Raw genomic sequence first — 144,179 nt, 5'->3', positions numbered from 1 at the left:
CTCTTTCCACTTATCTCCTTCTCTCACACACAACCACAGCTTGCTACTGATAGTCCAACTGGACAGGGTGTCATTTGGTTACAATTATGTGGTGTGCTGTCTGTAAATACACATACACACAATACTGACTAGTTTTTGGAAATGACCCCATAATTATCTCAACCAAGGCGGTAGTTTGTGAGCAGGATAACTCAAAAAGTAAAAGAATGGATTTTGACTAAATTATCTGAGGATGGAGGTCATGGAGCAAGACAGAAATTAATGACCAAGACACAAATCTGGAATTAGGAAAACAATATTAAAAAGTAATATGATATAAGTAATATAAGGAATATCAGCCTATGTACCAATACTTGATTATTTTTCACTAACATCGATGTAGATTAACTCTAATACTAAAGCTGTCTTTGCTTAGATAAAGAAAAGATTTTCCTTTTTTAAAGATTACTTACCCTACAGAAGAAACTATCTTTTTCTTTAATTTGGGGTGGCCTATTGCCATAAAACACACTTTTTACAACTGACACTACATTCCCATCCTAAGCACAAGCTTTTAAAATGCACACAACTTTCTCATTCACATGCACACGGGCTATGATGATACAGCTCAAAGTTCAAAATGTGCTCTGACCTACAAAACAGAACAGGTCTGAGCATGTAGGGAGAGAGAGAAAGGAGGTAAAGTCTGAGAGAGAGCTTGGAAAGTGAAAGGCTGACGGGCAGAGGAAGAGGAAAGACTGGTTGAAAAGAAAACTGCAAACAAGACCATGCATTCCTTACATGGGGTGGAGGAAAGACAAGAGAGAGAAAGAGGGAAGAGAGGAAAAAGAGGGAGGAATGGGGGAAGGGAGAGAGGGGTGAGGGGGAGGAGGGTGACAAGAGAAGAAGTTTAACTTGGCGCCAGACAGCATTTCAATACCCGACAGCCAACTACACAGCCACGCACGCACGCGCACACACAGAGACACAGACACAGAATATCGACACAATGCAAGTGGCACAGAAGTCCTTTTGGTGACTTCCCATCATCTGAAATTAGATTAGATATTTGCCCTCCACCCCGGCTCCCTGAGTCCAGCACAGAGGCAGATTCCCAGATAAAAATAGCCAGAGGAACTATTCAAACACTGCTGCGTTTCTGCAGGGAGTGTCTGCTGACTACACTGGACTTAAGGGGTTAGAGAGGGGTTAGGAGTTCCACTCGCCACCTCCTGAATCAAAGGGCCTGGGACTGCGGGACAGCCCAGGCTCTATCACACTTTGACCCTAATACAAACATGCACAACCTTGTTGAGTTAAAGTAAGTGTGTAGACGCAGTTATTTGAGACTTCTTCTGTACAGTAAATATAGTGAAAGGAACATATTTGCAAGTTTGAAATTTAAGTTTGCTGCTGCTGACATTTCTGCAAAAAACAGTGAATACTTTTTTTGTCTTACAACCACATGTGCTAGTGGAGAAAAAAAAACATGTGTTTTTAATGAAATATTACCAAATTGTGATATGCACACAAGTGCAGGCAACAGGTGTGCACACTGTCTGCCTAGTTTAGAGTTGAAAAAAGCTCACTTAACAGGAGGTTTGATAACTTCTGTTCTATATAATTAGCAGGCACACTGTGTGCTGATTCTGTACAATGCAGTGTACTGTAGAAAACCACAGCATGACCAATATTAATGAGGTCAATCTAAGAAGATTAGAAGTATACATTACAACACCACTAAGGCCGCGCCTTACCAATTGCAAAAAGAGTCACCACTGATGCAGCGGCATCAGTAGAGGATTACGAGAAACTGCCTGGTATGTACGTGCACGTGTGTTTCTGTGTATGAGTGTGCACAAGAGGCCAGGCCAGGCCAGGCCAGGTGTGGAGTGGTTGTGGCCCACTTATACGGAACGCGGCGTAGAAAAAAAGGTTAGCTTCATGTCCGACTGCCTGGGTGAGAAGAGCTGTCATGCTCCTGACAGCTTACACCATGATTATACACCACCCCGCAGAGAGGTGACACTTCAGGCTCTAAACTAAAAGGACAGGACATTGTGTTGTGAGGATCCAAAATAAAACCTCTCATCTGGAGGGATCAGAGGTATAGAGTTACCTGATCTTCACGTGTGAGTGTGAGTTTGTGCTCGCGCGTGCGTGTCATCAGACTCAGATCGGTTTCAGTGGCGCCGTCGTCACCAAGAAGCTTTTATACACACACCCACGAGCACTGACGTACACACTTTGTTCACAAGTAATACCTTCACACAGCTGCTCGGCCAGAAAACCTTATCTCGCACATATCCACATTTGATATTATTTTACAGTAACTTGCCATTCTGTGTCTCCCTATCGGAGTCACCTCTGCAACAATGTAGCTCTGTAAACTCCCTATATTACATTACAATACACATGCATGCGCACACAAACAGCTGCTGAACAGTGCAGGTCAGTTCAAGCACACCAACACACCCCACTGCATTCTCAACATGAATTTTGATACCCATATGAAAAGAGACCCTTGGTGCATGTGTGTGTGTGTGTATGGTTGAGTTTGTGTGCCGGCTTAAATTAAAAATGATGAAACAATTAGTAAACTAATGCATTAATACATCTAATCCAAAATGTCCTAAAATGTATTCAATGTCTGCATAAATGTATGCATTCCTTTCCAAGTGAGTGAGTGTGTGAGTTCAGGAAAGGCTCACAGAGATAGTGACTGTTGTGTTTTCCCCTCATGTGTAATGCAACACAGCCGGCAACTATTAACCTTCTAAGCAGGAATGTGGGAGGTCCAAGAATTCCAATAAAAAGCAGCAGTGTGTGTGTGTGTGTGTGTGCATGTGTGTGTTTGAGAAAGTGTATGCTGTGTATGAGTACTCGCAAAAAAACACATTCCTTTAAAAGTGTTACAGTTATCCATCAACAGTCCATCCCATCCAGATGCACAGAAGCACTTCATTACCATCACTGACCAATAACCAATAAAGTCAATATGGGGTCATGTGGGGACGACAACCAATGGCGTTGCAGTGAAACTAGGTCCAGCTCACATCAGACACTCACACACGGCCTGAGGGCACGTTTAGTTGTGCTGCTGTTTTATCAGCAGAAAAAAAAAGGACTTTTTAAATGGAGCTCTTTAGTGTCAAACCCCACAGCCACGCTGCTGATCACACAGGTCAGAGAGGCCGATAATCTATATGACACAATGGTCAGATGGGAGGTTAATGTGTGTGTCTCTGGGGGAGGAGGTGAACGGCCACAAGCAGCGTGGGACAGTGGTGAGAGACATCCAGACCGCCAAGGGTAACGCTGCCTTGTTGGCTGCCATCTCCCTGGTCAAGGGCGGCACAGGACTAATGGAGGGGAGGTCTATTAGTGTCAACTGGCTGAGCACATTGTCCCCTTTGGTCACATTCCTGGCTAAATACAGACATTTCCACAAGTGAGGGCCCCCTTTACCAGAAGTCATTTGTCACCTTAGCTTTAAAGACGGCCATTTCAAAAACTTTATGAAGAGCAATATATGTTATATATGGTTCCTGTAGCTTAAGGCAAGTTTAATTCAAGGCTTTTTAAATGCCACTTGGAACGAAATTTAAGACCAATTTCAAAATACAGACACAAACCTGAAGGTTGCCTTTTTATTACACTGTGCCTAGTACACACTGGCAGGCATTAGTTTCAGCCATGCAGTGAAATCTTGGATGAATAGACCATTTTGGTTGAATTTAAACTTCCTCATTTCTTCAAGGATAAAATGCCTCTCACATGCACTTTTATGTGCAGCGAGCATCTGCTCTGTGCGTCCGGACAGAAACATGCGACTGTTCTGTTGGTTCCCCCTATCCTGATCTGTGTAAAGTTACTGCAAATGGCATTTGGTTTATTTAAAAACTATATCAATTATTTTAAGATTTTCAATTACACCAGGATTTTTTTGAGAGACTTTTGAAAGATTGATTTAGGACATATTAATATAAGATATAAGATCTGCAGTAACCCTGGTTATAAGACCAGTCTCATAAGTGTTGCCACTGTGTAAATATCAAGTGTATTTAGGAAGAGTATTCCTAAATATAATTCACATCAGCAATCTATTCTTGGCACCTGAGAATAATCCAGTATTTTTCAAAAGGAAGATGACCTGTTCTGTCATGGAACATCACCTGTTTCGAGCATGTTGGCTGAGCCTGATCACAGCAGGGTAGCATTCCATAAAGTGGGCTATAAAACTGCATTGGGATAATGGGAGGTAGTGGTTTTGCTGTGGTCAGCACTGCGAGGGAGTTTTCACAGATAAGTGTAATCGCTGCGCTTATCATCACAGCGGTTGTGTGTGGAGATTGAAAAGCATATGCCTGCAATTGCACATAAACTCTCACAGGGAAAAGGTGAAATGTTCCTTTTCAATTACTTGCCCACAGGCCACCCCTTTGTCTCTTGCCCTGCCACATCATAGGGCAGGACTACGTGTGTGTGTGTGTGTGTGTGTGTGTATGTAGAATAAATGGTAAAACAGGTCAATATAGCATGTCAATCACTCTGGGGAAGAAGCAAACAGCACAAAGAAAAAAAACAACTATCATTTAACTATGTAGTTGAGTGACTGATGAAAAAAGGCTGTGCAAGCACACACATACACACACTCACACATACACACACTCACACAAGTGCAGTCTCTTCACTTGTCAAAAGCACCATCAAACTATGAGCTACTCCGCACCATTATGAGTACAATGAGAGGTCCCTGGCCCCACAAGTCCACACACAATCAGCCCCAGGGCCTGCCCCACTCCCACCATTGTCCCACACTCCACACACACACACACACACACACACAATGGCCACTCCTGAGCCGGGGGTCCCACTATGCAATTCCATCACACAAAGACACACACCAGTCCTTATCCCGTCACAGATAGAAACAAGAATGACAGAGGTGGTGGAAGAAAAATTGTATCCCTTGGGGAGGGATGGAGGAAAGTGGGTGAAATACAAAAGCCAGAGAGGAGCATTTGTGTGTGAATGTGTGTGTGTGTGTGTGTGTGTGTGTGCTTAATCAATCATTAGCAGTCTTTGAGGTACATGTAGGGAAGGATATACAACTGTGTAAGAGCCACTAGTTCTCTGTCCACAGTGCTGACTAACACAACCTGCAGAATGCTTTGCCTCCGACTAAAGACTGTATATAAAAAAGTGCACATTTGCTGAAATAGGACAACTCAAATTTAATGAATAGCCACTACAGGGTGACTCCGCTGGTTGAAAAAGGAGTTAGTTTGAATTGAATGACTATGGGTAAAGAGCTTCTACTATAACATCCGTAAACAATTTCCTGAGGAGTTAACGGTCTCAATCACTCGTTTCAGGTCTTCAGGTAAATTGTGTTGCCATTTGGAGGAAAATAAGACGATAAAGCGCGGCACACACCTCCACACAATCTGACAGACCCATCAAACACTAAACAAGACCAGGTAAGTAAGGAGCAGTTATTAGACATAAACACATGATAAATTGGATTCTTTCCAACACCGCAAAACCAACACTGACCGGCCGCCAACAACAACAACATGAACAGATGCAGCTATAAAGCCCCACCATTTCCTGCTTCATCACATCAGTTCTCCATCTCAGCAGAAATCCTATCATCTATTCAGGCTAATGAAGTGGCTGTGGAAAACAGGAGTCCAAAGGAAGTGTCCAGTGATGAGAAAGAAGAGGTAAGAACACACAGGCGGCAGCTTAACGTATGGGACATAATCCTACATCGCCAAATATCCTGGTGAGGGATGATTACATTTTTTTTATCCTATACATACCCAGCACAAAGATGTTCACTCTTCATGATGGGATCTACATAGGTTAAGGGTTAAAACTTGTGTTCAGATTGGAAACACAGCAACGGCAGGCTATGAGACAGATGAGAAGAGCACCATGGATTATCCAGGTCAATAAATCGACCTTTTTTCCTCCTCCTAACAACTATTTAGTGTAGTGTTACATGATCATGCCTCTGAGAAAGACATGTAATGGCACTGGTGAAAAGATTAATAAACTATGAATAGGGCTGTCAAATGTATTTAGTCAAATTTATTCTAATGGATACAGGTCATTAAAAATGTTTTCAAACATAATTTTTGGAAAGCGTGACAAGAGAGAATTAATTCAGAGCTGAAAATATTTGTTTTTGATACCTACAAAAACAATATGAATTTTTAGAGACTTTTTCATAATCCACACTCTTTAACTGATTTATCACAATATAAACTAATGTGGTTCTTGTTTGTTGAGACTGTTACATTAGGTTTGCACCATCAACAGTTTTACATAACATCTTAATCACAAGATCAATCCGTACTCGTGGTGGAGAGAAAGGGCTGAATAACACTTGTCAAGTCCACAGAACCACACACGAGAGAACCACAGGCAAGTCAGACAAGTTAATGTCCTTTTTACATCTGTATTGGAAACATTACAAACACAGCTGGCCTGCGACACAAACACACACCAATGCATACATCAAACCCATAAGCTGAGCGCAATCAATTTTTAGTAACCTTCCCAGAAGGACTTAAGCTATCTGCAACCACACAAACACAGAGTTCAGTGTAATAAAAGGGCTACTTGTGGTGGGATGCAGTGTGATGTCATGACAGTCTGCTCGGGGCTGCTGCTGCTGCTGCTGCTGCTGCAGAGAAGTGGGTGTGTGTGCACAGGAATGTGGAGGGCTGAGGGGCTGAGGCTGGGTGCAGCAAGAGTCGGGAGGGGACAGGGTGGGGGAGGGGAGGGGTCCATCCCAAATGGAAAAGGTTGTCCCACAAAGATTGTCCATCACATTCACACACACTCAAAACACACACACACACACACACACACAAATGGCCCTATGCCAAATGCTTACCAGTAGCTACTTGGAAAGTCATCACATTGCTCCCGCAGGAAATACAACTTATTAAATATGTGTTACACAGAGGGCCAAAGACAATAAATGACTGTTGTAAACTTTCAGATGGTTTCCAATAGGTCTCTTGTGCTTAAAGTCTGCTACAGGGCAGTTACTTTCATTATTAATCTTCCACTTTGAATAACAATTTAGTCGCTTAATCACAAACTTTGGTTGGGTTTAAGATAACATCTTTAATGGCCTTGTCTTGTTTATTTAATTTTGCAAATGAGACGTGACAAAATAAATCTGCAACTTTCTCTTTACAGAGAATGAATTGCGTGAATAAAGGCATAAAGATGACATGAAATTAATAACCAACATTCAAAATTCACCTTTCATTTCAGCTCTTGTCTATTTTAGATTATTAACATCCCGATTAGCTACGGCACCGTGGCAGTTATTCTTCCTGGGCTCCATAAAACCCTTGACATTTTATACTCCATTAAACACCAGTAACACATGACTTTAGCTATGAACAGCTATGTCTTAAATAAAATAATGATGTTCTTTTGTCATGTTACTGACAATCAGAAATATTAAAGTGCATAGTTGGCACAAACGGAGGTACTTCCACTTCCTCCTTTCGAAAGAAAATGTAAACTGTCTGTAACAGAGAAGAGCAAGATTCAACTTATGCAAGCATTTCAGGAATTAGATAAACACACACACACACACACACAGACTTCAGCTGATGACTGGAAAGCCCCACCACCCCCTCTCCTCCTCCTCCCTCACTTCAATATGCTGACAGGCCAAGTACCTGACAAACTTACACTCAATTACTGAGTTAATTTTAGGTTGATGATCTATGTATACCTGGCCAGAGCCAATCAGCTCAGCTCCACCAACACCAGCAACAGAACACAAACAGACTGCCAAATTCATTCAAACTCATTGTGTGTATATTTATGTATGTATATATATATATATACATATGTATGTATATATATATATATATATATATATATATATATATATATATATATACACATACATACATACATACATATACATATATATATATATATATATATATATATATATATATACACATACACACATATATTTACCTGTTGCGAATGTGCATTTCAGTTTCAAGTTGTTTGTGGTAGGAAGTTATTTATCTGCTTTTTGTCCCCCCAGTTTTTTATGTGCATTGATTGATGTGTTTTGGTGCCTCCTTATCGACCAACTTTCCTTCAGGATAACTATACAGCTGTAGGGTGATCTCTGATATTTGGAACAAGAAAAAGAATAAGTCGAGTGCCATGAGACACCGAGAACAGACAGCAGTTGATGTCTCTGTCAGCAGTGCTTCTAGGATTTTCAGTCACTTCTCTGAAAGGTGCTGGATGGTGAAATGAGGTTGTCAGGGTGACACACTGAGGATGTCGCTGTAACAACTGTACAGTAGTTCAACCACTTCCTCTTCAACCGGAGTACAGTACACCACCTGCACCAGATTTAAACAATGACGGATCACACTGATCCCGAGAACAATTCATAACAGTCCTGATACTTATCTGGCTTTGTTATTTCATCACCAGAGTAATTATACTGTCGGGTCTGCAGACGACAACAACAACCACAGCAAGTAAACAACACAATGGTGGGTACAAATGCACACAGTAACTCACCGGTATCTCCAGGTGTTTTCATTCTCTCCGCTTTAGCTCACTTAGCAAAGACAGCGAGCGGCTAAAGTTCACTCAAGTGGGTGAATTCCCCGAAGTTGCCGGTGGGAAGAAAAAGTCAGTCTTTTCGGCCTCTGCTCCTTCTTCTTCTTCTTCGCCTCTAGTTCCCGGTGTGGAAAACTGGCTGAAGGCACACGGCTAACTTTTTTAACTGCTGCTACAACGTCTGTCTTTCTTTCTTTCTTCCAAAGCCGCGGCGCACTCTCGTTCCGCTTCTCCCTCCGCAAACCGAATCGAGCCGGACCGAGCGAATGGCACACTTTCCACTGGACTGAGGCGGTCAGGACCTCGCGGTGTGCTCCTCGCCTCTCGTCCCGCAGTTGGCAGCGGCGAAAGCTGCTCAAGTTGCGGCGGAAAAAAAAGCCCGACACACACGCGCACACACACACACACACACACAGACAGAGAGCCGTCCCGACTCAAGAAAGCCGACGAGCCTTTCTCTCTTCGCTCCTCCAACAAGTTCTTCTGCTAACTGTCCGCTGGCTCTTTTTCTTTACTCCGTCTCCACTGCATCCTGGTCGCTGTATGACAACATCTCTCCGCCGCGACGTTTCCTTACTACTTTGACAGAAGTTAGCGTAGCAGAGAGGAACCTCTCTCTTTCTTTACAGAGTTTTTTTAGTCATTCTCACACCACTCAGTGCCACTCTCTCACCCTGTGTCTCTCTCTCTCTCTCTTACTCTCCTCCCCCCCTCGCCTCTCTCTCTCTCCGTCCTCGGGGTGTCGTGTTTCGCTCGCTCTCCCCTCTGCGTGGCCCGCCCACACTGACGGGAGAGAGAGAGCGGGAGGGAGGGCTAACGTGGTGAGTCACGCCCACTCACCACGAGCCCGGGCCCCGGGTTGGCGTCAATGCAGCAAGCACGCGGCGTTGCCCCGGAGACCGCCACCGCGCGCTGCCGTGGTGACATCACATCCGAGGCGCGAGAGAGAGCAGACGTCAGTCAGCGGTTATGGCTCTGAAGAGACCCCTCCATGTTCTGATAATTACTCTTATTAAAGTGGCAAATTGAACATGAGAGCGTCACTTAGCGATTTACAGGGGAAACAGGAAACTCAAAGTCGGTACTGTCAGGTAACACACTGTGCGTCATTCCTCTGGAGTGATGGCGGGAAAGAAAGTTGATTAAAAATAATAAAAGTACAACTTCAAGAAACTTTTCATTGAATAGGTCTCTTGTCTAGAATGTCAAAGATGTGCACATATGAGCAGATTCGTTCATAAATAGCACCTGTTGATTGTGTATATTCACTGTATACATGAATGTATACACAAATAGAGAAAAGGAGAGTACATTTTCTTGAATGGATAATATAACATAGTTGCTTAAATAGTTGGATGAAACACAGTATAACCTAATATATTGAAATAGTATGTAACTGTATGTTAGTTTCTCGAGTGTTTAATGTAACTGTTAGTTGCTATAGGTTTAAACAATAAATTAACTTGTGAGTTTAAACAAAGCAATTCTTTTTAAGGGAACAAGAAATAGTAAAATATATATTTTTTCCTTTTGTCTGTATGTAAAGTGTGGTGCTATATTTTTATTTTCAAGGTACAAGGATGAGATTTGATGATTGTTTCCGAACATGTGAGCGATTTCACATTCCATTTGGTCTTGGATAATAATCACCACTCACAACTGTTGCCATGCAGTTTTTAACGTTTGTGACATTGTACGTCTTTGTCTTCAGATCAGAACATGAGCCTGTGTGATGGATCACAGACTCAAAGCCATTCCTATTTAAGATGGCAGAAAGTAGTTCAGAACGTCCAGCTGAAGGTGACTCGCTGCATGTCCTTCCAAAGAGAGTTTGTCCTTTGCTTGAGACAAGGAGAGACATAGGACCAGGGTTACATCACTAACTTAATGCATATATTGAATGACTGCTTTCATTGGTGACTGGCTAGAATAAGAACAGGAGCTTACGGGCATTGGCTGTTACAGTCACTTTTGGTTTGTGATGCTTTTCCACTGCATAGTACCGCCTCAGCTGGCTCCGCCTCCTCAACGTATGCGGGATCAAACTAGTGACTAGCGACTTGTAAAGCAGTTATTTTCGATGTAGTGAGTTAGTTCATTAAAAAGATTTGTTCAGTACTTCCTCTATGACACAGTCACTGAACTGAAATACAGCGGCAGGGCTTGTGATGCGGCTCGCCGCTAAGATCGCCAGCTTTCAGCAGGGCTGTCGCTAAATACACCAGACTCCTCTGTTAAATGTTGAGATTTTAGACATCTCCTTGCTAAAGGTTTGAGATTAACCCCAGTTTTGATGATTTTTAAGTAGTTTTAACTGATTTACAGTTCAGTATTGTTCGGTTTGATTCTCGTGTCGGACGTCGTGCTCATGCCTCTTCCTGTGATGACACTCTGACAAATCAGTGCACGGAAGTCTTACGATGTCGTGCATAGTATCAGCTTAGCTCGCCTGGAACCTCGCCAGAGCAGGTACTAAAAAACTACCAGGTACCAGGTACTATTGCTAATGGAAATGCAAGAAAGCCGTACCGAGGCGAGCTGGGACCATGTATTGGAAAAGCGACATTGGTCATTGGTCTGACATGCCAGCAAGAATTACATATTGGACCTTTAAACTCTGAACCCCCAGGTAAACCCAAAGGATGTGACCTCTGTTATTGTATTCAGGTAAAATTTACACCTTGCCTCAAATCTGAAAATATTAAAAGTGCCAGGACAGTAAAAGTTTATTCACCTACACTTTATCACTGTTTTTTGTTTTTTTTGGTGCAGCCACAGAAGCCACAACTTATTTAAGCCTTATTTGAATTTCTACTGAAATCCGTGGGTTGTCAAAGAAACAAGCGCTTCAAGACAGAAAACAATACATTAAAGAAACTCTTGTGGTAAATTTGAATATGAACCTGCATCCTGTCATTTAACAATAACTCCCTTTTCCTCCTGTTTTAATGTGAAGCCAGTCAACTTCATCTGGCCCCACACACACACACACACACACATCAGCTGCCTCACTGTTCATCCGGTCATGTCACATGACATGTTCAGACTTGTTTCCTGTCACTTCAAAGACACTGGCCTGCTTCCTCATGTGCCACTGATATGAATCTGTCATCTGTGATCAATGTGTGAGGTGTGAGGGAGTGGGTGGGTGAGGCGTCACTGGTGGGAGGTGAAGTGCATCTCCTTCTTTTGCCTTCTTTGCAGACTAGCACCTGTTGCAGAGAGGATGAAGGCCTTGTTTGTGTGTGTTGTTGTGCCTTTTTTGAGCCGATACACACCACTGTGCCGCCTTGTCAACAGGATAAGAGAGTGGCTGTAAAGCTAAGTAAACAAAGTCTCCTGACAGCAGCAATGTCCATGTGGCCTGATTTACTAACAGGATTCTCCCTCCCATCACTGGCCATTCTTTGACACCCTCAGGAAACCCACTCTGCTCCAGCTGATAAGAACCTGGACCAAAAGAAGGCCCAGTAAACTGCTATCCTGTCCTGTCTTCTCCACCACAGCAGGAAAACATCTGGAAAGAGCAGCAGGTTTATAGTTTGACCCACAGGTTGACAACAGGGCAATCAGCTGAGCGCAAGAGCGCTGCACTCTGACTTCACCTTCTCTGTGTTTGTCGCCGCCTCTGGTGCGTTTCCCGGGGTTTTGACATACATCCACCTCATACGTAGCTATCATTTCTCAATTTTCACATGTGTATATTCCTGGTTGCGGTGAAGAGCTCTCCATCATCCCCCAGGCTCTTCACAGAGAGAGAAGGAGATGACACAAAGAGAAGAAATCAAAGGGAGGACAAGCTCTAGAAGGGCAGGAACCTGACGGAAAAATAAGAGTGATTTAGCAATTAAGTGCAGGGTAGACAAAATGGCTTCTCCTCTTTCATTTTTCTGTGTGTGTGTGTGTGCGTCTATTGTAAGTCAAGCACAGGAGATGACATTTACAGACAAATCTACAGCACAGTACATTCTGAGCACTGATAAACACTGTGCTCCACTCAACTCCCTCCCTCTTGCCCACCCATGTCCTCCACCTTCTCTTCCTCCTCCTCCTCCTCCTCCTCCTCCTGCCTCGCTCTTGCTGTTCATCTACCTCTCCAGTTTTCTCTCCCCCATTCAATCTTTACTTTGCTCCCACACTGTCCTTCACTATTCAGTCGTCTTTTTTCTCTCTCCGCCCAGTTGTCCTCACGACCGTCCGTCCACTGCCCTCCCTCACTCTCACACCTCCTCTGTTCCACCTCCAGCGCCATCCTCTGCCACCTCTCCATGCCTGTGTCTCTTTCCCTCCTTCACACTCATCACTCACTCACTTTCTCTTTTCTGAGCTTTTTTCTTTCAGACACAATATCAAGGTTGATGTTGTGATGAAAAGAATTTAAACAGCCCATTTACAAAAAAAAAACCAAAAACAACAACACACGACTAAAACGGCAAAAAAGGTAAGCGTACGTCTTTAAAGAACGGGAGTATTATGGATAGATGATTTCCACGGGTGCATCATAACGTGACCACAGTGTCTTACACTTTCACAAGGTCCTTGTTACTGTTATTTTTGGATCATTTGAAACTTGTCCTCTGCAATATTCATGATTAAAGATTTTAAACAAACAGTAAAAAGTAGGATATATATATATATATGCTCTGATGTAACACGAATGCCTGCACCTGCACCAAGACTTTTACATTAGTATTTATTCAAAAATAGTCACATGCATGTGGCTATTATATGGGAAGAGAACTTGACGATGTGCTTGACAATGGGTAAAGCATCACAGAGCAGCCTTGTCCTATTGGTTCCACATCATCCGCAACTCCCTCTATCGCCCATCCCGCCCTTTTTCATCCATTCTGTGCTTTATGTGATTCTGTCCGTTCCTAATCAGAGTGACAGACAGACGCTTCACAGAGAAAGACGGAGAGAATGAAAGGGAGAGTGGAGATTTTGTCACTGGAGTGTTTGTGCGTGCGTGAATGCTCACAGTAGGGTGTGTGTGTGCGTGTGGGTGTGAACATCCCCAGATATTTTTTGCCTATAGATTTCAACCATTAACCCACCCCCATCCTCATCCTCATCTCCCTGCTGCATCTTACATCCACAAAGTGATGTGTCATCACAAGTCAGGGTGGACGATGCCACTGAGGCTTGTGTCAGACGCTTACAAGTGTAAAAACAAGTTAGTGCACTTGAGCTCAAGAGGGTTAAAAAAGAAAAGAAAAAAAAGAAGAGTTGTTTTTATAGTGTAACTGCAAAGCCTGCCATGTAGTCAGCACTAATACACACACACACACACGTTTCTTCTACTCTGTTTCTCCATGACACAGATGGCTCGACTCAGTGTAATTACCGTGGACAATGGGTGTGGTAGCCCACTAACCAGTGCCACCAGAGGGAGACGAACACAGACACACACACGCACACACACACGCGCACGCACACCCACGCGTACACACATATGCCATGCATGTACATGCAGAACCTCAGTGGAAGCCAGGCCAAGACTTCTTCCTGGACAGGGCGTTAAACAAACCAGCAGAGATGTAATATTTACATCTCGGGTAAGTAATGATTCATTCTTCTATCGCTCCCCTCTGTCGTCGCTCCTTCTTAGGCTTTCCTCTTCTTTCCTACACCCATTTTATCTAACCACTACAATTATTTGAGTTTCTCGAGAAAGAAGTGTATTAATCGCCTCCAATGTCAAAGTCTTGTTCAGCTTCATGGTGAACCTTGGGGGGGGGGGGGGGGGGGGGGCAACATCTAGTGCAACAATAAAAGTTGAAGGGGAGACAGGACTCGAGATCGAGAGACACTGAGCGGGAGAGAAGACCGGATGAAAGAAAAAGCCAGCAGCTGAGGAGGACAACAAGTGCAGCAGGGTGGCGGTTAATGCCTCCCCCACCACACACACACACACACACACACACACACACACACACACAACATTCACCCTCCAACGTCACCCCTTAGAAATGGCAAGAGCGAAAAAGCACAGGCAGAGAGGGAAAGAGTGCAAAGCTGTGGAGAATAAGGAGTGGGAGAGAGAGGGAATAAGGGAGTCAATGGGTTCTTTGTCATCAAAGAGCTTGTTTATTTTCAAGCTTGCCAGTCCAACCGTCAAGAGACACAGCCAGATATCCCTCCCTCTGTCTCCCCCTGTCCCTCTCTCTGTCCCCCTGTCTGTCTGTCTTCCTCCTCACCCTTCAGAATGTCACGAGAGGCCCGTCTTTAAACGCTATTCACACTTGCAGCGTCCGTCACTATTTTCCTCTCGTTTCCTCAACAACAGTTTGAATAAATGTCTAGGATGTCCAACCGTCAAGTTGTGACCCGAGGCCTCCACACAGTTATCCTCTGTCCACATTCTCCCTCCCTTCATACCCGTCTCTCTTCCCCAGCTGGTATTCGCACATGAGTAATGGGATTACCACAGCGAGTGGTGAGGTGGTGGAGGAGGGTGACATTGGAGGAGGAAGAGGAGGAGGAGGAGGAGGAGGAGGGAGATCAATGGAAAGACAGTGATAAGTCCACCTGGAAGAACTTGAAGAAGGCACATGTGATAAACGTGTTACTGGCGTCGAGCTGTATGACACTGATTCACAGAATAATTGCACAAATATAAGCGTGTAACTTTTTTATGCCAACTCCAAGTTTCCACTGACTGATTTCTTACATTCAGGGCCACTTAAAGAAACCATCGTGACTTACTATTTTCATCCACAAGGCCCTTGACAGAAAAACCACACTCTCTTTCTGTTGGATTACCATGGCAATGAGGGAGCTATTCAAGAACAAAAAGCTCTTTTTGCGGTGGGTAAAGTATGGAAAAAGCAAGCGGCCAGTGCCCGTATGAAAGCTGGGTGGTGGGAAAGAGAGGGTAATGTGAGAGCGGGTGGAAGACACGGAGAATGTGTGTTATATTAAACCAACGTCTGGCAGGGTGTCAAGTCTGTAATACAGTATACAAAGAGTGAGGGGAGAGGGAAGACGAGAAAGAGCAAAGGAAAAGGAGATCAGTTCATTTATCTCCGGGGACATGACATTGATGGACAGGGCCCTGGAGGGCGACTCGTCGGGAGAGGAAAAATGTAACCTGTTAAGACGGAGGGAGGAGGGGACGGGGGTGTGGAAGAACGTGAGCAAGGCAGGAGCGGTGTTAAGTAAAGCAAGTGTCAGGCTGGAAAGGAGAGCGAGGTATGCCTGACAGTGTGACAGCCGCTATATCGAGCACAGTGTATGCTGACACAGTCTCCTCTATCTCACTGAGGAACAAACTTCCTATTGGCACGGTGCAGAGCTTCCTCTTTCCTTCCTTACTCGCTCTCACCCTTCAGTGACCAAAGTGCATGCTGCCCCATTGCTAATATACATCACGTGTGTTATCTTTGATTTAAATACATACTCAGTCTCACTACTACATCCATCTTACTTCCTCCAGTGTTTTACTTCCTCCCCCAGAAATTAACCCTTTAACATCCGTCTGGAAAAAAAAAAGTGCTTTTGCCAATTTTTTTCAAAATAACAGTCAATATCTGGCAGTTATTTACAATTTACTGCATGTTAAACTAGTGTTACAATTTAAAAATGAAGGAAATCCACAAAATGTTAATTTGAAATTGAAAGAGCATAAAACAAATTTAAAATAACATTTATTTGAACTATGTACAGGTGTTTCTCCAACTCTAGCACGAGTTACCGTAATAACATGTTGGCTTTGACTTTGAGAAATCGATTCGAAATCTTTTCCGATAGCACAAACCGTCACGTAATGACGGTAATGCAAAGTGCACTTGTGCAAACATGACGTCTGCGATACGAAATATGGATTTTTATGGATTTAAAGAGTGTTAGAAACATTTGGCTCATGTTAGTACACTTCTCAACAAAATGTACTATTTTTTAGACATTAATGCAGAAATGTCATATATTATACCTTAAAGCACTCAGTGGAGGCCAAAACTTTTGCCAGGGCTTATTATCCCTGTCAGCTGTTGCTTTCACAGTCACTATCATATAGTGACAGGAGGAGGGAAAGTGTGTATATATATATATATCCATCCACCTTCTACAGCTTTATCCTCCACATGAGGGTCACAGGGGGAGCTGTGCCAATCTCAGCTGACAGGCGGGTACAGGCGATAGGCGGGTACACCCTGGACAGTTCGCCAGTCCATCACAGAGACACATATAGAGACAAACAACCACCCACTCTCACACTGAACGTATACAGTATATACTTTACATTAAAACAGACAGACATGCCCTCTTTTACTCTGCTCGGCAAACACAGTGAGTTTCAGCAGCTTTCAGCTCTTTGATTTGTGGGTTTCGTTGTTTTGGTTCATGCTTTTCACCCTCATATGCTTTGTTTTCAGGCATGGGGTCAAACACATTACCTGCAGGCAAACGTCAGCAAGAAACATGAGGAAAAATGAACGTTTTTAATGCAGGGATTTAGGATTTAACAGCTAAAAACTAAAAGGACGGAAACTGTCTGAATGATGTACTTTTAGCTGGACGTGCCAAACGGGCCACAGTTAAAGCAGATGTTTGAAGATCCTTTTACCTGACCCTCTATTATCCTTTATCACAAATGCCAGTTAGATACTGTTACATACAGTCCACGAGCCAATGTGTGGTCTATCTAAGTTTCCTCACCGTTCATTCCTGTACAGTAAAAATATCCACGTCTCTCTCTCCTCCATATGTGTCACAGCAAGTCCAAAATTAGATTTGGTTTCTGGATCAGTCCCGCACTTTGTTTGTGTGTGTGTGTGTGTGTGTGTGTGAGGCATGTACAGTATGTGTAGAAGAGGTCTAGGTCAGATCCAGTAACAGCCTCAGCGTCTCCCTTCTCGCTCATCCCCAATTAGTCATTCTCACGCGGAGCTAAGTCAGGGTCATTCATCCCCACTTCAGACTAGATCACCCGGAGATGTTTGGCCACCAGCCACAGAAAAACCCCACGCCCACCTGATACCATACATTCACCGCATACGGAGAATAACGCTGAGCCCGGTTCAGATAACCCTGCAACCACACGTCTCCCCGGGACCTCGCTTCAAACACAAGTTCACGCTTGGCAGGTCACCGGACGCAGTCGCAGAGGACATCTGGCAGGCGCCCGCCTCCGAAGAAGTGTCATAAACATGCAATTTACGCAAAACAAGTGGCAAATCCCACCAGGATCCATCTCCTTGGACCCAGTCCCCTCACTAACCCCCTCCTCCTGCGTCCTCCCCTTCCTCAGCTGGGCATGGAGACAGCAGGCCTGTAGGTGGTTCAGTTATGTGTCATACATTACATGCCAGTGCAGGGGAGGAGGACTGACACAGAGCATGTGTTACACTTGCTCAGTTTGATGTGTTCTGCCCTCGCACAGGCACTGCTGTGGGTGGCATAGCTATGTGTCATAATCACCATCATCGGTTGCTTTGTCGGATTTCTCCTCATATCGGCATGGCTGTGTGTGTGTGTGTGTGTGTGTGTGTGTGTGTGTGATTGTTTCTCGCGCTGCTGTTCTGTAGGTTTCTTTGTGGAGGTTGCCGCGCAGTGGGCTCATTCACAGTGTGGGAGCTGCCCGCTGTTGTACAGTAGCACTGATTTCTCTTGTCTGACCTGCATGTGCCATTGTGTTTCGTGGTCGTTTGATGGCTCGTGTTTCACATGATGCTACAAGTCCTACGTCTAATTACCGGTGCTTTGCAAGCTACTGTGTTGTCTGTTTTAGTTTGTACTTTTAATTCTGACCCTTAATCACACTTTGATGTACTCTGTTAATCAATGATACTGTACTTTTACTTGATGTTATTTCATTGGCATGTTCTCCCTGTGTGTGTGTGGGGGTATTTTCCGGGTTGTCCGGTTTCCTCCTACAGTCCAAAAACATGCAGATTTGGGGATTAGGCAAATTAGACACTCTAAATTGACTGTAGGTGTGAGTGTGAGAGTGGATGGTTGTTTGTCTCTATGTGGCCCTGTGATGGACTGGCACCAGCGCCCCCTGTGACCCTCATGTGGAGGATAAAGCAGTAGAGGATGGATGGATGGATGGATGGATATAAATAAAGTCTGATTGATTGACTGATACTCTGTAAGTGCCCTACTGCTCATGTTGACATGGAGCAATTTAAATAGAATAAGCCGCATTTTACTAGATTTTCAAACAAAAAAAAAAAATAAAACAATGTAATTCAACGTCACCTCACATATGATGAAGAGTTAAGAATGGAGGCACTCACCAGGCGGAGCAGACGCCCCTCAGGCTGAGGTCTTCTGCAGCAGTTTCCCCCAGTTAGAGTCCAGCTTGTGTCACTATTATCTGTGCTGACAAATAAAGGCAAAAAAATGCCCAAAAATATCTTCAAAGGAAAAAAAAAAGAAGAAAAATCAAGAATGATCAAACAGCAGCTCGGTTTGCTCCGAGTTGTTTCACTTTCCTCTCATAACCATCATTAAAATTGTTTGTAACTTGTGCCTCTCACGATCTCCTGTTTCATTTCAGTCCAGACCGGCTCCACTGCCTTTGTGATCACAGGTCTGTGGTTTGTTCCCACTGACCACTGCTGCTCTTGAACACACCACAAGTGGTCTGGCCGTAATGATGTGGTGCAGAGTTACAGTGTGTTGCTTTTAATAATGGCAAAAGTGAGACATTTAGGAAACACATGGTGAGATATGAGAGGAACTGGCGCACAGATCACATCAGGTAACAGTTTTTAACTCAATATGTGGATTCATATTCTGATCGTGAAAGGAGTTTTTAGGAGGTTACGTTTTGTCCTTGTCTGTTTCTCTGTGACATTTGCTGGAGATGTACGTTGGCCCAAAGGAAAAGTGATTTGATTTTGGTCGTGATCCAAATATGATTGTAGAATGTGGATTTAATTAATTTTTCAATAAACAACTTTGCGAGACAGGGAAGTGGTAAATGGAGAGGCCTTGGCAGAGGTTTGTGTTAGTTTTTCTAATAAATCACAAATCTGATGTCGTGACTGAACTCAGTTTTGTCTTTGTTCCAGTAAATTACTGCTACTTGAAAGCTGACAGATTATGGATTTAAACAGGGAAATACACCGAGGTTCTTTGGAGGTGTGGCTCTGGGAGAGAGGGCAGGAGGTCGATGGATGAGGCAACGGTCGCTTACACAACAAAACATACACGCACACACCATTGCTCAGGGAAGGAAACCAGATCTGTCTCATGGCACTTTACCACTCACACTGTCTCTGACTGGCACCAAACACACACACACACTGGCAGAGCTCCTGTTTAAACTGACAGCTGGTGTTCTGTCTTCTCGTACCACTGACACAGTGAGGCCTTATTCGTACCCAGTTCCACCTTTGCTGGGATTCTTCCAGACGCTGTTAACCGACTCCTCACCTAACTAGATACACTGCTCTCCGGTTACCCACGTCATGCCAAAAGCCTGGTTTTACAGTCATGGTGAGCAACTTTGTAATATCAAACGTTTAGCACTGATGATTATGAAGAGAATTTTACTCAAATGTAAGAAAAACCTTGAGTTAACCTTTTGAATAACACTTCACTGCGAGTCCTCTTACATAACATTTAATACATGCTCATAGCTCTCTATAATGTGGCTGTGAGCAGATGTGTCGTTATTACAAATAGTCAGAGACAGTACAGAATACATCGTCACAGTGTGCCTCTTTATATTGTATGTATTCATTTTCATTCACTTTTTAATGCTGTGGAATAAAGAAATACAATATTTGCAGATGAAACGCAGTTAAAAAGGACATAAAAATGACATTTTCATCTAGAAATACTTAACAAATACTCGCCTAGGTGTGGTACTTTGTGCGGTGATTTTTAATCAGAGTCACTGTTTGGATTTGATATTATTTGTCAGCATAGAACTCACAGATACTGTCTCGCCATAACAGCTTCGTTTTGAAGAACAAATATTATCCATCAGTGTGACAACACAGCAACACGGATCTACCCAAGTCACCCCAGTGAGAGGATCACATGCTCACCACCGCCGTCCGTGACTCAGCTCGGAGGTGGGTGTCTGAAAGCTGTCACACTTACACACTCCAGCATCCTACCTAATCATCCACCTACTGTGCCACACAGCGCGGGGGGGTGGGGGGGGGGGGGGCAGGAGCGAAGGAGACGCACTGAAGGAGAGGCAGTTAAAAAGAGAGGGATGTGCGTGTGTGTGGGAGAAAAGGAGGAGGAGGAGGAGGAGGAGGAATGTGGAAGAAGACAAGACAGCAGTCAGATGAGGGGATACAGTATCACACTTGTGGATGAGGAGGAACAATGGGTAAAGGCCATATTTATGCAGTTCTGCTTGTTAATTAGCATGTTCTTCTGACTCCACTGAGAGGAGAGAATGGAGGGAGGAGTGAAGATGATCTGACCCCCACCCTCAGTCTCCCCCCCGCCCTACATCCACAGCCCACCAATAAATCTGCTGGGTGGTAAATTATATCCAGAGGTTGAGGAGAAAAGATGCTTTGTAGTGCTACTGAATGCACTTGTTAGTGTTAGTGTACTTTTCATATTGTTGCATTAATCATAGTGTAAAGTATTTTCTTTTACTAATTCATCTGCAAATAATTAGTAAAAGAAAAAAGATCTGATTGATAATTAAAGTAATACTAATTTTATGTCTATTCTTTCATCTTCTACCACTTTATCCTCCACATGAGCGTCGCGGGGGTCACTTTTTGTAAAAAGTAAATAAATGCATACATAAACTGACTAAAGTGTGGTAGTCTGTGTGTAGAACGTTCAATACCGATAACTTTCAAAAATAATCAATAACAATTCAATACTTCATTCACTTATAAAAACAATAGAAATGCAAATTAGGCAGACTTGTCTTGTCTTGTTTAAAAATGACTGAACATATTTGTAAATTAAGTTTGTTTTGACTCTTTAATGTATTTTAACTCAACTTTTTCATTTAACTAACTGATGTGTAAATTCTTACGTTTTTTTTTACGACATTTATCACCTCTGACTTTGTGATCCTCAGTGAAAACTGCATTAAGTGATTGATGCATTCATTTGTCAAGTACTGTGTGAATGAGCTCTGAAATGCACGCGCCGTCTTACCTGTGGACACTGGAGCTGGAGGAAATGGTGGCTTCACGTGGCCTCTGCTGGAGGAAAGATTTTACATGTAACAGCGCCCTCCTCTGGTTCAAAACCAGCAAGACCGATGGTGGTTCCACCAAACCACGTGAAACCTGTGGTTAGAGAAGTGGAGGAAACAAGCGTCCACACAGGAAAAGAAGAGCTTGACAGATAAAGAAACAAGACAAGAGGCAAAGAGGAGCAGAGGGGAGGGCAGCGGGTCGTCTGTACAGTTTTTGTCTCCTGTTTTTATTTGGATGAATGAAACACTTTCAGTTACAAAAATGACTTAAAATGAACAACACTGTACAATGAACAAGCAGAGATATTTTTCTTTTCTTTTTTTTGGTTTTCAAGATAAATACACTAAAAGGCTAAGTTGCTACCACGAGGGAGGGAGGAGAAGTTGGGTGACAGAAGGGGAAGGGAGGGGTGTTTTTAGGTGATGGGTGGAGAGGTAACACACACACACACACACACACACACACATTGAGGAAACAAGCTGACCGTTGACAGGAGGAATTAAAGCTACATGTACTAGGAAGTAGGGCAAACAGTACGTTACAGTTGACAGTACAGGTCACGTGTCGGGTCATGTGTCAGGTCATGTGTCGGGGCTTGTTGCCGTCCAAAAAACAAAGGAGTATGTTTGTCTTTCTGCGGCTAAATGCTGCAGCAAATAACTCACACACACACACACTGACTGTCAAGCAAACACACTCACTCAGTCATCCATTCATGTGCTTGACTGAAGACACCCCTAACACCCCCCCCCCCCCTCTATTTAGTCACCACTTCCAGAGAAACATCTCAAACTTCCCCATGTCAGTGTTTGCCAGCACACACACACACACACACACGCACACACACACACACAGAGACAGACAGACACACACATCCAGGGGTGATGGTCAGACAGTTTGACGTTAAAGGACCAGAACGGTGTGGTAAACCAAATGAAACAAAGGGCAGAGGGGCTGATGGGAGTTCAGCAGGACTCTGGCAGCACGAGCAGAAAGGACAAGAACTTAAGAGGGATCAGAACAGCTACAAAGATACCAAGAGAAACTTCATTATCATCATCATCATCATCATCACCATCATCATCATCGTAGTCGTCGTCATCATTATGATCATCATAATTATGAGAAGCTTAAGATTATTTTTCCAATGACAAATACTTAAAAATATACATTTCATCATCATCATCATCATCATCATTTTAATTATCATCATCATCATTATTATTATTATTATTTCCCTTTGGATTGCTGAGGTTAATGCTTCACAGACTGGCTTGCTAGGTGACAGCAGATAAAGGAGAGCAGGCAGAAAGAAGGGATGATAGAGAGAGAGAGAGAGAGAGAGAGGTGAAGGATGCAGTGGAGGTTATATGTGTTGAAGCGAAGGTCAAGTTAGAGCTCTTTGGTTTTCTTCTTCAATATCTGATTTGCTTTGCTGTGTTGCTGGAGAACCTTTGGACTAAAGCTGTATTGTAGAGAAAAGATAGAAAGAGGAAGAGAGAGAGAGAAGGATGAAAGGGAGGAAGTGTGTGTGCAGATGAGAGTGGGTGAAGGAAGAAGAAGAAGAAGAAGAAGTTTGTTTTTTTTGCACCGCTGGCTGCTTCTCTTCTTCTCCAGCTGCAGTTACATCTCTCATGGCTTCATGTAAAGAGACATTTGCTGTCTCTGGAAGTGTCTTTTTCTTCTAAAAGCAGATTCACTGTCTTGTCTGGGCTAATATACTGTATCTGCATGGTAAACACAATAGCAAGCAGCAGCCGGGAGTTGGTTTTACTCCCTTTTTCTTTGGCTAAAATGTGACAAAAATCACGCGCTGCAGTTCAAATATACTTATGTCATCACTGACGACGCGGTTCGTTCACGACACTGTTCAAATTGACTTTGGTATAAACAGCAGGAAGGAAACAGCGCTCTCACGCACTCTATCAACAGCTGATCTGTTTTGTGTTTCCACTGATAACAGCTACTTCCACTCCCACACTCCTCAGAATAAAGTTAGAAGCTGAGTGTCTTCTCCGGGAGAGGAGACGTCGCCGAATTGTCCGTTGTAATGTTTGCTGTCCTATAAATCACACACATCTCATTTGCATAACAGCTAAAGGAAAACACACGGTTCACAGCTCACTGTTCCATGTGTGTGTGAGAGAAAGAGAGGTGGATTAACAGCATAGCCTATTTATTTATGACTACCTAGTTTCCTGGGATCCAGCTCTAGACATGGACTAGACTTGGATCTTGGTCTTGACCCAGTCTCAGTCCATAAAACCCTGACTTGGTCTCTGTTAGTGTGGTCTTTGGCGACAACACCACCGATAATTACACTAATGTTCAGTGCTGATTCTGACTGTGGTCAGTGCTGCTCACAGCTTCTACTGAGAGCTGCTACAAAGAGTGATCGGATCCAAGTGATCTTTGTAGACAGCTGAGCTGATGTTGAGTAAGAAGTTAAATCCAGGGGAAAGAAAGGAGTTTTTTTTTTGGCGTTATTGAACAATAATTCCATAACATCTTTCACTCTAATGTAAATCCAGTGACGTGAGACAGAACCAGGCCTTTGCACCTGCTCTGCTCTGTTTGATGGCCTGAGGGATGAACTTCAACAGTCAACTACTTTTCATGTAAATGGCTGCTATAGGCTTGGTGTTTACCACACAGACGTGAGAGAAAACTACTTTTACAGAGATTATGCAACTGTGTGGAGAAAGCAGCAGAAAAAAGCACGTGGAGGACAGCGGAGTTTTCTTAACACCCTCGTGGATATCAGGGATTTTGGGGGAGTGTGTACATTTTGCTGGATCCTGTAGCAGGGCATTGACTTTGGTATCATTCACTAAGGAGGTATCCCTGCCACAGAGACCTACACTTCACACCCGGGCCCTTAAAACCCTGAGGCCGTCCAGAAAAGTGCAACTCCGCGTCCATTCATTCCTTCATTTGCTGACCTGTACACCTCTCCTTCCAACTTCCACTTTCTCAACAAACACCGGTTCATGGAAAGTGTCACCTAGCAACCTCGGTCTCAGCCGCTCCCCGGTCACCTGCCCTGCTGCGCTCCGTGATACACATGGACATCAAGTGGTCAGTATAACCCCTCATCAGGCAACAAAGGCCTCAAGGCGAGAGAGGGCTAGGTGACCTTGATGATACCATTTTCTCTTTTGAGGCAGAAAACCAAAAGCTTTTCTTTCTTTCTTTCTTTCTTTCTTTCCTTCTTTCTTTAAAGCCTAAAGTGGATCCAGGTTTGATCCCAGATCTGTACCAAAGAGCAGCTTTAAGCCCACAGTCCATGTTTGACAGGGAGGAAGCAGCACAGGTCAGGTTTGAGGAGAGGGCTGTGTTCAAAGCTCAATACAGACAGCAAGGTACAAGGTAGGTGGATATGTGTGTGTGTGTGTGTGTGTGTGTGTGTGTGTGTGTGTGTGTGTGTGTGCAGACTGGAGCAGGAATCAGTGAGGCCTTTTTGACTTGAGAAAAACAAGCCATCTATTCTATGATCCAGAATCAATCGCAAATGTTCTTATGTATTTAACTCCTATTTATCTCCATAAGGACAATGACCTTTGATCAAGCCTCCCTGTATCTGCTCCTGGTCACACACACACACACACACACACACACACACACACCGTCCACACGTACCATCCTGGTGCCCTCATCCCCACTTGAACCCCGCATTTTAAAGCATTCATCTATTTGGTTTATCATCAAAGAATATGAGGTATATGATGAACTATCTCTCTTTTACACCCCACAGTGGACAAAATTGTTTGAACAAAACATACAGAAAAGTGGAAATAAAAACAGATACGGAGAATAACAAATAAAAAACCCGACAAAGAGAGAAGTTAGAGGGCGATTTGCAGCCAGGAAACTAAATACACCCTCTTTGTCATCTGCTCCCTTCTTCCCTCTTCAGCCTTTGCCCCAGCTGATCTTCGTCTTGTGTGTTTTTTGGTTGTGTAGCTGTAAAGCTTTCAGTGTGTTCTCCATGTGGAGAAAATATAGAGAACAGAAGCAACACTGTGTCTGAGTGAAGCACCTCATGCAGAACAAGAATCACATTTACCATTTTTTAAAACAGGATTTCAACCTTTCCCTTCCATGATCACATTATTAGGAGACACAAAGGCAAGTGTGTGTCCAGAAAACTCCCCCCCCCCTTAAATGAAACGATGAGGTGTTTGTCCACACAGTGCAGCCTCTGAGCAGCTCGTCCTTTGCAGAGGAGAGTCCACTCAGTCCCTGCAGGACTCGCGGTTGCATTTCTGATGTTATTTGGTTTAAAGAGGTAAGAAAGAACGTCAGCAAGGGCAAAACATAGTAAGAAAAAAAAAGAGAACATCCCAGAATATGAAAAGAAGCACAGCTAGAAATAAATTATCAAATAAATAACAAGACAAAAAGGATAAGCAAATAAATCAACCCTACCCGAATAAATAGTACAATCAAAAGTCTAAATCATCATTAATATGGAGAAATAAAAAAGTCCAAAGAGAGATAGTTAAATTTTTGGTCTAAAATCAAGTTATTATCATCAATGTTTTTAGGATCTTTTTTTTTTTCTCAAAGTCTTTTTTGTACGTTTTTTCTTCATAATACATTAGCGATAAGTAAGCAGTAGAACATAGATCTTTTTTTTCTACAAAATCTATAGAAGCACTAACAGATACATTCCATCTAAGAGTCAATGTGGAGAAACGGCTTCACCTCTGAGGCGCCAACCACCCACACGCGTGTGAACTTTGGTTTGTGAAAGGATTCTCGCGTGTCGACCAAACCAAATATTCTTTGGATACGTTTACGTCCAACGCTCGAAACCTTTCCACTTGACTGAGGCTGATTCCGTGAGTATTAGTCTGTATCGTTCAGGCGTCACAACTGCAGCACCTATTGGTTTTTTTTACACTTACATACAGAAAAACACGCTGTTTCACCTCAGGCAAACTGGCACTAACCCATGTCTTTGCCTGCATGCAGAGAAGGCAGTTCCTGTTCCTCTCTACTGTGTTTGGTTTACTTCACTTATTTGGTTTGGTATTTTTAAGGTTTTTGCAACTCAATTCTTTGTTTTTTTGGCTTTTTGGTGTGTGTTGTCTTTTCTCTGCCAAGACAGTCTGTTTCTTTATCTAATAAAAATCTGGAAGCTAAATTTTCACAGTATTTTTTTTCCAACCACCTGATAAAAATCTCTAGCACGACTACGAAAAAAATAAGGAGCTCTTGTAGTAAGTAAGCGAGTACGTTATTCCAAATGAGTAATAAGCACTAAAGTACAGTACATAAAACAGCATCAAGAGACACAGCAGAGATATAACAATCAGAACCAACCAACAGAAAAATAAAAACAGATTTCTTTTAGAAGATTTCAGTTCAGTGAGGTCATTTGCGTTTAGCTCCATCCAGGACCAGAGAGCTGAGCCAGAGAGAGGCAGAGGAGGGGAGGAATTGTCTGTCCTTCTTCCTTCTCTGCCGTCTGTCTGTCTGCCTGTCTTATTTATCTTTCTATCCATGCTACACAGTTTCAGAGTGGGGGGGGGGCGGGGCAAATGCTGCAGCCCTAAAGCTAACACACAGACAGACACACAGACAGAGAGCAAGAGAGATGCGACGGCTTTCACGCCTGCACTTAGTCCTCCTCGCCTCCTCCCTCCAGCCACATTTGGTTTGGGTTCTTTTTGGTTTGCTTCTGTCATTCCTTGGGTTGTGTTTTTTTTTATTAGTTTGTTTTTGGTTTGGGTTTATTTTTGGTATCCTCTTACAAAATGTGTTTCCCTCAAACTGCTCCCAGCACAAACAGTGTGTGTCCCTCCTTTGCCTGTTCCAGCGTACCCTTCTTTCTAGGGCTGGGGGTTTCAGAGTAAAGGATCAGTTCCCTAAATAAAGCTTCCCCCATGGGCCAGGTGCAGGGGGGATTACAGCAGGGGTTCCACGTCCTGTTCTCAGCCACCATCGCGCCCCCTTGGTGTCTTTATTGTCTTCGTATGTCTGGGCCGAGGCTCCTCGAGACGAGCCCGGCCTTGAGAATGCTTTGGTTTTCCATTCGAGAATTAATGGCAGTGTGAGGTGGAAAATGACAGTGAAATGTGACTGATGGAGTGGTGATGGAAACAGACAAATATCAGGTGTCGGGGTGTCTACGCCGACAGACGAGGCAGGAATGAGAGGCGGCTGTGACTAAAGTTGGCTTTATTGACTTGTTCAGCCTTCAGTCTTAGCGGCTGTTACTTCAAATCATCAATCAAGGCCTTATTTCATACTTTTAAAACGATCACCACTGGTAATAGGTTATCTGTAAAGATACATTGCATAACGTTGGCTGATTTTTGTTTGGTGTTATTATTCTGTTGTTTGTCTGCTGCGTCCGTCATCTAAAAACAGGCTCTGTCAAGCAAAACTATCAGACCCGACTGAGGCGAGTGTTTGTGTGTATACAGCAGCAGAGCAGGGATGAGTCGGAGTTCAGTCATACTGCGACCTCTTCTAGCGCTACTGTAAAACAAATCACTTCCTGTGTGCAGCGCAGGACTGTTGCTGGGGGCGAAACAATGGTTTGAATTGAACAGACATTTGTTTGTATTTAAAACTTATGCGCGACGACAGTTTTACGAGTCTGAGTTCACGCACACATGTGACGTCACCTGTCTTCATCATGATAAATTCATTCACACTCTGAAATCAACTTGCCATGTGCCGACTCTATTTTTGATCTACTGGCACTTGGTGAGGACTGAGACGAGCGCGCGTTCACCTTCGTCGTCTTTGTTCCTGCAGAAAAGTCACAGTTACAACAGAGATGCATGTAGGATGAAGACAAAGATGATGACAGTGATGATGATGGTGATGGTGATGATGGCGATTCCAAAAATCAACACTTCAAACAATAAATAGGAGCTGGACTATATATATAAAAAATGGCGCTAATAAATAATAACAATAGAAAAATCCAAACTTTACTTCTCAAAGTGTAAAAAATAGATAAAAAAAGGAGAGAAAATTTTCTTTGTTATGCTCTTATACAACCAGAGGAAGGTAAAGAGACTAAACGCATGAAGGTACAGCTCTATTGGCAATGATTTTACAAAATGAACCAAAACAGAAGTCTAGCATGAAACCCTACGAGGTGACAGACAGAGGCGATGAATGGATGTGGGATGACGTGGCTCTGCATGTGTGTGTGTGTGTGTACATAGTAGTAGCAGTAAAGTCCTGGTCCTGGATAGCTTCAGTATTTACATGTCCTTTGAATAAAGCTTTTCTCTCCGTATTTTTGGTATTTGGGATTTTGGTATGGTTGACTTTTTTTCGTCATTGTGTTTTCCTCCTCCGCCTCCTCCTCAGGTTAATTTTTGGTTTAAATTTATCCTCCCTACTCCTCCTTCCTTCAGACCCGCAGCTTTTCAAAAAATAAAAAAAAAGATAAGAAAAAAAGAAAGGAAAAAGGTAAGTACAGTCCTCCTCTCCATTTTCTTTTTGTCCTTGCCGCCATTCCTTTGTCACATAGTAGAGTTCTTTTAATCGTCATTTTTGGTTTATGCACTTCAACATGCATCCCTGCCATCTCTTCCGTCTCTTTGTTCAAGAGTCATTGGTTTGTTTTCCTTCAGAGAGGAAGTGTGGAGAGATGCCACGTCGACATCGTGTGTTATTGACAAGAGTTCCCATGTTGCTTCGTCTCCATCTGCTTTGACAGATTAAGATTTTTGGTTTCAATCTTTCCCTTTCCTCCCCTTCTCCCTCCTTTTTCCACTTCTTTCCCTCTCTCCCTCTCTCCTCTTTCATTCTGTGTATTTTTGGCATCGAAAGACTTGGAGAGAAAGAGAGAGAGGGAGAGACAGCCATTGCGAAAAAAAGAACGGAAGAAGAGCGCAAGAGAGAGAGAAAGAGATAGCTTTGGTGTGAAAGGCGTGGTTCCCATTTTACTCCTTCCTCCTCCTCCCTGATTGGCCCTTGGTGTGGTTACTCAATCTTGGACCCGCCCAGGGAGGGCGGGCTGTGTGCCATTTCGCTGGAGGAGCAGGAAGAGGCGGGGCTGGAGCAGGGGGAGGGGGAGCAGGGGGTGGGACTGATGCTGCTGGCTGAGGGGAAGGGCGAGGCCTGGGAGGCTTTGGCTACGGCGGCGCTGACCAGTCCAGCGCCAGGATGCTGAGTCATGTGGAGGAGAGCGGGGTGGTTGAGGAAGAGGGAGGAGGGGAGGCCCCCTCCCTGACCCGCAGAGGCCCCAAGCATCACTTTACTGAGCCCCTCAAGACTGGAAAGAGGCAGCTGACCACCACTGGCTGCTAGGGCTGAGGGAGAGAGAAGACAAAGGTTAAAGGACTATACTTTGTTCTAAATTAAATGGGACAATTTAAACCTTCAATTTAGTTGATTTATGTTTTTTAATTATGCGCGTTTGGTGCAACTTGAACATGATGATGTCTTGACATAAGAGATCGCGTCACTGTAATGGAGTACTTGTACTTTTTAAAGTCATTTTTAAAAATTTGGAATTTTACTTTCACTTAACCCTTAGCGCTCACATGGCACTGATCTGTGCCGCAGGTGCACCCATGGTAATTTTTGTGGGAATAATACACAACTCCTTATATGGACATCATGGGGGTGTGTGTTTATAGGTCACATATTCAGGCTTTAAAACTGTATTTTTTCCCCCCGTCCTTGTTTATATCGCATTTTTAGAAGTAGCAATAACTGTGCAGAAGTCACAAAATGGCACATTTTTCTTTTTGTTCATAAGTGAAATTTGAACTGTGACGTATTTCCAAATTTCACAAATTCAATCAGATTTTAAACATTTTGAGTACTTGTTCCTTTGGCGTGTTTATAGAGTTTGTGAAATGATTATTTTTTTTCATAAGATTGTCTAGGTTGTGCTGAAAAAAAAGGATATAAGACACTATATATTGCACATTCTTATAGCCTCTGTATATACTGTACGTTTAAACATAGTAATAGAAAAAAGCAGCCAAAATGCTCTGTTAACAGGGTTAAGTATAATGTTTTGGAAGTACTGTAACTCACTACGTTTTAAATCACATCTGTTACTGAGTAAAAAATGTTGTGATGAGGACAGGTGAATGACAAGGACAGGTGAACGGCGAGGACAGGTGAATGGCAAGGACAGGTGTACGACGAGGACAGGTGAACGGCGAGGACAGGTGATCGATGAGAACTGATAAAGTTGAAGCATTTCTGACCTTTGACCCATTTTGACCTGTACATAATGTTGTTACATTACTTTCATTTGTAAAGGTTGGCCTGTAATTAAAAACAATTCACGTGAGACTTGTGTCCCCTTGTCCTTGTTAAAAAAGTAACTAAGTAACTTTTACTCTGAGTACATTTTAGACGAGCTACTTTTTTACTTTAACTTGAGTACATGTTTAGACCAGTACTTTTACAACATTGTGTGAACTCACTGGACAATTGTTTGAGTGCAACATAGATTTGTTTATACAGCTTTAAGATTCCCTCTTCGTCAAACTATTCTATTCTCATTGAATAGGTGTTTTTAATTAAGATTCAGTCTCTCAGTTTTCTGACAGCTCTCCTGGTTTGGGAAGCTGTGCCCAGACTCGTTTGCAGCAGCAGCAGCAGCAGCAGCAGCAGCAGCAGGAGAATTACCATCTACGAACTCTTCCTTTACACTGAATGTGTGGGGGGAGTGGTCATGGGTGTTATTCTGTATATAAAAAAAACAAAAGTGCTGCACCTGTCTTCACCTGTTTGCTTCTCTCAGTGATGAAATCACTTTCCAACCACATTACAACGCGGTGCCAATCGAGATGAAGCGCCGCCGTAATGACATATCTAACATCTGTGACAAGATAATCTTGTTGAATTAGACACAGCAAAAGGCGGACACGTGAGGTGTGTTGTTATGGAAACAAGGTTGAAGACTCCTATAAACGTGCTTCATTCAGTGCTTCTCTCACTATCCACATGGTTTGTGTGCTAACACGGCCAAACATATTTGGATTGCATGGCAACAGCCAAAGAGCAACAGCTATAGGCACTCACACACACTCTCTGTGGGTGGACTGCATCTATCTATCTATCTATCTATCTATCTATCTATCTATCTATCTATCTATCTATCTATCTATCTATCTATCTATCTATCTATCTATCTATCTCTCTATCTATCTATCTATCTATCTATCTATCTATCTATCTATCTATCTATCTATCTATCAATGAACCACATAGAATTGATTTGGTGAATTTTCCTCAATAATAATAATGATGATAAATGATTGGATGAAGAGATGGGAGGACAAAGATGAGTGCGACAGCACAGGCATACACACACAAACACACGCACACTCTCTCTCTAAAAGACACACACACACACGCACATGCAGACACTTGATGGGATGGATTCATGGATGTCGATGGCAACAGATCAGTGAGAAACAAATCTACGACTCTGCCAGCCTCAGTGGTTTCGTACAGGCGATGATTCACCTTCCATGCATAACTTTATTAGTCACCATCACACTTTTTCTTTTTAATGCGTGATCATAAACGAGGTGTGTGACTGTTCAGTGGTCACAACTGCTGGGCTGTTTTTCTCTCGCGCTACATGCACACCGGCACACTTGCTCTCGAGTGTGGGAAGGTGTCGTCGAGAGGGAATGTGTCATGTGCCGTGTATGTCTGACTTTAAAGTCACAGCTCGTGTCTTTTCAAGTTTGTTTGTACGAGGTAGTGACACAGTGACAGCACTGAAGTCGCTAAATAACATATTTGAACTTGGATCAAGTAGTCCTATGTGTAATGATGTAAAATCACTGATTTTATGTTTAGATTTTAGATATAAAGCAGCACAAACCTCAGTCAATGACCTGTGTGACAGCATTCAAAGTATTTTTATGGTGCTTTATAACTTTTATTTAATCCTGTACAGAAAGGAATGATACACCTAAACCATCTCCTCAACTTCAGCATTGACGTCTGAATTATAATCTGCTTTCAGTGGCTTCAAGTCCATTTGCCTTTTTCAATGTCTCTCGCTGTCACACACACACACACACACACACCTTGGATAGTGGCCAGGGGATTGTTACCGAGGAGGGCTTGGTTCATCCCTGTGTTAACTCCCATCACAGTGTTCCTGTTGTGTCACACACACACACACACACACACACAAAGACATACACACACCCAGCACCATACATGTGCAAGCATATACACCAACAGAGACATGAAGAGGAGAAAAAGTGAGAAAAAAAGCAGGTTTGGCAGCAAATACAAACATAGGACAAGAGCAGCAGTTTGCTGACAGATGTTATTGTTTACAGATTAGAAATGTGCAGATATACAGGTCATGTTGGAAAAGCTTCAGAGATTTTGTGTTTATAATACAGGATATAGTCCAATGCTGTAGACCTGCACATGCACGTGAGTCGTATTCACCTCAAGTTTGCAGCAAAGTCGGTGAGGTAGTTAGACACATCACCGTTCTTTTTACCCATACGCCATAAGCTGTGAACACAAGAACCACACACACACACACACACACACACACAGTCAGGGTTAGAATACACTGCTACACAGATGAAGCAGTGGCACCCATAGGTCATGATGGGATATCAGGGTCTATGTGTGTGTGTGCACAAAATAATCACTAGGTCTGTGTGTGTGTGCGCGTGTGTGTGTGTGTGTGGAATCAACCATTAAACTACAAACTGCAGGTGAAGCGAACATGGTGCAGCACTGTGCCTCCATGTATTCATTTGTGGTGTCAATGTTAATGTTTAAAAGTGATTCAGTTAAAAACCACACAAAGACATAAAGGTTAAAGGACCAGTTCCGCAAACTAGACCAGTGTTTTAGGGATTATATCACAGAAGGTCATGCAGTGTTGTTTATATATTATGACACATCACACAAACTTAGACAACTAAACATGGATCATGTCAAACATAGACACATTTGGCATAAGGGCCTGAAATATGTTAACGTCTGTTCCCTTAATGCGAGACATTGTTTGATCCAGTTAAAGATTTTACGCCGGTTACACGAAGATGTCCAGATGTGTCACCCATATGTGAGAAATGTGAAAGATTTACTGCATATTCATGTATTATGCCCTAAATTACAAGAGCTCTGGAGTCAAACATTCTCTCTTTTTTCTTTTCTCACTTATTTTCAATTTAGAAATAAATCCAGATCCACTGCTGGTGATACTGGGCGTGTCAGAAAAGTTCTAAAAGACTGCAGAATAAATGGCTCCTGTTGTGTTTGTGTTATAAATGTTGTAATACTGGAACTGGTGCATAATGCTAAATAGTCATGTCCCCAAATAAAATAAGAAACATTTGAAACAACAAGGATCAGTTCCCCAAAAATACTAAATTATTTAACATTACTGGATATCTTTGGCACAATTTGTTCAGGTCTCTCTCTCTCTCTCTCTATATATATATATATATATATATATATATATATATATATATATATATATATATATATATATATACAGTATGTTTTAAAAAAAGTATAAAAAAAATAAAATATATATGTATAAAAAAAATAAAATATATATACATATATACATGTATATATGTATATATGTATATACTGTACATAGCTGACAGACCAAGAGTAACAGTACAATGTAAATGTGGCCATGCCCAATATCTTGCTGTCAATCTCCCACAAACAGTCATGACTAACTGTGCACTGTTGAAAGTGAGATATTATGTCACACGACAGCAGAAGTTGCAGCCTCGTACATTTTTAATCGCTATCGTCCAAATGTCAGCCATGACTTATGCTACAGAATATACTCACATTTCCACGGTTACGCTGACAACACGGCTGAATCTCTTGACTGTAATAAACAGTGACTCAGTGACACGTCATGCTGATGACATGGACATGTTCACGGACACAAAGACTGTATTTACTTTGAAAAGATAAGCGTTTGAGCAATGGCATCCATTATGTGGTGCTGTTTTGTATGAACGCTTATGGGAAGTAACCTTACTCCTCTGCAACTATTAAGGATGACTCTCAGAGAGAAGGCTAAACATGTTTCTCTATTTAAACCCTAACTCTTCTGGTCAATGGCTGTGAACTGGTCCAGAAAATCTAAATCCCTGCAGAGACTGATGGGGGGATTCCCAGGTTGCACGTCACACGATCGTCTTACCCTGTGTTCAGGTTAAGTGAGCTGTGGCTGGGAGTGGCCGGACTGGCCGTGCTGCGGGGAGGAGGAGGAGTCACCGGGGAGGGGGCGGAGCTGAGAGAGGGGTGAGTTGAGCTGATGGAGGGGTGGGTGGAGGAGAGACTGGAAGTCAGAGGGCAGATGGGGGACATGGTGGTCGCTGTTGTGCTGCTGAGGCTGGTCACGGCCTGCGACAGCTGGCTGGACATCTGCCAGAGAGACAGACAGACAGACTGAGGTGACTGATGATACGGGAATACAGAGAAATGAAAAAAAAAACAGTCAAAATGTGAAGACCATGGTGCATTCATGAGCATATGAAGGCTGTGTGTTTACCAAGTACAAATACTTTGTTACTGTACTTATGTATCTGTCCTTTACTTTGTTATTCAACTTTTACTCCACTACATTTCCTCTAACTATCTTTGTTACTCGTTACTACCAAATAAAAGAAGAAGAAGAAGAGTTGGTATTATGGTCTGTATTTATATAGAGCTTTTCTAGTCTTGATGAGCTGCTTTACACATGATGGTTTTGATATTCACTCATGCACATGCTGCCAAAGGTATCATAGTATCAAAGTATCTTGCCAAAGGACACATATAGAATAGCCACTGAACCACCATGGCTCAATCTTAATTATAATACCTTTAATACCTTTTAGAAAATGACTTTGATACTTAAGTACAGTAAATGTCATGTACTTTAAGAGTTTTAAGTAATATTATAAAAAGTGGTAAAATACTTGTACTTTTACTCAAGTATCCGCTATAGGTACTTTATAGAAGACTGTGTGTTTACCATGTGAGGGCTGTAGCAGGGCGCTTTGTGCGTTGGTGGGGCAGTAGGGGGCTGACTGGGCAGGGGAGGGGTGGCACTGCTGGGGTTAATGCGCTTCTCTTTCTGCCGACGGTTGCAGAACCAGACCCGGATCACCTCCTTCTCCATGTTGAGCTGCTCTGCGATCAGCAGGATCTCCTCTGAGGTAGGCTTCTGGTTCTGCATCAAGAGACAGGAGGGAGACAGGATTTCAACAGTGCTTTATTTCAGCCAAAAACGCTTAGAGCATTTACAACACCAGGATATTAATCATGCTCTTTCACACAAACGGCAGAGTGAGACAGTGGAATCATTTGCTGACAAAGGTATCGTGATGAAGCCTTGGGCTGTAAAAACTCTAATGTGTGACTTCTCAGCTCCACGTGAGTATGTTCCTCAGTATAGGAGTGTTTACAGAGACACAGACAGAGACACAGACAGAGACACAGACAGAGACACAGACAGAGTTTGACTGAAGATTCTACAAAAAGTTTCAGAAGTTAATTCTATCACTCAAAAAACCCGCTGCATGACACAAACACTCATAATAATAATAATAATAATAATAATAATATAAATGACAATACTACCACTACATCAACAATGACAAAAAGTGAAATAATAAAGCAGTGTTTCCCCACCCTGGCCCTGCATGTGTTAGATGTTGCCCTGCTCCAACACACCTGATTCAGAAGAACCGCTCGTTTCCTGTGTTCCCTGAGGACCAGGGTTGGGAAACACTGTCATAAAAAATTAAAAGTAATAAAATACTCTACCGCCATGAATGCGCGTTCCAGTGCCACGCGCACGTTTGTCTCGATGCTGGTTCTTTTCTTTCTGCGTCGGGCAGGAATCCCATCAAAGCCCATGGAGGGAGAGGACAGCGAGCTGGGGCTGGGCAGGGTGCTGTCTATGGACATGGTTTCTGAAGGAGGGAAACACAAGCAGCACCAACCAGCACCAAGACTCATATTAGAACTCAGAATTACCAACAATAATATAACACCCTGTCTGCTTATACCCAGGAAAAGGAGCCTAATAAATGGGCTTTACATTTTCCCATTTAAATGTCTGTTTTTTTTTTTATCCAATTACATGAATGATTCATAAAACATAAATCAGGTGGAGTCTTTATCGGTCTTGATAAAGATCTTGAAAATCCTGAGTCTAAGATAAGATAATAAACATCTAGAAAAATAGTATACATTAAGATAAGGGTAATTAAAAGTGCTCTTATTTTGAAGAAACCTCACCTGCATCATTGAGCCACTTCTCCAGCAGTGGCTTCAGCTTGCACATGTTCTTAAAGCTCAGATTGAGGGCCTCAAAGCGGGAGATGGTTGTCTGGCTGAAGTCGTTGCCGTACAGCTTCCCCATGGCCAAACCTACGTCTCCCTGACAGAGAGATAACACAAGAAAGTTTCAGAGAAATCTAAGCGCAGGCGTGACGTCCAGCGCTGACGTGACCTGCACATGTGCCTCTCCCACACCTGTGTGAAGCCCAGTTTGATGCGTCTCTGTTTGAAAGTGCGGGCGAACTGTTCCAGCTCCTCCAGATCACTGGGCTCTTCGGGGTGAGAGGTCACCGAGGGCATCGTGGTCACACCTCCAACGCCGCTCACCTCCAAACTCTTATCTCGCTGAAGCAGCGGGACATGAAGGAATGAAAGTGAGAATTTAGAAAGAAAAGAAAAACAAACAAGTGCTTTTTGTAGGTGTCACCAGTGTTTTCCACTGACTGAAGCTTAAAAAGTTTCCTCAAACCTGTGCTTGGAGTCCCATTCTAGACTGAGCAGACATCAGACTCCCTTGGTTTTGATGCTGAGGTAGCGTTATAAGATTTGGTGTTGACAGGAGTCCTAATCAAAAACAAAAAAAGCACATTATTAATTATAATTTTGACAAAACAAAGTGTTAGAAACTGATTTCTGGCCAAAACTTTAAAAAAATGAATGCATGTAAGCGCCGTCACCACCTTGCTGGGCCTGCTGTGCCTGTGGGAGGAGGAACTGGGCAGGAGACGGGAGCGTGTGACCTGGAACCAACACCAACTGTTGAAGCTGCAGCAATTGCTGGATGTCCTGTGCAACCGAGAGAGAATGTATGTATCCAGACTGTCAAACACCAGGTTTCCCAACGTTAAACGTATAGTCTCATTAACTCATGTCTGTAAGTTTATAAGTTAAACAAAAAATTAAAAATGAAGGGGAATGGGAGTGTGGAAGTTTGCAGCCCCGCCCCTTCAAAACAAGCCTGGGTTATTACTATAAAACTATATGCGATGAATAATACAAATGAGGAAACCATCTTTATTGGAATCTATTAAACAACTAAAGACAACTTGAAATTGCTAGTTGAAGTAATCGAGATACGGCAAATTTGAACAGAACATTATCATACGTTAAAACAACCTATTATAAAGGTCCAATGTGTAAAATTGAGGTGAAATTGAAGATAAAATCATTAAACATATATTTGTATGAGTGTATTACCACATGATTGTAAGAATATTTGTTTTTCATGACCTAAGAACGAGCCTTTTATAGTCAGCTTTACGATAGCCCACAGTGGACAAACTAAACATGTTTAGAGTTTTGATGTTAAGTGAAACACTTGGAGAGGAAGGGCGAGGTGAGTGATATTCAGCTGCAACTTCACCTATAGATCAGATACATCTTACACACTGTGCCTTTAAGGCAGCGGGTGAACCTGTGTTTCTAACATGAATTCAAAAGGATAATTAGAAAAGTGAATCATGTGTTAGTATGTGAGCTGCCTCCTGCTGACGAGAGGAGCAGAAAACACAGTAAAACAGAGACTGTTGTCGCTGAGCAGCATCAAGATAAGTAAAGGAAAAAGCAAGAGTGAAAGTGTGAATCAGGAAACATGCCAAACACATGCGAGACGAATTGTTCGATCGCTTTACACTGTTTCTTCTTCAGTCAGAGTCAGCCTGCTCATCAGGAAATGGCTTTGCTTGGTGGTCAGTACCTGGGCGGTGAGCTGGATTGGCTGAGACAGAGTGAGCTGGGGTGGAGGAGGTGGGACTGGGACACTTTGGGCTGTCTGCTCCTGTGTGCTCTGCCCCTGGCACTGCGACTGAGCCTGCTGACCCGTTTGTCCTGCATGCTGCTGCTGCTGCTGCTGCTGCTGCTGCTGCTGCTGCTGCTGCTGCTGCTGGGCTTGCTGATTTGCTGCTGCGGCTGCCTGAGCTTGCTGATTGGCTTGGGCGGCTGCATGGGCAGCGTGAGCGGCGTGGGCTGCATTGGACTGCTGCACAGCTGCAGCCAGGAGCTGCGCCTGAGCCTGTTGCAGCAACAGCTGCTGCTGTGCAGGCAACAGAGCTGTCAACTGATGAGGAGAGCAGAGGAGGGTAGAGGAGAGGAGAGGAGAGGAGAGGAGAGGAGAGGAGAGGAGGGGAGGGGAGGAGAGAGGAGAGGAGAGGAGAGGAGAGGAGAGGAGAGGAGGGGAGGGGAGGGGAGGGGAGGGGAGGGGAGAGGAGAGGAGAGGAGAGGAGAGGAGAGGAGAGGAGAGGAGAGGAGAGGAGAGGAGGAAATGGACAGGGAAAGACACTAAACAAAGTGTTCAAGGGAAGCAAGCAAGGTAAAAGCAAAGCTGTGTGTATGTGTGTTCTTGTATGTGTATCTCTGTGAGGACTAAAAACAGATAGACTGAGGACATTTTGTCTGGTCCTCACCAGGTTAAGACCTGGTTTTAGGGTTAGGCACTTAGTTGTGGTGGTTACAGTTAGGATAAGGAGCTGGGGAATGCATGATGTCTATGAGCGTCGTCACTTAGAATGCTGCGCAAGCGTGTGAGTGAGTGAGGTAGTGAGTGAGTGTGTGGGTGAGTGAGTAAGTGTGTGTGTGTGTGTGTGTGTGTATGTATGGTGTGAGTGAGTGTGTGTCTTACCCCTGCTAGTTGGGAGCCGGTCAACATGAGCTGTGTATGTTGCAGGGCCGTCTGTGAGGGCGTCGGACCATGAGAGGGAGGAAGGGCCGGGGACATCTGACCACACTCCTCCATCTTATTCTGTGAAGAAGACAAGACACAGAGGAAAGTGAATTATACATAAACACGTGTACATGTGATTAAAACATGAATCCTGCATCAGGGTTGTTATCCTGCTGACAACAGCAGCGACATTAAAGGTAGACAATTAGGAAGGGCTACATGAGATTACTTGCTATTTAAGCAACAGACAGTTCAATTATTTCGATTTTGATCAACTTAAAATAAACTGATGAGACGTGTCCCACAGGACAGGAGCCGACTGGTCTGTCTTTTTCCTGCACAAAAATCTTTTTTGTAAGATCAGGCATGTTTGAACAGGCAGCAGGGCTCCTCCAGTTTACTGATTTGCATATCTGCCATGGAATGCAAATTAGGGAGTATTTCACCGGCATATCGCAGCATTATGGATTTATTTCTGTTCCGAATGTGCCGTCTGCCCTCGCCGGGTGTGTTTACATTCGAGGCTGGGCGGAGAGTCGACACATTATGAACCTCAACGTCAAACCCCACAAAAGAGCAATTCACTGCATAGAAACAAATACAAAGCTGAGGCGGCTTTCACTGTCAATAAACCCACTGTGTGACATTAAGACACAAAAGATGCACAAACGTGAGCCCAGACGGAGTTCAGCACAATGGACACGCACGCACGCCACACACACACACACACACACACACGCACATTTACCTTACTGCTGCTCAGGTTTGGAGACAGAGGAAAAGGACTGACTTTCATTGACTGAAAAAGAAACAGAAATGACATTATATTAGAGAATAATCACAGAATAACATGTGTTTGTTGAATTATATAAATACTGTATGTAGTATTGCAAATATTGGTCAATTGCTAAGTTTAGTAATAAAAAAATGATATATATATATATATATATACAGCTGTGTCCTCTTAACAATTTGCTGCTTTTCTCTGACTTATTTACTCCTATTTATTCATTAATTTTTCTTAAATGAACTGATTTTTTTTCACAGTTATGTGAAAACATTGATTTGGTCTCTTCTCAAACAAAATGTGCTCATTACTTCCAAAAACACATAACACTAAATGTCGTCTCATGGTGTCTGTCTTCTTCTTTGTAGATTAGTTATGTTGGTAAAAAGAAGTGGGAGATAAATGTGTCATTAATCAAGAGCATTCAAATGTACCTGGTGATTTGATTCAGGTCCATTCCGCTCAGAATCTGCGTAGGAGAGGAAGGAAAAAGTGAACAGTGGATCGGGTGTTAAAAAACAAAAAACCCTGTAAGATAACGTACATCAAAGTGTTTACATAAGAAAAGTAACATGTCACATGAACCGTTTGTTACATCTAACAACACGACATGTGACATCGATTGTGATTTTTTTTTTGCACAGAGAGGACTTTCTATATTCCTTTGTGTTTACCTGTGCCGTCCATTGGTGAGTCCGCCCCTACTTTCTCAACCTCTACTGGCTTTGACATCCTGATATCTGAAACAGGAAGACACGCAGAGAAACAAGTCAGTCAGACTGGTTCTTAAATCTGTGTCCGATTTCAGAAAAAACCAACACAAATAAGCAGGTGAATGTGGACGTCGAGAGGGAAAAGAGGACATCCAGGGCATCTGTGAGTGTTTTCAGGTCACGGAGCTGGGGCCCACACACTGTACACACACACACACACACAGATGTGGCTGAATCACTCACAGTTTAAGTGCAGCCCACATTCATTCACTCTTTCCAATTAGTGGTTTAACAGAGAGTAGGCTGACCCAAGGTGTTTGCTTGTTCTAAATTTAGTCCTAGGTGTTTACGTGGGAGTGATATGCACTGAAAATGTTTCAGGTTACTGTGTGTGTCACTCATCGTCAGACCACATCACTTCCTGGTTGATACTGTTTTGGGACAGTCCCTATAGCAACGGTGGTGAATGGAGCGCAGCAGTAAATACGTTTTTTTACAAAGTTTGTCACAAAGAGAATGAGGCATTTTTTTTCTTTTTTTTGGCAAAAGAGAGTTAGAATGATGAGTAAAGAGCTTTGTGTGTGTGTGTGTGTGTGTGTGTGTGTGTGTTTTCTTCTTCATGCTCTATTCATTAGTCAAAGTATTCATAAAACATAAAGGATCCTTTGCCTCAAAGGAACAAATGATCTTGTCCTAAATATGTTTCATGAAAGACATCACCTATTTTTAATTTCCTCTCAACATTTCATTTCTATGGTGTCACATTTTTTATTATTTTTTTTTTTTTAAATAATCAAATTTTTGGATTTTATTTTAGTGATTGTTTTGGGCTGAAAGGCACAGCAGTGTGTGAGTGCATGGATGAACTATGTATGAGACTTCAGGCCCAGAGGGACAACAGGTCAAGGTTATGTTGTGTGTGTGTGTGTGTGTGTCTTTCATACTTGTGTGTTGTTTGTGTTCATGTACTCATGTATTATTTCACCTGAAAAACCTTTTTTATTTGTCTGAAACCACAAACTGTAAGACAACGTTTAGTTAAGTGCATTCATTTAAACCTTTTTACCTTGTTGTTCTCACTCACTCACTCACTCACACACACACATACACACACATACACACACATACACACACACAGTCTCACACACACATGCAGAGCTACTTCCCTTTTGTGAAAACATGCAAATCTGCCCAACGACCAACTAATTATATCTGCCACCTGCATAATAAACTCTCAGTCTCCCTTTTCCTCTCTCCGCTCGCTCTCTCTCTCCCCCTCCTCTCCCTTTTGCTTTCCCATAATGCCGTTGCTGTGCTTATAGGATTGTCAAATAAAACATAAAACACTCTTGTGTGATCTTTTCTGCAGTTCCAAGTGGTCAAACATGACTTTCACCATTGGGGGGCAGCAGTGATACACAGAGGAGAGGACAAACCTGCTCCACTGACCAACACTGACCTGCTGCTGATTGAAAACATCTAAACCGTCAGTGCAGTGTGGTTTCCATAAAGACGGGAGTGTATAGATGAAATGAGCCACTCCCTGATAAGAGGCACACACACGGCGGCAGAAGCATTTGTTTGAGTGACACAGATGTGGACACAGCTGGCTCCGGTGCATGTCTTTTAGGGGAAGGCGGGAAGCTCCAGTGTGGTTATTTTAACCTTAGTTCAGGGCAGAAACACACACACTGACCACAGGGTTTCTCTCAAATATATAAAGACTTCTGCAAAAAGCTCATCTGGCCAACAACCACATGGATAAAAACATCCATGCGTGGGGTCATTTGTGGTTATTCCAACATTACTTGCAGCTCCTGTTTTGGTGTTACATGACAGAGACAGACATACAGACAGACAGAGAGAGTTATTAGTGGAAGCAGAAAAATCTCCAGTGTTTCGTGTTAAATCTGCAAAACTTTCCGCTCAACACACACACACACACACACTTGAGAGTTTTGTTGAAAGTTAACGCCTCACGAAAAAAGACAACAAATGCAGTAATTGACTGTAAATGTGACTTCTCTTCCGTCTGGACTGTATTGCGTGCGGTGTGCGGTGCAGTGCACATCACTAAAAGCCAAATACACCATATAAAATGATTGTCCAGTTCATAAAACAGCTGTGAAGTGAAGTTTTGGTGCACTGAAAGTGCCCGTTCGCGGGCGGAGATGTGATTTGATTCATAGTGTAAAATGGCCTGCAGACAGTTGCATGGTGGATAATGTGGTCAGTAATACAGTGGTGGGACAGTATATCAAGCTGCTGTGTCTTTTTCTCACTTCCCCTCCCGACTTCCCCTTGTACCGGGTTGAACACAGAGTGTTAAACCCAACACTTACTGTCAGTGAGGCTATTAATATTAGCCTGCTCTCTCTTTCTCTCTCTCTCTTTCACTCTCTTAAACTCTCCCTTTAAAAATCCTCCCTCTCTTTTTTTTTTTTTTTTTTTACAACACATTGCTGCACACAAAACATGCCACTGATAGTTGACACGGAGCAGAGTTGCATGTCATAAATGTTTTTACAGTTTCAAAAAAACAAGCACGAGAATGAGAAACACAATCTCCTAATTTGCTAATTTCACAGCAACGCTCAGTGAGACCGCAAACAGATTAATGCTGTATAATCCTGTGTCATGAATAAATGTTGCAACAGAAAGGAAGAAGGAACAACAGAGTCTGCGCTGGGTCTGGACTGTTTCTGTTTGTCTCCTCTGGGTATTCTGGTCAACATGAAACTCCAGTGCCACTGACTCACACTCCTCCACCTGTGCACCACACTTCCTGATTCAGGAGGGAAACTGGAGTCATCGCAGCAAACTACCAACTACAAGCACAAGAGCTCTGATGGCGGCACATTTCCATTGATAAGAAATGTCATCCTGTTTGAACTCAACGTCAAAAGATAAAATAACATGCTGCCGTCAAAGTTTCACAATAAAACAAGCTGAGCAGGTGAAATTAAACAAGACACTGAATATTAATGTGAGAAGCTCATCAGGGATGTCACAGCAGCGGCATTTTATTATTAATTCTAGGTTGGATTATTATAATAATGATAAAAATAATGACAATAATAAAAATAATGATAATAATAATGATAATAATAATAATAATGATAACAATAATTATAATAATAATAATAATGCTAATATTAATAATAGCGCTCAATATTTTAGTCTAAAACGCCGAAATAATTGATTTAACGCTGCTGTAATGCAGACACACACACTTTATGATTGTGTAAAGAAAAAGACAATAAATAAATAAATAAATAACACAACTAAGTAATGATAATGTGTCATATAGTGATTTCTCAGATGGAAATGAGTTTAAACTCTGCGCAGAAACGTGTTCATTCACTGATGCTCTTAAGTTTAAGGCCGTACATGGAGGCAGGATACGATTTTGACTGTACAGTTAATTTAAAGTTATGGAAAAGCTTTTCGCTTACTCTCGTTTAATTACACACATGACGTGAATGATGAGCTGCACCTTTCAATTCACCTTAAAATAAAACAACAACGCTGCGACGTGTACAAACAATTGTACAAAAAGGCCTCAACTCCTAAGATAAGTGAAATTACTATTATAATAATTATGTTTTTGCATAAACCCATCGTAATTAATACAGAATTAGTGTTATTGAATAGAGATTGAACATGCTTAATTCCCACAGTGTGTGACGTGTCACCCTGCTCAGAATAACTTATATATATATATGTATATATATATAAGTATATATACCACCAAAGACACTGTTTTAGAAAATCATATAAGGAGTAAGAAATAAGAAATATGAGCTAACTGACATTTCATTTTAGATTCCTAGTAATTGGTGAGTCAGTGCAGTGTTTTTGAGATGAGATGTCGTCGTCCGGCAACTAAAAGTGTGTCTGACACATCCACTGAGCCTGAGGTGACCATCGATAAAGACGAGGACAATTATTTTAGGTATTTCCCCTTCTGATTATCTTTCTTAAAAACTACTTCCGTCTATGACTGTTGTGAAATGTGTTTTTTAAAATTTAAAAGTGAACAACAATTGCGGCAACCAACACCTCCACCACCTCCACCACCTCCACCACCTCCAACACACACACACACACACAAAACAAAAAGTTGACACAAGTTTCCAATATCAATATACGGAACACAAATATACTGTTGTCATGAGAAAGAAAAACAACTAAATGAACAAATTAGAAAACTTTTTTCCTTATAGCTTTGATTAGCATTCACCACACACACACACACACACACACACACACACACACACACACAGACGCTATAAGGACTGGTGAGGTGTCTGACCTTTTCCCTCTCCTTGCGACAGGCATCCACCCATCCATCCATCATCCCTCCATCCATCCTCATCTTTCTCTGCGTAGCAGCCGAACCACCTCTCGCTCTTTGATGTGCTCTAATTAGCCGAGCTTCTTAGACCCAGTGGCATTAATCAACAGCAAAGACACCATTCTCCCTTTTCTCTCCTTCAATTTCTCTCTCCTCACACACACACAGACACACACACACCCTCTCTCTCGCACACACACACACACACACACAGCTTAATTGGCGTTGGTAAATGAAGGCCAGCAGAGAGAGAGAGAGAGAGAGAGAGACAGCTGCACAGACAGTCACTCACCTGGCAACCACATACTGGAGAAGTCCTTTGATGCTATTGCTGCTGTCTTGGTCATATCTGTGTGTCTGTGTGCCGGTGTGTGTCTGTGTTTGTGTGTGTGAGTGTGAGTGTGAGTGTGAGAGAAGAAAAACTCTCACTCTCCCTCTCTCTTGACAGTCTCTAACCAAAAAAGGAGGAGTGTATGAAATCATCTCTCCCTCTCCTCTCTTTCTCTCTCTCTCTCTCTCTCTGACACACACAAAACACACATGAAAGGCCACACCCCCCCGCGAGTGTAACAGGAAGTAGGAACTTAGAAGAGTAGGAACTTAAACACACACACACACACACACACACAGGAGAGACAAAAGAAGAAGAAAAGAAAAGAAAAGAGAGAGAAAAGAAAGGAGGACACACAAGAGTGGGAGAGAACAAGAGAGAGAGAGAGCGAAGAGGAAGACGAGGTGAAAAAGAGGGGGATGATGGGTAATGACGGAAAGTGATTGCGCGGCTGGAAACAGCCACTCACTCGCTCACTCGCTCACTCACACACTCACTCACTCACTCACTCACGTAGCAGAGAGAAAAACAGCAGGCTTGACATTCTTAGTGAGGAGAGTATGGTAAATGTGTCTGATATGTGACACGGTGTGTGTTTGACGCTCTCATCGGGCCTTTCACTGCTGCTGTGGACACTGATCATGAGCCAGGAGCAGCTCTCTCTGCTCTGCTCTGTGTTCACTGTGGAACGTCTGTCACCCAGTGGGTGTGAGGGGGTCTTCAGAGGGAGGTGGACACCAAAAAGGAGAAGATGTGAGACATCATCATCATCATCATCGTCGTCTTTGGCTCGGTTTATCCTGAGCAGAGGGAAAAAGTCTGTCACAACAGTCACTGTACCACACTGACCAGCCCACACACACACACACACACACACAACCACACAGCCTACATGGACGTGTAGATGCAGCGTCAAAGTGGAACATTGCAGATAAACGAGATATGACCCACTGTGACAGTGACACCAAAACCCACTCGAGAAGGGAACTAAAGCTAAATCTGCGGCACAAGTGAAAATCTTGACGATCTCTAGGAAACAGCGTGTTTCAGCAGAAAGAAACGTGACAGTGTTGGTGTGCTGCTCTGACGCTCCAGGCTCAGCTGACCACAAGGTGGCACTCTTGATTCTCTCATTTCAGTGTGAACACAGTGGCTCCATCCAGGAGGAGAGGAGAGGAGAGGTGAGTGGACACCCCTCCCTCCCTTCCTCTCTCCCTCCCCTCTTCCGTCTCCCTTGGTCCGAGTTCACTAATTTAAAAGCTAACGGCAGCAGAGCTCCCAAGTTTAACCTTATAAATACTTGATGTGTTGATTTACAACCGCCCGATGTACTGCTGGAGAGACACTGAGCAGGACGTGCATAACCCAAAGCACAGGAGGGGCTCTCTGTTATACTGACACATCTTTACATCTGTCCTCTAACACACACACACACACACTGACACATTTGAATGTATATTTTATCATCAGGACAGGAAGTGTGGAGCTCTTCCTCACAAACGGCTGAATCTGCAGCTGAAATTATGTGTTCAATAACTGCTCGGTGATCATCAGCACAGGGCTGCAACTGACCATTCTTTTCATTATTATCGATTAATCTGTGGGTTATTTTACTTGTTTCAGCGGGTCATCGTTTGGTCCATAACATGTCAGAAAACGTTCAAAAAATTGAGTTGTAAAAATATTCACATTTAAGGAGCTGAAACAATCAGAAATCTTGTTTTAATCATGAAAAAAGCGTCAAACCGATGAATCGATTATCAAATAAGTTGACGATTACTTTAGTAATGGATTAGTAATGGATTCATCGAGTAATTGTTTCAGCATCTACGTTTCTTGATAGTACAAGAACTACTGCCGGGCAATAACTCAATAACAATATATAATATTATGATACAGTTTCTTTCAGTATCAATATAGCGTAATATACAGTATACGTTTAAACAAACTTTATACACTGTGCAAACGCACAATCGTGTCAATATCAATCTTTAATTATCTGACATTTATTGCAATAATTACCAATATCAACTACTCTTTGTGAAAACATATTAGGCCAAATCATCCAGCCCGAACTAGAATTATTCTGCTGTAAACTAAATGTCTTTTCACCTGCTGATCACACACCCAGACAGAAACAATGACTTGATTTAGTGATTAGTTAGTACGTAAATAAGTAAGGGTTAGTTTATAACCCCCAAAATCACAACACAAATCATAAAAAAACAAAAAAACAATTATCTTTTCAGAGATTTGAGAAATTCCGTCTGTGAAAATGTGTTTTTGGAGATTTGTTGGAGGAATGAAGGGCTTGTGCAGCTCTGACAGTGAGAGCGAGGTGACGCTGCTTTTACCACAAAAGCTGCATCACCTTTAGATTTCAGGACGGCGCTGAGAACGACGCACAGGAAGGAAATCATTGTTCAATAATTATCATCACAGCTACGGCTGGATTTGCTTCCCCAGTTCTTATTTTTATTGCCGAGCCAACTGATGGAGTAAATATCTAACGCCACACTTTAGTACACGACAGTTGAGATTATTTGTTTCACGTGTAATTAATCAGTGCAGAGAGAGAGAGAGAGTTTGTGTCGATGTGTGTCCACGTCTGTCAGTGACAGACTGCACGCTGGGGAGGGGGGGTGTCTCTCCGGGTCAGAGGTCGTCTGGACACCCTGGCTTTGGCCGTGACCTTTGTTCAAACCTGAGACTACCCACATAATGACCACAGTATGTGTGTGTGTGTGTGTGTGTATCTTTCATTGAGGTGAACCCAAGTGTGCTCAGGGTGTGTGTGTGTGTGTGTGTGTGTGTGTGTGTGTGTGTGTGTGTGTGTGTGTGTGTGTGTATATTGAACAGTTCATGGCCATGGGGAGCTTCCTGCCCCGATGAGGTCTGAGCCCTGGTTACCATGGAGACCAGACCTCGCAACAGTCCAGGGATGCCACTTAAATGACGCCGGGCTAATGGCAAATGGTTTTAAGTTAACATGTTTTTACAAACGACGCGGTCACATGTCGCGCCGTTCATTTTTAAAATAGAACTATATGAATAATTAATTGATGTTCTTATGATTATTTAGGGAACAGACTACAGTGCATTAACACATTGTGTTTTGGTCACTGCTAAGTTATGTTGGCCAGATAATAAAAACACACACACACACACACATATATAGACAGTATATATACACACACACACAACCTGATAGTGGGACCCAAGGGAGAAGGATGGGGGAGGCTGGGGCCTCCAGAGTGCCATCAATCACTCCACTGTCAGAGAGGGAGGGAGAGGCAGGGAGGGAGGGAGGGAGGGGGATATGAGGGCTACTAAGAGAGAGAAAAAGAGGAATAGGGAAGAAAAAAGAAAAAGAAAATGAAGAAAGTGATGGCAATGAGGGCGACTGATAGAGAGACTAGTGAAGGGATATTGTCCAGGGTTGAGGACATTGGAGGACGGACGGAGAGAGAATGTATGTATAATGGGTCATTGCAGGGACAATAGTGAGGTCTCCAAACCTGCACCGTGTCCCTCTACTGCTCGGCCCTTCTATATCTAGTGCAGCCTCAGGCCGGGAGCACACACTTGCTCTAATTCATATAATCCATCATATTATATTCCTCCTCTTACATAGAGGGGACAGAGCGCAGCTCAGTGATGGACCCACCAAGGCCTTTACACAGTCCCAACACCAGGACTCAATTCCACAAGGTGAGAGACTTTAAATCCAGTGTGTGTGTGTGTGTGTGTGTGTGTGCAGCTGTAGCCCCACCAGGAGTTTAGGGATTATAAACACACAGAGTGGAGTGTGTAGCGTGGAGACGACAGAGGTGGAGGTTTTGTATGAGAAGCAGCGGGCGCTATATACACTCACACCGTTGGTCACCATGGGACCTGTGTCATCTAACACACTCACACACAGGCCGCCTACACATCGGCAACACCTATTCCTCTCCTGTCCTAATACCTCTCAATCGCTCCTTTTCCTCTGGCCCCTCTGCCCCTCCATCCTTCTCTCACACCATTCCCCCTTCTCTTCTCTATCATCTCAGCAGCCCATAGGGAGCCTGGCTTGTCTAGACAGACATCGCTCTCTCCCACGGCGCTACCAAGGTTGAAGCTCAATTTTTTCCCTTTCTTCCCTTCTTCTTCTTCTTCTTCATCCTCTGTTTCCTTTTCCATCTTCTTCTCCTCCACCTCTTGGCACTAGAGTGAAGTGTGTGCTGAGAGGGACTGGTGGCCTTCATCGCCGGCTGCAGGAGCACTGAGGACACTTTAGAGCAAACAGTTCACTTACTCTGACAAAACAGAGGGAATACTTTGCTTATGGCCACCTGACGACCTGTTCCCCGTTTCACCTTGACCTGTTCTTCACATGCTGTGCCCCTTTTCCTTCAAACCTTCTCCTCCTCCTCCTCCTCCTCATCATCATCATCATCATTCCAGTCCCTTTTTTTTGTGACCTTCTGCCTTTTTCTTCTCCAATGCAAACTTTCTCTTCTCCTCCTCTCTCTCTCTCTCTGTGTCAGACCTGCTGGTCAGCAGCAGCTGTGACATCACTGGCCACTGTTCTCTGCCTGGATTGGACACTCGGCCACGTTGCCAGGCAACAGCAGTGAAAGGTCTCAGTGTGAGCGTGTGCGAGCGTGTGTGAGCGTGTGTTCGGCGCGCACGTATGTGTGTGTTTATGTCTGTTTATAGCTACGTGAGTGAAAGGTGTGTGAGCGGTTTTCCTCGCCTTGCCCTTTATCTGTGCATGAAGAATGATCCACAACAGATCCACGTCTATGTTTTATCTCAGATCAAAGCATGCAGATGATTGGGCTGCCTCGCCACAGAACAAGAGAGGTGTGTGTGTGTGTGTGTGTGTGTTAATGAAAAAGAAAGATGGTACAAGTGCGTGTGTCAGTGTCTGCACTTGCGTCGAACCATATAAATGTGTCTCTACGTGTCTCTACGTGTGTGTGTGTGTGTGTGTGTGTGTGTAAGCCCCCGGGAGAGGGTGGTTATTGTATCTGACACAGCGGCTCTTTCTCGCGCCTCATATTTCTGGGCCGATCGATTCCTCTGACTCCCGACAAGACAATAATCGCACCTCCCTCTCTCACTCCATCACTACCATTATTACTGACCTCCCCAGGGAACGGACAGGGTGGAGGGAGGGAGACAGGGATGAGGAAGGAAGGAAGGATGGAAGGAGGGAGGTTGAGGAATGAGAGTGGGACATAAAGTTGACAAAATGAGCCTATGATGATGAAAAAGCAAAAAAGGACGATGTTGAAAATGAGACGGGAAGAGCAGCCCCGGAAGAAAGAACATCAAGAAAGAGAGGGATAAAAAGAGAGAGAGAGGGAGAGAGAGGGTGTGAACACAAGGAGGCTGGGATAGGAAGATGGAAATCTGAGGGGGAGAGAGGAGTGGGACGGAGAGAGATGTGTGGCGATGGAGGAAAAGAAAGAACAAGAGAAAGCTGAAGCATAACAGGGAAGAACAGGACGGGCGCCGGGGCATTGGTTAAAAAAGAACGAGCCACATAGATCATGGTGAGGAGAGAAAAGAGGAAACGAGTGAAGGAGTGCAGAGAGAGAGAGAGAGAGAGAGAGAGACGCAGGGCCGAACGGAGAGGGACAATAACGGAGAGAATTAGAGAGGGAGAGATGAAGGATTCGCACTATCTTCTTCTAATAAAGGAGAGAATGAGAGACGGGGATGGAGGGAGGGAGATAGGGAGGGATGGAGGGGAGGGCGGGGGTGAGACTGAGGTGAAAGAGGGAGAGACATAGAAAATATATAGGAACACATTCACACTCACAGACACACACAGAGCCGTGCTGTAGAGGTCAGCGCTAAGAAATATTATTAAATTGACAAGAGTACAATAGTTGATTGGCAGGCCTGCACTAGCATTCAGTGATGAAGAACACACACACACACATACACACACACACACACACATTAATTTGAACAGCCATAACTAACCAGCTAACACTAACCCTATAACTTTAATCTAATCACAATTCAAATCTTAGCCCCAAAACTTCCACCAGTTCCTCAGCGATGCCGTTCTGCCTCTTTAGGACCAGGTTTTGGTCCCCATGAGGACTACTGGTCCTGACGAGGTCAGAAGACATCCTAAAGAGGTAATAAACACAAGTGCACACACACACACACAGTCTTTTGTCTGTCTTGTGTGTGTGTGTGTGTGTGTCAGCCTGTCAGTGGCATGTCTCCATGCTTTGAATCCAGATTACAATTACAGTAATTGGCTCTCAATTCAAGCGATTTCTGTTTGACCCCGTCACCTCGCCCCTCCCCACACATTTCTGCCTCCTCCTGAACCTACACCAACCTCCCTCCTCATCAATATTCCTGCACCTCCTCTCTACCTGTATCGCTCCATCCATCTTTCTCCAGGTGCAGCGTTCTCTTTTCAACACACTTCATCCCCACCTATAACAATCTTTCCTTCCTGCTCTCCTTCTGTCCTACTCCCTTTACTTCTTTACGCCTCACACCACCATTTCTACATTCCTCCTCCGTCAACACCCCCCGGTTTCTACCTTTCTCTCTCTCCCTCTCTCAGATAGTTGGCTATTGTATACTTTATTCATGCTGTATTTATTATGGAGAGATTGCAGTTCTGTGAAGTAGTCATGGGGATATATCGTGCATTTGGGGAAAGAGGTGAATGAGCGATATACATAAATAAGGAAAAAGAGGGGGTGATAGAGGTGGTGGTGAGGGGAGAGAGGAGGGGGGGGTTAGGAAATTGGTCTGGCTAGCGGAACAGCTTTTCACCTCTCTCGCTCTCTCTCCCTCCCTCCCTCCCTCCCTCTCTTTCTCTCTCCCTCTCTATTCTGCTTTGTATTCTGCAGAGATGACAGGGGGAAAGCTTTATTGCTCAGAGTTTGTATCGATCGGGGCCCCTCTAAGGGGGGAGGCCGCAGGACGTGCTGAGCAGGCCCTTTCTCAACGACTGTGGCTCCCACAACCCTCCACACCCCCCCACCCCACCCCGCACATACACACACACTCACCCAACCACTCCTCCTCCTCCCCCCTTCAATTCCTTCTCTTGCTCGCTCGCTCGCTCTGAAATTCAAATTCAAGGCTCTTATTCTCAAAGGTTAGCAGAGGGAGAGCACGGGGAACCAGGAGAGAGGAGGAGAGACAGAGGGATTGAATGAAGGAGAGGTGGAGCGGCGTCTGGCTTCTTCCCCCTGACTGAAGCCTTGAATGGAGCCGCGATCTGATAATACAAACACAAACAAGGGAAGAAATAAACAAAATAGGGAGAGGGAGCAAAGAGGAATCTATCAGCCCCGTCCTCTTCATTGCTTCCTCATCTTTCTATCTCCATTTCTCTTTCACTCACTAAACCCCTCTCTCATTTCTTTTCTCCGAGGTGAGGATGATTTTGTTGAAAGGTGAAGAATGAGCGTGGTCCTGGTCTGTCGCCACGTCTCTGCTGCTTCTGTCCTTGTGAGAGGGACACGAGTCAAAAATAACAAATCAGCCTCTACCTTTATTTATTTTATTTATTTTTTAACTCTTATGTTTGACAAAATTTAAATAAAAAAGGGGGGAAACGCGAGACACGAGAGAGAGAGAGAGCGAGAGCTTATTTATCTGTTAATGTCATGCACAGCTCTGCGACGAGGCCGCGGAGAAGAACAGATTGTCCATCAGGGCTGTTACAGGGTTCAAGTCCATGACCAGAGGGCTAGAGGAAGGTTAGGGGGTTGAAGGTTCGACTCCCAGGGGACGAGGAGCATCCCTGCTGTCTACCGTCCTATGCCCGATCCCTCCCTCCCTCCCTCCCTCCCTTCCAAAGACAATACAGCCCTCCCTCCCTCCCTCCACCTTTCTTTACTCTCCTCTATCCCACTGCTGGTCCTTTTAATCCCTGCTTAGTCTGATCGCACACATGTGTAAACCTGAACTTCGCCTCCAGACTCTCTCTGTTTGTCTCAGATGTAGACATAGATGTGCACATGCTGGCCTGCTCATAAACAAACACACACACACACACACACACACACACAGAGGGAGAGAGAGCGCTCTGCATTGACTTCCATTCATTTAGCCGCAGTAAAACCTTAACCCTATCCTTAACCATATTCACATTTGGCTCAATTGCACTTTTCTTTCTTTCTATACACCACTTTTACCAATATCACAATCTTGAGTTGAACTGATAGCAATATCAGTCCAACGCAGCTGTTTTTGCATCGTTTAAACGACAAAGCTGATAACAACACGTTTGTGCTGATGCATTTACCGCCTCGCCACCACCGTGCAGCCACTTCAGGAACACAACACTCCAACTGTGTTAAAAACAAATATTCTGCACCTATAAAGGAGATTTTTCACAGTCAGTGCTGAGTGAGGCGTTTATGTGAACTTCACAGGGCTGCAGCGAACGATTATTTTCATATTTGATTAATCTGTGGATTATTTTCTCGATGAATCGAGTCATTGTTTGGTCAGATACATGTCACAATGTGATGTGAACCAAACTTGCAAATGATGTTCTCCAGTGTCTTGTTTTGTACACAAAATGATTCAGTTTTACTGATCTCTTTGTTTAAGAAACTGAAAAATCTGAAGACTTGTTTTTATTATTGAAAAAAAAACCTAACCCTAACCCTACCCAAATCCATTAAATGATTATGAAAATAGTTGAATAATTGATTAATATAGTAATCGATTAATAATCAATTAATTGAATAATGGTAATTATGTTTTTCTTCTTTTTACAAATCATTACATTATCATACCAACACTGATTCTAATTATGATATCAGCTCATCCCTAAACACAAACAGTTATTGTCTAACTCTAACCTTAATCCAACAACAATTCTCATCTTATTTATGTCTTTAACTGGAGTCTGAGAAATGAGGTTTTGCCTCATATGAGCAGGTTTTGGTCTCCATGAGGACTACTGGTCCTGACAAGGTCAGCGTTTATACCAGAAAAGGTACAAATAAAATACACACACACACACAATCATACAAACAAGTCATGGACGCACAGACATTCACACAATAATCCTCAAACACAAATGATTCACCCTTCCTATTTTCTGTTCTCCCGTGTTACAGCTCGGACGAAACGCGGTGATTGAAACAGTTTGTGTGGTTTTCCACCTCCATCTCAGTTACTCCTGTCGCGGAGAAAAAAAAACAGCGGAAGGAAACACGGCGTTGCCTCGACTATCAGTCGCAGCAGATGTGAGTGGATATGAGATATTTGTGTAAACATTGGATACACATACTGTATACAGTGTCACTGATATTGCTTGTGTGGTTTACGTGCAGCTCCAGATTGAGTTCAGTGATAGAGTATACATCAGAGACTAGCTCTGGATGCTACACATCTGATTCATGGAAGCATGAATACACACACACACACACACACACAAACACGGGGGCAATGCATGTGCACACAGATGCACTCACACACTGTACAATAACCTGCAGGCCTACAACCTGCCTTGTTGGCTGTGTGTGGATGCATTATTAAACACACTGGATTTCATATGTAGAGACAGAATATGAATGCTGCACTGTGGGCCCTACTGAGGAGATTTTGCCTTGCTCTGGACTCCACTCTTACATTTTCCTTGAAAATCTTTAATTTATCACACTTTACGTTTACTTAAATCACTGGCTACATTATTCATGTAATCGTGTCACTCCGTTTCTCTATATTTACAATTCTAATACGGCAACTTTCGTTTGCTGTGACCACACACTAAAGTGGCCTCGTGGAAGAGGGATTTCTCCTTTGTTTCCTCTGTGTTAAAGTGTGAGTGTTAGCCGAGTGTTGGTTTTTAAAGCCCACTGAGACAAAGTTCTGATTTTGGACTGAATAAACAAACTTGCAAAATCTATTGAGTTTTTCCTTGTGGGATCCGGCTTGGGGGCCTTCAGCTGGTCAAGGATGTCTTCCCTCACATCACGACTGAGTGATGAGGAGCCGTATTTCTGGCCGTGACAGATAACAGGTCCGACGGTGTAGCGTCCGAGTCGTGACACAAAATAAACCATGGGAACCCAGTCATCAGCCGAGAGGACCGCACGCGAGGGACGGTCGAAGAGCAACTAAACCACAACACAAGCGCTGAGTGTATTCACATCTGGAGGGCGGGTGGGCCGGGCCCCGACTCTCACGGTAATCGATGAACGAGGGAGGAAAAGGGAGGCAGTGGGTGAGGTAGGGACGTGCATGGGGGAGGAGGGAAAAATCGGTAAAGAAAGCAGGTTATCTTCCGTCATTAGGGGAGGGGGAATCCCCGTCTGCAGGGGGGGGGGGGGGTGAGGAGGGATGAGGGTTCATTGATAAAAAAGGGAGCGAGGGAGAAGGAGTGAGGAGGGGAGACTATGTTTGGCATCGAGAGAGAGAGCAGACAATTATCTGTATTGATTAGAGCGGCCCAGTACTGTGAAGACTGAGAAAACTATGACTGGATCAATAGAGAGAGAGAGGGAGAGAGAGAGAGAGAGAGAGAGAGAGAGAGAGAGAGAGAGAGAGAGAGGGAGAGAGAGAGAGAGAGGGAGAGAGAGTTAGAGGATAGACAGACCAATAAACAAAGATAAAAGATACATATTATGACAAACATGAAGAGATGGAAACATCGTTTACAGTGAAAAACAAAGTCAGAGAGCCAAGGTGGAGTAAACGGTGAGAGGGGACACGGGGGTGGGGGGGACATGGGAGGGGGGGGAGATACATTACAGTGTTGATGTCATTACTCTTTATCATTGATTTGTCAGCACAACCACAGAGTTCATTCAACGAGCCCACCACTGCCCTCTCATCACCACAGTACTGAGAGAGAGAGAGGGAGATGTTAACTAAAAACACTGAGAGACCACAACTGTGGACCAGACTTCTGTCCACTTTGACTTTCAGCTGAGACTAATAAGAAAGACTTGCTGTGGACCCAGTGCCACAGACAGAGTTTCCCCCTCTCTGTTTATGCATCTATTGACTATTGATAACAACGAAATGACATCACAGAGGTTTCTGGGTCTCCCTGTGCTGATTTTGCCGTGTTTATAATCTTGCATCTTGATTAAAAAGTTATACTATCATTTTAACTTTGAAACAGTACTTTAATTTTGTTTTATTTCCATGGTTAAACCAATATATTTGAATTTATGAAAAAAAAAGCCCCATCAGTCACTTCATCCTGGTTTCTAATAATCTTATAAATAACATTCAAATGATTTATGTGGTGAGTAATTAGGGACCATTTATATGTATAACCTTTCTCCATCTAGGCCTGTGATTCACTCGGAAGAGAAAAACAGTTTTTGACGTGTGGATGTCACTGGAAAATATTTTCACAAAATGGACACGAGGAGTTTATGAAAAAGAAATGGACTTGAGTGTTCAACAGACAAATTAGTCTTAGTCATGATCAGAGTGTCACATCAGTCATTGAAGTAGTGACTCACAGCATTGACTCCGCCTTTATATATAATACATATATTTATACATGTATATACTGCTGTTTTAAGGTATGGCTAAAAAAACCTATATCTTTTATTTTATCTTTAATAATTTGTAGTGATCTGTTTTCATTATTTTTCTACGACATATTTAACATTATATACAAACTATAAACCTGGACAAAGTGCTGTCGCAATATCTGCTCACGGCTAAAAAAAAGAAGAAGCAGATTTCTATTAGAATTTAAAAACGAGGGAGAGTGTTTGAGGGAAGAAAGAGAGGGAGCTTTGAAGAGTATCAGGAGGGAGGCTGCGCTCAGGTAGGGGGCCTTGCTGTGGGGCCTCTTTTTGTCTGGGATAAAAACAAAAATGGTGGAATAGCAGTGGAACAGAAGGTGCACAGGGGAAACAAGGGAAGTGACAACTGTGTTGAGTAAAAACATCCCACTGGCACGGGGGCACACACACACACACACACACACACACACACACAGGTTTGCATAGCTCCCCTTTTTGGGACTCTGCACTGACTTCCATTCATTTGTACAGCCTAACCAAAACCTAACCCATCACCTTAACCATCACCAGTGAATACCTAACCACAGTTCAGATCTTAGCTGTAAACTTAAATCATTTCCTAAAAAAAAAAACGAGGTTCTGCCTCATTAGGACCAGGTTTTGGTCTCCATGAGGACTACAGACCCTGACAACACGAGCACACACACATGCAGGACCCTACACTAAAGTGTGCACACATTAATCCGCTGATCAGACCCCACACAATGTGAATGTGCAAGTACCCACTCAGAACACTTATGTAACTTACATTTCTTTAAATCCTTAGCCCCATTACCCAGGCAACCCAGACCCAGACCTCCCCCCCCCCCCCCCACACACACACACACCTGACCAGGAGATCAGTCCTTTACATCAGGTAATCCCTTTATTTTAACTTTAACCTCAATTATGGCAAATGCCTGAATCCCTGACCCTAAAATGAAACTTATTTTCGACCTTTTTTAACGACACAAAGCTGTCAGATCCTACAGGTGTAGTGATCTCCAGGTTCCCAGACTCCATGGACGTAGTAAAACAAGGGCAAACACACACACACACACACACACACACCAACAGAGAGGACCACATCTGTCATTCCTTAGTTTTATTGAACATTACAAGATGATAGAATTCAGCCTCCTACCCCCTTGATGTATTTTGACACGGAAAAGGAACGTATTGTCAGAAAAGGTTTATACAAAAGGAAACAAATAGATGAAAAAACATAAACTCTGAATGGGAGAGCCGGGCTGGATATTGAGGAAACCTTTGGTAAGGGCAGAAAATGTCAGGTTTGACAAATGACCTTTTAAACATGGAGCAGATGTAGAGAGTCATGTACACGGTGGACACAGGGCCGCTCGACCGTCTGTCTCTTAACGGCTCGTGAAAAGATAAGCGTCACTGTTCCACGCTGTTTAAAATAAAACACTGACATTACGAGGACTTTAAATACAAATGTGCAACAAAAGCAGAGTGACGCATGAACCTCAGGTGGATATTCTGCTGTAAGAAGAGGTCAAAGTCAGGTGTTTAAAGCTCCAGTGTGGAACTTCTGTTTAAAAGGAAGAATCTACATATTCAACTGTTCTCTTTCAATATTTGCTTCCAGATCTCACTTCTTTACTCATGTTTCAGATAATCTAAAGTGTGTTGCTGGCTCTTCTGCCCTCCCTCCCTCCCTCCATCAGTCATCATATAAAATGCGTCACTGTTGTGTGGAGCTCATTTGACATTTGTTTATATTTAAAAGTAACACACTGCAGCTTTAATACAAGGATAAGGGGGGGGGGGGGGCTACGTGGAGTTGAACTAGATAGAAAAAGTATATAAAAGATGAATTACAGGTGTAAAGTTATGCATGCATGACATTACAGGACCCCCCTCTTTCAACCCTTGGGAATGGACACTGGACACCTTGGAAACGGTCGCTAGGGGAACAGAGCATAGAGAGAGAGAGAGAGAGAGAGAGAGAGAGGTGAAAAAGGTGAATTTAAAGAGGTAGACGACAGGCACCTAATGAAACCATGAATTCAACCTCAGTAAGAAGAAAAGAAGGGGGTTGGGCACAAATATGTGTGGTCAGGAAAAATGCTCATTCCCTAACAAATCAACGATTACTTTCTTCATGTCCCCTTCACTAAACGGGCCACCTGTGCTCATAAAGGGTGAAAAAGCAAGCGCCATCACAGCCAGAGCCTTCATTGTCCTTCTCTCCATATACTGTGACCTCTCATCCTCTCCAGTCATTTAGAGACGGGAGATTTAGTGCAGCACCGACGCAGCGTGGATGGTAAAAACCGGCACATGACAGAGAGGCAGCGATGGCCTCGGGTCTGCGGGTTTAATGCATGGCGAAAAATATTGATGAGAGAACGTGTTGATGGACAAAGAGAAGGCCTGGTGTATTGAAACGCTGGCTGTTAATGTATATGGGTGCTGGAGGTCATTTCTACCAAGAAGCTAGAAGCTCCGTAAGTGGATTGAGAAAGTGAAGTTAGTACAACAACAACAACAACAACCACAACACGCACTTTAGTGCTTTGAGGTGTTGGCGCAACCAACACACGTGTGCATGCCTGCAGGTGAGAATGTCAGTGCCGCTCTGACCTCACTGCAGACATTCACACACACACACACACACTCCCTCGCTGCCTCTCTCTTCTCGTGTGACCAGCACTTCTCAGCTCCAAACTTTGACGCCTGATCAAAATAACAAATAACAAATAACCACACGCAGACATATTCTTGCAGACTTTATGCACATAACAATCGGCCCAAATTCTGCATGCTGCATATTTTTTGAGAAGCAGAGTCATATAAATATCAAAGCCTCGGACTTGGCATGCAATATAGATTTGGTATGTATGCATAATATGTGATCAATATCTGTTGCTGAATAAAACATGCTGCAGGCTTTGACAGGCCCATTTGAAATGGAGATGCTATGCTAATACAAAAGGCTTTGGTGAGATTGGCCGTGAACCCTCCACATACCAGCAGTTCACACTTAGAGGCTCTCACCTGCACTCTCCATAATGCATGAGCAGCCTGAATATATATATATATATATATACATATCACCCCTGCACCGCTCACTCACTCACTCACTCACACTCATGGCGATGTATAGACACAGGAGCCAGTGTGCATAATCACATGGACACATATGCACAAGACAGCCTTGCATACCTTCCACTACAGTCCACTCTCAGCTGAACACAAAACAACCCGAGGACACAGACTGAGGAGCTGACGACATGCAGAAAAGAGAGAAAAGCCTCAGAAAGTAAAGAAAAGACAAAACTTTGCTGTAAATCAGCCGTATAGCGTCACATGGTCTACATTCAATTAAATGGCAGCATTTCATTTTGAGGGGGTGCAGAAAAAGCGACATAACGCTTTGATGATTGTTAAACACGACGGAGCAACATGTAGTAAGAAATAACAGATAAAGACCTAGTTTTTCCTCTTTTTTTCTGTTTTGATCTAGCGGTGTGAGACACACAGGCAGTGCTTAATCAAAACACTGGTAAGCCTTGGTGAACTTCTAGACTTTCAGCAGCAGGGAACAGGGTCAAGGCTGCTGAACAACTCAGTGTGAACTGGACTGTGGTGTATGTGTGTGTTCTTGTATTCACACATTTCCTGGCATAAACACTGACCTTATCAGGACCAGTAGTCCTCACGGAGACCAAAACATGGTCCTAACTGGTGAAGTTTAGGGCTAAGATTTGAATTGTCGTTAAGTTAATGAAAAACTAAATGCTTTGTTTAGTCTGTTTAAATGAATGGAAGTCAATTAGAGTCCAAGGATAGCTGCACGAGCCTGTGTGTGTGTGTGTGTGTGTGTGTGTGTGTTTTCTAAGAGACTGTGTTGGTGTTGTGTGTGTGTATTAATTGGCAGCCCACACACACACACACACACACACACATGCTTTTTGAAAGGTATATTCAGCTGCAGCGAGGGATGATGAATGGAAAGTCAGAATGTGAGACAGTAGAGGAGTAGATATTACTGCAGGGGACATTAGAGTCGGGCAGATTATTATGATGGTTCATAGTAAATATGCATTTACAGGGGCAGTGCGTCTGCTTTAGAAGACAACTGAATTTACTTAGTGCTTCTGTCTCTGTGCCCCTGCTGGTCTTTAACCTTGGCCTCTGGTGCTTCTGCCTATCGCAATAAAGTCACCCCTCCTCCTCCTCCTCTTTACCTCTCTCTCTCTCTCTGTTCTTCCTCCACCTCCTCCTCCTCTCTGTCTCTCTGTCCCCCCGGCACCACTGTTGTCCACTGTTCCACTCATTCATAGTAAACACTATTGATTTTCAGCAGGGAAAATAAAAAAAGGCCATGAATTTTAATGCCCCTATCTGTCCCCTTCTCCATCTCTTCCTATCCCCCTTGCCTCTCCTTTCCCTTCAGCCCCCTCCACCACCACCTCCACCCCTTCTTTCCTGAGGGGAGGATAAAGAGATGGGGATCATGTGTGTGTGTGTGTGTGAGTGTGCATGTGTGTATATGTTGTATGTGTGAGTGTAAGTTGGTGGTAAGGTGTGGTGGGTGGGGGGGGGGTTCCATTTCTCATTTCCCAGCTGTGCCTCTCTCACACAATTGCCCCCTCCCAACTCAACCCCTACACCTCTCCTTCTTCCCATTCTCTCCTTCCCTACTCCTCATCCCTCTGTAGCTCTGCTCTCCCCTTCACACAAGCCCCGGCTCTGGGGAGTGGAGGAAAGTGATGCTACACACACACACACAGGACACGGATTGTCACAAACAGATAGGGACTGTCCCATTCTGCTCATATACACACATTTTAGCACATGCACACCGTGCTACAACTCGCCTGTGGTCAAGGCCACGCACAGGCAAAATACCTGCTTTACACACACACACACAGAAGCTTTTCACCATCACTGAGTCAAGTATTTACCTTTTCTTTTTTCAACTCACTTCCATTTTCTTGCCAATGACATTTTGCTCAATGCATTCATCTACCTTCAAACAAACCCTTTCACCCACACACCTCCTTTCTTTTCTTTGCCAATGTCTCTCTCTCTCTCTTTCTCTCTCTCTCCCTCTCTGTGTGTCTGTCTCCATCCCTCCATCTCACTCTCTCTCTCTCTCTTTTCTACTCTGTGTATTGATTTTGCTATAAGCAGTGTCCCGGTTGTGACAGGTTAGCACAGACAGACAAAGGCAGACTTCATCAACCTACGTTAAACACAGGAGCCACGTCCTCAATAATCACTCCATCACACAAAAGACAGGAGAGGGAAGAAGAGCGAGAGAGAGGGAGAGAGCACAGAGAGGAGAGCGTGGGTATTGATGAATAACACGGTGTTTTTGTTGTGAGAGAATGTTCAAGGATTTTTGCCGTCTTTAATTTGTACACAAACACAGAGAGAAATTCCTGGACCTGGATTACTCATGTGAACAAATGCTGATCTGAGTGTGTGATTCTGGTCCACATGTCTTTGTTGCATTTGATAAACTGATAAGCTCCAAATAATGCATTTAAACATTTCTGGTTGGTGCCACAGGGAGAATTTTCTTCTTCTAACTCTGGTTTAACAGTAAGTGTATATATCTATATGTGTGTGTGTGTGTGTGTGTATCCCTGGGTGCACGCAAAGAGTTTTCATCTCCACTTAATCTCCCGCTCCTAATTCAGAGTGTACATTGAGCCGCCTAATAGGATGTGACTGGAGCGCCTGCTGCAGCTCTAGCCAGCTAGCCGCTAATGAGAGGGCCGCCACAGCCGGAGAATCAAAGCGCTTTATCAGCACTCCTAATTACTATAAACCTTGTTAGCTGGCTAGAACGCTAACATCTGCTCACACTAACACAGTATTTGAAAATATAATGCGGACCTGGCCTGGTGAACCGAAATCAGACAGGAGGGCTCCGTTGCTCCCACACCCATTGATTTGACTCTGTGTCTGAAGTGTAATCCCAGCAGAGGACGTGTGTTGCTGGTCACGTTGGACACTATTTGCATAGGAAGAAGAATGAGTGCAGATTAACGGTGTTTACAGAGAACGCTTCATCATTCACTGGTGTGTGATGGTGCTAATGTTGCCCGTCTATGAAGCAGCAGGTGTGTGGACAGCAGGTTTCCATGTAGCTCTGTGGTCTGTTTGCCCGCTCGCCCCCTCTCTATCTCTGATCAAAGCACTTCCTTTCAACCCCACCACAACCGCCCCACCCTCCGTCCACCACCTTCTGCTGTTCCCCCACTTCTGCCTCCACCTTTTCTCCCCCAATCATAATTTGACTGATGATTACACTTGTCACTCACGGCAGCATGTGGCCAATTAGGCAAAGGGGTGAAGGGGAGCGAGGGGGGCAAGCAGGCTGGTGGTGGAGGTGGTGGAGGTGGGGGCAGGGAACTTGGTTGCAACTTTTTCGTTACTTGCTCCTCTAAAGTGGCATTTTTTTATATATATATTTTTTTTTTTAGCTCTCAGCTGTAACACATGTTTGTTTCTGTTCAATTTTCCTTAAGAGACTCAAGACACATCCAGGAGCCGCTCTCTCCAATGCCATGGCCTTGTCTCTCACTTTCTTGGCCACTTCAATATCTCTCCATGTTCCAGGGTAATCACAGACTCATTTAAAGTCACTTTTACACTACCTCTGACTGGTGGTTTAGAGTGCGACCGCAGACTAGGCTTTTATGGGCCTTAATGTGTCCTACAGACACTTTGGCAACCAGGCTGCTGCTGCCAAAGATGCAGGAAGAGAGAGGGGGGGAAAGAGTGAGAGAGAGAGAGAGAGAGAGAGAGAAAGAACAGGGCAGATGAGGCCAATAGCCATGGCGACTTAACCAGCCTGAAAAAAGGGGGAACGAAAGAGGATGAAAGAGGAGGGAGGAAAAGGGACGTGCACGACAAAATGGACAGATCATGGAAGCGTCAAAAGAAAGAGGCGGGAGAGGTCACTTAGTCACTCCCCCCGTGCCTCTTCATTCGTCCCCTTTACAAGCAGACAAAGGGATTGAGGGGTGCAGCCCATGTACAGAAAAAGGAGGGGTCTATACCTCCAAAAAGACAACTATTGAACATCGTTGGGGCGGATACATGGAAGCAGTTTGAAATTAGTTGTAGGAAATTGCATATTTTGAAAAAAGTATACAAAGGTATTTTCAAAAATCCCTCGTACTTTGCTTTCATGAGCCATGGGGAGAAAAGAGTGGGACTATGCCTTTGTGAAAGAAAGGCAGAGCAGGAGAGACTGCGCCAGGGAATGAGAGGGAGAAGAGGTGGTGGGGTACAACAGATTAATTTCAGAACAGAGTGCTCCTGCCGAGAGAAGGATGGAGAGCAGGAAGGATAGAGGGGATAAAGAGAAGGGGAAATGCTGAGAGGAGAAAGAGAGGAGGGAGATTAAACATGCATTCAGCTCTCTCTTAGAGCTGAGCTGCTTTTGGAGGGTCTTCATTTTAGTGTGTGTGTGTGTGTGTGTGTGTGTGTGTGTGCGCACACTCCAGGCAGTGCATTTGCAATGATGTGACATTGTTTATAGCAGACATGTTCGCTACCTCTGCCTCAAAACCCAATCAGTGAGCACTCTCATCTGCCCTCACTGTGAAGGACAGCAGTAGAACCCTAAAGGTTAATAGGAGCCCCTTCATTACCATAAATCTTATCAGCAAAAAATGAAACGGAGAGAAAGGGCCAGTCATTCAGTCCTCTGCTCTGCTGGGCTAAGGGGAGCCACCCAATCAAAAGCCGGGCATTTTATTGGCCTCTTTTATTATCTAAATGTAGCGGCACATGAGCGAGGGTGCAAAGGTGACAGCCTGCAGCAATCAACAACAAAATGAACAGCGCGTGAAGCTGTGGACGACAACACATTATTGCTGTGTTTATGACTCGCCGCTCATTTCCAGCAAATAACATATTCAGGCTTTTTTGTTTTTTTGTTTTGCCGCAAAGAAATTGCATCAAGCTTGGTTCCCTCTGACCAGGGGAATGTAGGGCGCATGGACACTTGAGTGTGAAGGCTGGGAGAAAATCAGGTAATCAAGTGTTCAGTGTGACCAGCAGGAGTTCAAACACTTGTTTTGACTACCTAGTCTGATGTGGGTGATTGGCAGCGTGCGGTGAAGGCAACGCTGATCACCACCGCTAAACAAACACACTCCAGAGAATAACTACTGTATGTAGAGGTCAAGAACGCTGGAGTTTCCCCGTCTGCACGTCATCATCACGTTACTCAAGCTAAGGCAGCGGGAGGAGGTGAAATCATAAATCAATAGCCCGGCGAGAGTCAGGTATGTATGTGTTTATTCCTGCTGATATGTTGATTAACTGCCAGTCCACACACACACACATGCACACACACACACGTACAGTACACACTGCATTTACCCCCCTCTGTGTGTGTTCTCCAGGTGATTGGTCTGATGAAGTGGCTTCACTCATTTGGCCTCTGATTAGAACTAATGCTGGGCTCTGTTTCAGCGTATGAACTGACCATCTGTGAAAAATGATTATTAGTGCGTGATAGTGCATGAAAACAAATGCATATATATATATATATATATATATATATATACATATGTATATATGCATTTGTTTTCATGCTGTTTGCTGTGATGTAAGCTTAAGTGCTTTTGGCTTTTGTTGGCCTGTATATTTAGAAGCATTTGCGTAAAGGTCATTGTTTGGTGAGAATGTGTGCATGTGGGAGTGTGTGTATCAGTGCAAGGTTATTAATACGCTAATGGTTGTTGACGATGTGTGTGTGTGTGTGTGTGTGTGTGTGCGTGCGTGTTGGTCCGTCTTGTTCCCCAGGAGAAACTCAATACCACTCACTGCTGCTAATGAGCTGTGGGACCTCATCAGCATTAATACTACATTAGTCTCCGCCAACACACATGCACATGCGCACACACACACACACACACACACACACACACACAGGCATATATATATACAAACTACGGACACATATACGCACCTGTCCGAATCCATTAAAAGGTAAACAGTTAATAGGATTAGGAGGATTTTTCAAACCCTGCTGCAACACAAATAACATACGTTATCATTACACACTTACAGCCTGGATTTGTTTGGTTTAATACAACGCCGTGTCACCGGTTTAATCCCCAAGTGCCCTTCATCAATTTTAATAGAATATTGTCACTTGAAGCACATAAATATAAAAGCAGTTCACACACACGCACTATGATATAGTGTCAAGAAACACACAAACTTTCGATGATTTTCCTGGTATGGGTCGGGATAATTCTTTAAGTCTCGTGTCTACGTGAAGGCTGATTTAAACACAACATGTCTGTGGCTCCTTCGGGTCCGTCAGGTTGTCACAGTGCATTGAGGGATATCTATAAGAGCCTAATATACGTAAATAGACGGGCCGACGGTAAATTAGCTCCTGAAGCATTCTGCCATCAGCGCGCTGCATTCACAACCTTGTGGCTGGCTCATATACTGCAATCTAATTCAACTACCACAGGGAGAGGAGAGCAGGGAGAGAGAATTGTATTGTGACAGAGATCAGGCGAGAGTGGGAGGGAAAGGGGAAAGAAGAGGAGAGAGAGGGAGAGAGAGAGAGAGGGCAACAGAGAGGAAGAGAGGTAGCTTAATGCAATAAAGCATGTAGTATTGACATCTTTCTCGTGTCTATTGATTCCCCATTATGTTGCTAACAAACCCAGGTTGACATTTTGTCATTTGCAATCATGTTAACACTGCGACTTGCACGCTCCCCCTCCACAAGCCGATCTATACGTACGCACACTAGTTTGCACATGGGCTCATGCTTGTACATACACACACACACACACACACACACGCACAAATGCACATATTTGGACACTGTCTCTTGATTTGTCACACACAGAGTGAACGGGTGAACACATGCGTGGTCTCACATCATGTAGTAATCGAAGACCTTTTTCTTTGTCGTTTTCTTTTACACACGTTCTTGAAAGTGAAGCACAGACGCGGTGGATAATGGACAAAGACTGGAGAAACAAAGCACCTCACGAGAGTCTCAACTCTGTGAGTGAGAGAGAGTCAGTGTATTTGGTGATGGTGTTTAATGGCGTGTGACAGAAGGTGCATAGCTGAGATGGGCTGAATCTGGGTGTGTGTGTGTGAGAGAGAGAACGCATCTCCTGATGATGTCCCATCATATCACATCATATAAAACCATTCACTGCGTGGGAAACCTGAGGTTTTTCCTCGATGTCCCATTAAACTTTCATACATCAGTTAATGCTGATGGCTTAGCTAACCACTTTACTACACACACACACACACACACACACACACAAAGCGGTGGCGTTGACCCGTGCCTGTGCAGACACAATGCCATTAAAAATAGAACAAAACATGGATCAGTTACAGAACGGCCTGCTATCCAGGTGGAAAATGGTCAGACACGCTTGTTCCATGTTATATGATGGTCTGTCTGTTTCATCACAATGCGTGCGTGTGTGTGTGTGTGTGTGTGTGTGTGTGTGTGCGAGTCCCCACAGGGGTTGTGTATAAGTGCTGGAGGCCTGTTGTAACATGAAAGAGAATGAAAACACAGGGGGCAAAGAAGGGTCAGGTGGGGCTGAGTCAAACACTTGTGCTGGGACCTCTGACCCCCGAGCACGGAGCTCAAACTCCAAGGAGTCAAGGAGCCGCCACGAGTCAAAGAGACGAGTTAACTGAGAGTCAAGAGCCCCGCCCCCCCCCACACACACACACAAAACAACAACAAAAAAGGACGGTGTGCAAGTGTGTGCGTGTTGGCATGAATCTGGCAACACAATACGATACACATCCCAATATAGTGGTGACGATACCATTTATGGCAACATATACAAAATTGTCAGTTTTAAAAAAAATTAGAGGATTGGAAGGAAGAGGAGGAGTCAAATTTCCGAACAGCAGCGGCCAACCAGTGGTTGGAGACTTCTACAGAATCAGTGCAGTATCATGCCATGAAATATCTTGATATTGTTTTGATATTTTCTTGCGCCCCTATTAAAATGTCTTTGAACATCCAGTGGAGGCTGAGACAGTGAGATTAGAGCTCAAGGACACAACAAGGCAGACTGGAGTACACCTGCTTTATGTCAATATTTCAGAGTAAAAACTATATTATGATGTCGCCCCTTGCTGTTTCCAAGAAATTAGTTTCAGTCCCTGCTCCCTTTTAGCGACAAATACTCCAGGTTTGAAAAGGACAGCACCTTGTACCACGTTATCAAAACGGAATAAAATCAGCATAGCATTGTGAATCCCTGTTATCCCACCATCTAAGCAGCCTGTGTACACATCCCATCACTTTGCCAGCTTATTCAGATGCTGGCCTTGGCCCGGGACACGGCAACATAATGGCTCATCTGAGGTTTACCCTCACCTCTCAAGCTCAAACTAGGTTTTCCTCTCCCTCCTCGTTTTTCACTCTGTCATCTCCTCTTACTTTCACCCGCTTCTCCCTCTCTCCCGCTCTCTCCTTCCACATTTTTTTTATCTCATTCTGACATTCACCATTTTTCAACGTGCGGGGCGTGAAAACTCCTCCTCCCCGGTTCCCCGCTCCTTGGCATCGAGCAACCCCTCCAACCCCCCACCACCACCATCCCTCTCCCCTCTCTTCTGTGTATATATCTCTAGAGATATGGTGGGTAACAGGTCTCCCTCTCATCCCTCTGCTCTCTTTTTCTCTCCCACTCTATCACCTGTCCCCTCACCGTCACATGCTGTGCACTGCTGACTGAGTATGTGGAGTAAGGGTGATGCCTGGCATCTCTGAAATCAAATGGGCTTGAACTGATCTGGAAATGAAAGGGGAGCTGTGCTCCAGGGGGAAGAGGACTGGTCCTGTAAGAGTCTGTCTACCAGCTGAGGCTATGTTCACACTAGCAGGCTTAAAGGTCGAGTAACATTTAGTATGTTTGTGTATGTAAGTGTAGCATTAAAAATACGCCTCTTAGGCCTTTGCCTTATCTTGACCTGACATGTGCAGCCCACATTTTGAAACTGGCTCCGGCCACACAAACCCAGCACATAAACCAACTAAACAAGAGGAGGAATCAGCAGAGAGAGTGTACGGTCAGCTGCATCAACTGCTGTAATCAACCAAAGAAATTCTTGGTCGACTGAAGCTCTGAAATTTCGACTCAAAATCGACTATCGGGGGGTAATATCATAGCGATTTGTCTCTGTGCATGTCCTCACACAGAGCGAATCAATGATTATTCGACTAAACATTGAAATATGCTAATTCTGATATGATCATGTACTCAAAACGGACGAAGATAAGTTAGCTTGTTTGTAGTCGAGCTGTGATATGCAAACTGTTGCTGGCAAACTTTGCATTTGACTTTTTTATCACCATCTATTTTTGTAAAATGCTGCCACACTGCCGATGTCTTTGACATGGATGTTACAGGACGACTGACTGTTGCCTAAAGTGAAACGCTCAAAATTAAATAAAGCCACCTGACGTTCTTTAATCTTTCTGTCTCATGTGGGTTGGGCTAATCCAAAATACTGTAAACAAGGGGGCTATAATGTTACCTGTGGAACAGGTAACACCATTAGCATTTGATACGTTCCTCCAGGTGAAATCAAATTAACCAAAGACTGTATGAAATCAACACGGCAAGACTTATTATTCTGACTTATCAGAATTTGAGTCGAACCAGAATGTATGGACTCATTAATCGACCAGTGGACCAGGACTTTACAGCCCTAGTACATTCTCTCTGGTATGTGAAGGCCATCGTAGTTCAGTGGCGCGCTAGGGGAAAGAAAGACGAGTGTGGAGGAGGTCTCTGTTTGTTTGTCACGGTCTCACCATTAGATGTCACTAATTCTTACGTGCTGGACCTGTAAGTGAATCAAATCAGGATTTTTGTTGTTGTTGATGTGAATAATGTCAGATTTCTCCAGGACTATGTGCACACAGAAATCTGATTTTCAAATCAGACTTGTGTCACTAGATTTGACATGAATAAAAACGATCATGTGACTTTTTGACTCTCTTTGCCCATCAACGTCATCAGCGTCGTCTCAGAGGACAATCTGCACATGAAAGTCACGTGCAAGACTCTGAAAGTAATTGATTGTGAACTGGCAAATAGGATCTGGACTGAATCAGAATTGAACCGTGTGGCTGAACAGGTGCACACCTGTTCACATTTAGGCCCAGTTACTCACTGATGGGGAGAGTTGAAGCCCATCGGCCTCCCCTGACATTCCCCATCACTTCCCTCAGACTCTGCAGTCAGTGTAAACAGGAAGCGCACGTTCTTCCCCCTCTGAAACGCATGAGCAGCTGTTGCATGACTGAGAAACACTGGAAGCTGAACTGATCTCTCACAACGACCAGTGTGTGACACAGTGAAGCGGCCCTGGCTGCTCCCACCATGCGTCCTGCTTTTATTCCGCTTCAGCGCAGATGAAACGCAGACGGCGCCTCAGAGTCATGCAGCCAGCTCTCCCCCTCTCTCTCTGTAGCCTCCCTCCCTCCCCCTCCATCCCTCTCTCCCTCTGCTTTCAACCGACCAGCAGCCCAGCAGGAACGGGACAGAGGGATGAGATCTAGTCTCTCTCTCCACTGCTAATGTTTACTGTTTACAAAAAGAAAAGAGGCGAGTGTTTTCCCCCAGAACAAACCTGCAGGTCCGAGCAGGCAGTGATGTTCAGAGCTCAAACAAGAGTCACAGACGCACCATCCACACAAATAAAGCACAAAAACACAACAGTGGAATACTAAAGAAACAACAACAGCGTTTTCTCCTCCTCCCGTGCCTCCGTGCTCCTACACACTCTCCTTCTATCTCCCTCTCTCCCTGCTTTCCACCACCGGCCCCAGGAATCGATCTCCACAGGATCGATAAGTTGGCATGAATATTCCCAGCCTGCCGAGAGTCTAGTTGGGGAGAGACGGAGGCTGAGGCTCAGGCGCAGGCAGTGGAGGAGAGGGGAAGGATGGAGACGGAAGACAGGAGAGGAAAAAAGGGGGAAAAATACCCGGAGAAGGGAAACACACACGCGGGCGTGGAGATTAACAAACGCATGGATGGAAGTGGAGGAGAGTGGACACAGCAAGAATGGACATTTTGTGTTTGGACACGCCGGCCTTTATGGGAGAGCATATTTTTATTTGAAGGAGCGCTCCGCAGGTGTAAAGGACTCTTCACAAGGAGCCGGAGGAGTGAGTGTGTGTGTGTGCGTGTGTGTGTGTGCGTGCGTGCGTGCGCGCCGACAGCTCTCACTCATCCGTTACAAGAGCATCGGCACCGAGCGAAGAGAAGGCAGGGCGGGTCTGCATGGCTGACCGACATGGAGGAGGTGTAGCAGGGAGAGGGCAGAGGAGGAGAGGAGGAAGGGAGGAGGAAGAGAGGAGGAGAGGGAGGAAAAGATGTCTTACCGGAGTTGGAGCGGAGAGCCAGAGGAGACTTGAGACGCCAGGCGTTGAGGTCAGGGGCAGTTCTCTGAAACACGAACGGCACCGGCAAGGGAACAAACATGATCTTCCTCCTCCGGCGTCTTGTTTTGATGCGAATAATGTGTCAGAACTTGAGCAGAAACGAGCGGTGTCCTCTTCTGGAGCTTCTCGGTCTCGGTCCGTGTCTCTCTCGTAAACAGCTTTGGCTTTGTGTGTGTGCGGGGAGGGGGGGGGGGGAATATTCGGCGTGGACAGCTCGCTACAGTCGCCGTTAGGTGTGTACACATGTAGCCCCGAACTGCTGCACGTGCACTTTTCTTTACATATGTGGCGGGGTTTTTTTTTGGTGGTGGAGCTTTAGTTTAGGTGTGAATGTGCATAGAAGGTGTGAGAGCAGCAGACACGCACACATACACAGACAGATGGACGGAGAGGAGATCACAGCTCACTTCTGCACGCTGCAGGAAAAGTTGTGTTACAATGACAGGCCTATTCTTGACGCGTGAAAAAAAGCTGAGTGTCACCTGTGTGTGTGCGGCGGGTGTCTCTCTGTGTGTGACCTTTGTCCTGCTCCAACCTTCTTCTCCTTGAGTAAATCTAGAGCTTATTTGTTCCTCTTTCACTCAAGTGTTTCATATACAAACGTGTGAAAAAGGCAGAACAGTCGCTGTAGCATCACCGGCGTGTTTGTGTAGCTTTGGTATTCAGCGTTGCTATTGAAAACACCACAATAAAGAATGAAACACGTAGAAAACAGTGGTAAAAAGGCCAGCGGAGTTAGATATAAAGTCTTTTTTTGGATTTCCTTGCACTATTTGGTTTGATCTATTGTATTTGGTCTCTAGCTGCACGCGCTGCCTCTCCTCTCTGCTTTGCATGAAGGCTACATGTATATGTATATACATATAAATACTGTATAGAAGGACATTCATCCGCTCGCGCAAAGATGCGCAACGCGTCTCGAGCACATGTTTTTAAAACAACGTCCGTCTTTTTTTCTTTCTCTTTTTTAAAAAAAGAAGAAGAAGCTATAGTCAAGAAAATAAACGAATAAGTGCAGGAAAACACAAACACACACACTCACTAACACACACACACACACACGCACACACCAACACAACGCGCGCGCTTGGCCCTGACGCTCCTCCTCCCTCGCTCCCTGTCACAAGGCAGTAATTAAAACGCAATCAATCGATAGATAAATAAAATAAATAAATTGAGCGAATAAATAAATAAATAAAATAAAATAATTATTTAAAAAAATATGCTGAAAATATCGGAAAAAAACCCAGCGGGATTGAGACAGTGTCTGTAATCCGGCGATGGTGTCGCGTTTTTATCGGAACACTTGCCTATCTCCGTCCATCCGTCTGTGTGTCTTTTTGTGTCTGTCTGTTTGTCCCCGTGTTTATTTGGGAGAACCCCAGCGGCTCACTCGACTCGGCTCCCTCCAGGATTGTAGCGATCTGCCACTGGGCTGGCCGCAACATTGAAGCGAGAGAGAGGACCCGCTACTACTCACACATCACCACCACCTCCACCACCACCACCACACCCCCGCACCTCCCTCCATCCCTCCCCCTCATCACCGCCCCCCCTTACTCCCACCTCCCCACCTCCACATCTCCCCTCGTTTTCACTACCGCTGCAAAAGGTATCCTGTATTGATTTCTGGGTTTTTCCCCCTCTCCCCCCTCTTAATAACAGCGGCTATAATGATGCCAATGGTGATCAGTGCATTACTATCCTGCGCTGCTTGAGCAGAGGGGATGGGGCTCCGATAAGAGAACCCACGGATACCTCGGTGCTTAACGTTAATACCTAGCAGGATAACCGGCAAGCACTCAATTAAGTTATCTCATCAGCGGTGTACTTTTAATCAGCCCTCCTGAGCACGAGAGGGCGCGTCATCATCACACCTCAGTCACATGGAGGAAGACAAGAGCGACCACTACTGTTACCACTAACACTGAAGAAGCAAGGAACCACACACACACACACACACACACCGTCATTACTACTCATTATTATGTTCAATAACACTTTCAATATGCAACATTACAGAAACTATTGCAATACTACTTTCATGTGCAAGATTACACTCCTTATGTACAATATGATTGTGCAGTTTTTGTATATTTGTAGTTAACACTATTTTTCATTACATTAACTATTCCATGTGCAAACGTTCAATATTATGGTCAATATTACACTTGTTATTAGGTGCAATACTACTTTCACTGTGCAATATTAAGTTCAACGTTGCTTAATTACTCTCCAGTTCATGTGTATTTAACTTAATCCACCTTACACTGTGTTTTTTACTGTAGATTTAGAGCTCAAGCACCTAGTGGAGTCCATAGTCCGATAGTTTTCGCATCACGTTTTGCAAAAGGTCAAAAATTCCGAACCCAATTAAAATGTTCTTATTCTGGGATTATTCACGATGAGACACCTGTCATATCAGACAACAGGAAGTCCGCCATTTTGAATTTTGTGGCCATTTTTGTTAATTATACGTCTCATGCTTTTTATGATTTATCACCTCATTATCACTCACATTTGGTCAACATAGTCTTAACACTGTCCAAACCAAAAGTTATCAAAGCTCTCACTTTAATTTAACATGAACGAGATTACATGTACAGTCGTGGACGGTCAGCGTGAACCCCGACACACAGGCTTCAGTGTCCAGTGTTCTCATCTTTATACGTTTATTTATAAACCATTCTGCCTCATTAGCTTGAAGTAATGTGAGGCACAAGAATTTCCCTCTGATTGTGTGAAAAACTGCACGAAGAGAATCCATGCATGTGTCAGTGGAATGACCCCCCTTCCTCCTCCTCCTCCTCCTCCTCCTCCTCTCCCTACTGATCCCGGATCTTGTTCTCTCCATCCCGGCCACGCATGCCGGACTCCCCTGCATGCCTCCCCTCGACATGTTACATGCTGTCAATTACAGGCCAGCATCAGTCAACGCCGGGCGCTTACACACTAGATTATTGTCGATATAGATTTTTAAATAGAAAAATCTATACCTTAAACATCGCAGTCAATACGGGCAAATCAATAGGAATGAGTGAGCTCTTGCTCCAGCAGGGCCCAGAAAGGCCCTTTCCCCCAGGACTGTTAATACCTGCTCAGTTAATGCTGTGGGTGATTAGGCCTGTTTTAATGGAAACTGTACATGAAATAATTGATTTTCCTATCATCACCTGACACGTCATCTTCTCAGTCATTAACAGACAAGCCGGCTCTTAAGAAACGAGCGCTGCTCACTAAAGCGGCATCTTCTTAATTATGAAAAATGTGTCATCCCCTCCAGTAGACAACCAGGTTTTATTGTCCTTCTTCCTCCGCTTCACGTATGACAGATGACATCTGCAGGTCCAGTGAGGGAGAGGGAGAGGAGGGGAAGGCAGCGAGCGGAGGAGAGCGGAGAGAGGAGGAGAAGAAAGAAAGGAGCAAGAGAACGAGGGAGGAGATAAAGAGCGAGGAGGGGAGGGGGGAGAGAATGGGAGACAACCTGATAGCAAGGAGGGAGGCAGAGAAGCAGTGGGAGAAGGACAAGGGGTGAGGCAAGAAGAGGAGAGGGGAGGAAGAAGTGACTCGTTGTCCTTCAAAGACCCCCTTCTCTCCACAGAGGGAGGCATGCGCGGCCCCCTTTCCCTCCTCCCTACACTCCTTCCAGACAAAAGCAATTATTTCTTGTAGAATGTAGTGTGGTTCTGCGCGTCTGTGGAAGAGAGGGATGGAGGGAGGGTGTGTGAGATTGAAGGAGGGGAAAATAAGATGGTGTTGGAGGGGTAGAGGAGGACGGGGAGGTGAGGAGGAGGAGGAGGAGGAGGAGGGATGCTTACACCTAAAGCATCCAACCCTTCATCCTCCACACACTCTCCAGGCCAAACTCTTTCTTTCTTTCCCTTCACCACGACCTACACGAAAACACAACAGCAAACAGGCATTCACATGATTTACAAACATACGACGACGCCGGGATTCCATTAAAACACTGCAAGTGGTAGAACTTTAAACTTTTAGGGGAGGATGGAACTTCCTGTCTCTTGTCTTTTGTCTCTCTTGCAGCACGGTGCTGAATTTTGATTTATTTTTCACCCAATTAAAATGTCCAGTTTTGCCTCATCATCTCCCCTCCAAACGATCCGGACGAGTAAAATACACAAACACACGCACTCACAATCAAACACACACACACACAAAGGTCGTGACACCTGCTGATGACATCGCTGCCCTTTATCTCTGTGTCTGTCTGTGACTGACCATCTGAAATCATTGGACAGCCTCCTTCTGTGTGTTTCATTCTATACGGCCCCCACAGTGAGCTGGTCTCTGCAGATTCACTCCACAAGGACTTGGAATAACCCACGGGTCCAGAGACAGAGGGAGAGAGAGCGGGAGAGAGGGAGAGAGGGAGGGAGGGAGAGAGAGAGAGAGAGAGAGATCTCCCTTGGGGGGCAGCTCCAGCCAATAACCCCCGCTGGACTGTTCTCATTGGGGACCCACTGGTCCTGATTGTGCACCTCCTTCCCCATCAAGGCCCAACCCAATCTATACAGACATATATAGCTCATTCCATTGTTTTCTAGGCTGAATGTTAGTTCTGCTGTTGTGAAAAATGCTTTTCTAAAATTCTCTCTCTCTCTCCCCCTCTCCCTCTCTCTCCCCCTCTCCCTCAGGTTTTTTCACATAGAGAAATACTGTAACACTGTACAGCAAAGTTCAACGATTACGGACGCTTTTAGGTGGACAGCGTACTGTACACACTGTCAATCATCACACCAATGTCTGTTATTTCAATGTAGGTAAATAAATCTTGTTGTTCTGAATATTCTGAAGAATTGTTACATCGTAACAAATGAAAACAAATTTAGTTATTGCTGATTTTACAATAAATTAAACAAAATAACCAACATTTTGCCTATGTATAATTGAAACACCTTTATTAAAATATCCTTCCCTCCTCCTCTTTCACTTGAGCCAAATAAAAACCAGTGAATATAATTGTGCAGTCATCTTTGCTCTTCTGTGTCTAGTTTGCATTTTTTTTTTTACTGACGTTCATTTTCCAGCGACACTTGCTTTAAATCTTTAAATGAGGGCTTTTACGACAACAGCGTTAACCTGCGGGGATACTGTTCATGATGGGATGTCAATGCTGTGTTTCAGGCAGTTTGGTCTGGTGACACTGTCGTATACACTACTAGTTACAAATATATTCATAGGGGGCAATTTGTTCAATTCTTCAGCACAACATGTTTTCCATGTCATGTGCTGTGGGGTCAGGATGTGGCATGAAATATTTATCCAATCAGAAGTATCCTTGGGCTATGCATTAGTCATAACATGGGTCATGCATTAGTCATATTAGTCTTTATTGCACTCTTGGTAATTGCCTGTTATTCACTCGGAGTGATTAATTTGCCCGGTAGAAAATGCAGTGTCTGAATATTGAACAAAAATCATTGTTATTGGACGAGATGCAGAAAAAACGGCAGCTGCATGTTCCAACTACCTGTCATACACACACACACACACACACACACACACAGACAGAGGGAGAGTGTGTGCTTGTATTTGTTCCCTCTTAAAGACATGTTCTGCCACAAACACTGACTTTGTCAGGACTGGGAGTCCTCATAGAGATTAAAACCAGGTCCTAATGAGGCAGAACCTCATTTCTGAAGTTTAGGGATACGATTTGAGGTGTGGTCAGGTTAAGGTTAGGGTTAGGTTATTAACTAGTGATGGTTAAAGTTAGGATAACACTATTTAGGCCGTGTCAAAATGAACGGAACCTGTGTGAGAGAAAAAAGAGAGCCATTACTCAGCCTTTTCTCTACATTTTTGCTTGTCTCTCTATGGTTGTGAGGACATTTTGACATTTTTGCAGGTCCTCACAACATTAAAGGGTTCATTATTATACCCCAATTCCCACAGGTCAAAATATAATTTAATCCTGGACGAGAATGTGTTTAATTGTCATTCACTCCCGGGTGAAATGACTCTGCAAAGCACTCAGGATTTTACTGGCCTCGGTTCAGATCAGCATTAGTGGGGACGGACGCGAGACACGAGTAAATATGTCGTCTCTCTTCTATTAATGTTTGTAGCAAACCCCACGTTATATAACTTAAGGCAGTGCTCCATATTTTTTTTTATTCTAATCAACCAGATCACACAGTGATCATTTGAAAGACGGTGTGAAAGCCAACGACACAAAACAGTCATTTGTCACTGGAGCATCTGTGACATCACACTTCACACACGGGTGACGCAGGGGCGGTAAAACACCACAGAGCACAACAACCATGGCCTGTTTTCAGTGGCTTCACTTGGGCTTACAAATCCAGACTGAAGCTGCTCATGTTCATGTGAAAGAAGCCTCAGGTTTAGGGTCAGGGGTAGAAACAGGGTTTGTATGGATGAGGCATTTATTTGAAATGGTTAAGGGCAGGGCGAGGGGGATAAAGACTGTGTGTGTGTGTGTGTGTGTGTGTGTGTGAGACTCAGCTCATCTGCGGGTGTTCACATCCATGTCATGGTCGTAGCTAAATGGTGATGTCATGTTGACAAACGAGGTGGTTGAATTAAATTCTCACTCATAAATAACGGCGTCGGTCGAGAATCAATAGCAACCAACAGTGGCGTTCCTGGCTCTGTCAGCGGCCTAACAAGGCCCCATTAGAATGGACATCATGCTCTCTCTCCCTCTCTCTCCCTCTCTCTCCCTCTCTCTCTCTCTCTGTCCGTCGCTTGTCCCATCTCAACCCGGCAGCACAAAGTGCCAATGTCCAATATCCTCTCTGTACACACACACACATACAGCAATAACACACAGCAAGATGCAATATTCACATAAAGCCATGCTCTGACATGATGTATAGATTTGTCAAGATAATATGGATATGATGCATGGGCTTTTATGAGGTTTGTTTGTTGGTGTCTTTTTTAGTCTGTGTGTGTGTGTGTGTGTGTGTGTGTGTGTGTGTGTGTAAGGATTGGAGTGTGGTTAGGGTGTCCTGGGTGGTGGCGATGTGTGAGAAGGTGCAAGGTTGTGCAGGCTTTGGATCTCAACCAGAGTTCAGATTCAACAAAGATTCAATCAATCCAAGAAGACACACACGCAGGGCAAAGGAAAAAGTGTCGCCCCCCCCCCCCCCCCCCCCCCCCCCACACACACACACACACACTATCTCTCCCTGTGTGTGTGTGTGTTCAGCCGTCGATGCCAATTCATAGTTGCACAAAAAAAGTCCCAAAGTGATAAAACTTAAATTCAGATACTCAATCACACACACATACACAAATGGAGACAGAAAAAACCACACACACTAAGGCAGTGTGGCAGGCCACCACCACTGTAAACCACTATCTCCATACTTCTACTTCCTGCATCCCTCCACCGTCTTCCCTTTCTTTCCTTCTTTCCTTCCTTTAGCGAACAAGCAGCTGATCCAGCTAAAGCCCGTGTTCTTTCTGAATTCCTTGTCTTTTTTATTAGTTTTTTATTAACTTTGCCTCCCTCCCTCTCTCTGTCAGCCCTCTCAATAATCAATTATCCATCTCAGTCCCTTGTGCCATCTTTCACTGAGGCTCTGTTATTGGGGGAGATTGGCCCAATAATAATGATATTTATTATAGATATTTATTATCTGGCTTTGTGGCAGTGCTGAAGACTCACACAGCAGCTAACTCCCTGCACGGACACATAAATGCATACACACACACACACACACACACACATAAACACAGTCTCTGTGGGGCTCTTTAATTTACACTGGTAATATCAGGCGATTATTCCCCATACAGATAGTGCAGGGTTATCAGCAGAGTTAGCACAGAGTGGCCAGGCTATGCATTCACTCAACATTATAGAGTCCACTGCACCTGTGTGTGTGTGTGTGTGTGGAGCTGAAGGTTCCACTGACCGGCGCTGAGCAGTGTTTAGAAGCCGAGGGAGGGTTGATGGGAGGGGTCAAGATTCAAACAGCGCTTGGTCAGGGGAGGGGATGCGGGAGAGAGGGGACTGGACAATCTGGCCTCTCGCCCTCTGCACCCCTCCCTCCTCTCCTCCTCCTCTTCCACACACACACACACACACACACACTCTCTAACCTCCCCCCCAGGCCTCATCTACACCCCCCTCCATCCCTCCAGTAGCCAGGGCCCCAGACGGTAATCCACCCCAGTGCTCCTCATCCTTTCATGTATTGATTTCCTCTCCTGCGCCACGGTTACATGTCGCACCCACGTCATTGGGTCCCGGCTGCTTCTGCTATACCACCCCAGCCCCCCCGGCCCCTCCCCTCTCCACCTCACCAACATCACCCCCCCCCCCCACCCCCAAACACACACACATACACACAAACCATCTTCAACAACAACAACGACAACTAAAAGGGGGGGGGGGTGGGGGGGGGGGGGGGGAGGTTGTACACCCAGCCCATCCAGGGGAGAGAAGGACAGAGAGGGGAGGAAAAAAAGAGTGAGAGAGGGACTGATGGGAGGAAAAAGAGGGCAGATAAAGCACTGCAGTATTTCAGCAGACCAACCAGCATTTTACAGGGATAGAAACAAACAGGGGAGGATGGAGAGAGAAATAACAAGAAAAAAAAAATCTGCCCCTGGGGGTTGCAGAGGATATTGTGGAAATTATCAGAGTGCGACACACACTGGAAGTCCATGGCGAGAGATTTATTTCGAATTTGTCTCTGACAGTGAAATTCATCACCGAGTCGCACCACGGCCGCTCTAATTTCATAGACACCTATGGACGGACGTGAGGAGGCACGCGTCCATTCTGCAAGCCAAAACATGGAGCGATCCATTCTCAGAGGACTGGTCGATAAATCAAATCATCAGTGAAACAGAAAATTAATGTGGCACAATTTTGGCAAGTCATTTATTTATATAGTATTATATATGAAGTGGAATCTTTAAATTTTGGACCGGTGGTCAAATAAAATGAGGTTTTCAAGAAGTCACCTTGGACTTTCACAAACACCAGTCAAACATTTATTCTTTCACTCATTATTCATAATCACTGAAAAACACAAGTGATCCCTAATTTATCAAATGTAACTACATCACCTATTACTTTTCTTCTCAAGTGTATCTCATCATTTCATTTTGAGGCATTACCTTTTTAAAACTTGGAACATGAATTTTGTGTGTTTTGCGGCTGATTTGGGTTGATCGATATCCGTGTGTGTGTGTGTGTGTGTGTGTGTGTGTGTGTGTGTGTGTGTGTGTGTGTGACATCACTGAGGGAACAGGAGGACCATGTATGAGGCTGCAGGCTGAGGACGACAGGTCAAGGTTGAGTTGCAAGTGTGTATTGGATAAATTGGGTGAGTGTGTTGATCACATGAGTATATGGGCACGAGTTGAGAGCCATGCTCTTGTGTGCATGCGTGTGTGTGTGTGTGTGTGTGTGTGTGTGTGTGTGTACGTGTGTCCTATTGTCATCTAAAAACCTGGTCACAGTGACCATCAGGCCGCCTGATCTTAACTGTCTGCAGGCACCTGCATGTGAGTGTTTGTACACGAGTAATCTGAAAAGACACATATTCTTCATTTATCCATCTGTTCTCACACAAGCGTGCGTGTGTGTGTGTGTGTGTGTGTGTGTGTGCTGTAAGGTCATCCCTATCACCAGAGCAAACACAGGCCCCATCACGTCAAAGTAAACAGCAGCTCAGCGCAGCATATGCATTTCAAACACTTTACGTGTCATTGTCTCACAGACACACTCTCATATGAAATAATATAGTATTTTACATGTTCTGCAGATGCTGAAAATGTAACCATTAATAAAAAAAAGCTTAAGCACACATTGTCCTCGATCATCACCATCACTTGCAGCTCTGCAGTCATGATAATAACGCAGTGTTAAAGGAGTAAGCTTTAAACTCCTAAAAGCGTCATATAATTAGTGTCACTGCTGTGCAGCGTTACATTATCTCAGTGCTGACAACAGTGTTGAAGTTATTCTCTTTATGTGGCTGACAATTGTTGCCTTTCCTTCCTTGCCATTTGAAAGCACTTATCTTAAGTGGATCTAAGTAGAGCAAATTGTAATTGCAACACAGTAATGCTACATGCGGTCCATATATTGTGTGTTGCACAAGACACTCAACTGGACAAGAGCCAGAGAGAAAACAGCAAATGACTTTAGAAAAGGTTAGCACAATTTGGTCAAGTATGGAGGCAATAATAAGAAAATGTTATCAACTCAATGTCTGAATTTGAGCCTGGACACTAAAGCCAGGGAAAGGTCAAACGCACGCAGATATAAAAACATACATTTTCCCTGTGCACAGACTTAAGAAGATGGAGTTCAAATATACTTTATATCGCACACGCACACTTTCAAACGTGCGTGCGTGGGCGCGCGCGCGCAGAGCCGTGCACGCACGCACACACAGACTGGGATACAGCCAATTAGGTCCACCACCTTCAGAGAAACACCAGTGGGCATGTAAGATGGGGAGTCCAGAGGGCCTCTAAAGTCTAACACAGTCATAAGCCAGAAATAACACACACACACACACACACGTCTCTAGGAAGCTCTGCAGACCATGTGAAACAGCAAGACAAAGACAAAACACTCCGTTCCATCTCTGACATTTCCAATATCTGTCTATCCCTCATAAACCTCTGTACAACCATAATGTATCTCATTCTTCACAGGTGAAACATGCTCCGTCTGGACACTCACAGGCGGGCAGATCACAGCTGCTACGTCCTAACGCTGGTTACAATTATTAAATCAGAGGAGCTCTTTGTATTTCTCAGCCTTTTGGTTCCAGATACTGTCAAACCTGTTAAAGTTAAAGCTGTAGTGCGTCCATTTCGGTGAGTTGTGTGGTCGCTGGCGTCATTATTCAGCCTCAGAAATCATGTAACATTAAATGAATGAATGAATGAATGAAGCAATTTTTGTTCATTTATTTTGAACGTGTAATAAAAAGTGAAATAAAAGACAAGAAAAAACACAAGAGAACTTATCACTTAAACTTATGCATCCTTCATTTAAAAAGGGAGTGTTTGTGTGAATACACCAGCAGCGCACAGCAGAAGTGTTTATCCTGTCAAACTGCTGAACCCCGGGGAGCAGTGGGCACTTCCTTGTGTTCCAGTCACTGTTTGCAACTGTCTCACTTTGATAGACTTAATAAACACTGTGTGAAGGTTTGAATCTGTTGATGATTCACAGTGTTGTTGTGTTCTCCCCGCGTGTGCGTGGCGGTAGACGGATGGATGTGACTTTGCTGTTGTGCACTACACTTTTAAATGTTTAAATCATGACAATACATTTTTGATTCCAGCCACTGATTAAATTAAGAGTCTAAATGTGTTTCTGCTGTTTCCCTCTCTGCAGTCATTTCCCTGTGCTGTGTATTTTCAGTCAACCACAGAATTGCAGCTCAAAACCGTGTGCTCCCATCCTTCCAACCCCCCCCACTCCTCTTCTCCTTCTTCTTCTCTCACTCTCTTAATTCACTACACTGTGACACGTCAGTGTATTTACCTAACACCAATCTTTCTCCTTTTCCCTCTTCCGATCTTCCTCTCCTCTCAATCCTTTTCTCCATCTCTGCCCCAGTGAACGGTGTGACTGTGTGAGTGAGTGTGTGGGAGATTTAGAGCGGGGATCAATAAGAAATTTAAAAATCAATGCACTTAGCGCCAGGAAATCAATGGGCCTAATCGGGATGCCAATCGGCCCAGTCAAAACAATTAAGAGGGAAGAAAAATGTTTAACAACCTCCTCTCTCTTGCTTACATAGACACAGGGGAGAGAGGGGAGCGAGTGACGGAAGGAAAGCGGTCTAAAGAGGAATATCAGAGGCAGACAGAGCAACGAGATGGAGTGATATATCGGAAGGAAAAGCTCAAAGCTTAGACTCAAGGAAAGAGGGATTGGAGGGAGGGGTGGAGAGAGGCAGGGAGCCAGGGACAGGGCTGGAGATAAAGAACAGTAAAAAAGGAAGCATATGATGCAGCGAGGTGACAGTCATGAAGGACAACAGAGGAGAAAAAGGAAAAGTTGCTGGATTTGGAAGGTGGGACACAGCCAGACTCTTCATCCATTTTCACGTTAATATACCAGCGTTTGTTCCAGGGAGAAAAAAAAGAATGACACGGCGCAGAGCTGAGGGTTACAGATAAGGTTACGCTTTGTGATCACACAACACACAACACACAAAAGCAACACCCTGCGACTGGTTGTGGTGCAATTTGGTTGATCAAAGGAATCCACAGCAGCTGTTCCCTGTGGTCACAGACGCTGCGGCGTGACGCTCGTCCTCGACACACAGACAATCCACTGACGACAAGCTACACTTTCAAATCAACAACGTAACAAAGGAGACTCTTGTTTTTGCTGCAGGTTAAATGCTCCCATCATACCAAATGTTTGTCAGTGCAGACGCCCAATGAGCAAACTGCAGCTGACTATAGGAATGGCAGAGCCGGCTGGTGGGTGGTGGTGGTGGTGGTGGAGGTGGTGGAGGTGGAGGGGGGGGGAGGTCTAATTTGGGGTCAATCAATAGATCTCTCCGCTCTCTATCTTCTGCCTGCTCACCACACTAAAATCAATGGGAAAGCCAATAGTTCCCCGCCCCAGTGTGGATTAGTGAACACACAACTAATCAGCCAGTCACTGAAACTGACATCTCAGCTATTAACCTATTGATACGGGAGACACGTGTTGAACACACACACACACACACCTGTGCCGCAGAAATGACGAGGAAAATTCCTTCAGGATCAGTGCGCACACACACACACACACACACACACACACACACAGTGACATAAGTGTCAGCTGCGTGTAAACAGCAAAAATGTTTACTGTAAATCAGCAAAAATAACTAATTATATTATAAATGGTTATTTTTAGACATTAACAGAGGGGACAGCACAAGGCAGTCGAGCCCACAGTGTGAGAAATGATTGTCAGGTTGTGACGCAGTGGTGTTTCACTGTCAGTACTCGTGCTCATGCTTGTTCTAATTATTAAGTCATTGATTCTTCTTTATATTTCACAGCTTCTGTGGCTCCTGGTGCTGTTAAGATTAAATTCTTAAATTTAAATTTGATGCATTTATTTACAAGAGACTGAATGTTGTATCCTTTTATTGTTTAAGCATGTGTTGTAATTAATCTGATCAGTTTTCCTTTGTGCATAATATTTTTAAAGGGTTTTAGTATGACTGAGTTTTTCCAAGATTCTGAAGCAGTGCTGGTAATAATTCTGCCATGATGTGCTGCCACCAGACAAAGATCCTGTATAAATATTATAAATATATTTATATCAGGAATTGATGGTCTTTGTACAAACATCTATACACATCTTCCCTGGTAGTGTGATTAAGAAACAGCCTCCAAGCAGCAGCAGCAGCAGCAGCAGCAGCAGTGTGGTCTTAAACAATTAGTCTGACCGATGACTTCGACAATGTCCTCTGATTCAGTCGCAGCCGGCAGCCATTTAGATTTTTTTTTTCTTCGTCTTTTCTGCGGGATGTCTGTCTTTAAGGGTCAAAGGCGGCGACTCAAAAATGCCTCTGTGTGGACGCCGGCCTCACTCTAATTCAGGCTTCAGCCACTGGCTGCATTAGGAAAAAGATGGAGTGCGAGAGTGAGGAGAGTGCGCTTGCTTGTAACATGGTGACACGTCCAAACAGAGTGGACGCATAAAAATTATTTTTAAGTGTTGTGATAATGATCAGCAGACTTCAGAGTTACCAGCTCTTAATACACTGGTGATTAGAGAAAACAGCGCACAGAGAAGCCGATATGTGATTTAAAAAAATAAATAAAACGTCTGTCAAAAATCATATTAAGGACAATAAATTGCTACTTTTTTGTGCCAAAACACCTCACTCCTCAGGAAGATAAAATAATATGTACCTGGCTCTTAAAAGGAGCACTACACAAGGATCATTTTTCAAAAATAACAGCCTGACTAGCTTTCATCCCTTACTTTTGAAAGCCCTCTTGTTTTCCGAGATTGCCTCTCCTTCCTCTGTTCTTCCTCCCCTCCCTCCCTCCCTCTCCCTTCTCCCTTCCCCTCTCTGTCATGTTTTAGTTTTCATATGTTGGTTTTGTTCTTCCTCATTTTCCCCTTGTGTAAAAAAAAAAATGAAAGGCTGAAAATGGGATGAGTGAGATGGGGGAGAAGGCAGGAGGGAAAACGCAGCCACTGTACATGGGTGAAATCACTGTCTGCAGTGCTGAGACACTCGTCTCTGCACTGACAGTTACGGACTACGATGCAGCTCCAAACCCCATCCATATACATCACACTCTGCAAAGCAAACCCTAACCACAGACAATGCAAAATGCTCCCTTTGCCCGGTGCTGAACACTGGAGACTTCCACAGCATGAGCATTGAAACAGCACTGATCAGTCAAAGGCAGCTGCATAAAAAAATAGCCTGTAAATCGCATTCAGATGTACAAGTTGTTTGAAAGGCTAAACCCGGCCCATGCATGTTTTTTTGAATTAGTTATCAGCCATGCACATTGTAGTGTGACAGGCGCGGCAATGCAAGGATAACTGTCTGTCCTTTTCCCATCTCTTTTTTCTTGCGTCTTGACATCCTTTCACCAATCCTTTTTCACACGTTAAAAGCACAAAGAGAGTGGAAGTGAGAGGCGTGCGAGGCGGAGTGGATTCTGTGGGGGGTTTTTTTCTTCTTCTTCCTCTCTTTCTCTTCATAGTAGTTATTACCATGGTTGACCCAGCGTGAGGGGCAGGCAGTCATGGCATGATTCTACATTTAGGCCTAATCCACACCTCTTCCTCCACACTGTCGTGGTTATGATGGAGTTGGAGCGAGAAAGTTATTGAAAGAGAGAGAGAGGGAGACTTAGAGGAATGGGGAGGGAGGAAGAGAAAGTGCATTGTTGAGATGTCCAGGCAAGTCTGGATGCATTGGTTCCGTATAACGTTCCTATTCCACTTCAACAGGCGGATGCAACCATTCTGAGAGAACGCTGTCCCGATTTCCCGCTTGAGACCCAATATCTGCACCATACAAATGGGAGGATATGGAGGGAATGCGATACAGACTATATGGAATATGGCTCTTTCTTCTTATCCTGCTCAGCCATATTGATGTTTGTGAGCCTTTCACTGCTCAGCCAAAATGAAGTCTTTCAGGTCTGGAGCTATTGACAGATTAAGAAAACATATGGTATTTTGTAGGGACATGACAGAGGCTCTCTTGTTATCTGAATAATGTGAGCAGTGCTGCGGTGGCACAGTGGAAACACAACATTGTGCAGTTAAACTCCAGCCTCCTGTCACGCTGTCACAACACAAAAAGGCAAACTGTGGAACGGGAAACGACTTTTTCTTCTTTTTTTTTTACCGTATTGAAGTCACCTTCTTATTCGGGTCCATTTTATTGTATATTTATAAATCAGTCTGTGATTATGTCCCAATATTTGAAACAATTGATAACGACAAACCCTCACACAACAAAGAACCTGAGGAGCTGTAAAAAAAAAAAAAAAGACTCAGGCTGAAAAAAAGGTCTGAATCAAGATTATTATTATGATTTAACAATGTTTGATCTATTGTCTGATGTTGCCCCGTAATTTGAAAATGTAAAGTTCACTTTTATTTGTTTAAATATATTCTGTTTTATATAAAAGTATTGAATAATTCCTCTTTTAATAGTGACGAACCACACCTGATGTCAAACCTACACAAGTGTAAACTCAGTCTCACCTGAGGATGATCTACATCACATCAAAATCAAGCTTTTTTTAGCAGCTTCTACAAAAAAGACCAACTATGAAAGTGAAACTAGTTTTTCGCGGCGCTTCTAAAGACAAAATGACCTATTTTCCTTTTCTACAAAAAAGGAAAATAGGTTCATTTTGTTATATAATTGAAAACCAGTCCACAATTATGCTCCAATATCCTGCAAGCAAAAGAGGAAATGGTTTAAAATGTTGAGCTGCACATGGCAACGACGGCAAACCCTCACACAACAGAGAACCTGATGGGCTGCAAATCACTCGCGCCAAATCACAGAAAATAGATCACATCCAACAAAATGGCCGCAGTGACGAAAATTGGTGTGAGCTTGAGCTTGCTCGGGACAGGAGGGGAAAAATAATCACCGGCTACTGCAAAGTGAGAGCTGATTGTTCCTTTGCTGTAAAATGACCATTGTATAAAGTCTAATGTATTTATTTTTTGACAGATTATGACGACAAGAGTGGCCTTACAATCAGGCGTCAGAGTGGACACCACAGCGGCCAGAGGTGTGGACGCGAGACAAAGACAACAAACGGCAGGAGAAACAGAAGAAGGTTGAAGAGATGAAAGACGGAAAATAAGGTGTGCTGCCGTCATCTGGAGTGTGTAAAAGGGTTATGCTGAGAGGTGGCATGTTCAGATGCGATAGACTGAGAGGAGAAGAGGGAGGAGGTACAGTGAGAAAGAGAAAGGGCCTGCTACAGAGGGAAGAAGAGATTTAGGATTAAGGAACGAGTGTGGGCTAAAAGGAGGAGGATTAGGGGTTCTGGTGAGAGAAGGACAAAGTGAGAGGCAGGAGGAGAAAACATGAGGTGAAGAGACAGAGAAAGAGGAACTGCACAGGGCTTTTGACGGAGAGAGCGAGGATAAAAAGATGTCTTTTCCCGCTTCCTCTGTTGTCCTCCCTCTCCTCTGGGTAACTTCCCGCTGCTCTCCCCCCCTCTCTGTTGCCTTCCTCCTCTGTCTGGCACAGTGGGAAGACAGGTAGGAAACCTAATGGAGCCAGACACACTGGCTGCTCTCTGCTGACACTCACAGGCGGAAGGTGGACACTGCAAATTGTGCTGACCAGACCAGTCCAAGATCCACCTCAACTATGTGCTACAGCGGCCATCAATCCACTACAACAGCCTGGAGGAGGCTGAGGGAGATGGGATGAGAGGAAAGGGCATGTGCTCCTGTGATGCTCAATGGGTAACGCGCGCCTCCTCGGACACTGTCGAGAACGCGGGCTGTGATTTGTGCTGGGCACGAGAGGACATGAATAATAGTGCTGAGGGGGAACTGTGGCAACCAGAGTACAGAATATCCGTTAAATACGGAGAGAACAACATACATTCTTGATGATCTGATCAGTTGATCAGAAATAACTGGTAACTGTATTGGACTGTAAATTTAATATGTAATAAAACAAAATCACCTGCTGGTTACAACTTGACAAATAATTAAAAACAGCGCCTTATTAAAGATAATGTGTTTGATTTTCAGAAACTTGTTCTCACGCTGAGGCGTGACAACTTTCCTCACATTATTTGTGATTAGTTGTTTTTAGTTTTTACTTTTGTTGTGTTATTATTGCACCGTCAGCTATTTAAACTCCATTTTAAAATCATAATTCTTTATACCTTGAGATTGTTCTACACAAGGACAAAAAGGGCTTGAGTCTTTTTTTTAATATAAATATTTTAAGGATAAACGTGAATTGTGAAAAACTAAATATGAATTAAAAACTAGTAAACAAGAGAATTTCATTTGCAGTGGAAATACATTGTGGCAAATTTAGGAAATTTGGAAAATGTTTCGTGACTTATTGTGAAATGATGTTGAAGTAAACCAGATGTTGTTTATACGCCTGTCACATAAGAGTGAATTTATTTAAGTGGAGCAGCTAAATATCTGCATATTTATCATTCATTTTATTGCTATTTCACTCTTATGTCGTTATTATTATTACATCAGCATGGATACTGACTATAACTTGTATTTACAAGATATGAATTAATGAATGAATTGATATTTACTTTGACGGATTAGAAAACAAGGCAAAAAAATGTCCGTACCTAAAATGTCACCACCTACCTCTCTTCTCTTTTTTCACTAGTAAATAACCAAGTGGCTTCTAATATAGTTACACCTAAATAATTATCCTCATTATCCATAGTTTAAGTTATAAACAACTCTCCCACATTTATTTACAACCCAAAACTCAACCCACCATTTCACTTCGAAGCAACTCCACCACAATCCACCTACGATTCAGACTGCAATGCTTTCCAAGCATCAGGCCTCTGACACCTCAGAGCAAATGAACTTAAGAAAATTCTTTAATCCCCCCCCCCCCCACTCTGCATTCATACACTTTCATTTGGAGGAACCCCTCTACAGGCACGGAGTAAAGAGTGTAGGTCGCGTGTGCAGCGAGGCGTCAGGGTGGGAGAACATCCAGGTCCAGAGCTGTGGCAGCGGGAGCCGACGCTCGGCTGCAGTGTCCTGCAGGTAAAATGGATGAGGGTCAGTGGGGGGGGTGGGGGGTCTGTCTCTGTGGTCATGGTGTGGGGGGAGGTAGTCATTACAGACTGACCGTTATGGTGACGAGCAGTGACACACTGAGGCTTCACTCTGGGGAATTTGGACGGTGGACAGACGACGATGGGACGTGCAAAGGTTGTGTGGACATTGAAGACGAGGCTGCATTGTTCTTTTTATTTTACTCTACATTAAGTAGCTGTGTATGTGATTGTGATTGTCTCTCTCTGTGTGTGTGTGTGTGTGTGTGTGTGACTGTGAACCTGTGTGTGTGTGTGTGTGTGTGTGTGTCCAGGCTAGATAGCACATATTTGCTAATCTGCAGGGGGGTAGCAGGAGGAAGGGGATAGGGTCATAAGCCGGGGTCAGGTGTTAATTCACTGCTTCAAACCAGAGCCGAGCACCAAAACCAGGGGGGACCAGGGCAGCGGAGAGAGACAGAAACCACAAGGATGTAGTCAAGGTCCGCTGTGGTGTCTCTCGTCCTGCCGATTTCCTCTCACCTTCCCTCCTTCTGTCCATAAGTTCGCCTCCTCTAATTCCATCTTTGCCCCTTTCTCTACCCTCTCCCTGGCCAGTCCACTCTGCTGCTTCCTCCCCCAGCTGTTAGACCTCCCCTCCGCCCCAAAAAGAGGTCAAGTCCGTCTGCAGGGTCATCAGTCTGGGATGAAGCTGAACTTTGACACAGAGTCCTTGATGTATTCCAACCACAAAGCCACAGACACACTCACATAATGGCCATGTGTGGTCTCACAAGAGGCCCCCGCTTTCATTGTGGTCATTTTTGATCAATTTATCACTTCTCCTTTGTCACTTATTGAAGTCCTGTCTGTGCTGGTGAAGCCTCGGGTCTGACCAAGCCGCTCCACACACACACACACACACACACACCGAGCTCAGCGGCCAAACTGAGAGGGAGCGAGGCAACGGTGCCTTTCGACGAGAGGAACCGCCGTTTATCAGCTAATCAATGCGGCGATGATTGTGAATTGTCCATTGATTATAATTCAATAACTGCAATCGATGGACAAGGGACAAGGTGTTTCCACGAGGGAATCAGAGACCAAACACTACATTAAACAAAACAACAATAACTCCGCTCACACTGAACAAACTGACCTTACTGGAAATATTAGTGTTTCATATTTTCCCTGCATTACTGTGCAGATAGATAGATAGATAGATTGATAAAAATATGATGAATTGCTGATGTGTACAAAGGATTAAAAAGAGTGAAATACAAGGGAAAACAAAATCGATTTAGCAGAAAAAATTAAGCCTTTAAATAATTTCAAAACAAGACAATTCTTAGTGTTTATTTCTTTTAAATGTGGTGCACTTTGTTTAACAAAGTTCATGTGTTCAGACAAAGCATGGATTCATATATTACTCACACACAGTCCGTCACTTCTGCTCCCTCCTTATCACAGAAACGATGCATCGTGCAACTGCAATCTTTCCGCCTTAATTGAGGAACTGGCCAAACGACCTTTGACCTGCTGGTCATTACCGCATTGTGCACCGGGCGCAGAAAACTGCCACTCTGTATGTGTATGTGTGTGTGTGTGTGTGTGTGTGGGGTGGAGGGGGGTGCCGTGTGCAGAAAATGGATTAATTTCGTATATGGCCCGTGGTGGTTTGACACTGACTGGACGTGTGCACTAACTTAAAAAATGAGCAGGAAAAAAAGAAGAAGGAAAAAGCTCAAAAACATGAAAGGGTTTAAACACCAAAATAAACCGTTTATAGAATGAGCTTCACACAGACTTTAACATAAAGCAGAAAATTGAATGTATCGGTTGCGTGGTCTGTTTCAAGTTGATAAGGTGCAGGACAGGAGGGTCAGCGCGCGCGCACACGCGCGCGCACACACACACTCCCTTCAATCCCGTTCTATAAAATATTACTAATAACAATTGAAAGGAAACTCAGTGTGATACGATCAGACTGCTGAGCACAGACAGTGGATTTTAAGGTGATCACTGAATCATTTTTCACAATTGTTTTTATATTTATTTATTTATTTATTTGTGTTGTGTATCCGACCTTTAAAATACAGGTTGCCTGTGAGTTGTGTGTGTGTGTGTGTGTTAGAAACCGAATGATTTGTCCTAGTATGAGGATCAATTTGTCTGAATCTGAAATCTGAGAATAATACAATAAATACATGCATTTTATAAATGCGTCTTTCAATTTGAATCCAAATGTGCTCGATTTTAACGCATTTTTAGTATTGTCCATGATTTGATTTGATCACCTTATTAAAATAAAATGTGTATACATACTACAGGAATTACAGAGACACAAGCGACATGTGCACCATTGTACCACCATATAGAAAATTGCACGTATTAAAATGTAAGATAAATAATGTAGAAGCTGTTAAATATCTAATATTTTCTACTTTGCTGCCTTTCACGCGCATCCACTTTTTATATTTGATATATTTGCATGAAGGCGACATTTTAATATTCCACCAAAACTTCCTAACACTATTGGAAATGAATAAACATTAAGATGCAGATAAAACACAAAGGCCTGTTGTTTTAACATAGTCCTGAACTTTAAAGTTTTACCTAAATAAATGCAAAAAATAAATAAAAAGTGGGCCTGATTTTCTTATATATAAATAATAAGCATATTAAATGATTTACGCCAAAATGAGAGGCATGACCAGCGACACTGAACACGAGCGGGAAATAAACCCAGATCATATACATATGCAAAAATTAATAATAGCAGAAATAAATATGCATTAATATTATTAACATGTCGTCTCACCTGTAGACTGTCACCTAAAATGAGGACACGAGGTAGAAGAGGTTGAGTGTGATCAATATCTGAGGCGGAGATGGATGTTGTCTCAGTAACAGCCAAGAACGGAGCGATTTTGGAACAAAACAAAAAATAACTTCTATAGATAATAATAGATCACATCACGACTACAGCGCCATTCCGCCTTCATTCTATTTCAAATTCAATTTTAAAACAAATGTAAATCACTACAAATATTTACAAAAATTACGCAAATGGTTTTGAAGGGAATAAGCTATTAAAGCGCGCGCGCACAAACACACACACTTAGTTAAATTGATATTAAATTATTATTTGAATGATTACTATTATACTGAATGATATGGGAATAAAACTTAAAGCACAACTATTGTTTTATAAATGTATAAACTGTAAATCCTTGTCTCTCTCACACACACACACACACACACACACACACACAGCACAACAAATATTTTCATTGTGCCACTAATAATGAAACATTTGAATAAGTAAAACAACAATATGTACGTTATTATTATGATTATTATTATTATTATTGTTGCTGTTTAAATGTAATTGTTGATATACACCTACAGTGGAAAGTAACTTTCTCACTGCAGCAGCATCGTGAATAATCAACTGAGTGTGACTTTCAATGAGACAAGACTTTTCCCAAAACAATCAAAAATAAAGAAACACATTTATAAAATGATTTATAAATGTGTGTTTTTAGAGCTGCACTATGTAACGACAACTATGGAAAAGACGTGAATGAGGGTCTCGTGGGGTTTCAGTCGTCACATGTTTGTCTCTTATTCACTAGGGTCACTTTTGACTGTTCCCACTCAAGACTGCGAGTGTTTTTCCTTCCATAACTTACATCATTAAAAGGTGGTGATGTGCACACAGATTCCTAATTATCCTGCAAACTCACTCGCACTAGCTCACACTAAATGACTGAAGTGTTAAAGACAAACAAACAAAGTGTTACCCTCCCTAAATTAAACACATCACTCTGGGACACTCAGGCCCAGTGACAGTTGGTGTCAGGAAAAATATTTTAATTATCTAAAATGTTCAAAGTCAAAGGTGGAGCAGACATTTGTAGTGAAATGTGTTTTTGGCACAATCTCAGTGATGGATAATTCAGGAGGAAACGCACGTGTGTGTGTGTGTGTGTGTGCAAACAGTGTACACATTAACATATGTAGCACATGTTTAAGTGAGACTGTGGTGCGAAGTGCAGTGACGGTCAGTGTTGTGTTTGACTTGTACGGTCAGCGAGCTGCGCTGCAGCGGCCAGGCTGAGAGGTGAGGAGAGGAGAGGTGTCCACAGGTCCGCTCTCCTCTCCTCTCCTCTCCTCTCCTCTGCCGCTGCGAGCTGCCTGCTCGGCCTTATATACGCCATAGATCCCCCTCCTTTTAATTGATTTTCTCATAATTAACTCAGTGTGTTCATCGATTTCCCTTCTGCGGCCGATCAGCCTCTCGCCGGGCTGAGGTGTTGTTGTGCAATGATCTGCGGGCAGCGTCAGGATACCGAGCAGCAATTGTCGACAACATTGATTAAAAACCTCAGAGCGCGCGCGGACTATAGAGCGTCAACCAGTGACTGAATTATACACTCATTATTAAGACACAGGTTGCACGTGAACTCAACATCCTGCAATGCATGCTTGCATGCGCGCGCGCACACACACACACACCTGTGCGTAAAAACCAAGCCACGCTCTTTCACAATTAAGTATTGGAACCACAAAGGAATGACGACGAAAGCAACAAAAGCAAGTCTTAAATGTGTGTCCTCGGTGAACAGCGCCACACGGAAACATGCGCATGGTTTCAAATGTGTGCGCCATTACGCACAGATTAAAACCACAGCATTCAGCACCGACGACAACAGACGCGCTCACACTCGTCATGAGGCACAACATCATGATGGTGATCATGTACATGACAATGGCAGACGCTGAGAGACATGTCCGGACACTTCCGCATACACAGAGCACCTTAAAAATCAAATATTCCCGCGGTAATATTCAACATGCAGAGCAGGAGAGAGAACACCACGCTATTCGTCCACGAAGCAAAGGAGCAAGGGAGGAATCAGGGGGCAGAGAGAGAGAGAGAGGAGCGAGAGAGAGAGCGAGAGAGAGAGAGAGCTGGAGTGAGAGTCACAACACCAGGGTTACCCCTCTGAATTCATTTCTTTCTAATCAATAAAAAAAGCCCAGCCTCTCACAAACCAAAAAATCATTAGCAGCGACATTTCTCTGCCACTCTGCCTTCACTGCACGGCCACGAGGAAAAGTCAGTCACCTGACGCCACGGACAACAAGAAAAAAAAACACTGACAGAGAAGAGAAAGACTGTGGTTTGAGAGAGGGAGGGAGTGTATGATACAGCGGAGGAGAGGAGAGCTTGGAAAGACACATGGAGGAAAAAGAGTTCAGTCTGCAGCATGTGTATCTTGAGGCGCCCCCTCACACACACACACTCTCTCTCTCTCACACACACACACACACACACACACACCTACACAGACACACACACGCGCGCGCGCGCACATGCTCTCTAGGACCATTCTCTTGTTGTGTTGTTATGTTTTGTTGTTGCATGTGAAAATTTACCAGTGCTTCCATCGGTGAACGTCTCCATCCCCGCCATGCGAGCAGCCTGTCTGGACAAGAGAGGGATGGAGAGCAAAAAGATGGGGGGAGAGGGTACGGGGGAGGCAGAGGTGCATGTAAGGGGGGTGGGGGGCAGTGTGTGTGTGTGTGTGTGTGTGTGTGTGTGGTGATCTAGGGTTGGGGGCTCAGCATTAAAGTGAGGGGTTGGGGGGGGGGGGGGGGTTAGAGGTGGGGTAGGGCTGTGGGGATGTTTGGGGGAATATGGTTACACCCTAACCTTTCATGTCCCCCTTTCCTCTCTCTCTCTCTCTCTCTCTCTCTCTCCCTCGTTGTCCCTTTCTCTCTCTCCATCTCTCACCCTCGACGTGTGTCTATCAGCGGTTTCCATGGTGACCTGGTGGCTGTGGTGGTGCTGCTGCTGCTGAGGAGGAGAAAGAGGCGCGTGAATTAGAGGTTGTTTCAGAGTGTAACGGAGGGTATATTTGTGACACATGTGGGGTCATTTACATCCACCAGCAGTGCGAGGATTGAATATCACAACACAAACCTGATGCTGTGTTCTCCTCAGGTGACACGTTAATGCTGGTGACTTATTTGAAGGTGAAATGAGAGCAGAGCCTGAAACAAAGACATTATAATGTGATGAAGTACAATATGAACACGATGTTTAAATATTACATTAAAACACAGAGAGGCTTTAAATCCCTGCAACTCTGTGTGACATAACGTTTCTCACATGACTGTGGATATTAGGCATGAGCTCAGCTGTTTTGAATATGAGGCCTCACTGGATTCATCTGTGCTGCCACCTGCAGGCCGCAGGAAACACAATCCTTCCTAATAATCCTACTCAAATCAGCTGTGACTCATATACTTGGTTTTGCATGTTGTATTTGAGTTACCCAAGCAGTGACTTCACTCAACTTCAATCAAAAAAAAAACAATCGCACAAGAAAATTACCTCTATAAAAATTAAAAAAGAAGACATGATGATGGGTTAAAGGTCCAATGTGTAAAAAAAACTGGATAATTCATTGGCAGGAATTGAATATTCAATTATTACTTATATTAATTATATAAATTATTACTCAAAATTAAAGATATTTATTTGGTTTTCATAGTTCCAGATCCACGAGAGCCACTTCACATTTCTGTGTACTTCTGTGTACTCTAACAAGGCAATCAGAGATGGCAGACTTCACCTCATTCACACAACAAGCCTCTGTCGGCCTGTATGTGTAACAGACTCTGTGGCAACGTGTGTGTCTATCACAAATGCATACATGTTGCAAGCAAGCGCAGAAGCACAGACACACAGACACACAGACAGAGCCACCAAAAACAAACACGATTCCACATCAGTGTAGTATTCCACATGAGTACTTGATGTCACATTCCGTTCCAGTAGCAACACATTGTCTCGTGTAGAAACGGTGTGGGAAACCTTGGTCATCCTCACATAGTAAACTCAGGCACATTTCCATGGTTAAGAATTTATTTTTTTGTCTCTTTTGACCAAGACAAGAGCACGACACCAACTAAACTGGACAGTGTTGTGCTGCATGGAGCATGTGCACATGCTAAGTCACAGTAACTACACAAACTGGAGGTGTGTCTGCTTTTGTTCACGTAGGTTCCACACAGACCACCACGGAAATGGACCCTGGACATGCAGATGTGCAGAAAGTATGATCGAGGCCTCAGAAGAGGCCTTTTATGTGTACTTTAGACCCACATCTCTAGAGCGGCCCGATTGAAGGAGCGTTTCAAGTGGAGCTCTGCTGATGCATAAGGCAATGAAGAGGAGGGAGGAGATGTCAGAGAGTCTGGTGTGTGAAGACCACCGTAGTTCCCTGATGCACTGAGGAATGGGAGGAATAAATTATGCTGTCTCGCCTTTAATTACTCACTTATATTCTTGTAACCAGAGCTGGTGTACAATATTAACAGCCATAACTCAGGATAAGACACAAACTAGGCGTTTTTTAAGGCTCCCTCAATAGATACACTACGACACTCAAGTCTTACTAACTGTATGTATCAGACCTGACACGCTGCTCGCCAGAATCTGCGATGGCGCCTCATTGTTCAGATGTCAGCCATTGTCTCAGTTCTCCTCGGATCTCAGCTGTCTACAGTAAAATCTTTCAAATTAACTCATCACTGACTCCAGAGGTTCCATCATAGGTCGTCTCTGATAATCAAAAATCTCCATCAGATGTGTTTACAATAATACTAATATCATTTTAAAAACCTAGTTTGGCCTTTGTTGGGACTGCGCGCTATAACCACTGTGCAGAGATAAATCAGGGAAGGAAAAGAAGCCAAGAAAGCTTGAGAGAAGCTCAACTAATCTAATATTTTCTACTCAATAAGAGCTGTACAATTTCCCCCATCAGAGGGATGTACCATATGCTGCAGGGTATACATACAATAACAGCAGCCCCAGTGGACCAGCGCAAGGCTATAGTGTCTATCAGCTTTAGATGACACGTTTTGATAGGAGACTGATTTAGGCCTGAGCTACCACAAGATGACTTGAGTCTCCATCCAATCAAGGAGGTGTGAAGAACACCTGCGGACAGTGGAATAAAGTCTGCTGGATGATGATGACCAGTGTCCTGCCACACAAACCCAGCATTACATTACCTTTTCAACACAATACAATTTGCACCAGGGAGCACAAATCCACCTCTGATGTCTCTATGAAGTGTTTTAGGCAATAAACTGAACATTCACTGCACCAAATCTTCACATTGTGTTAGGTTGTTGAAAAGATATGACTCGTCTGATGTATTTTGCTCCAAGTTATTCCCTGCTGAAGGTAATGGAAAGTGAAAACACACACTGAAACACATTTATTCATTAAAAAAGAAAACAATTTTTTCCAATATTGGCTTCATGTTGTTTACCTCTTGCCTTGTCGTCCATTGGCCATTCGGTCCCCGATCATTCGACATCAAGGGACCGCCGACCCCCCCCCCCCCCCCCCATCCTGTTCCTGCTCCATCACCATAGCAACGGGATATTTGACCCCGTCTGTGGAATCTTGACCTGGATGTAGATCAGTGAGGCATCAGGGAATTCTATTGGCTGGACACTGCTACTGTGTTCAGGCTGCAGAGGAGGAGGTGACTGTGGTGACGGCTGGAACCTGGAATCTGCTACCACTGACCTGTCCTCAGACAGACAGGTACGAGTTATAGAACACACCTATGAAACAACAGTGGGAAATAGTATAAACAAATAAAGGGATACATTAGTTTCTTTGTCGTTGGATGAGATATTGTTTGGGGCTTTTTGAAGGCGGGGGGACTGGGGGACATGGCACTAAAGACCACAGGTGGAATCAAACCCGGGTCACTGCAATGGGCCCTTTGCTCTTCCAGCTGAGCTATCCGGCGCCCCGTTGTATGAGATGTTGACACATTGTCAGCACTAACCTCACCATGAGTGCAGCAGAGCACTATGTCATCACTGAGAAACCAGCCAGGAACACAGACCCAGTGTCACACTGAAAATATGGCTACCAGCAGGAACACAAGGGAAGAAAACAACGATTTAGCCATTTAACAAAAGGCTGACCTGATAAAATCTACATGTGCTTCATTCTATATCTTAAGATCTCAGTTAGACAACATAGTCTTGCTGTAAACTAAAGATTGTAAACTGCCAACTCTCTCCCACCAAAGTCCATGGGGAAAATCAGCATTTTTTAGCCTGCAGTGATGAGATGCTGGTCTATTGCTGCCTCATTTTTAAGTAGGTGTCGGTAAGGTAAACTCTAGTGAAGCTTTTTGAACACTGAAGTCATGGAATAACATATTTGAACTTACTGACAGAGGCAGCAATTGATCAACAACTCCTCTGCACTGTGGTGTAACACTGCAGGTTTTCTACATGGACATTGGTAGAGGAGCGAGTGGTTTACAGGCTTGTTTCCAGTTAGAGGACGCCGTCTGCTGTGAGGAAAAAGCACAAAAACACTAATTTTTGAACAGAATAATGAATCAAAAAAGAAGACGGTTTTTAGTTTTTACACAAAGCAAAGGTTCATATGAAATTGGTATCAATCTTCCTAACTGTTGGCAAAGTTTCAAAGTGTGTGCCAAAACAAACCTTTAAGCATCCACACATAATGGAGACTGAGTGGAAAACTTGCCAGCCTTTGCACAGATCTGTTTTAGGAGACACGACTGCGGAGGAACAGAGGGGCCTCAGTGATTGCCATATTAACTGGTGCAGCAGCCCAAATAAAAGTTTCACAATATAAAATGAGAGGGGTAGAGAAATGCCAGTTGTTGTGGAAGTGGGACCAGGACATAGTAATCCAGTTGTTCAAGTAGTTTTCTACTTCAGAGACGAGACCTTCAGAGGTCTGATTCTGTCTGGGAGACAACAGCACTCTAATGGATGGAAGGGTGGGGTGTTCTATATGTGCCACAATTTCCTTGACAAATAAATCTCTCGTGATGGTGCCACAAAGAGTGGGTTATTATTCAGGAGGGACAAGGCAGCATCTTTGGAGTTCGACCTCTGTAGATTTGCACACTGCTCTGAAAGACTGCCTCGTTCTCCCTGTGGGCATCACATCTCTGGTCTTGCTCTGAGGCTGGGTGTGGTGAGAACTGCACTCTCAAAAAAAAATCCTCAATTTTCCCTGAGGCAGACCTGGGGCAGTTAAGCTGACCATCAAACAAGACACTCTCTGAATAGGGGAGAAATAGCCCCATCAGGTTTCTCTTCCATTCGATACCAGGTCAATAATAAAACTCTATTTCTACACTTGCCAACATATTTTAAAGGTGTTTGTGGTCAGAGGACACTTGGCTTAGTTAAATATGGTGTCATTATGTCAACATGCAACAAGGAAGCTAGAGAGTACTCTACAAGACATGAGACAGATCTGACAGCAGGCAAAAAGAATGGGCCTCTTAAATGCCAATTTGCTTTAATGCAAATCAGAGACTATGATTTGTGAGCACAATTGATTAAATAATAACAAATTATAATTGTTCAAAAACAGAAAATCAGAAGTCTTTATTCCCTGGTGCTTTTGGGAATACCCTGACCAGTAGAGACAATGTTAAGGTAGCAAGTGAATCAGAGAGGCAGGTTGCACAATACATTTTTCCTATTAATTATCTAACATGCCAGCGATCGCCGAGTCCTTGGTGCTTAATATCTCCAAATTATATCTGGACATACTGCGTGACCTAACCTTGAACCACAGCTTGCCTAAAGCCCATTATAGTGGCAGTATAGAGTGATTACGTGGTGACTTTTCACTGTGCCCTTTAGTCGACATTTACATTATTTATTCATGTGCTTGAAGATCGTGATGGTCCACATCAGAGGACCTAATTATGTCCAAGGAGGTCGGTCCACTGAGTCGCAGACCACTTTCCATCGCAGGGACTCAACACTTTCGTGAATCATTACTTTATAATGTAATTATCAGAAAAACTACACGTGAGCATACTGATTTTATTTTTATCTCAATTTATTTTGAAGGTTCCACTCTTTGCCTGATGTCAGAAGGAAGGATTTTGCACTATAAGCTACAGACCTAAATGAATAAGAATGAATACAGGGAGGCAATATAACTATTTGAAATAATAAGAAGCACTGAGCAGCTTGTGGGCCACACAGTGGGGCATGTGGCTAGCACTGTTGCCTCAGAGCAAAGAAGGTTGCTGGTTTGCATCCCTGTGTGTGTGTGGGTTTGCACCGGTACACCCACATGCCCAATAACATGCAGAGGCTTATTGAACACTCTACATTAGGTGTGTGTAAGTTGTTGTATATTATTATATACAACATATACACATATGTATATACTCATATATATATATATATATATATATATATATATATATATATATATATATATATATATATGATATATATATATATATATATACACATATATATATATATATATGATATATATATATATATATATACACATATCTATACACACACACACACATATACATATATATGTGTGTGTATATATACATATATGTGTGTGTGTGTGTATATATATACAGTATACATATATATACACACGTGTATATACACACACATGTATGTGTATATATGTATGTATATATACACATAAAGTTCTATATGTTGGCCCTGCGATGGACTGGCGACCAGTTCAGGGTGTACCCCGCCTTTCTCCCTATGTCAGCTGGGATTGACGACCCTAATGTGGAGGATAAAGAGGTAGACAATGAATGAATGAATGAATGAATGAATTAACAGCTAGTCAGAGGCTATTATGGGTTTAAAAGAAATTACAATTTGTAGGCACTCATTTTTGTGGAAAGGACTCATTTTAAGGTACCATCTGTAAGAAACGAGTTTTTATAATGCACTGTTAGATATTAGGAAAGTGAAACGTTCAGGGAAGAAAAGAAACAGAGGTACAGGGTAGGCAGTTAAATAAGACATTTCAGGCACTCATTACACTTTGAGCAAAGAGAAATAATCAAGGATTTGATCCACGGTGACCTGCATTTGCTGGAACTCTTCTAATCGTCTGAGGGCAGGGAGAGGTCACATTTCTGCTAGTACAAGTACAGAAGCTGGAAGACTGAGAAAAATGTCCCTTCAAAACATATGTTCAAAATATAGACATTCATAGTGAGAGGTGGGGGTTAGGGAATGTGAGAGGGTGCTCGGTTTGAGAGATTTGAATTAGATTGGGAAATGTTCATTGAAATGAATTTCCTACTAGCAAATCAGGCAACATTTAAATGCAGAGTATATTATAATACTCTTTTAATGATGTTTAATTTGATTACAACATATTAGAGCTGAAACAATTACTCGATTTAACCGATTACTAAATTAATCATCAACTATTTTGATAATCGATTAATCGTTTTGTTTTGGCTTCTTAAATGTGAATATATTCTTTGTTTCTTTGCTCCATATAACAAAGAAATCATTAAAACTGAATCATTTTGGTTTTTGGACAAAACAAGACATTCAAGAACATCATCATTTTCATCATTTGTCATTTTGTCAAGATTTTTCAACATTTTCTGACTCAACCGTGAAAATAATTGACAGATTAATCGATTATGGAAATAATTGTTAGTTGCAGCTCTGCACCATATCCTTCTATTAAGCTGTGTTTTTACAGAGTTGTGTCCTATAATGAGAATCTTTGGTGTTTCAGATGTTAGTGACAGTTGTCACAAGCACTTGTTTACTCTCAGAATATCCCCCCGCTTGCTTGTACATTATCACAAAAAAAGCTGCAGACAATAACAGCTCTAGGCCATCAAACCTTTAATATTCCCCCAGAAATAATTTGTAATATGCAGAGATTTCCACAAAAAAACAAAAAAACTACGACTACTACTACTACACCAAAAACATTTTTTTAAACAATTGTCTAGATTTAGGTTATTTCCCCTGACTAAACAATGCAAACACACATTAATAAATTGTTTTACAAAAAAAACCGTTAACACTGAAAAATGTCCCTGACTCTGTACAACCCAGAGTGGTGAGTCCCTCACCACAGGCAGTAGCAAGTCTGTCTGCTTAAGTCATGCCTGTATGAAGGGACTTAAGAGTGAGGGGTCTTATTGATCGTCTTCTATGAGTGAAGTCCAGGCATTAGTTCCAGCAGGGTGAATAGACAGCTGTCCGTGAGCCACTCTACTGGGCCTACACAGAAGGGCTGAGTGAAGCTGGGATGTGCACTTTTGATTTTGATCTCCCAAACATCACTTCTATTGACCGACGCACTGTCCTGTGCTTTACTTGCTGAGAGAAGCACTTGCTGGGGCCTCAGTGAAGTCTGGACACAAGCCACCATTGCATTATCCGAGTTGATGTTGACAAGCTTGTGATGATGAATCCTCCATGGTCTGCTGAGGCCTAGCCTTAATCACTGCTGTCATCTACTAGCAACTGCCATATCCACCGACCACGGCCATCACAATTGACTTTATCATGGTACACAGGGCTGAGAGTCCTTATGTTTGTTATCAAGGTATTTGTGTGAGGAGCAGACTCTCAAAAGTTGGACCAAAGGTCAGTTCTGACTGAGGGAATACTACTTTTTCCATTTCTACTCAATCTCACAAAACTGTTAAAGATTAGAAACTTTTATGGCAAGTCACTAAGTTTTGAGGTTGGTTAATCAGAATGTTACAAATCTTCACAAGCCAAAAAAAGAACTTGACCCACAGTTGGAGCAACAACAAGAACAAATGCACAAGACTAGTTTTTTTTTTATACAAATGTGGCCTATTAAGTTTGAACTTGAGTGCAGTCTCAACAATGACCAAGATCATTGCATATCATCAGTGGCAGTCAGTGTGTAAAGGGCTTACCACTAAATCTTGATATGTCCTGCTTCATGTCCTGGTTCTCCAACAATGTCACACATGTAGAACTCCAAATGAAAAGCACATTGATCCATTAAGATTCAAACCTTGTCAAACAGATACGTTTCAACTACAAACAAATTTGAAAATGAAAACTGAAACTAATGGCGAGTGCTGCCATCTAGTGGTTATAAGGTGAAGTGAAACTACAAAGAGAAGACTTAAGTGATTGCATATTTGCCAGGAGGCTTCTCCCCTCAATAACTGTCTATGTAATTCTATTCTTCAGAGTCAGTGTAATGCATCTCAAAGAGTCTCCTCTGCCTACACACCTCAGCGAGTCTCTGTGTGCCCACCATTACAGGACGACGACAGTCTCTTGGCTCTCAGCAGCCTTCGGCCCTCTTCATAGTCATCCTGGTCCACACCGATCAGCAGGCGTACGCCCTCTGTGCCTGCTGCCATCCTCAGTGAGTCTGTGATGAACACTCCCTTCAAGGCCTCCAGCAGCGCTCCGCTCAGGTAGTCACCCCAGAAGGCCTCCAGGTTATCCAGCTCTGTGAACTTGATGTTGCAGATGATGGAACCCAGGTCTCTGGCACGCAGCAGCGAGCTGGCCCGACTGAACAATTCAAACTGCCGCTCTAACGGCTGCTGCTTGTCCGAGGAGACACTGTCACGAAGTGCTGACTCATGCTCCAGGTATTCAGCCCGGACACGCAGGCGGATATCTGATAATGGAAAAGGGGGGAGCAAGTAGTGATGGGAAAAGGGGTGAGGGTGTGGTGGCAGGGGGTAAAATAATAGTAGGAAGAGTAGAGGGGAAAAAGAGAATAATGAGGGCAAGGCAAAGATACAGAGAGTTAAAGAGGAGAAGAGAGGGGGGAGGAAGGGGGGGAGGGGGGAGGGGTCACAGAAAAGTGAGAAGAAGCGGGCAGTAGAAGTCATATTGGATAGAGCCACATAAAAAGAAGGGTGAGAGAGAAAGAAAAAGGTAGAGAAACAGGAACAAAATAAAATCATTAAAAGAGAGCCAACTGAAAATGATCCACAATGGAGCATTACATTAAGCAGACGTTAAAAATAAAGAGTTTGTGAGCACATGGCTCCCAAAAGAACACTGTGAGCAAAACTGATTTGTGTAGGACTGGAAATTATGCAGTGAAATACTTCAGGATGTTTTTGATAAAGGCTTGTCAAAAGAGCAAATATAGTGGTGTAGCAATGCAGAGCAAAATTAATAATGTCGAGCACCGTGGCTATTGGAAAAAAACAAACTTGTAGTAAACGCTGCTGAAAGCCCTTCAGAGTTAGTTTTAGAGAAATTAAGTTCGACATACTGTACTTCACAAGTAAATGGTGGATGCGAGTTTTCACCCTACATAAATCAAGGCTGTAGAGATCAGGAATGAATCCATTGAAATTTCTTTTAAGCCTTCAGCAAATTTCAAAGGTGAGAGGAAAGCAACTTAGCAGTGACAAGCCCCAGAATGGCCTTTGTTCCAGCTCAGTGTGAAAACACAGCAGATTCATTCTGATCAACATGTTACAGCTCCTGTAGTTCCACATTAACAGGATTGGCGGTCATGCAACAGCACAGCAAGAAAGATCAGAGGATACATACTGTGCTAAGCAAGAGCACCGCTGAGAACGTCCCCCATGTCATTATTCCGGAACTTCGAGTGGAAACCAGCCGCTGACGACTTTTGCTGCAACAAAAATCCTTTTTTCTCCTGCTCATACTCCTTTTATTAGACGTAAGCAGTATTTACTACCAATGACATCCATTTCTCCTGAACTGCTCTCTTCAATGTTTTATTGCAAAATTCTGTGCAGAATTCACTTTTCAAGCAGTTTTGAAGCCATAATTGCATCTTCCAGTCTGTAAAAACAAGCCAATCCAAAACACTTTGCCACCCTCCAAACCCTTTAAAAAGGGGGAAGTCATGATATGAAAATATAACCTGCATCAAATCATTGAAACCATAATCTTCTTTCGGGCTTCTCCTTTTAGGGGTCGCCATTGTCATTTTCATAAATATAAGTTATTTTTGGAGGGCAATAAGTTTGTTTTCACGTTACTCAAACACAAATGTTGTTTATTTGTGTTCACAGACTCTGATAGGCAAAAAATGACTTGAGTTTCAGTTAGTAGTACAAGGAAGCATCAAGGCTTTTTTTTTTTTTAAATCACTCTTTAAAATTAATGTTCCCCTTTTACCCACGCAATAAGTGAATTTCTGCAAATGTTTCGACACGTGAGCGGATTCTCTTTTTTCCACCCATGTTCTCAAGAGAGAAAGGTTTAGAAAATGCCAATATTAGAAATGCAAATGTTGAATTAAGGCATTGATTTTGCATCTCTTAACATTTGCAGCCAAGTGATAACCAAACACCAGTTTATACATTAATGATTCATGCAGCTGTAATTAGATTACTAATAAAACAGAGAACTGGATCAAAGGGGACGCTTAATCAATAAGGTTTAACAAATGTTTACAAAATGCAGAGTTGGAAATAAGATCCAATGGAAAACACACTTTCAGAAGACTGTTCAATTTACTGTCACATAAAAAAAAAAAGGTATATGGTACAATAACATTAAACTCACAGGTCTTTATAAAATGTGGTATTTAACAACTAATTCAACATTTAAGTTTCTTCAGTCAGACCAATAATAAAGATGCACATTTGAAAACTTTATCGTGCAGTGACCATGACCTAAAATTCCTTTACAAAAAGATTCATCCCTCCTCTTTCCATGTTGTATTGTTTCAGGTACTGCACTCTAGAGAAGATAGATGAGAAGGTAAACACTAAACTGAATGCAGCAGAAATACAGAGAAAATCCTTGGAACACGGCACTCAGCACAAGAACTGTGGCTCACATTTATTTTTAGGCAGAATAAACCACATTTAATTTGGACACAGTGATTGTTTATCCTGCATCAAAATGCCATCCACTGTGACTATTGACTATTATAAAAGAATTAAGTTTCTACATGACAGCATGATGAGAAATCAGTAAGAGAATGCGTTTAACTCGAGCACTGAGCAGGATGGAGGTAGAGCAAGTGGTGCTGAGGAGAAGACCAGTTAAGAACCACAGGAACACAGTGATAGTCATTTTGTTAAGGTTACAGAGCACTTCACGCTTCATCAGACACAGAGACATCCACTTAGACAGGACATTAGGAAGCACAGCTTTCATTTTCTCACTTTAAACACCAAGCCCTTTTGGCATCTTCCATCTCACCCCACAAAAAAAAAAAGTTTAAGTACCCATTTACGAGGAGTCACTTGGAACGGAGAGCTTCAACTCTTTATCGATCCGTTTTTCTGCTGAACGACTGACTGAGAGTGGAGAGTTAGGGGAATATTGAGAAACTCTCCTATCCCCATAGACAAAAAGCACCTCTCTGTACTGTTTTGCGTAGTTTGAGCATTTTGTGTTCGTTCTGTCCCTCTCATTGTGTGTAAGGACACTTTTCCTGACACACAGGTTGGTCTGTTTAGAACTGCGAAAGGAAAGAGAGAAAAAGACAAGCACAAGTGGGTTGGATATCTGTCGAATCAGTTGTTTTCTTTTTCAACATCAAGCAGGCATGGAATGGCACTCACTTCTTAGTTTTAATAAGGTTACAGCTTATACGGACGTTAATCAGCTCAAAAATGCCTTTGCTGTAGCTCTACAATATCACTTGGTAGTGTCTAAGTGGGATGCTTGGGCTTAGCTTGAGCAACCAGCTGTTACCCTCACCAATCCATTATTTAAGCTTCATCTATACGAAGATAAAAATGATCTGCACGCGGAAAACCATTTCAAATCGGTATTATAAGTAATGTGCATCCATACTAATACACCTAAAAATGTATATCACACAACCATTCAGGAACTCTGAGCATGTGTGTGCAGCTGTAAACAAGAAGCCGATTCTCTCCTTTGGACGTGTTTGCTTAGTTTCAGAGAGTAGTCTACTAATGAGAAAGAATAACAAAGAAAAAAGTAAAAAATCTGTCATAAGACTGACAGCGAGGTGAAACAAAACTGAAGCCTATCAGGACCAATCAATAAGCAAATGTGTGGAACTGTGAAATTATCTTTAATTGTCTTCCTTTCTGTCTATCCAGACTAAAATATTGGCCCTAAGTTTTTAAAGCTAAAGGGGAGCAAGTGGCGCTTTTAGACGTCTCTGGTTTTGAGGCTTGAAACCGCTGGAGTAATATGTACGGCAAGCATATCTGAAGTAGAATTTCTACATTTATAAGGAATAACAGAGTAGTCTGGACTTAGCCTGAAGCTCTGAGAAGAACATTAATCATTAATATGCATTACAACAAGCACCCCATTTAGACTGCATAAAACTCCTAATGAGCCGAGGTTAGAAACATCTTATGGGCATTTATAACATTGACAGAATGTAACTGAGACACTTTACTGAAAATGATCTGAGAGATGAATCAAGGCAAGAAAGAGTCTTTGAAGTCTAAAGTTGAAGTTTAAATGTTGGGGGCCAGCATTGGATTGAACTGCCCTATCTATCTCTGCTCCCTCTTGACAAATGCACACCCAGAGCTCATACGGGGCACAGAGATAAGATACAGCGAGAGCTTCCTTCAGCAGAGCACTGTTTGGTTATTTTCCTCAGAACTGCCTCAGTAAAGGTTACAATGGCCTTCTTTTTTTTTTTTTTTTTTTTTAAAGGAAAACAGGAAAAAAACAGCTACCTGCTGGCAGCCATTTTAGGTTCTCTAAGATGGAATACAGGGCTACTACTAGTATCTGGACCAAATTAGTATTTGTATAACTTCAGAGTCCACAGAAAGTTTTAGCCAGCCAGTATGGTTTCCAAGATGAGGGAATCTTAGATTTGTAGATTTTGACAATCACTTTAATGAAGATGCTGTAAGGGGGTTCACATGGTACAAATGACACTTTCACAAACATGACCAACATGTTTCAGTTTTGTCTTTGAAAGTTGTAGAATGGACTCTATGGTGTCCTCCACTAATAACAATAAAGCTAGATCTCATCTTAAACACAGGTAATCTCTGGCCTAGCATTTGATTACCTTCAGACATTAGTATTTCTGTTTCTGTGAACTACACAGTATGGCAGTTCTCATGATTGCATTACTGTTGAATACAGTCACAGCTTCTGTCAACTTCCTCTGCCGTTTCACCACCATGATTGTACATGGCGTCACTGTGAAACCTTATGAAGAAACATGGGCAGACAATGACACAGCTTTTCTGCAGTATTTGAGAACATGTAGTATTCTAACTGGAAAACAGTACATAGGAACAAGTAGTACTTAGATGGTCAGTTTGTCTTTGTGCTCCAGAATTGTTTAACAGATCATCTTATACATCTGACACTCAGTGATGCCAGGAAGACTATGCAACGCACAGTTTTGCAATGATCTGCAGTTTCAACTGGCAGAATAAGGTTTACACTGGGCCACGCATCTCTGCTGTTTTAATTTACACAGGGTTTGCCTATGAAAACTGTGGTGTAAATTGTATACTTTTAAATGTGCCGCTGTATTTAACTAAATGCCTGAGGCACATGCACACAAGCAATGTGGCTTCTCTAGAGAATGACGTTCCACGATGCAGATGTGCTGCTCATGCATCCAATGTGGCCACTGCCATACAATTAGGCTGCTGTACTTTAATAAGAAGACTTTATAGTCATGTAATTGTCTGACAAAACTAACACGTGTTGGTCATACTTGTGAAAATTAATCATCTTTCTAAGGATTATTTTCCACAGAGAATATCAAGATATTGTGTAGTATATCTCAAATTCTGGTGAGATCAAATTAAGCTGAAGACATAGTTGAAATAGTTGTGGCTTACGGCTGAGGACTCTGTCAATTCTGTGAAACACTGACACAAACAATCGTTGTCAGAAATGGATAGATAAGAATTTTAAACAGAATATATAATCATCCACTGTGCACAACAATATAACATTGCAGGATGATTTTCTTTTCCCCCAGAGCTCATGATTGTTTTTCTCTGAGGGACAGGGTAGGGGGCAGCTATAATATGATACACAGGCATCCAATATAAAGCAACATAGTAGCTTCAACCCCTGCTGTAATGAGGGGGAGAGCCTCTTTTACCTTAGGCATCGGCCCAGACTTGTGAGAGAGGGCATGACTGAGTTGATCACACACCGCAGTGTGTATGGACAGAGTAGAGTGATAGACTTTTTTGTATTGTTCCTCAGTCTCCATGATCCATTGTGTCTTAGGTTACTCGAGTCACAATCCTGAGTCAACCTGGTGGAATCAAACGTGGAGTCAAGACAGCAACATGTCACAGGTACATCACTCATCCTGAATAGCTACGAGGGGCTGTCTTCTTCATTAAATGATTTTTAATCAATTTAGAATCATCAGGACGTTGTTGAAATAAGTATTTCTGACCAACAGGCAATGGTGGGTGGTTGAAAGAAATGCTTGAAAGGATCTACATGAATGACTGAGCAAACTTCACACAAGAGCAACTGATGTTAGCAATCATGAATATTGTATATTGAGAGTATTGGCTGATTAAAAAGACAGAAATTATTTGAGATGTGGAACCAGAAATGGATGATTGATTATGCAGTGCAGCTTTCCATATGGGGTTTGTTTTGCACAACTGATCACGTCTCAGGAAGATATGCGACATCTGACAGTTGACTCTTGTGACAACTTTGTATCCAGCCTGGATGTAAAAAGACAACTCCTCTCAAGAATAGAGTCTTAAGAGTAAGCAAAAGCACAGGAGACAACCTACCAGTCCACAGCAGCAGCAGAACAGAGTTCAGTGGGTTAGACACATTTGAAATGAGGGGACAAGAATGCAAAGAGGGCCCATGTGGAGAAACAAAAAGGGAAGCACATTTTTGACACTGACAGTGATTAGGGCTGCAACTAATGACTATTTCAAGTCATCGACTACTAGTCAGCTAGTCAGATTATGAGCTGCACAAAAAGAAAAAGCTAATTATCTTACCAATCATCCAAAAAAAATGTGTGCACTGCTGAAGAGGGACCATGGTACATGAGGTTCAGTTACATTAGGGCTGTCAGTTTTTTCCAAAATAAGTTTGAACGGAGAAGTGTTTTTTACAACACATCTCACTACGAGATGGTTACTTGCTTGTACACGGAAGCGGACAGCTGCAGCGCGCAGCAGCATTGTGCTGCAAGTTATCCTCACGGTTTGCGCTTCTGCTGACTGTCACTTCATGTGATGTGCCCTGCATATATCACATTTGAACACATAGTAACATAGTCTGAATGCAAACTTTTAATCCTACGTTTGAATGTACATTTGACAGCCCGAGCTTACATATTTTGCATGTGACAGTTTTCTTAGTTGCGTCACATACGAAATGCTCACTTCAGCCGCCTCCATGCTGATGCTTCCCATTCTGTTCCCAGTCACTAGTGTGCATGTGTTATCAATTGTCAGTGCATCAAAGATTTGGGAAAAGTCACTTGGAGCTACTACAATTGGCTATGGTGAAACATTGTGGAGCGTAGCATTGCATGCTGTGGGATACACATGATGACGTCACTAACAACCCGTCGACTACTAAATTAGTCGTCAACTAATTTTGCCAACTCTAAGTCAACTAGTCATTGCAGCCCTAATGGTGATGTTACAGGTAAGGAGATGAGGAACATTTAAACATTGTCAAAGATGTCAGTAAACTGAGAGGAAAGTTAAACAGCTTTATGTTTCATGTATTATGTGGATGATTAATAAGGTGTTAGCTTCACTAACAAAGGTTTTTGTTGCAGTTTTAATGTATGTAGTAAATACACATTTTATACCCACGCTGTATCTAGAGCTGCAACTAACGATTATTTTCATAATCGATTAATCTGTCGATTATTTTCTTGATTAATCGTTTGGTTCATAAAATATCAGAAAACCTTAAAAAATGTTGATTGGTGTTCTTCAAACACGATGATGATAATCTCAAATGTCGATTATCAAAATAGTTGTCGATTAATTTAGTAATCGATTAATAATCGATTCATCGTTTCAGCTCTAGCTGTATCACCAAATTCATATTAAAGACAAATAATTAGTTTTAGGTTTTTAAAGCTGTCAAAATCTGAAAGAATGCTGACATACAATGAAGCCAGAACATTGGTGTGGCTGGTGCAGTACCAGCTGCTACTTGGGATCAAATGGATTATACAGTAAACTGTACTTTAACAGCAAGCACCAGTCAATTCTGAGGCCCAGGAACTTCTTAAAGAAAATAGAAGGTTCCTGCAAACCATTGGTTATCCGAATGTCAACTGTGATCAAAAGACCAAAGAAGATTTGGCAAATGAGTTTATGGACAAGTAAACAACCAACAGGTACAACAAAGTTAGGTAATGTTGAACATTTTGTGGATCATTATGAAACTGTTGTGGGTCAGTTTGTAGTCTCCCAGTGTTAAATTATTTGGAATCTATGTAAATAAACTTCAGTAAACTAGAGCAACCGTAAAACATGGAGATTCATATCGTGAGCAGGGCATTTTTTAAGAAGGATAAAGCGTTTGATCGGTTTCTTGTGTGTGAAACAGTGTGTTAATATTTCAAACTTTCACTCCTGCTATTTAAACTTTCCTTTTGCCAGTAAAAATTGTATAATATTTGGTGTCTTTTTTTAAAAAAACAGTAAAAAAAAGTAAATGTATGAAAAAAAAAAACACTTTGCATGCTAACTCCTTAGCTGAGCAAAATAAACATCAGACATAAATTGACAAAACAAAATAAAAAGTATGTTGTTGGTGAGGATGATGTTAATACACTGAATATGAAGGAAGTGGTGACAGTAGTGCAAAAGGGAAGACACAAAAAAACTAAATTACACAGGTTAGGAATGTAGGAATGGCACTTACCACATGACATCTTATGTGGTGGCGGTGGTAGTGGTGTTGGAAGTTGTGGCTGGCAATGTCTGCTTGTTTTCTTGGGCCTACGGCTCCAGCCATTTCCTCTTTTCTTCCTCCTCCTCCTAGCAGGTGGCTCAGGCACTGGAGGGTAAATACCTGAGAAAACAGGTATGGTATTCTTTAATATGGGTGTTCTTGCCCTATTTGAGTTATCATTCTTTTCCACATTGTTTTATGCATAGTGTATGTACACATATACAGTGCTCAGCATAAATGACGACACCCCCTTTGAAATGTAAGATTTTAATCAATATCTCAATGAACAAGAACAATTTTCATTTTGAGTTTAATAGAACATTTGTTTAATTCACTACAAAAAAGTAAGGTTGATAATATAACTTAGATTACATAATCTTCAGTTTTACACAAATTAGTTGATGCAAAAATGAATACATCCCACAACAGAAACTACTACATCTAGTATTTGGTGTGATCTCCGTGATTTTTAAGGACAACACCAAGTCTTCTAGGCAGACATATTGCAACATCCATCTGTTTCCATTCTTCAAGAATGACCTCTTTTAGGGCCTGGATGCTGGATGGAGAGTGATGCTCAACTTGTCTCTTCAGAATTCCCAGAAGGTGTTCAATTGGGTTCAGATCAGGAGACACACTTGGCTACTGAATCACCCTCTTCTTCTTCACAAATGCAACAGTCGCCTTAGAAGAGTGTTTTGGGTCATTGTCATGTTGGAAAATTGCATGACGAGGGCACAGAGTGATGGTAGCATCTTCTGTTTCAATGTAGAGCAGAACGTCTGTGAATTCATGATCCCGACACCAGCAGCACTCATGCAGCCCCACACTGCCACCACCATGTTTCATTGTAGGTACCGTGCATTTGTCTTTGTACACGTCACCTTTGAGATGCCATACAGTCTTGAAACCATCAGTTCCAAAAAAATTTATCTTGGTCTCATCACTCCAAAGTATACACCCCAGTAGTCTTCTTCTTTTCAGCATGGTCCAGCCTAGAAATTCTAGGCTGTTTTTTTGTGCATGAGCTTTAGGGGAGGCTTCCTTCGTGGATGACACCCATGCATGCCATTCCTCTGCAGCGTAGAGGTACAGGTAACCCTTCACCAGAAACAGTCAACCCAGTATGGCTTTCTACTTCTTTAGTTTGCTGCAGTGAACTTGCATGGCGATTTTCTTCAACCCTTCTCATCAGAATATGCTCCTGTTGAGGCGTTCTTCTGTGGACAGCCTGGATGTCTCTGTGAGATGGTTGCAGTACCATCTTAAATCGTTTCTGACTGATATGTAAATCTTTGCAGATCTTCTTGTAGCCTTCACCTTTCTTGTGATAAGAAATAATTTTTCTTTTTCTTTCTTGTGACATTTATCTTCCATGTGGTGCCATTGCTGACAACATGAACTTGGAAGGGGTTAAATAATGCCTTTTATAATCAACTGTCTACTGTACACCTGTTTAATGAATAATTAGGCTCACCTGTGGTTGAATTCTTGTTAATTAGGATTTTGTAGTCAAAAATTTGCACTCATTTTTGCAACAGTCTTGAATTAATTTGTTAGGAAAAATACTTTTGCGTGTGAAAATTAACAAATCATGTTTGCTATCAAGGGCCCACATTTGTGGGAGTATTTTGTAGTAAAAGTGTCTCATAGAAAATGTTGATTCTGAGTGGAAAATAAAGGTTTTCTGACAAATCCTTAGGTTGTACTCATTTATGCTGAGCACTGTGGAAAGCAAGTTTAAACAATGTGAATACACAATCATTGATTACTAAATTATCAATAATTAATCAATAAATCAGTTTCATTATGAAAAAAATATTTTGCTTCAAAAACATCTTAGGCGGTCATTATTTTTTTTTTACAATTTCCTGCATTTTACAGGGCATTGATTAAATCAGGAAAATAATTTATCGGTTTTAAAAATGAGCATTAGCTACAGCAAGTCCATCTTTACCAAAAAATAGGCACTAATATTGATAATATTAATACGTACAAATGCATTACAATAAATCACAATAAAACATTTTATTTATAAGGTGCTTTTAAATATTCTCACAGTTGCTTTAAGATAAGTATAAGTGTAGCCTGTACTTTAGGTCAGATAAAGAGAGTAGTAGACTTACTGGTTCTCAGTTGCTGTGTGAAATATGGTAAAGGTATCTCTGTCTGTCGCATTCCAGAGATACACACCGACTCCCTGTTCTCTGTTCCACACCTCCGCCCAGTTCTCTCAGGAGACACTAAAAACCACAAAAACACAGTTGAGTCATAATCAGTACAGTAAAACAGTGAACACATTCTAGACACAGCTAGACACATTCTAGCAGACCATTATACTGAGAAGAAGGAGTCACAACAGTCACCTTGACCTCAAAATATGATAATAAGCACTTTGTGAAACACCCTTACCTGTCCTTCTTTTCTTGTGGGACACTAAAGGCAGAAGATCATGACGAGTGAGAACTCTAAGTAGTTCCAGTAGTGGCTCCAGGTTGCCATCACTGAGGTATCCTCGCCTCTCCAGCTCAAGCAACAGCTCAAGGCCACTCTTGGACTTATATGAAACAACTAAGGGTTGCTGGGAGGCCCGAGGCTTTAGACGCCTCCAGGCTTTTAGCAACTCAGGACTCGGGGACACTCCCAAGCCTTCTGGATCGCCCTCACAAGGATCAACAGTCCAACCTGCTGGATTGAGAGGGTGTGGTGTGGGGTAGGTTTCATTCAGAATGAATGACAGCACTTCAATATCAGTCTCTGTTAGCTGAGAACCAACTATTTCAAAGACTTCATGTAGAGACAGCATTCCATAGTAGTTGAGGCAGTCGGTTTCATCCCAGTAAAGTGAGTCCCGGAGATGGTAAACTTGGTATTGGACTGTGGCCATGGTTAGTGTCAGCTTATGGCCTATTTTCACACTCCCACCCGAGTCAAGTCTGTTCAGGATAAAAAAGAAATGAAACACACAAATATTACAATAAATAATTATGTAAAGCTCAAAATGGAAATAACACATGACCCTAATATCCAGTAGCTCAGCCTGATGAGACTTACAAACACCACTATCCTATCCTATTTGTTTATAAAGCATTTAAAAACAAAACACGACCAGAGCACATCTCACATTCAAAGTGTGAAACAAAACATAAGACACATTTAGCAATAACTCACACCGTGTTGAAGGCAAAGATATGATTTTTTTTTCCCCTTAAGCCCTAGCATTGTTTTCAGGCGGAGTCAAAACTCAAAAACACTTATATGCAAACAATAAGATCTTGGATATGCAAGCAATAAGAAATGGATTCTGTATCACATTGGAAGCCAATGGAGAAAAGCCAGAGAGGGGGAAATATGCTCATGCCTGTGGGGTCCCGTTAAGAGGAACAGCAATTTTGGATGAGCTGAAGGCCAGCAATGGAATCCTGGCGAAACCCAACATAGAGAGCGTCACAGTAATTGAGCTAAGTTGTAATAAAGGCATGCATTATTCGTGTCTCAAGGAGTAGATTTGACCTTGGCTACTGTATTTGCCTTAATCATACAAAAGATGTCTTTTTAGAACAGAGTTAATCTGCTTGTTAATTTAAAATCACAGTCTATTATTACCCCGAGGTTAGTAACCATGGGTTTCCTGTAAGGAACCAAAGAACTGATGTCAACAAGGGCGCTGACAGAGGTACTACCAAGAGTTACTTCAGTCTTCTGGTCATGGGAACATTGAAAATTTTAAAGCCAATCATGCTGTGACGTCATTGAGACACATTCTTCATTCAGTTCAAGACATGTTTCTAAAACAAAGAGCAAGAACAGAAGGGGTCAGAGGACTGAACCCTGTGGTACTTCACAGGGAAGACAAGACACATAATCACTGATACTAACACAGAAGCTTCTCTCTGCCAGGTAAGAGTAATTGCTTTTAATAAGCTGCTGCAATGCTGCATGTGACACCACACCAAACGAAAGACTGCTGTTAACAACAGTACTAACTTTACTGTACCCTGAAACACCAGTGAATACCTCTGTACCAATATTGACAGTGATGTTGTGTGTTATGTAAAGAGTGACAATTAAGAATATTTTAAATCTGGTTTGAGCAGACAGAAATACTTGTAGAAATCTGACTTGAACACATTTCTAATCATCTCCAAATGTGGTTTAAATCAACGCTGATTGATTTATTTATTTTTCACTTTCTGTAGGTTTTCTTTAATAAATGTTACTGTGCTTGATGATGTTACGCTGTAAATGTGTGGAACTATTGGGGCTATATAGACTGTACCTTACATAGACTCCTGAGACTGTATACATGTGATTGAATATATGAAAACATTAACATGTCAGTGACTATATTATAATGTAAAGCAAATTGGGAAAACCCATATTAGGCTACGCTCAACGCCTTGTAAACTAACTAACCGCCTGTGCTCCAGAATGATGCTAATGTTAATGTGTTTGGCAGCTTAGCTCGGCAGTTTTTACCTGTTGTCGCCGTTTACCAACGGGACGCTGTCTTGAAACATGCGGGAGAGAGTCAACTGTGAATGTTCAGTGTTCAGTGTCGTCGTTGCCACAGAATATTTACTCAAGAAGCTACGAAGAATGTTGGTTGTTGTTTAGCAGCAGCAGCAGCCGCCGAAGCCAGTGGAGCAAATTACCCCTTTGACACGTTACGTAATCCGTCACGTTTCTCTGAGGAGAAAAAAAAACAACACATCAGAAAACCGATGTGACAAGCTTAAAATGACACCCACTGCCCCGCTTTCCGCATTACACCGTTTAAATAAATGTACACAAAGGTAGTACAACCTTCACCACACGGAGAGGAATTCGTATTTAAAGGGAATTACCAGGGTAAAACTCGCACGGTAACAACATTGTTTGCTAAAGGTAGCTGTTGACGGACCTTGATATACAGTCATGGCCCGCGGGTCACGTCGACGTTAATGCAAAAACAAACGGATATAAATCTGTACTGTGTATTATTTCGAAAGCATTACTTCAAATTACACCAAATACAAGTAAATACTTAACCTACCTTCCTTGTTATTTACGCTGTTTGAGCTGGGAACTGCCACTGTCCTGACAGCTGCATAATCACAGCAACGGACCAATCACAGAGCTCCGCCTCCACGACGACGCAGGGTCACGTTTTACTGCCACTGATCCGGAGTCAGATTTACTCTGCGAGCTCCACACTGAGGCAACGCAACTGAAAAAAGACCTGATCCCAGGACAGCTGACTCAACTCTATTGTCTCAGCTGTGGTGCTGGAAATATATAAACAAGAAAAAAAAATACATTATACACATTTACTTCGCATTTATTTATTTATTCAAGAATCTCTTTTAGGCACTAAACAGTGTTAATGATATGTGTATATACAGTATATTCTGCTACTTATCTCATCGATATATCTATATATATATATCTGTTAATAATAGATATCCTGTCAATACAAAAATATATATTACTATATTTATATTCTGTTTAAATATACACACTACATTTAAACTATACAGACCCCTGATTTGCACTTATATACTATATTTATACCACAGTACTGTCTTTCTGGTTAGAAGCAAACTATACATCTCGTTGCAATAAAGTTGAATGTAATCTAATGCAATGTTAAATTATAGAGTAATTAAAACAGCCTAATAAATACATCACTCTGAAGTCAAAAGTGTAGCATTTGAGTCAAAAGAGTTAAAGCCTTGTGTTAAAAGAAAGAGTGAGCCTGTGGGAGCAAACTTCAGTTCCGTACTCTGGGGTGGTGATCAAGCACTGCTGTAACCAGTCGGTAGGTGGCAGTGTTTTGCGTCCAGGCCAGAAAGCAGGAAGTTAAATAACATCCACATCATATCCGTCAACCAGAGGAGCAACAACAGCTCTGAGGTAGTCAAAGCAAACTTCTGCTGTGAGTATGTTCGCTTTAATGAGCACACATTTAACTGTTTTTATTTTATTTTATCTATTCGTCTGAATATTATACAGGTTCAAAAACAGTGCCGTGATTTAACACCATGTATCTGTCTTTTGTCGAGCACATCAACGTTAGCAATAAAGCTAGCTATAATAGTGTTTATGAACAATCAGCAACGTTCTCTTTATCATACCCCAAAATATGCTACGTGTTATGTCTGCATAATAACTTACATGTTGGAAACGTATAAACGCCATAGAACTTACTTCATTAACGATGACTAAAATGTCGTAGTGTGGCTGATAAAAGCCTGTTTAGTGATGTGGCAGTGACCAAGCCCTGCCTTTGAAAGTTTCCACTCTTATACTACTCAGATTATCAAGTTTTTAGGCATTTTAAATGTTGTCTCCAGGACATGATTATTGATATTAAGTATTATGCGTAAGTTTTATCGTATATATGGCTATTAATGGTTATTTTTATTGTTTGATTATATAATTTAATAAAACGTTTTAATATTTCCTGTGACTCTCAAATACATGCAACGGTTGCTTTCTAATCATGTTTCCAAGAATCTTTAAAACAAATTAAAATGAAAAAAATTAAGCAATGGCTTTATCTGAATTTAAATTGATGTGGCATTTGTTGACAGAGTTATTACCAAATATTTTTCTTTGCTGTAACTTGAAGTAGCTTAACAGCTACTCAGAATTTATGCTCATTATATACATGTTTGTCAATAAGCTCCTGCTCTGCGACAACAGGTCTTTCAATGTCATCTGGAGCTCCAAAGGGGGAGAACTGTCTTGTCGATATGGACAGTAAAGCTGGAGATCCGTTCAGTGCTGAAGATGCTCATCCAACTGGCACAGGTGGAGGTGGAGTCCTGGCAAAGTAAGGGCTCACATCCTTTTATTTTATTGACGTAATGTAATTCCATTATCAAACATTCTCTCTTCGACTGAATGATGTGTTTCTTTTGTTTACTTGTATATGAATCAGACAAATTCTATCAAATAGGCCTTCTTCCACCAGATATTTATAGCAGGCCAGTTACACAGTCTCTGGATGTCTGTTTGCAATGTTAATGTATGACATTCTCCCCCATGTACTGTACATGTAATATGTCTATAACTACATTTCCAGGCTATGGCTCCCTAAAGGCCTCTCACTATCTATGGCTAAAGAATGGGTCGACAAGCGTCGCGTGTCCATTCGACCATGGGCTACCTTTGTGGACCAGCGAAAGTTTTCAAAACCCCGCAACTTCGGAGAGTTGTGTCAGAGGGTGGTGAAAAACGTGGAGACGTTCAACAGCAACTACACCTTCATCTTCATGGGTCTCATCCTCTACTGCATGTGAGGCCTTAAAACAATTTATGTTGTGCTGTTTTTGTCAGTCTGAATATTTTCTCTTGCTGATCTGTGTGAATGAATAAGTTATCATGACAGAAACATGATAAAACACTTAAAAATGTAATCTAAGATTTAATATTTTCACTGCAGCTCATATTGACACCAGATTAATTAAGCTGTTGTTGTCTCTTCCCCTCAGTATCAGCTCTCCCATGCTACTGATTGCCTTGGCTGTGTTCGCTGGTGCCTTCTACATAATCCACCTCAAGTCCCTGGAGTCAAAACTGGTCGTCTTTGGTCAGTAAAACTGTTACAAATTTAAGCCATATTCGTAAGGGATTGTCTGATGAGAATAATTAAGCACTGACACATTAAGTCAAACTTTAAAATAATTAGTCAGTTTTAAAGACTGTAGTAAAACAAAAGTCAGCTGCCAAGATGCTTAAAAAAACATAAAATCGTTTTCGTTTGTCGACTCTTAAAATATGCACAAGAAATTGTATTTATCTATCGTCCCAAATTTGCTATTCACATATGATGAATTCAGTGTGATATTACTAAGGAAATGTGCATTTACAGAAGCAGGAGAATGTCCTGAACATCCAGGCAAGGTAGTAGTGCTTGGCTCGAGCGGCTGACTCTTACCCTCTCTGAAGATTCTCACATACAGTTCCCCTATAGTAGGGAATTTTTTCCATGTTAGCCCTGACAGGATAATAAATGCTGTCAAACTGCAAATAAATGTAGTTCATGCATGTCATAAACTAAAAGAATGTGTGTTTCTTGTCAAACAGGTAGGGAGCTGACTGTCCCTCACCAGATGAGCCTGGCTGGAGCTGTGTCATTGCCTGTGTTCTGGTTGGCTGGAGCTGGAGCCGCAGTCTTTTGGGTTCTTGGTAAGTCAAACAGCATCAGTTGTCTTTAATTATTAATTCTAACTGAATTTCTTCTGTTGAACGTAATGAAAATATATTTGTACGGACACTAACGACAAAACCTGTCCCATCTCATTCGACTTTTCCATTTATTACCTCTCCTGTCAGGAGCTACACTGTTCGTGATTGGCTCTCATGCTGCGTTCCGTCAGCTGGAATCATCCGACTTGGAGGAGCTCCTGATGGAGCCAGTGTGAGGAGCGGACTGAACTCTCAGCAGGTGCAGGTCATCGATCAGTCTGTATTTTGACCTTGTAATCATGTCAGTCGTGGCGAATCAAGGGAAAAATGACTCCAGAGTCAGAGCACCCTGCATTTTATCTTTATCAGCAAATCAAGAAAAGCACCTTGTCCTGCCTCTGAAATAATTGTTACTGTATAGTTATTTTTTTTTCAATCTCACTTGTACACATACAAATAATTGGTATTGGGCATTTAAGCACGTTATATAGATCATGCCTTTTTCTTGAAATATTATAAACATTTAATGCTTCTGGTTTGTGTCTGCTCCTTGTAACATTCCTTACACAGTTGGCTTATATACCTGCTATATTTTGGTGTCGATGTCTTGGGAAATGGCTTTTCTTATGTAAAAAGTATGTACATGCAATGGTCACACTGCTAAGAATTTTTTTTTCAAAGACAAAGTGCCATAAAGCTTTAAAATGTCTTGTAAACGAATCATTTACAGATAAATTGAAATGCTTTATTCTACTGGATTCAAGGAAACTAATTTGGTAGGTAGGCTAAGGTCAGTAATGGTGTTTTATGAGGGGCATAATATGGTACTCTGACGCTGACAGTTTACATGTTGATCAGCTCTGCTTTCAATAGAATCAGATCTGAAGGTCATTCTATAACCCTGAAATATTTCTTTTTTGAAATTAATTTGTCTACATGTAAGGTGAGTGTTTTTTGTATTTAAATGACATTTTGGAAGGGCAATAAACCTCTGATGTAAAGAAACATGGCTGTCGTTATTGCCTACAATTTGCCTTTTCCTGTCCAGTTCTTTGTTTTCTTGTCTGCCTGCCAAAACTACAGTTGATTCATGTTTGTGCATGCATGGAACTCAGTGGCTGTAGGTACTTAGTTTGTACATTTCCTCATTATCCTGCTCTGGTCTGAAGACACAATGGAACAGGACATTTCAACCCTCCTGGCTCCTCTTCTTTATCTGTAGTACACAACACTGCAGTGCTCACCAACCCCCTCTTGTCCCCCCATGGTCCCCCTCTTGTCCTCCGTTTCATGTGACCCCCATGACCTGTGGTCTGTGACAGCACAGCGAGAGCACCCCATGCTCAGGTTGCTATGGCAATGACCTTGGAGGGCCCAATTCACACACACACACACGCACTCACTCGCTTACACACTGCGGCAAAGGCAAGCGATCGATATTCTATTATACGGAGGGTGGCGAGAGGCGAGAGAGGAGAGTCGCACTGCAGTGAGCTCACTGCAGAGACACAGGGGAAATTAGAGAGAGGGTGAGGGTGTGAGTGTGTTGGTCAGTGAGTGACAGAAAGTGGGAGTGTATGTGTGTTGGTGTGTGTGTATGTATGAGCAGGAGACGCTACATTTGTCATTGGACAGCGGTAGACTAGTGCCAGAAAGTTTTTGTGCCTCTAACTCAAAGGGACACGTCCTAAATATTCACTGGCTGTAACACAGTGTCCTGTAACAGTACCAGTACCTCTCTCGCACACTGTAGAGCAGTATGTTGTGTATGATTTATTTGACTCGGGCACTAGAGGGGCAATAAAAGGTTCATTTAAAATGAATTAGCCTTGTGGCACAGAGATGTAGCATGATTGCCGTCTGTTCCCTTAGGATAAGAGATTCTTATTATCCTGTTTGCAGAAAGCCATTTTAGAAATAGCAGCTTTTACTAATAACAAAATGTTCCCTTTTTTGTGTGCTTATTATTTTAATAGTGCTAGTGAATAGAGAATGATTCAGTCTGTGAGACTCTGCTGACAGAAAAGGCCTCACACGTTTACAAAGGAATTTTGGTGCATTTCCTTGGGCTCCTGCCAAATCCTTTTCCTCTGGCAGTTAAATGCAGTGTGCAGGTTGACATGCATAATTAACTCATAACACTAGGTGGCATCACACCATCAGGTTTCTATTTTGTAACTAGAGCCTAGATTTTTGTCAGAAATGTTGCATAACTTACACAGTAAAAAAGTGTAATTTTACATACTGTGAGATAAACAATGAGACTGATACTCAGAACTCAGAATATTAATGTATGTGGAAAAACCTTTCCCTGTTAGAGTGGGGAGGGTAATTCTAAACACATGTGTTGTACTTGCAGGCCTCTGAATATATATATGCATTATATTGTATTATAAGGAAAGAATAGGATGAGAGTAAATATTGTGCTTCATAAGACAAAAACAGTGACAGAAAGGCACAAACACAGTCTACGTTGTATTAAATGTTCTAAATGTTTTATTGGTGTTGGTTTCATTTATTTGACACACATGTTCTACTAGTTGTGGTTTTTTTTTTTTCTCTTGAATTGCAACTTTCAGCCATCTGAAGTTAAACCCAGCATGAGATTGCTGGCCCTTCACTGGTCTCCATCACACATACATGCACGCAGCTGGGTCACACAGAGAAGTACACCAAGACATGGAGTCAACCGGACCTGGATTTGATCTAAGAATAGGCCCCAGACACATGGACGCATCATCCACCCCTCACCACAGCACAACACGCTGCACCACATCATACCGACACACCTGCAGTGATAGGAACCTGACATCCTTAAAAACACAACCTGAATCCTTGCTCTGCTCTGAGATAGTTGAGACAGTCTCCTGGAAAACCAGCAAAAATAACTGAAACCAAACAAAATACTAATCGAGAGACACGCACACATCTCTCATTGTTTCCAATCTCGCCAACATCTTTAATGTCTTTCTTGAGCTGTTTTTCAACATGTTTTTTTACTGTTTCATTTAAATTCAATATAGAATTGTATAGATTTCCTAGAGCACACAGAAAAAAAAATTTGAGTTGCATTTACCAACTTGGGTGTACTGTAATAGTTATTAACAAGAACAATGGTTCACACAGTGCACACAGAGACAAATGGGGCAGGAGGGAGGGGAGGGGAGGGGAGGGGTGTGAGAGACAGAGGGGGGGGGAGAGAGGAGGGACAGGACCCCCATGGGATGTGCTTAGTTAGGCCTAAATGAGGAAAAGCAGCTCTCACAAACCCACCCTCCTGTTTTAGAAATAAAAAAAACAAGTAAAACCAGTGACACCCACCCCCCCCACCCCACATATTAAAAAAACAAAAACAACACTGTGGCCATTGAGAACGGAAAAGAAGGAAAATGGACGCTGTGAGAACAAGAGGGAGATGACCACTCCACTGGTCCTCCACAGAGAGGAAACCACGGCAAGAGGTGGCAGTTGAAGTGGTGTCGGCGGCGGGATCTCACTGTGTCATCTTTATATGCGTGTGTGTGCGTGTTTGTGTGTGTGTGTGTGATTAGAGGACAAGCAAAGGGTTGGCAAGGAGGGATAAGATAGTGGAACAAAGGTACAGAGAAAGAGGGGAGAGGGAGAAGAAGGGAAGAACAGGGGGAGGAAGGAGCAGGATGGCCCTTTTTGCAGAGCATAGACACTCCATTTGTATCCTTAGCTCATTCAGATCTACTTACACAATATGCAGCTGCCGTTTGGTAGATATATTGGTTTATGTACACAGCTGTGAGAGAACACATGCAAAGAGTATCATAGGAGTTGGGAGAATGGGGGAGGGGGGGCGGGTCAGTGTACAAAGTTGTAAAGGTGCTTTTGCTGCTTTTTAATCTTTGGGGCAGTTGAGATGAAAATTGCTTCAAAGCGATTTTTGTCTTTAAGGGGGCAGGACATCCGGAGGCGTGTCTTGCCAGGGACGAAGTGATGGGAGGGAGAAATAAGAGGAAGGTGAAGGGAGTTTGAGCCAAGTTGCTCCATCGATCAATAGTATGTCTCCCTTTCCACCCAACCTGGAGTGAAACAAGAGGAACACATTATATTGTATTTGATTATTTTATGGACACATTGTTAGCATTTATGTAGTCAATTTGAGCACAGCAGCCATGTTGACAGGTCATAGTAAAGTAACAGGTGTAAATGATCCAACAAATGATAGCCCAGTTCCATTTAGCTCGCTGTTTTGTACGTTTGTACACTTTCACACTACATGAAGAAAACAGAGATATATATCTATATACAGTATATCTATATACAGTATATATATCTATATATATATCTATATATATATAGATATATATATACCTATATGACCTGAAACGTTGTTGTCACCATGAGCTGGTGAGTTTACCACACCTGACCCAGAAACGTCTAGCAAATGCCCCCCCTCATATAACAGCAGGCTTCAGTTAAATGCCTTATGAGAGAAACAACACTCACCTCCAGGGTTTCGACGGATGAGCAGTTTTCGGATTTCATCATAAACAAAAATGAGGAAACTATAGGGGAATGCACAGAACCACCAGGAAGGTCTGCGGACGAGACGAGAGAACCAGGTTAATTTTAAAAGCAACAAACACTGAACATCTTTCGTATCAGAGTGAAAGCGTGTTGTGATGGAAATGAGAACGGTGGTTACTTTAGAGGGTACATCCTGAGTGCCACATCCATGCCTGGACAATAGGACAGGAAGGCAGCCAAAGCTGTCTCTTCAAACAGGCCAAAGATCAAGATTTTGTTCCTGGACAGAAAACACAACAAATATGTAAGAAGAGAGAAGAGAGATGCCCTCCTACTGCCTGTCTTGGTTTACTAACTTCAAATACATGCATTTCATTGTACTTCATTAAAACTGTGTGTCTGTCAAAAGATAAGACACATGAAAGTATAGCAGTTGCTGGACTCACCTCATGCCTTGCTGGAACACAGAGTTACGTCTGGTCTTGCAGACGATGACATCAGCCCACTGCACGACTACAATACTGACAAAGAAGGCTGTGTGGCACGTGAACTCCACAATCTTCCTCTGCTCATATGTCTGAGGATGGAAAAGGACAGAAACACCGTGAGGTAAAGTTACAAAACATTAGAAAACATTTAAATTCAATAAGTGTAATGACTTATCACAACCTGTTTCAACCATTGTCCGTATCTTTGTAACATGCTAAAGTTGTCATTTCCACAAGGAAAATGAAAAGGTACTTATTAAACGTAGCAATGTCTTGAGATACACTTACCCACTGTTGTCCATAACTGTCTTCCAGGTCGTTGAGTGAGCGGTCGTCCCAATTTAGCCGAATGCCTATTAGTCCAGAGGGCAGGAAACCATTTTCAGCCAAGATGACAAAGTAAGCGAAGAAGCCTCCTAGAGCCTGGATCATACCTGAAGAAAATCATACACAGAGAAAGATTAAGTCACAGATTTCTACGTTTTTCTGACTTCCTTATCTGGTTTTACCAAAACACAGACAGGCCCAACGGTAATCCAGCTCTTGTGAACAGAAATGGACAGAAATAGAAGGGATCAAGTAGAGTAGTGTAGAGTAGTTTCAACACAAAATGACTTTCAGGCAACCAAGATCAAACTCCAATCCAGATCAAAGACATTTCACAGCCTGGATCAACAGTTGCATCTTCAATTCACCTACCAATTTGTCCATAGGCGATGCTGATAAGCCTTTCATTCACCAACTTGTCTCTGAATGGGTTCCTGGGCTGACGCTTCATGATGTCACTCTCAGCTGCTTCATAAGCCAAGGAGATGGCTGGAACCTAAGAGACGAGGGACACGCGAGCGTTTAGTGTCCTCTCTTTAAGAGCTGGACACGCTGGTTGTGAGCGTACAGATGTATCTTTGACATTAAACAGTGAGTGTTTGGTTAGTGCTCACCATGTCAGTTCCCAGGTCAATACACAGGATAGTGATGGTTCCCAGTGGCAGGGGAATGTTGGCGATGATGAACAAGAGGAAGGGTGTGATTTCTGGGATGTTGCTGGTGAGTGTGTAGGCGATGGACTTTTTAAGGTTATCAAAGATCAAGCGGCCTAAAGAGAGAGAGAGAGATGCAGAAAGGTTCCATCACATATTACTGTAAGTACTTCCACTCAACCCCAAACCTTTAGTCTTGTGCTATGATTTTGTGTCACACATTTTAGTGAATAAAAGAGAAAACGCCATCCCCCTCTTTCTACACATTTTCATTAAATGCTCAGTCGTTCAGTGTTGTACTTTGCATCATCTCACCTTCTTCCACTCCTGTGACAATAGACGCAAAGTTATCATCTAATAAGATCATGTCTGCAGCCTGTTTGGACACGTCTGAGCCAGAGATTCCCATGGCAACGCCAATGTCGGCCTTTTTCAGAGCAGGAGAGTCATTCACACCGTCACCTGTCACAGCCACAATGGCACCCTGGGAGAGACAAAACAAAAAGATGCTTTGTAATTGTTTTTATTATTAGAATCTCTGCATGAGGCTGACATTAACACTCTTTTATTAATATAACAATAATAATACAAAATACCATTATATAAATTAGTTTAATACTATTGATTCCAGTGTCCGTTTTTTGGTTGTTTTTTGTGTGAATTTGAATAAGTTATGTATCATTTAAAATGAAGCTGCCACATTTAAAGGATGAAAACTGATGATTAACAAATATATTATTTAAGTATGAATCAGTATTTGTATCAGAGAAAGGCAAAACCATTGGCAGTGTCAAAAGCAACATAGAAATCTCACAGTGAAATGTTCTTTGTGTGTCACACAGGGAATATTCATTCAAAAGGTAACTAGCGCCATCTGCTGTTCTCAAAGTATATTGTACTTTTGGTTATTTTTTGTGTAATAATATGAAACAGCCAGTTTGATAAGGTACAATGAAATATCTTATCTTTTATTGGATATAATTATTATCATAATATGAAATAGTTCCAACCTGTCTCTGACAACCCTCTACAATGATGAGTTTTTGTTGTGGGGAGGTTCTGGCAAACACGATCTCGGTGTGATTCCTCAGGATGTCATCCATCTGATCCTGCGACAGCTCTTTCAGGTCGGTGCCGTGGATCACACACGCCTTGGCGTCCCTGAACACATACACATTCAAAGTGTCATGTAGGACTTTTACAGGTGTTCATTTGACTGCATGTGTGTTTCTATAAACACGCCATACCTGGGGTTGACCTGGCTGACAGGTATATTGAGACGAGCTGCAATGTCCTCCACTGTTTCATTGCCTTCTGAGATGATGCCCACTCCCTTAGCGATGGCCTTGGCTGTGATTGGATGATCTCCAGTGACCATGATGACCTATATAACAACAAGAGCAACAACGATGACGCTTCTTTATGTTATTTCCAAGGCATTTTCAAAAAGTGCCGGCTTTTCAAATGACCACGAGAAATAACGAGATGGTAAATCAGGCTCACCTTGATACCAGCAGATCGACATTTGCCGACAGCATCAGGCACAGCAGCACGGGGAGGGTCGATCATGGACATGAGGCCCACGAAGCAAAGGTTATCTGTCTGGAAGTTGACATCATCTGTGTCAAAGGCAAAACCCTTGGGGTACTGGTCTTCTGGAAGCATCACGTGGCAGAAACCTGTGAGGAGCAGAAATATGATGTGATTTAACATTTCATTGAGATGCGTCTGAATTACTTACAATAGCACTTATGTAAGAAAGTGCCTTTGCAATAATCCTTTGCAAAACAAACAACGTTAATGTAGAATTTACACTATGAGTGACTACATTAACAGAGCGTCAAAACAAAGTGTCAAGAGTCATTTACAGGGACTGGGTTGGATTCAACAGAATTATTTCCAGCCTTTAACTCAGGATTTATGTTTATAAAATACAAATAACATGCATAAAATGTAGATGTGATTCATTTGTCAAAAAGACATCTCTTGGTTATGGCTGATCTACAATAATATTACAAAAAATTACAGCAAAATAGCAAGAAATCTTATATTATACACACATTTGTGAAATTAGGTTGTGGTACTTTGTTATCTTTAAAAGGTGAGTCCCTGGATGAAAGGTTTGGGAAACACAGCATTTTACTGTTGATAGTTAATTGTTAATTGTTGATTTAAATGTTAAAAAAATAGAGACCAATATATATATTTCTTTATTTATTAATGAATTGTGTCTTTGTCAATTTTTTTCTAACCGTTACCTGTATAGAGAAGTACTCAAACATGCCACTAGATGGCACAAAGAGCCAGAAGAACCTACATTGAACACCAGAGATGCAGGAACTGCAGACAAAAATATTGCAGCTGAGCTTATGCCAACATGAGATATAGAGATACGTATAGCAGTTCATTGTAACTACATAATATCCCAAGTCTGTTCTAAAAACCCTCTAAACCTCAGGTTTTGGCCATTCTTATCTTCTATCTGGCTCTCTTCCTCTCCTGACCTTGAACATCCATCGTTACCACTCTGCCCTTTCTTACCCAGCACTCTCTCTCCCAGTCCTCCAAGCTCCATGTAGGCGTTCTGGAAAGATTCCTTCAACTCTTCATCCATAGGCTGCTCCTTGCCCTGCAGCAGGATGGTAGTGCAGCGGTCGAGGATCCTCTCAGGAGCTCCCTTCATCACCAGCAGGTAGCGGTTGTCATTGAGATCCTCTGTCTCGTGCACTGACAGCTAAAAGAAGGGCCAAAAATCAAAGTTGAGATCTGACATCCAAGACTTTAAGACGGCACTGTTTTTGTTTTCGTGCGTACACAGCTATTTTCTTACTTGGTATTTGTTGGTGGAGTTAAAGGGGATCTCAGCCACCTTCTTGTTCCTATCTCTCATCGCCCTGACTGAGCCACAGGACAGCTCGATACACTTGAGCAGAGCCGACTCTGAGGCATCGCCGGCAACGTCGCGCTTCAGGATGGTGATGGAGTCTTGTCCCGCTTTGAACTGAGCGCGGTTACACAGAGCGGCAACACGTGCCAGAGACTGCCAAGTCACTGACGACTTGTCAAATGAGGCACCTGGACAACGGACACACAAGTGGGCACAAATTATTTATCCTTTTTAAAGCAGACCCAGTATTTCAGACACTATGAGTGCACGCGTGTTCTCGCTCCTCTCCATTACTAACCAGACTGGTCCTCAGTGGTGTCAGCCTCGTGGATCTGGTTGTCAAACCACATGTGGGCCACAGTCATCCTGTTCTGGGTCAGAGTTCCGGTCTTGTCAGAACAGATAGTGGAGGTGGAACCCAGGGTTTCCACAGCTTCCAAGTTCTTCACCAGGCAGTTCTTCTTAGCCATACGTTTGGCAGTCAGGGTCAGACACACCTGCAGACAAAGACAGGATGTTAAGACCGTTACTGTTGAGCGACAGTGAGTAAAACACAGATACCACATCATTTATGATAATTATCTATTCAGTGGTCCACTTACAGTGACGGTGGCCAGCAGCCCTTCAGGCACGTTTGCCACAATGATGCCGATGAGGAAGATGACAGCCTCGAGCCAGCTGTAACCTAGGACGAGGGCCAGGACGAAAAAGGTGACACCCAGGAAGACGGCCACACCTGTGATGATGTGGATGAAGTGCTCGATCTCCTTGGCGATGGGGGTTTTGCCGGTCTCCAGGCCAGAGGTCAGCGTAGCGATGCGACCCATGACTGTGCGGTCTCCAGTGCAGATAACGATGCCACGTGCTGTGCCTGGTTTATGATGATAAATATGTTAGTTAGTACAGTTTATATCCGTGTTTTGTGGGGAAAAACTATTAATAATGTTTCTATACCAAGAGCAATGTATGTGTCGGCTTGTTTGGGGAACAAAAACCAACCACTGGCACACAAGGTAATGACAAAAAAAGGTAATGCTATTGCCATGGTGACAATACCTTCCACACAGTTGGTGGAGAAGAAAGCAACGTTTCGGGTCTCCAAGGGGTTGTCATGGGTACAGTCAGGTGACCTGCTCTGAGGTTCTGACTCGCCGGTCAGGGAGGAGTTATCCACCTATTCACACAGAGAAAGAATAAAACATGAAGAATGTGTGTGTGTATGAGAGTGAGAGGAGAGAGAGAGAGAGAGAGAGAGAGAGAGAGAGTATATACCTTGCAGCCATGAGCAGATACCACCCTGATGTCAGCAGGAATCCTGTCTCCACCTTTCACTTCGATCAGATCTCCACCCACCACCTCTTCAGCGTTGATCTGTACCTTTTCACCCTCTCGGATCACCAATGCTTGCTGCAGGGAAGACATCAGTGATTGTCAAAGACATGGTTCTCAGTCAGAGCCTGACCACACGTCTTGACATTTGACTGCTAACTATGTATCTGCCTGACACTGAGCAGCGCACAGGGAGCAATGAGGGTTGTGTAGCTTGCTCTGCAGGCCAACCTTTCCACTTGGTGATGGGTATCAAATGTGACACATTTACATAATAGCAAATGTGTGTAAAATGTGGTGGTGTATAATTGGCTCTTTGCACTGCGGCCATTTTGGCAGGAAAATCATTGGTGATACTGATTGTTATGGGAATTATGTACCTCATGTAATACATGAAGACAAATGTTCAATGCAACCATTTGATGTGACCTGAGACCATTGACTCTTTGTATTGTTAATGTAACTGTTTGATGCGATTTATGACCAGTGACCATTTGTATTGTTTTAGGAACTGTTTGATGTGACTTAGGGTCAGCGACTTAGGGCAAGGAGATAACAGACCCACAGAGGCGGGGGTCTGCACCTTATGGCAGGGTGATAGCTGACCCATTGAGACAGATAAATACCTTGTGTTTCCTCGAAGACGGGGAGTCTTCACTTTGTAACTGGCCTGTGTGTGTTGCTTTGTCAATGCTCCTCTTGTACAAGATTAAACCCTTGTTTGGACACTGAGCTGACTCCGATCTCCTTCCTATGGATCTCAATTCTTTTGACACTGATCACATTAACGACGGCTCTGTTCACTTTATGTACTGTAAGTCAGGACAGTATGACTGTGAGCGAGTGAGTATGCACCTAAAACCCTGTGCACTTATAGAGTTTAAATAAAAATAATGAATAAACTAAATATTAAATACTTTCTTGCTGTTGTGCACAATGGTACATTAGTTGATCATTTCTGAAGAAAAATGTTTGCTTCTCCTGACGTCTTTTTCACAAACACAAACACATATTGTACCTGAGGCACCATGTTCTTGAAAGACTCCATGATTTTGGAGCTCTTAGCCTCTTGGAAGTATGAGAAGCAGCCAGTGATGACGACGACAGCTGTGAGCACGATACCCAGGTACAACTGGAAAGAGAGTAAAAGAGGGAGACACAGAGAGACGTGTTTGAGAGAGAGCAAATGAGTTCAAATATATTTGGAGGCAATGGGTGCAGTGTGTGTGTGTGACAGTCAAATCACTTCTCCGAGGTGTTAATTATGTCTCTGTGTCGTGGTGTGGTGGATGTGTTAATGAGGTGTGGAAGTGCCAGATGTGAATATGTTCTTCGGGAATCCGTGTGACTAAATCTGTGGGACTCTGTGTGTGTGCGTGTGAGGGACGCTCACGTTGTCTCCTGCAGGGTCGTCCTCAGTGGCTGCCTGGATGGCGTAGGCCAGGAAACAGAGGATGGCGCCTAACCACAGCAGGATGGAGAATCCACCAAACAGCTGGCGACAGAACTTGACCCACTCTGGTGTGGTGGGAGGAGGGGTGAGAGCATTGGGACCATCCCTCAGCAGGAACTCTGCTGCCTTGGCGTTGGTCAGTCCCTGGAGAGGACGGAGAAATTCAAACCTACTATGTCTTTGTCCACTTTACATGATAGAAACCACACATTGAATCATCGTCTATTTCATTGTCAAACCTGAAATATATCATTGAAGGTACGCCCATGCCACCTAGTGGACAACTGGAAGAACAGCTCCACACCACAGATTTACAGTACACGCTTAAACCATCGACTCACCTGCACAATATCAGTCTGGAATTTCCGGCATACTTCCTCTATAGACATCTTATGTTCCGTCTGAAAAAAGTAAACACATGAATAATCAGTGATCTGCATATTTCAGAATGTTTAAACATTGTTTTGCATGCAGGACAAACGTGAGGAAAGTCCAGACTAAAAAAACAGCTTTGAGGTTTGAAGTCTTTTAAAAATATCTATAGAAAATGATTAGAAATTGAGTCCATGCATGCGCTTCACCTGGAAGACAAGAGTATCAGGGCAGCCAGGTGTGGCGACCCTGCTGTCTGTTTCTTGTGCTGAGATGTGGAATCAAGATGATGACTTCTTGACAACAGGTCAAGCCTCTTACCAGCAACAAAGACATTCATTCTGCCTGTATTTCCCTTCTCTCCAACAAATATGTCAGTTGAATTTTATAGAACAAATCCATGTTCTTTTCTCACACTATTTTACGAGAATGGATTAAAAATGGCTTCAAATCCAATGATCATACCGACATTATACCAACATTCAGTTATATTCAGGGATAAAGGAAGGTTTTTACTTACAATGGGCACTTCCTTCTTCAGGTCATCCATGTCCTTGGTCGCCCCCTTCTTCTTCTTGGGGGATCGTTTATCTTTGTCCTGTGTGGTGGCAACGCGGTAACTGTCTGATCGGCCATACTACAGACACACACACATGTTTTATACATGCCTCGGACTAGGTTAGCTATAGAGAGTGCTCTTTGCCCCTCTGCAAGTAGTCTTAGCTGTTCCGTGGGCTTGTACACTGACACTGTACGGACCTTTTTGCCAGCAGCCATCCTGACATGTTTTAGCACAATGTTCAGTTCATGTAAGTCAGGACAGTGTGACAGCAAACCAAACACTGTCAAAATGGAGAAGCTAAATGGAACTGGGCCATCATTCGTTTGATGTCTTTATACGCCCTCTTTGTTGAGAGAGAACAGCATTATAACTAAATACTGAACTGTACCGTGAGTATAGTGACACTGCATCCCTGTGAAGTGGCCTTGTGAAGTCGCCTGCATTTAGTCAATAATGTCAATTCTTCAGTGTTTATGAGGAAGACGTGAGATGAAATAAAAACCTATGATTAAAAGAATCACTGTGACAGGAAAAGGAAACTTCATTAGCCTGGTAGAACATGTGTTTTTGCTCGAGTTAACGACTGCACCTGCAGACTGATCGGACACATCTGTCTGATTTAATCATTCTTGCTCTGATGTCCAACAACAGCCTGACAGACACAACAGAACATGATCAAACGCAAATGGTTTAAGCTGTAGTTTTAAACTGATTGGTTCCTGCTCCCTTTCATTCTTTTTTTTTGTTTTAATCTGGCAGCAAACATTAAAGAAAGAGAGAGGCAGAGCAGACAAACGGAGTTTATAGACTCATCAAAGACTTTCTGATTGGATTTGAATGTTTCTGTTTTGCCGCCATTAGACCAGAAACATCAGAAACACTTTGATGCCCAGATTACTAAAAATTACCTCACACACACACACACACACACCTCCTGTTTTACTGCTCCTTACTTCAACAATCCTTTCAGAAATGTTCTTATGTTTTATTAATAACCACAACCTTCTCCACTGCTGCACGTTATAGTTGTTCTTCTCTGACAGTAACTACAGTCCTGACCACTGAACTACATCAATACCAATGTCCCTCATCAGAGGTCAAAGGTGACATGAAGAGGTAGGAATCTCTCTCTGGAGATCTGAGTGGGTGTCTCCAGTCCAGCCCTTTATTGACACAGCAGAGTCATCAAAGAAACTGCCCTTGGTTGCAAATGACTGGAGGCGAGGGGGTTGCATCCATGACAGAGTAGCAGAATCCTGCTGACATGGAGGTCACACTCAAAAGTCATAAATTCACCTCAGATCAGACATAAATGTCAATAACTGTCAATGTAATAATCAATGACGGGAAATATCTGTTGTAAGAGATTTGAGTGCAAAGGGTAAAAATGGAATCTGGAGGTGTTCTTAATAGAGAGGAGGTTGTGTGATGATTATTTACTTCTGTCCAAGTTTCCCTCTTTCCTTTGAGCAGTGCCACCATGAGGAGACATGAAGTAGTGTTGAGGGAAACTGGCAGGGACTACTTTGTCTCTCTATGCTTTGTCTCTCTATGCTGCTGTCCTTACAAATCTGTCCATTCTGAAAGTGGAGTCCCTCCTCTTCTGTTTCAACCCTTTGGAATTAAGAGTTTCTTGACTTTGTTTGAACTGTATGCTGGAAATCACTGAGACACAGTCAGACAAATGTCAGTATATTTGCAAAAGTATCAAGGAGAAAGTCTGAACCTATGAGGACTGACACACACACCCAAACCACGCACACGCCCGCAGTGTGGCGAGATTCTACTGACAAAGATCAACGTTCCACCACATTTGCCACTTGAAGAGTGCAGCTCTTGTGTGAAGCTATTGTGAAATCATGTCTTTACGTATTTAATGTGCACATGGTAACAAAAACCAGTCGTTCTAGTCTTTCATAAAAACTCTTGATGAAGCAACATGTGGATACGATCTGTGGCGTGCCATCAGGACCTAATCAGGGTTTGGTCCTCGAATAGAAAGAAAACAAAGTGTTCTTTCTCCAGACATTTCAGAACAGTGTTACAACAAACTGTTTTCATTGATTATATAAATCCCAGCCTTCATGTGCTTGCAGCAGGTTTTTGGCCCAGAAAGGTGGGTTGACGACCAGTCAGTAATGTCTGTCATTTCCATGGGCACGCCTCTGTTTACAAAGGCCGGGGCTTGTTGGGAACGGCATTTTTCAAATGTGTGCTCTCGTCTTTAAGTCACTGCACTCCACTGGTGACAACTCCCACTCACACGGCTGCTCAGACACCACTTCTGAACGCTAAATCAAACAATAAAACAATTAGTTGGGCTGCATTGGGGCAGAGAGTCGTATGTCAGTGGGAGGGAGTGGTCTGCAAATGCACACACGAGTACACACAAGCAGACACTCACTCACGCACACACACTGTTCTGCAACAAAAGAGCAGGTGAGCAAAGCCGCTGAAGCAAGACCAGGCAGGCCTGGTGTGACAGAGATGTACTGACGACTGATGCAGTGGAAAAGTACTGCTGCTCACCCCTCTGAGACAAAGCCTTCACATGTGTGTTTGTCTATGTGCGTGATGCACACGTTTATACAACACAGACATGAATGCATTACATTATATGCATTTATGTTCTCCACTGGAGATCACGTGAACAATCCGTGTCTCTATGTCTCCATTTTAGAGATCAACGGAGTTTGACGTTGAAGTTCTGGATTTATCTTTTCTAATACCAATGATCTAAACGATGACGGACAGGTGACGGGTGTGTTAGTGTGGATTCAGAGATGTAAAACTGCACGGTGTACAAAAGGGGCTGTGTCAACTCAGCAGCACACCTGCACTTCTCAGCATACAGTGTGTTTGTTTAAATATGAACACATATATGTACACACGCACGCACGCACACACACAGTTCACTCTCTTTCTGTCACACACACACACACACACACACACACATATATAGCGGTTGTGAGGCGTGGCAAAGAAAAACAATATGTGTTGAAAAGTAAAAGACACAGAGAAATGCATGTGGTAAGGAGTGGATGATGGACGGGTGGTATTGAGTGCGTAGAAAGGGAGTTAGGTATCAGTGGGATGTGAGAAGCAGGGGCAGTTAAAGAGGGAGAGGCAGGAAAAGAAAGGGAATGAGAGTAACTACGTGAAAGAGACTGAGCGCGAGGGAAAGAGAGCTGTCACTCTTCTCTTACGCATCTAATTAGATATTGATGAGCAGTCTTTGTCTGCTGGCTCTGTGTCTGCGTTTGACCTGCATTGACCCCACTCTAATAGATTGCACAACCTCACTAATGCCATGTGTGTCATTTGTCACTTTAAGAATGCTAAGAGATTATACTCTCACTGCAGGTTTGTGTCTTTCAGATGATGGATATTTGCAGATAGGAGCGAGCAGCTATCAGGGTCACGTGGAGAGTTAAGAGGTTGCCGATTTATCATATGCGTGCGTTTACACTGCGATGAGTGTGTTAGCTTTGCAGGTGTGAGTTTGTGTGTGCGTGTGTGTGTGTGTGTGTGTGCTTGCCACTCAATCATTAATGACAGAAGGGACAGCTAACCAAACCTCTCAGTTTCCCCCTCTTCACACACAGCTACCTAAAACACTTTATTTACGGTGCACTATTTAGCAATTAAAAGCAGTTTAAAAACACCTCAATGGCGGTTTATGACGTGTTATCCTGTAGTTGTTATCAGATACACAGTGCATCAGAGAAGTCTGGGTTATAAGCAGATAATGAATGATGTGAAAACAGCTATATAGTATGCATAAAATATGCTTATAACTGTTAAATAGGGCAACTCTGAGTACAGTGTCACCATGGTCTTCTCACTTTGTTGAAGTCACTGCGCAACAAAGGTTAAACAAGTCTGAAATCTAGACCTACACGTATATAATAACTGCAGTCATCGCCATTTTGTGCACATACACTACATACAACAGAGTCATTTGTGATGCAGACAACAGTGGAGTGAGCTCTGTGTCCAGCTGTCTCACACAGTTCTGCATAATGTAACGAGTCCCCACTGTCCTGAGGGAGGAAACAGAGACCTTTGGCTGGAATTACAGACGCACAAGCAGCACAGAGGCAAACAGACATATCTCACATCATTAGGAAATAGAAAAGTCACACAAAGCCTCTGTGGATCGCTAAGAGTTATCACTCACACCCAGTCAAATATTAGCTTATTAAAATGTGCTTTCAATATAAATTCACTAACAAAGAACCTGTGCTTTAGATTTGATCTTCATTTATTCTGCCTGCCCGCTCTGGTTAACCAAACTGAACCTTGCATTTTGTCCTCGTGTGAACAACTCTGATGACTGAGTGTGTTTGGAGGGCAACCACTGTAACCATGGTGACCAGTACAGCCATCAGCATGGTGAGAAAGCTCATCTGTGGCCTCGTACTCCCAGGATCCCCTGATGTGATCTGTGACAAGAAATAATTGATGCATGTGTAACTGGACGCTGTATTTAGTGCTGTATAATATAATCAGGCGAGTGACTCAAGAAATGAGTGTGGTTTTTCTGTGCGTGTGTGTGTGTGTGTGTGTGTGAGCGGAGGTGACTCATTGTGTCGGCTACAGTGAATGTGCAGCGGCCGCATGCACTGTGGCAGAGCGACTGAGGGAGATGTAAAGAGAATGAGAGGTAGAGCTTAAAACTTAGACTGATTTATGTTTAACAAGTTCATTATAAGTCCCATAATGACTTCTTGTGAACCATAATACGACATAGATGTAATTTATTATGACCAAATGGAATCAAGAGAAACTACTCTGTCCTACATTCATGTGCCAAACTAAGCTGCATGTTGAAAAAAGGAGTGGCAAGTGAGAGGACTAACGTGGTGGGCATGTTCTCAGCAACGGGCCAAGGCTTGCCCACGGTCAACAGGTTTGACTGAGAATGGGTTTGCAGCCTTATTTTCTTCCTCGTGGGATGGAAAGAGGGAATCACTGTTGTTCTCTCTAGTGTGCTCTTGTGTGTGGCACACATGAGTCATATGAGGAAGTGTCACGGAGCAACTGCAGCCATGTTCCAGCTTTTGTTCCTACGTTATCAGGCCCCGACCATCACAGTTCGGTAAAGCCTGCACAGGCGTATCCACATCCTCTTTTGCACAGAGCAGCCACATTAGGGGATCACATCAGCTTCCCTCCACTGAGCATGTGACGTCCACATCATGGCCTTATTCTGTGTGCTTTCTGTCATATACTGTATATATATGTGTGTGTGTGTGTGTGTGTGGATGTAAATTATATGTATATAATTATATATAATTATATTAAATTATATTTACTGTGGTGTCAGTGGGGAACACCACCTGAATGAATTATCCAGAGGATGCAACTATGATGTATTTATTCAAAGGAATAATTCAAAATGTTGTGCTTTAAATGTCTGTAACATCTGTGGAGATGCAGGAGTGTGTGTGCTGTGTGTATTTGTGTTGCTGTTGTGTTGTTGTGTGTGTGTGACCTTGCAAGGTCACAGGACCATCTGCTGTTTCTTGCAGCAGGGGGGCAGAGGCAGAGCTCCAGGTCCCCATAGGGCACCCAGGCTGGGGGACCAGAGAACATGGCTGTTGGGATTAGCTAGTCTGATTACTACACTGGATAAACCCACTCTGATCATCCCTCACTTTGTCTCTCTCTCTCTCTCTCTACTGTTCACGCAATACAAGCAAAATTACTCATTTAGTTACTTCAAAATAAAAATATAATCTTGATTAAGTGCAAAATACATTAGTGAAAGGTCTTTTGGTTTAGTTGCCTTGGATCAAACAATGACCCTTGTCATTGTTTGAACAGTAAATAACATGGCATCCCTTACGACTCCTCTTCAGGCAGCTGGTCACACAATGAGGTGCACATGTGCACACACACACACACACACACACACACACACACACACAGTTGTTTTGTTCCACCGAGGGCAACCGTTGCAACTATTATACCATTATTAATTGATGACTAAATTAATCTGTGACTATATTTGATAATCACTTAATTAGCTTGAGTGTTTTTTTTGTTCAATAAAATAAAAAAGAACTAGTTCATCTTTTTTTTAAAAATATGAATATGTTCTAGTTTATTTGCTCGTTTGCTGACAGTAAACTGAAACTATTTGAACAGTTCAACTGATGACATAAACTATCATTAGCTGTGGGCTTACCATTCCTTAATCAGAAATAAGGTTACTTTTAATATAACTTTAGGAATGTTTTACTTATACCTGAATGACAGGATTTAATGGTAATGATATATAAATGAATTGCAGCACAAACTGTTCTTCTTTCACAATTGTTTGACTACTGTTAGTGGCAAACTGGTGTATTACAGCGATGTGGAAACACATGCTCACATAGTTACAGTCTCACACACGTCACAAACACACACACACACACATCTCCAGGACAACGTTGTGAATAAGTCATGTTGTTGTATTCAGGCAACCTCACCCCTCTGAATCGTTCTCAATATGAAACCTAGTAAGACATTATTGCTGGAAAACTGTTAGTCTTATCAATCACAGTAAGACAGAAGTGACCTTTACATTTTATTAGCATCACACTAGCTGCTTCTGAGCTCAGGCCTTTTCCCGTTAGTCTCACTCTAGTGAAGAGAGAAGCTGCCTGCAGGCTTTTTTGCTGGGGCACTAGAACGTGTGGACTATGTCCTTCAGAGACTCTCACTAATGACATTGTCCTCATTACAGTGGCTATCTATTGATTAGAATCCCTCAAAGAGCTTGATGAAGACAATGGATTGGTATTTCGAAAGGGTCGCCGTATTGACCTTAATTGACCCCTACACGCCACAGAGCCACATCGTCACAGCTGGCTGTGGAAAGACTTTGCTTTTCTACTGCTTCCTGCACAGTGGGGTGGGGGACAGAACAGTCGTGGTAACATCACGCAGCAGGTGCAGTGGGGAGGGATGTACAGCACTCTGCACCAAAGAGAGGGCTGGGCCTCTGCAGAGGCCACACACACACACATACATCTCCTGAACTACCTTTCACTAACTCCTTCACTTCCTCTGCGCACACACATGCCTCACCAGTGCCAACATTAAAGAACACGCTGTTCTAGAAACCTTTATACCAGGGCACCAGGTAATTAGTACGTCTAATCGAAGTCTTAATGTGAACACAAGTTTCAATTCAGCCGTGCTGCTTTCAAAGCAGCTCAGCCATTGTCCTCATCACCTGTCTCCATGACCTCAAAGCCTCCATGCTACTACTACTCAATCCTCCACCTCTAGCAGCACTGACACCACATCCCTCCATCTTCTCCACCATTCATCAAAATCACCTTCTGCTCAACATCCTATGACGACTGCGGTCCACCCAACCTCATCCCTTCTCTCTCTAACCCTGACCTCCTGCTAACCAATCCCACAGAGCGCAGCATGAGGAAACAGGAGCCATGGTAATGTGAGCCTCGGGTCATTATCCTGTAACAGGATATGCAGCCGTGGCTGCCCTCCCCCTCTATACACCTCCTCCATCTCTTTAAATCCCTCTCCTCTCTCTCTCTGTACACCTGCAGGCTAGTCCCTACACATACATACATTCATTCACTATCTGCCCGTCCTGTCTCTTTCTCTTTCAGCCTTAGCACATTCCTTTCTGTCCGTGTCATGTGTCAGAAGGTGACAATGTCCACGCATGTGTTCACACCTTTATCAACATCTTTCTCCTCTGCAGACACATCAGGATCAACTACATGGCCAAAAAAAATGCTGCAATGCAGATCATTTAGAACAAATGTGTCTGTTTGTCAGTGAAAACATTTCCTTTGAGATGCTCGTTTATTTTTAGTCTCTCTTTTCTCTCTTTGCATCACTGCTGTCCCCTTAAATCGGTCTTTTCTACGTGGCACCGCCTTTCAGCCTATCACAGCTCTTTATTGGGAATTTCCACACCAGAGGCCCCGCCCCCGGTTTGACGCAGAAGTCACGTGACAGCGGTGCCCATTGCGGCCTTGGTGAAGGACAGGCGGCTATGCAATGGCACATTGCGCCAGTGCGTAATTCTGACAGAGTGATTAGGGAGTGCAGTGGCCAGCGACGCGTAATGATGAGGTAGCCACATCCATCCATGCATCCATCCATCCATCCATCTATCCACCCATCCATCACTTCATTCTCCTCCTCCCTCCTCAGGGTCACCTCAGAGCGCGCGGAGGGAGAGGCAAGGAAACACCTTCATATTCTTTTTAATAAGCTACAGCCAGTCTCTGGAGAGCTGAGCTATCTTCCGATATGACTCACCACTTCGAATCAGTGTCTTTTCCTCACACTGTGAAACCAAACTTCCACACAGCAGCCGCACATACGTAAGCACTTTTTTTTCGCAACCCAATCCGCTTTGACGCAGTGCCCACTAATGCTGATACCGGGCTGATATCGTGCCACGGACACGGAGCAGATCACATCTGGAGCGCCTCTCCCGGCACATCCGCTGCTGTCACAGAGAGCTGCTGATGCCTCTCAGCAGCACCGCTCGGTCCTCTCTCTCTCTCTCTCTCTCTCTCTGCAGCGTCATGATGCCACCGCATTATTAAACAGACACATAGAAAGAGAGCTTGTACAGTAAAACTCCTGTGCTGCAGGATGATGGTGATGGGGCAAAAATTGCGCAATTGCCCACACTGGCGTCTGCACTTCTGCGTTTTCGAGTGGCGCTGTTTCCTCCCCTCATGCCTGCACTGATGAATTTACATAAGGCTCATACGTGTATCTCAATAACTCAGACACATCCGCGCATTTTAACGCTTTAAACGCGCGCACAGGAGATGACGTCTCAATAAAGACATGGATAACCCTCTAAATACACGCAATATTGATTTAATCCATAGTGAATTTGTGCTCACTGTTTGGCGATTACCGAGTGCCCGTCTGTTACGTCACAAATTAAAGGGGGGAAATAAGCTGGTGGTGAGGCGCTTATTCTCGGTAACCGCATTATGACGCATGGGTCAGTGAGGGTGATGAGGATGAGGATGAGAATCCTCGGCTGAAGAGAGAGGACGCGAAGATGGAAGACAGCAGCATCTTCAGCGGAGGGGAGGAGAGGAGAGGAGAGGAGAGGAGAGGAGAGATGATCCTGATGCAAAGGGATCGCGTGAAGGAGGTCACAGTACAGTGTCCTTTCATTACAGAAAAAGGCGTCTATATATTGGAAGAATTCCTTCAAATATTAGAAAATTCACAGTTAAAGCACAGGTTGTGATGGGAGAGCACCCCCTCCTCCCTCACTATCCCACACGCGATCTCTCTGTGAGAATAAACCGATTAGGCCCAACACAGCTGACAAGGTTACAGTCAAAGTACGGCCTATCTGAGCCTTTTTAATGCACACAACCCACAGTGACGACCTTTAAACCTGCACAGACCCGCTTTACATCGACACTCTCACATCCCTTTTCATTCTTATTTCACCGGAAGACTTTTTTTTAGGTTACATCAGAGCAAGATACGTCATGAGCTAATAATGAGTTCTTCAAAATTCAATGTTACAACCAGGCTGAAGTCAAGTCACAGAGCCGCAGCGTTTAACTACCGGTTCCCCAGTTTGTCGCAGTCTAACAACATAGTTCCGCATCAGAGTCAATGTCACTCAGACAAAGCACGTTTACATGGAGGGGAACAAAAACGACGTGCGGTGGTGAGACACACGTTTATCAGGCTGTCACTTCTCAGGCCACTTCTCCAGGTGAGCGTCACAGCGCAGTGATAACAAAGTTGCAGTGGTCAGTCAGTCTTACCCCCATGTTGGCGCAGTCACTCTTCTCCTCTCAGGTGATGCACGGCTTGAGAGGTGTCAGCCCCTCACGGTGAATTCTAATAAAATGCCTTTGCCTTGGAAAACAAAAAACAGGATATGCTCAGTATGTAAAATGAGGGCGGCTGCTGAAATACAAATAAACGTCATAGACAAGGTCTACACAGATAGAATACGTTTGTGGGGCTGGAATAAATCGTGTCTCAAACCTTGCAAAAGGTGAGGCTACAGTCTCTGACGTCTCTCAGATGAAATGCTGTGGTCTCAAGCGGAGCATCACGCGGGGACGCGCTTTCCTTCCGTTGCTCTCTGATAGTTGCGGTGAAAGACCAGACGCACTCACGAGCCGCACTGATACCTTCTCACAACCTGGTCTTCCTCCGCGGATCCGCTGCCTAATGCCGCGTCACTCCCTCTGCTCCTCCGCCGCAGCAAGAAGCGCCCACCGCCGAAACAGCGCCCGCCCACCGCTCACACCGTCAGCCAATGACAGCCGTGAGCGTCCCATCATTGATGTGACCGCCGGCCAACGGCGTTGCTCTCCTTCGTCGCGCGGACCAATAGCAGAGCAGCTCTGCTCCTCCTGCTTTACTGCAGATTTCCGAGGCTCGCAGCCAAGCAGCGTCGCGAGTCTCTAGGCTGAAATTGTTGTATAAATGGACGCACAAGGTTAGACTCTTAGCTGTCGTGGTTGTGTTTGTTCACCGTGTCGTGTGTTCATGTGACGTGGGAGAGTGGATACGTGTGCGCCGTTGCATGTGATAAGCAC

General features: G+C 43.1%; 5 protein-coding genes across 16 annotated transcripts in view; 1 reads left to right on the top strand and 4 right to left on the bottom strand.

Moving 5' to 3' along the window:
• erfl3 (Ets2 repressor factor like 3) overlaps positions 1 to 9,333 on the bottom strand; it is a 50,299-nt gene extending 40,966 nt beyond the window's left edge. Inside the window, exon 1 of the mRNA XM_058647557.1 lies at positions 8,572 to 9,333. Coding sequence (XP_058503540.1) covers positions 8,572 to 8,593 — 22 coding nt within the window. The 5' untranslated portion in view covers positions 8,594 to 9,333. The remainder of the gene's footprint in view (positions 1 to 8,571) is intronic.
• Positions 9,334 to 27,921: 18,588 nt separating this feature from the next.
• On the bottom strand, positions 27,922 to 95,644 carry pou2f2b (POU class 2 homeobox 2b). 6 transcript variants are annotated; one of them, XM_058648423.1, is made up of 16 exons: positions 95,568 to 95,644; positions 41,161 to 41,226; positions 40,921 to 40,955; positions 40,448 to 40,498; positions 39,658 to 39,777; positions 38,737 to 39,096; positions 37,721 to 37,826; positions 37,510 to 37,604; positions 37,236 to 37,385; positions 36,999 to 37,140; positions 36,522 to 36,670; positions 35,728 to 35,925; positions 34,912 to 35,135; positions 33,171 to 33,239; positions 32,795 to 32,868; positions 27,922 to 30,037 (listed from the first exon to the last, which is right to left on the bottom strand). In XM_058648423.1, the coding sequence occupies exons 1-16, from the start codon at positions 95,602 to 95,604 to the stop codon at positions 29,709 to 29,711; spliced, it is 2,205 nt and encodes a 734-aa protein (XP_058504406.1). In that variant the 5' UTR covers positions 95,605 to 95,644; the 3' UTR covers positions 27,922 to 29,708. The 6 variants fall into 6 exon arrangements, with proteins under 6 accessions (XP_058504406.1, XP_058504403.1, XP_058504405.1 ...); XM_058648420.1 differs by lacking the exon at positions 95,568 to 95,644 and adding an exon at positions 71,817 to 72,065; XM_058648422.1 differs by lacking the exon at positions 95,568 to 95,644 and adding an exon at positions 45,849 to 46,262.
• Positions 95,645 to 102,855: 7,211 nt separating this feature from the next.
• Positions 102,856 to 118,027, bottom strand: dedd1 (death effector domain-containing 1). 3 transcript variants are annotated; one of them, XM_058646822.1, is made up of 6 exons: positions 117,895 to 118,026; positions 117,339 to 117,548; positions 115,272 to 115,795; positions 114,986 to 115,102; positions 112,830 to 112,979; positions 102,856 to 104,652 (listed from the first exon to the last, which is right to left on the bottom strand). In XM_058646822.1, the coding sequence occupies exons 2-6, from the start codon at positions 117,377 to 117,379 to the stop codon at positions 104,255 to 104,257; spliced, it is 1,230 nt and encodes a 409-aa protein (XP_058502805.1). In that variant the 5' UTR covers positions 117,380 to 117,548; positions 117,895 to 118,026; the 3' UTR covers positions 102,856 to 104,254. The 3 variants fall into 3 exon arrangements, 1 of the variants encoding a protein (XP_058502805.1); XR_009241940.1 differs by having other exon boundaries at positions 104,563 to 104,652; positions 110,053 to 112,979; positions 117,895 to 118,027; XR_009241939.1 differs by lacking the exon at positions 102,856 to 104,652 and adding an exon at positions 106,759 to 107,439 and having other exon boundaries at positions 110,053 to 112,979; positions 117,895 to 118,027.
• Positions 116,695 to 122,039, top strand: rabac1 (Rab acceptor 1 (prenylated)). Of its 4 annotated transcripts, none has more exons than XM_058646825.1 (6): positions 116,695 to 116,759; positions 119,547 to 119,676; positions 119,929 to 120,141; positions 120,338 to 120,435; positions 120,933 to 121,034; positions 121,182 to 122,039. In XM_058646825.1, the coding sequence occupies exons 2-6, from the start codon at positions 119,555 to 119,557 to the stop codon at positions 121,268 to 121,270; spliced, it is 624 nt and encodes a 207-aa protein (XP_058502808.1). In that variant the 5' UTR covers positions 116,695 to 116,759; positions 119,547 to 119,554; the 3' UTR covers positions 121,271 to 122,039. The 4 variants fall into 4 exon arrangements, with proteins under 4 accessions (XP_058502808.1, XP_058502806.1, XP_058502809.1 ...); XM_058646823.1 differs by lacking the exon at positions 116,695 to 116,759 and adding an exon at positions 118,672 to 118,776; XM_058646826.1 differs by lacking the exon at positions 116,695 to 116,759 and adding an exon at positions 118,736 to 118,754.
• Positions 122,040 to 123,507: 1,468 nt separating this feature from the next.
• Positions 123,508 to 143,757, bottom strand: atp1a3b (ATPase Na+/K+ transporting subunit alpha 3b). 2 transcript variants are annotated; one of them, XM_058648172.1, is made up of 23 exons: positions 143,620 to 143,757; positions 143,394 to 143,487; positions 133,561 to 133,677; positions 133,010 to 133,069; positions 132,609 to 132,812; positions 132,234 to 132,347; positions 131,159 to 131,293; positions 130,943 to 131,060; positions 130,489 to 130,757; positions 130,185 to 130,383; positions 129,830 to 130,074; positions 129,541 to 129,733; positions 128,503 to 128,678; positions 128,247 to 128,383; positions 128,010 to 128,160; positions 127,315 to 127,483; positions 126,961 to 127,115; positions 126,719 to 126,842; positions 126,308 to 126,453; positions 125,978 to 126,108; positions 125,710 to 125,811; positions 125,511 to 125,602; positions 123,508 to 125,083 (listed from the first exon to the last, which is right to left on the bottom strand). In XM_058648172.1, the coding sequence occupies exons 2-23, from the start codon at positions 143,397 to 143,399 to the stop codon at positions 125,055 to 125,057; spliced, it is 3,072 nt and encodes a 1,023-aa protein (XP_058504155.1). In that variant the 5' UTR covers positions 143,400 to 143,487; positions 143,620 to 143,757; the 3' UTR covers positions 123,508 to 125,054. The 2 variants fall into 2 exon arrangements, with proteins under 2 accessions (XP_058504155.1, XP_058504156.1); XM_058648173.1 differs by having other exon boundaries at positions 133,561 to 133,638.
• Positions 143,758 to 144,179: the final 422 nt, after the last annotated feature.

The sequence above is a fragment of the Solea solea genome, chromosome 13 (assembly GCF_958295425.1).
Source record: "Solea solea chromosome 13, fSolSol10.1, whole genome shotgun sequence".
Classification (NCBI taxonomy): domain Eukaryota; kingdom Metazoa; phylum Chordata; class Actinopteri; order Pleuronectiformes; family Soleidae; genus Solea; species Solea solea.
The sequence above is the reverse complement of the archived record's forward strand: the minus strand, read 5'-3'. Positions and strand labels throughout refer to the sequence as shown.

Bases quoted from the DNA above. Each gene is read 5' to 3' on its own strand.
- pou2f2b (XM_058648420.1), bottom strand. From the start codon at position 71,916: ATGTTTGTTCCCTTGCCGGTGCCGTTCGTGTTTCAGAGAACTGCCCCT. The intron at 40,956-41,160 runs GTAAACACAAAG...TCTCCTACGCAG, and splicing joins CTCACCAATGGACGGCACAG to ATTCTGAGCGGAATGGACCT. The intron at 33,240-34,911 runs GTAAGACGATCG...TTGTGTTCACAG, and splicing joins TCACTTAACCTGAACACAGG to CTTATGGCGTATGGGTAAAA.
- dedd1 (XM_058646822.1), bottom strand. From the start codon at position 117,379: ATGTTTCAAGACAGCGTCCCGTTGGTAAACGGCGACAACAG. The intron at 112,980-114,985 runs GTAAGTCTACTA...CTGTTTTCTCAG, and splicing joins CACACAGCAACTGAGAACCA to GTATTTACCCTCCAGTGCCT. The intron at 104,653-112,829 runs GTAAGTGCCATT...TTCCATTATCAG, and splicing joins ACCACATAAGATGTCATGTG to ATATCCGCCTGCGTGTCCGG.
- rabac1 (XM_058646825.1), top strand. From the start codon at position 119,555: ATGTCATCTGGAGCTCCAAAGGGGGAGAACTGTCTTGTCGATATGGAC. The intron at 119,677-119,928 runs GTAAGGGCTCAC...CTACATTTCCAG, and splicing joins GGAGGTGGAGTCCTGGCAAA to GCTATGGCTCCCTAAAGGCC. The intron at 120,142-120,337 runs GTGAGGCCTTAA...TCTTCCCCTCAG, and splicing joins GGTCTCATCCTCTACTGCAT to TATCAGCTCTCCCATGCTAC.
- atp1a3b (XM_058648172.1), bottom strand. The intron at 127,484-128,009 runs GTTGGAACTATT...TGTCTCTCCCAG, and splicing joins TAGAGGGTTGTCAGAGACAG to GGTGCCATTGTGGCTGTGAC. The intron at 126,843-126,960 runs GTGAGCACTAAC...CTCGTCTCTTAG, and splicing joins TTGACCTGGGAACTGACATG to GTTCCAGCCATCTCCTTGGC.